This window comes from Numenius arquata, chromosome 9 (assembly GCF_964106895.1).
Source record: "Numenius arquata chromosome 9, bNumArq3.hap1.1, whole genome shotgun sequence".
Lineage (NCBI taxonomy): Eukaryota > Metazoa > Chordata > Aves > Charadriiformes > Scolopacidae > Numenius > Numenius arquata.
This window is the reverse complement of record NC_133584.1, coordinates 18,685,675-18,829,016: the sequence shown is the minus strand read 5'-3', so window position 1 is coordinate 18,829,016 and position 143,342 is coordinate 18,685,675. Positions and strand designations below refer to the sequence as shown.

General features: G+C 38.2%; 2 protein-coding genes across 2 annotated transcripts; one reads left to right on the top strand and one right to left on the bottom strand.

Moving 5' to 3' along the window:
- The first annotated feature begins 36,076 nt into the window (after positions 1 to 36,076).
- On the top strand, positions 36,077 to 62,306 carry RHBDD1 (rhomboid domain containing 1). The gene is made up of 6 exons (XM_074153776.1): positions 36,077 to 36,509; positions 39,778 to 39,910; positions 46,614 to 46,702; positions 48,361 to 48,414; positions 52,527 to 52,646; positions 62,275 to 62,306. Exons 1-6 carry the CDS (start codon positions 36,077 to 36,079, stop codon positions 62,304 to 62,306), a joined length of 861 nt encoding a protein of 286 aa, XP_074009877.1.
- A 14,735-nt stretch (positions 62,307 to 77,041) lies between these two features.
- On the bottom strand, positions 77,042 to 142,238 carry COL4A4 (collagen type IV alpha 4 chain). Its single transcript, XM_074153597.1, has 47 exons — positions 142,183 to 142,238; positions 139,606 to 139,645; positions 137,529 to 137,606; positions 126,783 to 126,917; positions 125,806 to 125,850; positions 123,973 to 124,089; positions 121,076 to 121,144; positions 120,816 to 120,851; positions 119,989 to 120,051; positions 119,474 to 119,509; positions 119,260 to 119,301; positions 118,176 to 118,256; positions 116,888 to 116,941; positions 115,609 to 115,668; positions 114,863 to 114,907; positions 113,745 to 113,798; positions 108,974 to 109,043; positions 107,368 to 107,472; positions 106,614 to 106,778; positions 105,983 to 106,075; positions 105,487 to 105,650; positions 104,674 to 104,746; positions 103,317 to 103,423; positions 102,675 to 102,858; positions 101,819 to 101,887; positions 100,635 to 100,739; positions 99,911 to 100,129; positions 98,837 to 98,998; positions 98,038 to 98,208; positions 97,031 to 97,174; positions 96,250 to 96,357; positions 95,828 to 96,006; positions 94,594 to 94,657; positions 94,281 to 94,355; positions 93,709 to 93,816; positions 93,282 to 93,389; positions 89,221 to 89,292; positions 88,306 to 88,434; positions 86,369 to 86,476; positions 85,322 to 85,477; positions 84,546 to 84,644; positions 84,234 to 84,242; positions 83,226 to 83,357; positions 80,996 to 81,112; positions 80,074 to 80,262; positions 77,974 to 78,260; positions 77,042 to 77,305 (listed from the first exon to the last, which is right to left on the bottom strand). Exons 1-47 carry the CDS (start codon positions 142,236 to 142,238, stop codon positions 77,042 to 77,044), a joined length of 5,046 nt encoding a protein of 1,681 aa, XP_074009698.1.
- Between the last annotated feature and the right edge of the window lie 1,104 nt (positions 142,239 to 143,342).

Genomic DNA, 143,342 nt, shown 5'->3' with positions numbered 1-143,342 from the left:
AGCCCGGCGGGGGAGCGGGCACCGCCGCGGCGACTCCCTCTCCGCCGGCTTCTTCGACGAGTTTCCCGGCGCCCCGCACCGAAACAGGCGGCGGGGGCCGCGCTCGCCCGTCCAGCCCCCTCCGACCGCCGCCGCCGCTCCGGCTCACTCCAAGGAGAACAACACGTGACGGCGCCAGTGCGTGGACCATCCCCGGAGCCGCCGCCGCCGCCAGGCTCCCGGCCAGCCCAGCGCCGCGGCCCCGCGGCCCGCCCCGCCGCTCCCCGCCCTCCTTTTCTCTCTCCCTCCCTCCCTGCCCTCATTCAGGGCGGCCGCGGGGGCCGCCACCGCCGGGCCCGGCCCCGCCGCCGCACCGCCCGCCGGGGGCCGCGCCCCCATTGGTGCCGCCGCCTGTCCGTCACGGCAGCGGCGGGGGGCGGTGCCCGGCCCGGCTGAGGCGCCGCGCGTAGTAAAGGAGGCGTAGACGCCATTCAGCGGCGTGTTATTTATAACCGCCGCCGGCGGCCTCTGCAGTGTGGCGGCTTTCGCCGCGCCGGGCCCGGCGGGGCGGAAAGCCTCCCTCCTCCCCGCCTTCCTTCTCGCCGGCACCGCACGGTGGGGCAGGCCCGAGCGCGGAGCCGCCGCCGTTAACCGCGGCCGCTAACCGCAGGGCGAGGCGGCGCGCGGCCGCCGCCGTGAGGGGAGCGGGGGAGCCGTGGCGGGGTCCCGCCGGCCGCCAGGCCCTCCCCGCCGGGCCGGGGCCCGTTCCGCCCCACGGGAACGGCTTCCGGCTGATACGTGGCCCGAAGAGGCGCGTCCCCGGCGGTGGCGGGGCGGCCGCCTCCCGAGTGCAGAGCGGGAGGTTGGGCACCGCGGGTCGGTCCGGCAAAGGTTCCCAGAAGAGTCTTCCCCCGCGTAGCGTCGCGCAGCTAACTGTATCCCCCGGGATCGCTATATGCTAAATTAAACCGCATATCGAACGTGACCCGCAGTTGCCCGGGCTGAAACCCACCGTACGCGTAACTTTCACCGCCTCAGTAGGAAACGCGTGCTGCCAGCCGGGTCTGACAAATAAATTGCTCAATGCTGCCATCTCCAGGAGGGCTCACGGCGCTCCCAGCGCATCTCTCCTGCGCGTAGGTGTTACCTGCCCGTTGGTTCTTCCTTTCCCGTGGTCGGTGGCTCCGGATTCCCCGTGGAGAGCCGGGGACCCTTCACCCGCCCGGGCCGGCTCGGCCCGGCCCTGCCCTGCCCCGCCACAGCGGGCTGCTCCCCCGCGGGCTGGAGGTGGAAGCAGGATAGCCATGTTCCTACCCGCTCTCGAGGTTGAAAGGCAATACGAAATCATCCTTTTCTTTGGATTTATGTAGGCCCAATCGTGGAACAAATAAACCAGAGGCTTTTCTAATGCATCTGCATGACAAAGTTTGTTGTCAGGGAGATCATGGTTGTACAATTATTTGAGAGGAGAAGTTAGCTGGTCAAAAGGTGAAAAATTCCCCTGAAACAGCTGCAGAAAAACATGGAGGACCCAGAGAGGACAACAGGCAGGCTGCAAGCCATCCTCTCCTGTTATCCTATAGATAACACCATGAAACAGCATTGTTTAAAAGTGTTTACCAAACACAGGATAACAATCTGTAATGCAGGAGCAGAGTCTATCTGGTAAGACACAAGGAATGAGGAGACAATAATAATCCACACTAGAACTATAACAATAACCTATATCATCATCTCATTTTCCTCCACTTCACACTGTGTTCATCATGACAAAAACAACTGTTTGTATTGAAAAGAGATCCATTATACATACCTTGACATAAAGCGTACTACAACCCAAATATATTTCCACCTTCAACAAGTAGAATGACAAGAAATTGCTCCCCCAGCCCATGCCACAGAGCAGCGGGACAGAATTGCAGCCTCGAGGTGTATTAACACCAGCTCTCATGGCTGTCATTAATAAGGAGGTATGTTTTGTGGGCAGGGGGCACCATCACCATACACACGTTGCACTGCACATGCCAAAAAGGCAGTGGGTCCTGTGGCAAGAGGGTAGCTCCTAAGCCTCCTCTCCCCATCCCTCCATAGGCATGGGAACGCATGTTTGTGCACAGAATATACGTAGCGCTGTTTTTCAATTAAATATTTTGCACATAGTAGGTAAAGTTATTAAATAACAACTTGTATTTGCTCTGCCCCGTTCTTTCCCTTGGCAAGGGATACACTGATATGTAAGTGGAATGATCTCTTGACGGAGGATAACAACCACACGATTTGCAGTTGGTTGCACAAGGGAACATGGATTTGAGGGTAAAAGCAGGAGATAGCCCTAGAATCATAGGTATCTCGAGCTGGAAGGGACCCATAAGGATCATTGAGTCCATCTCCCTACTCCTCGCAGGACTACCTAAAACAAAACCATACGACTAAGAGCATTGTCCAGATGCTCCTTGAACTCTGACAGGTTTGGTGCCATGACCACTTCCCTGGGGAGCCCGTTCCAGTGACTGACCACCCTCCAGTGAAGAGCCTTTTCCTAATGCCCAATCTGAACTTCCTTGACACAGCTTCATACAATTCACACCATGTCCTGTCCACAGTATGTGGGCAGACAGTGTATTTAAATGTGCTCCATTCATCTTGGGAACATTCTCTTCAATAATAACTGATTTTACAGATATAATGAAATTTGGTTTTTCTTACCTGGTTTGCAAGGGAAATCAGTAAATGTCCCAGAAGTGTTTTCAAACTTCATATACAGATTCATGTCCTTCATCCAGCAGAAACAACAGGCAATAACCAATACTTCCAGCATATTTTGAAAACTTTTTTTAGAGATAGTTTACATCATACCAGACCACATCTTGAAATTGTTTTCTTGCTCTTTGAGTGCCAAAGCTCTGAAGCACTGCACTTCTCTGTAAGGTATGTAAGTGTGCACACCAGAGAGAACGTACCCTTGCTTTTTCTATTTAAATACTCTCCCTGTTTTGACAGTGAGCTATTGAGAATTCAGGCTGTGCAATTAATTGCAAAGGGGTTCACATACTAGAACATCCTGGCAGAAAGTCAAGACGTTTCATTCCCTGTACAAATACCCATGGCTATCACGCTACATCACTATCTCCCTATACGAGAAATTCAGCTTCAGTAAACATGAGTGAAATGGACGTTGCTATTTTAGTATCCATGTCCAAACCCTAAATTCCATATAACCAAGTTTCTGCAGTACCCTTCATCCCCATGTTCAGATCACACACTTCAGAATATATTGGAACTAACCATTTTTTTTGGAGGCAATATAATGATTTGATGCAGAGAAGGGAAAGGAGTATAATAGGACAGGTAAGGATCAAAGTGCCTATTTTCCATCTGCCTTAGTATATGTTGAAGATGAATTTAGCACAGGGTAATCCCAAGAGGCATAAAGTACTTGAAACAATTAGTTCCTATTGTGTCACTACTGAACCTGACAGAGCAGACAGGTAAAGGCCAGGAGATAATCAAAACTTGTGTTTTGGTAATGCCGCATTGGTGGAATGGCATCTCAGGAGGGCCACTTGAGCATCTAGAAGTAATTGAAGATCTGAAGATTTGATCTGAAGAATTGAAGTAGTGCTGCTCTAAACTACAACGATGACTAGTTTCCCTCGAAGCCACCTTTACTTGTTCACATATAGATTCTCAGCTAGCTGCAAAAAAGAGGGTTTAGGTCAATTATATTTTTAGCTCCTTGTGTTTTGTATTTGGTTGTTTTGTTTGATTGGTTGGTTTTTATGCATTTGAATGAAAAGCTAAGTGAAAGCAGGAATTAAGACTAAACATGCACCCTTAATGCAGTAAGAAAACAAATGCACTTTTCATTTGTCTTTTCAGGTGACTGTCACAGGCTGTTGGTCTTTTTTGCCTCTGCTGTCACCTGCCTTTATTGCTCTTTTTTTCCCCGACCTTTCTCTCCTCTGACACATCTCTATGCACTTTGCTCACTTTTCTATGTGCCTCACTGTTCTTTTGAAAGGGTGTTAGTCTTGTTATTACTCCCTTCTAGACTTTTAGGGTCCACTGAAAATCTCACTCACAAGTACACAAACCAAAAGAAAGATTCCCCAAAGTGATGCTACATCACTGTAAGCCTGTAAGAAAAGCACCATGACTCTTGTTCATCAGCTCTGTCAATTCACCTCCCAGACCCAACCGTCCAACAAGTTCTTACTGTAACCCCCACTCCCAGCTGCTGCTAAAACACTTGATCTCATCTTCCACATCCAACTCTGCAGTTAAAACAGTTGTAAAAAAACTCTAGTTCTGTGCAGAATCTCATGAAAAAAATAACAGGCCAGGAAATCAAAACTTTCTGAACATTTTTTTCTTCTGTTTCCTTGCAAGTTTGAATCAAGTTGTCAAGGAGCAGGAAGAACAAGTTGCTCTGCAAGGGAAAGGGAGCCAAATGCCGAGGGGAAGGGGGGCAGCGACCTCCCCAATAGCAGCCCATTCCTACCGCACCCAAAGAAAGTGAGTGGGGAAAGCCAGCGACAGAAACCAGAATCACAGAATAGGTGAGGTTGCGAGGGACCTTTGGAGATTGTCTAGTCCACCCCCTGCCCTCATTTTAAGCGGGGTAAAGCACAGCAAGTTGCTCAGGTCCTTGGCCAGTTGGGTTTTTCATAGCTCCACAGATGGAGACCCCACAGTTTCTCTGGTCAACCTGCTCCAGTGTTTGACCGCTCTCACAGCAAGAAAGACTTTTTTTTCTTACGTTGAAACAGAATTCTCTGCATTTCAGTTTGTGCCCATTGCCTTTTGTCCTGACACTGGGCTCCACAGAGAAGAGCCCGTCCCTCTGTCCCTCCCATCACATCAACACAGTTATGTTCTGGCTCTCGTTCCAAGGTTGATTTGATTGCATATTTTATTTGTTTAAGCTCATTTGTAGTATTTACTTTTCTACATCCAACAGTAAGGATGAAACTTGCGTAACTCCTCCTTCAAAAATAGCGTGGTTGACTCTAAACTAGTTAAATCATTACTTAAGTAAACAAGTTGTTTAATTCCTCTGTTAAAGGAATGGTAGTAATATCATGATTACAGTGGAAACGCAAAACAACAGTTCTTACATCCCCAGCTTCTACTGTCGTCTTTGAGGCAAATCAAAAACACATATGGAATGACTAATTAGAATCTTCAAATGTATTACACTACGAACAGTAAGCATATCTGATTGTTAGCAGCTGTATTCCGCTGTAGCACAGTAATGAACTAGAAAAGTTTGTCATCATTTCCATACCTCACTTACTAGGATTTTTCTACAGTGTATTCTCCAGCTCACGTGTAAAACAGTTTTACTCATATCAGTATTTAGACAGAGCATATGTATTAATTACATGAAATATTTAAGTAATGTTCTAGTGATCAATTAACCAGCTCTCACCTTAAAAAACACACTATTGATTCATACAGATAATTTTTTTTTTTTTTTGTATTTTTCTACCTCCCTGTATCTTATTTAAAGAAGTCAGAAAAGATAAAAAATTCCTATGCTTTCCATCAGGGAATATGGATATCCCACTGAAGTATCACTAAACTAACAGGAAGCTAAGCAATACTTTTGGATAATTCCCAGACTACACTCATCAACCTTCAGCTCTGCATCTATTATTTTTAGATTTCCATTCTGTAATATGTTCAGAAAAGGTTTCCATGCTTCAGAGACTTTCCTCCCCCCCCCCCTTTAATTCCACCTCCTTCACCACAGACAAAATTGCCTGGAGCGTGAATTTCAAAAGGGAAATTACAGAATCTTTTATCCAATTTATAATAATTTTTGCCTGTGCATGGCTTAAAGCAATGGTCTCAAGCAGTTTTTGACTGAGGAAGGGAGTTTCCTAAGTCCGTGGGGTTTGGTTTTGTTTTTTACCACTGTGGCAAAGTCCACAGAGGTATGAAAATGAAAGCCAAATAGAAGAGTTCGCCCACAGTTACTTGGTGATAGCAGCAAGTCTTGGTCTTGCTCAGAGTCAGCTTTATTTCATCTTTTAGGTGTCACACTGTTTAACTATGAATGATAGATAAAGCAGAAGGTAACATGCGTGTTATTGCCTGCAGTGGTATTCAGCAATTACAGAAGAAAAGGAGAAAAGGTGTTGATGTCCACAGGATCCCACGGGTGAGAGCCTTTTGAGGCAAGAATCAGGTACCTGTCTGCTCGCTCTGCTAGAAAGGAGTGAACGGAGCCAGGCTGTGCAGACCCATCTGCTCCTACTACATGCCACTGAGGTGGGTTAACTGTATTTTGGGGTCCACTGTGTCAGAAGCTGAATGGAAAGCGTACAGCATGAAGTCAGAGATCCTTCCTTTGACCACAAGGAAGCTGCCCGTGACTGGCCGTCTTTGCTGCTGGTCCTTGTGCTGCAGTCAGGTCTCAGAGCCAATTACCTCCGAGCAGTATGTGCTGCTGGTGTTTGACCATTACTGATTTCTCAGTTGTGTTTATCAGGAATGGGGGACTGAAAATGAGTCAACAGAGCAAAAGAACAAGCGATGGTTTCTACAGAAAAAGGACTATTGCTGTGTTTCTCAAAGAATTTAGCAGTTGAGTTTATCTAGAAACCTGACTTATGTCCAGTCACAGTGGACAAAATTTGTTGATTTTTATCAACCTGGGAAGGCATGGACTCATTTCACTAGATCCAGCTGTGATTCGGGGTTTCTTGAGCTTTCACTTGTGTGATACGATCAAGATTAATCATGGCCTGCTGATCATAAGGGAACATACTTGGTCTCTGCTCTTTCAAAGAATTACCAGATATTCAAAGAGTTGCACAAAAGCCTCACCTCATGACACCATGTGATGCTGGGCAATAAAATGGTACGCGTAAATGCATGCAGGAAAAAGTAATTCTGACTTTACATATTCAGTGACAGGCTCCGAGTTAATTAAGGCTACTTTTGAAAAAAGCTCTTGGCATTGCAAGAGGTAGCTCTACAAAAACATCAGCTCAATATTCTTATGCAAGTCAAGAAGCAAACGGAACATTAGGAATCATCATGATCATCATTCAAATATGAGAAGAAACTTCTTTACGGTGAGGGTGACAGAGCCCTGGAACAGGCTGCCCAGGGAGGTTGTGGAGTCCCCTTCTTTGGAGATTTTCAAGACCCGCCTGGATGCAGTCCTGAGTAACATGCTCGGACATGCTCTGGGCAATCCTGCTTCGGCAGGGGAGTTGGACTAGATGATCTTTATGGTCCCTTCCAACTCTAAAAATTCAGTGAAATTCAGTGAAATCATGTAAAGGAGAGAAGACAAAATAGAGAACAATTTCTTTTTTTAGAGGTATGATCTATTGTGCACCTTGTCCTTGCCTACTGTGGAAAAATTCTACTTTCTGGTCTTGAAAACAACATTAAAGAATTGGAAAAAGGTAAGAGTAGATGATCAAAGATAGCCCAAACTGCACTAGAAGACTAAGATTTTTCAGGCTGGAAAAAGAGTGCCTGAGGAGGGATGTGACACCCAGAAATATCATTGCTGGCATGGAGAAGGTGAAAAATGATTGATGGTTCCAATACAAAAGATAAAGGACATGGACTAAACCAGAAGATTCAAAACAAATACAAAGTTACTTCTTCAGACAATATCAATAAACCTGTGAAATATTTGCCACAGGATGGTGTAACTTGAAAAAAAAAAAATCAGTGGACAAATACCCCGGGAAAGTCTGCCCACGCAATCCACAGATACCACAGCCAGCTCTGGAACCACGTGAGGTCCACGCAGATCTGCAGAACCTGGGAGCATGTTCAGGTAAGTGCCACTATTTACGGGTCTTACTCTTGTACGTGCCTCTGTCATCAAAAAGCAGCCTAGATGGACCTTGGTATGGTGCAGCACATGCATGCTTATGCTTTTAACATTAATTTCACTTGATCCTCTAAGAGCTCTTCGATAACTCTTTACCTTTTCCATGTTGAATCCATAGCCTACACTGTGCATACTCTCCTATAGTACCACAAAGTTCTGTAAGAACTACTGTTATTTGTGAGCCATTATTTGACTCAAAATTTGCATTAACAAAATTGCACCATCAATTGAAGGGGACTGCAGAACTAGATTTTGGACTCAGTTTAATAAGAATTCACATTCATAGCACACAAAGGGGATTAGTAATCTAAGTGTATTCCAATTTTAAAATTCTTATTATTCCTTATTTTAGTACTAGATTACATTTAATGCTTTTAAGATGACACTGGCAATATTGCACCATTACTTTTTGTTTAGAACTTACATTCTGTTAAATCTCTATTATCCCTTCTGTATATACTGCTTATGGATTTTTTTGTTGTTGTTATGAGAGATAGTCAGTGGAGTCCAGCTTTCAGAAGGTTTTGTCAGACTAAAGACTGTTGAGATTTCAGAACACAAGCTCAACAGGATGTATTCTCAATAATCCTCTGGACACAACATTGCATAGCTTAAGAGAGGTAGCATCAAGTCCAGACTCTGAGTACTCAGTCTCCAGAGTTAGAGCATAACAAATGATGAAGCAGTGCAGGTGAGGACATCCCCTTCCATCTTTCAACAGTTAGTGCATTGTACCATTTTAATATAACAAAGAAAAAAAGACAAAATAGTTTCCTTCATCCAGAGAAATTAATATGCACATTTGTAGAATAAAGTTTTCTACATTTAAAAAAACACACACAGTTGTAAACAGTGATATTAATTCTACATTATTTAAACAGGGACATTCAGGAACCTGCCAAATGTCATTTTAAGTTACTGCAGTAAGGAATCCACTGACTATTTAAAAAGAGCTATTGGACAGGGAGTGATTCAAAGTACAAATTAAATTACTTGCTTAGAATCCCATACCTCTCCTAAACCATACTATCTCAGCAGTTTCTGGGATGAGACCCAGAAAATATTCATGTGCTAGTATGTGATGCAAACATCACCGAAATAGTAATTTCAGTATTTATACACTGTTTTGCATTACAACTTTCACACAAAAAGCCTTTGCATATGGGAATCGATATCCCAGAAATATGTAATCGTGATGCCTTCTATAGCAAATGGCCTTTCTAGGATGGTCTGAACTGGACTCATCTTGGAATCACCTTAACTGGATGCAGTTGTGACCAGTCTTCATCTGTTACCTCTCCCTATTTGCAGATTACTCCTAAATGTTTTTAGCCATTACCCTCATAAATAAGAAGGCTTTACATCAGGGATCAAGAAGTTGTATGGAAAAACGCTCAGGCAGAAGCTGTCATCCAAGGTCTGTTTTTCACTTGATTTCTAGATGCACCTGTAGCTGATTCAAGTGCAGGTCATTAGCTGTAGTTTTTCAGAGAGCCCTCTCTAAACTTTAAATATAAAAATGTGGCATAAGCACGCTTATGCCTGTTAATTATTGTGCTTCATGTTTTAGTTTGCCCCAGTTGTCAGAAGGTTTTATCTGCATTTGGGGAGGATTTGCAGGATGGATGGGGGGGGGGGGGGGGAGTGCATCAAGCACTAAAAAATATGTACTATCATACATGCCCACTGATGAGTAAGCATGCCTGCAAGTTCATACATTTTATCATGCAAAGGAAGGCACTGGAAGAATTTAAATCCCATTTTCACATCACTCAATTTTCTTCATACTTTCAGGACTCAAAATTTTCATGACTGATCTCAGACAAAAAGCAAATTCAGGAAATCCTAGACACAATCCGACCAATTGTTTGAGTTCTGTCTGCATGAAAAAATAGCCCAAACTACATTTTTCTTTTTTACTACTATTCAAATGTTTCCTTTTCTAGCCTGCTCTGAACAGTCTAGTCAAAATCCATTAATTTTCCTCAACTCCTACTTCTACTTGCTGTATAAAATGAAAGGCACCACATGCCTTTAAAACCTTACCACAGTAATTACCACTTAAATGATACATGCCAAATTAGAACAGTCACTTTTGGGGACATCAGTAAAGAAACTGGTTTCAGTCTAATGGAAGTTAACAACTGTTACTTACTTGGAACATTGTTACTACTATTGTTTAAATAAGGTCAAATTTAATTAATAGGTCAGGAGCAGGAATATTCTCAAAAATGCCTGCTGATCCTGGTTCCCACGGATATTTTATAGACTCAGATGAAGATGCAGAGAGGAACCACTGCAGGTACCCCTCCAGAAGGGCCAAGGTCCTGCACAGACCACAAATGATGTCCACCAGTCCTGTGCAAACACTTCAGATACGCTGAGCACCTGAAGCGGCACCAGTCGCTCAGGACTGGGCACCTACCCTTAAGCATTTAAATGTCTTGGTCACCCCAAAGAGGTGGTTAGAAATCCAATTTCTTAGATTAGAAATACTGATTTGATTCAAGATCATAGAATAGCTAATTGGGTGTGAGGTAACAGGGCTTGGAGTTTTGAAGTTCAGGAATGCAAAACAATATGGATTATGTTTCCAGAAACACACTCATCAGTGGGACTCCAACCAATGGAAACTGCTCTATTTGATGGAGGATTTAGTAATGCTAATACTAGCTTCTTTTTTTTTTTTCTAAATACAAATAAGCAAGAAAATCAAATGTGAAGAAATATGAAGTTTATCTGCCTTCTTAAAACACTATTTCTCTATTTACATTCTAGTACGTCAAATGTTTTAGAATTGAGCAAGAAAATCAGACACTGGTCACAGAAAGGCAGCAGTTTTGCCTTGTAGGCTAAAATTTCTAAGATTTTTTTTTTTTCCAATTATTGTAGAATTGAACATAGATTAAATTACTGAAATACTCAGAGTTGGTTTATTATGTGTCTAAGATCTACCAGATTCAAAAAAGACTGTGATAAAATAATGGGTTTCCTTTTTCATCTTCAATCCTCCATCTGAGGTGGTTTTAAATAGAGATTACTTTAGGACTATCATGAAAAGGTCCAATTCTTGTCTTTTATGAGCAAATCAGATAACTTGAATGTATGCAACTAAAACCTGTTTACTAAACCAGTATGTATGTTTACCCCTAAATAAATCTGCCAAACAGTGCTGTTACATAATTTGTTTTTAGCAAGTACTTTGAAGAATTGCTATTTAACAGATACTGGAACTTCCATCCAAAAATTGTCTTTCGAGATTTTTGGAAACTTAATAATAGAGAAATATATCCTTCTTTCTGCATATCGGTAAGAAGAAGATAGGAAACAATCATACAAGTACAGTGTTGATCTAGCTATAAAACAATTATTCAGCTCATTTTTTAATACAAATTTTTTTTTTTGTGTGTGTATCAGTTCAAACTCCGTTTCATTAGTAAACCGAGGAGATCCAAGTTACTGTTAATTCCAGGGCCAAGGTAAACCATCTCTGTTTACAGTGAAAATATTCCAGCAGAACGGGAAGAGAAATATATACAGAAAGAAAAGGAAATAATAATTTCTGCACACATGTTTATCTGGAAAAACTGTATTAGCCGAATTAAGGAAAATCTCATTGAATAGAATGAGACAAAGAGACCATTAACTGTGAGACAGACATTAGAAATCAAACATTCACCTCAATTCAATTTTTTTAAGTTCTGATAGCTCTTTTAGAAGACCTGTGCCATGTCATCTGCAGTTTACAGAGTCTCTGAAGTTAGACAATTGGGATAAAGGGGTTCTTCTCTTTCTGTATGGGAGTTCTCAGGCTCTTGCATTCTCTCCTGTTTCTCAGCCAGGATCTGTACGTACCTCAAGACCTGCATCTTAACAAACCCTAGAGCTATAAATAAAAAAAATGCTGACTAGTCACTATTATTGTCAACAGCTTTCCTCAAAAAATTCAGCCAAATTATCTACTTATTTGACATTGAATAAATGTCATCTGGTTTCTTTAGCGTGTATGCTAAAATTAGAAAAAACTACTTGCTGCCCTAATACTGTACTCATCATGACATAGGTAATACAAACAGAGCAGGATTTCCACCTCTCACAGATTGCTCCTACAAATTTAAATTTAAAAAAATCAGCTGACAAATCCATTTTCTTAAAACAAAATAACATTTTTGTTAACTTTGAACACTGAAAACTAGGTATTTAAAGAAATCCTGGTGCCTAATTCTCATTAATTTCAAAGAGAACAGAGAAAGTTTGTTGCAAGAAAGATTGCCTATGAAAATGTTAATAAATAATCTGTAATGCTAATAAATCAGTAAATTTCTTATTTCTTTTGCTATGCATTCACATTCAACCACACACACAAGTATTAAATAATAGTATTTATACATACAACAAGTTAAGTACATGAGTATAACATATTACTCTGTAGTTATTGCTATCAGGTGATTTTCTAGTGCTGAAAATTATTTTGCATCTATTTGGCATGTACGGTACTACAGCAGCTTCAACCATTTAACAGTCTCTGCTGACAAACAGGAGAAGGTCTCCATGCCTATTATCCTCTGCTAGCTTTTCTAACCACTTTAATACATTAATTCTTGAGGATGTTTTAGTTAATTTACATAAATACATTCTCCCCCTCCTATTATGTTGTTACATGCATTAGATTACTTTTTACAAAGCATTACTTGGGATTATTAGTAGCCAACAGATTCAGAGAACACACTGTCTTTGCCATACAGTCCAGAAAAAAAAAAAGAGTCTATGAGCACCCTGTTTCCATGGTCTCCTTATACAGATTTACATGCTGGTGTGTACACTGAAAGTACAGCGAGTAGCTGTTTTTCCACCCGAGACATGAGACCAGCTATGGAGAGGATGGTCTCAAAGTGGATAATATCTGCTTTTTTTTCTCTGATATAGACAGGAAGAAAACATTTATCAATTGCTGGATTTAAGTAGCCTGAAAGGAGCCAGCAGAGACCAACTGTAAAATCTGGAAAAATCAGGATGAGTATAAAACCGGGGGGACTTTGCATCCGATATCTGAAGCAAGCCATAACTAAAGGTCTAAAACTCAAGGGCTGAGTTGCAGAACACAAAGCTGAGGTTTCCTCAATATGTATCATTTTTACATATAGAGCTACTCCCAGAAGGTTTCCTGTCTTCATTCTCCTTTTCTTTGTGGGATCTTAGTTCAAGGACCAGATTTCAAGTAAATATAGAGCAGTTTCACTTATTTTCTCACCCAAGATCTCACCAAGTTTGCACCTTTTGGATTTATCTAGCTGTTTGAATCACTTCTGTATTTTTTCATGTTACAAGTACAAAACTAAAGTAAGTACTGTGAAGTAAAATACTTGACTTTATTCAGTGTATTTTGCACCCTATCATTTCCTTGTTGTTACTGTCAGCATTCACAGAGGCTGCCTCCAGACATCCCTTTTGTGTCCATTTGCAGTTCCTCTGCTTGCTTTCTTAGAGAGAAATCTTGAAGGACCACGCAATTTTCCAATTCAAATACTTTTACCAAAAAGAAAACCTGAACTTGCTACTAATTATATTCTTATTTCTGCAGATGACTACAATTGCCTCAGTTCTTCCCCCTTTCATAGGATTAAACTATAAACACAAATATAGTTGCTAGATTCGTTTGTCTGTTTCTCCTGCTATTTCTAAAAAGAGCACCCAGGAGATGGAACAACCGAATTTTAAAATTTCATACAGGGACAGGACACCTCTTGGGCTTTTTAAGCCTTTAAAAATTATTTAGCAGTGATGACAGATGCAAGACTGACATCTCAATACAATGAAACCCTCAACTTATACATGCTATCAGCAAGGCTTCAGTTATTGCATGATTCTATAGCTATGCAGTTTGTTACTGAATTAATTCCTACAGAATAGTGATTAATAATCTCAGCTTCTGTTGTTTAAAACAGATGTTTCTGGCCACACAATGACAAAGATCAACTTAAATACATGAACAGAGCATAAATAACGTCTTCCTGAGTCTGCAGAACAACCTGAAAAAAGCTAATGGAGAGGTCTGCTTCCCCCTAATCGTCTGAAAGGCTTGTCAAATCTGGAACTGAAAGATAAGTTAAAATGTTGCCCTCAGTAATTATTTCTATATGGAGAATTTCAGCAGAAGCATCCAGCTTTTGTTCTTAACCTCCAGTCCAAAGCTGTCCATGTGGTGGGAAAAGTAATAAAAAAATTAATATCCCAGAGGAATTTATTCTCATTATGAAATACTTTCATATTTAACTAACTTCAAATGTCTTCTTTTAACTTTTAATTAAGCTACTGTAGTATATCCAGTTTCTTATGTTACATTAGACTGCTATAGCAAACTTGGTATAAAACATAGGTCCAGCTTGGAAACAGCATTAGTGTCCTAAACACATGTGCACCAAGGTCCTGCGTGTACGTGCTACGGCGGCATACAGTTTCACCAAGCAGCCACAGCTCTATTCTGGTTTTGGTAGGAATTACCCTCGCTATCTTTCTTTTATTGTCAGAGAGAAATCCAAAAACCCAAGGGAGGAAGAGATACTAGTCATGCCCTCTCTCCCAGCTGAACTTGGTGACTCTGATACTGGCATCAGTCACTTAATGAGAATAAACCCATCAGCTACTTTACAGGTGTCTTCTTTACGAGCATTACAGCTGATGAATTGGATTGCAATGTCTACCTCTGCCATCCAGTTGGAGATGCACACTGGACTTCTCGCCCCAATAGAGTAGCTATACAACATGGATGCTTACCCCATCGTTTGCAAGTCCTGTATTTTATATCTATGATTTCTGCACATCAGACCTCAAAGAGAAAGTATGCCTATACAAAATAGGTATATACTTCGAAGTCTTAGGACTTGCAAGAGAAATATATCTGTTTGGAACTGCAAAATCTTCATCAAAGAACAGAGTAGAAGCTTGTTACGGGAACTGGAGAACTGCAGTTAGCTCCATGGAAGCAGTCTAATATAGCCAAGACTTTTTTAACATCTGTGATGACAGCCTTCCTTGATAGCTGCATTCCTGAGAAATGAAGTGACCAACCTCCTGGATTAAACTCCTGTCAGCAGAAAAACACCCCACCAAAACCTGTTGGCTTGAAACTCCTCATCCAGATGGAATTAGAAGGACCACAAATTCAGACTTACGTGTTAAAATAATTTAACTGTGCTTTCCTACCACAACAATTAATAGAAACAAAGGATAGAATTCAAAGTAAGAGTGAAACAGGAGCTAAGAAACACAGCAAACAGACTCTAAAATCAGCTTGGCCCATACATATGCCTCCCTTTGCCTTGGGAACAGGAGAGATCAGACCATTGAGCTCTGCGGTTTCAGTGGCAGAGAACTGGGATACTATGCTAATAGCTGTGATTATAACATTTTATGTGGGTTTCCAGGCCATTATGGACACCATCATGGTCTTTCACTGTAGGAGCACACAATTCCTGCTGAAGTCACCTCATTGCATCTGTTCCACATACCTGCTTTATTCAGTATGTGAGCTGGACTACGCACAAAGAAAACTGCAAAGTGCACAGGCCCACCAGCCAGCTCCTGGCTAAATCCTTTCCCGCAGCTGGATGAAAAAGAAGTAATTTCAGTGGAATCAGCAATGAGTTTGATTCTATACTGGTGCAACATTCAGTAAATGTCTTCCCTAGTGCACAGTGTGAGAGACAGATCTGTTGCCATTGACCTTAATACTACCGATTACTATGCGGTTTGTTGAGTAAGCACTGTGTAAGTAAGCAAGACAGAAGCATATCCTCTGAATAAAGATAAAACCACATCAATATATCATAAAGTTTACATTAGCAATGCAAAAATATTTGTTAAACTAGTAGAAGTTTTACCATGTGAAGCCCTCTTTCACTTCAGTTCCAATGCAAAAATTCTCAGAGAATGATCTTGCAAGCAAAGACTACAGAATCATACATAAGCAACAAAGAACAATTAGGGTTTGCATATATAATCTTAACTTCGTGATCTCCTGACCTTTATGAAAATATCTTTTTTTTTTTTTCCGAGATTTCAATCCTTCAAAAATTTCTGACCATGCTTAATTTTAGTCCACTGAGTAATACCTATGCCTTTGCTGGGACTACTGTCTCCAAGACTGTTTTCTCTGCAAAGCCAAAGATTTTGCACCAGTACGTGAGCAGTACATGACTTTCATCCTAACATAGTGCCGAGTTAAATAGCACTAAGTAATCTTGCAAGAAAAAAGAAAAACATGTTGCAGATTGCTATTCCCAGGTTTAATTTGTATACATAAAACTACTGATCCAACATGACCTAAATGGGGATTGCCACTTTTTCTTCGTTGAAAATGCAAATGGTAAGGACCTTGAAAAGTAGTGCTTGCAGAGGTCACCTCACTGATCTGTTATCAAAGCTTGCATAATTAAGTGGATGACACAGCCATTAACTTGCATACAGCTTTGTGTATGTCAAAGCAGACCAGCTTAATCTAAAGGTGAATTCAATAATGTTATGCTGAATTGCAGTCCAAAAAAGCCTGTGAAAGCCTATGATTAAGGGTCAGCACATCTGCCTTCTGATTTGATGTCAGCTGCTAACCTTTCTTTGACCTTATCCCCTGCAGACTTTCTAACTGACTATTAGTAAGGATATTTTACAATGTCATCTTGCTGACTCTCACTGTGCAGTGAGAAACACCACATAGCTTCACCTTTGCTAAGTTAATCTCAAAGCTTCTTCAGTGCACCTGGAAAACTAACATTTTATTTTAAATTTCCTAAACCTGCAATAAATTGTCTTCTCACATTGGGAGGACATGAAGAGAAATTATAGGAAAGCTTATTTTTTCCTTTCGAAATAACCATTCCATCCATTAGCGAGCGTGATCTCTGGAATTTGCAAGTTTTTCATAACAGCACTGGGGACAAAAAGTTATTCATCCTTAGTGTAGCTGTGTGAAACAAACAAAATTTTGCTTATGCTATATAGGAAATCATTCACACTGCATGAGACTTCCTACTTTACTGACTTTTATTGTTCTTCCGTTTATTCATTTCCTTGTATTTGGCAGGTTAGCACCCCTTTTCTGTTGCTGATAGGATGAGGCTTGTTTATGCTTTTGAGTAGAGCAGTCCAAATCTGCCAAAAAATAAGGACAAAGTCTGTTGAGAGGCTGTATCCTGCATAAAAAAAAAAAGTCTCTCTCAACTTGGCTTTCCATTTGCATCAGAAAACAATCTGTTCATTAGAAACAGTTCGTAATCTTAAATGTTTCTCTAAGCTCCATACCAACTGATTCTTGTTACAAAACAAACAAAAATTACAATTTACAAAAGTGAAAGGTAGACAATGACACTAGTACACCCAGTTATTGTATCATTTCCAAGTACACAAAAGGAAGGAAATGAATGGTTTGAACACCCACAATAGCACGCTTTTCTTAGTGAGAATAAATGAATAAGTTTTTCAGCACAATGGATGCCCCAAGGCACCACAAGGATTTACTTCATAGTAGAAAAAGATATATGGAGAATTTGATACCTAAATATTTTAGGAATATTGATCAGTGAGAACACACCTTGGAATTGTTTGCAACATACTCAATTGGGGTTTTTTTGAGAATGATGTGCTATAGGCTGATATATAAGAAAAAAAAGAATCAACACTAATTCAAATAAAATGCTAGTATTTGTACATATTTTTAATCTATTTAAATTTGTAAAAGCCTCAAAGAAGTAGCTATCTAATACTTGAGTTATTACATGCATTGAGACACGTAACATAAAAGGCATTTCTTTTACAATTTTACCAATTATCAGCAATTCCCACTTATTTCACCCCTCCTGCCACATTTAGGGAAAATGGGGCTTAATTATGGAAGCTAACAGCTGTTGTAGCTCCATAATACACATAAATAATACACCAAAAGACTGTGGGGCCTTTTAGGGTTACTTTTTTAATGAAGCAGCAGCACTGTTCTAGATTGTTCCACCATTTCCACTGTTCAGATCAGCAGTAAATCTAATCAACTACACACTGCATCACTGAATAACAGACAGAACCTACTGGGACGGAGCCGAAACCAGTATGAATTTAGAGCTACACCAGACGTAGCAGGAGCTGGAAGCCCTGAGCAGGGACTGGGCTTTTTGTCTGCGTCATGGCCATTTCAAAGTATCGAGCAAATAATGAACATAAAAAATAAAAGTTCAGTACCTTAGTTATCAATATGACTAAAAACAATGTTCATAAATGTATCAGGTCCATGCCTGCAAAGCCTGATAGTCACTTTTGTCTTTATTATTCTCAGCCAAAAAGAAAACCTTCATTATGACTTAAAGTCCACCTGGTTCTCAAAACAGGGCTTACAACACCTGTACTGCCATTCCACAGTACAGCAAGTTTAGTCCCACTTCACAGTTATTTCTGCTAGACTGTAACTGCCTCCCAGTCTATTTGCCTCTCATTAGCAAAGCCCACCTTATTAATAAGCAAAAGGACTCTTCCTACATGGCAGAGAGGTGAAGACGCTTGCTAGATGCTATGCTGCCACTGACTCCTACGTCCATCTGAGTAATGCAAGCCTGCTATAAACATCAGTAGCTGCGTATGCACAAAATACACGTTTCCCTCGCTTCCCGTGCAGGCTCTGGTTGGCACATACAGCAGTCTCATTCCGTTTCTGTGAAAGTTTCATATTTTTCCCCCATTATGAGTCCCCACAGCCCAGATTGATAGTAGACCCAGCTGTCCTTTATAATTGCATTTTAATGACTTAGGATGGTTGTTTGCATTTTGGCAACTTGTTTAATAGTGATGACATTTAAATTGTCACAACTAGGCTTCAAAGTTATCAATTTATTAGCTGATCAGGAAAATTCACACCTATGGTGGCGTGTTTTTTTGGCTGCAAACTCAGTAATCCATCAGCACACTGATTTATATAATGAAGGTTATTTCATAGGGATATGCTTTGGTTAATTCAGCCCTGAAAGGGATTAACTTGCACAAATTAAAAAGGTTCTGTTTACTTATTTATTATTACTTTAGATTGACAGATACTCTAAAAACACACATATTGTGTTTTGTCTTCTGTTGCTTTCTTCATTTCAGTATACTGACTTTTTTGTGCACACATCCATTTCTTTCTTCTCCTTCTGCAAATGAACCTGGGATTTGCAGAACCACATATGATTCCATCAGAGAAACACTACTCTGATACACCAACAGAAGTATGCAAACACTGCATACATTATATACTTAGCAAAAAAAAAATCTACCAAGTATTTCAACACCTTCTCCTCCAAGAGTGCATCACACAGGTGTCCAACTTCTTATGTAAATCTAGAAGTCACAAACAGCAGAAAAATTAATCCTGATTGCCTGTTCTGAATATCAGGTTCAATCGCAACCCTGTCAGCTCCCTGGCATGTTCCCTACATACTGCTTGGTACCCCTTCTCCCTCCCTGCTTCCCGTTTTCAACTCAAGGGTTTCAAGTATCTCTGAAGTCTTCTACCCACCTCTCTTTGACCTGCTGTCTGGAAGAGAACCACCACATGGTCCAGGCAGGTAAAGCTGTGTGAGCTTCCTCACAAATCCACAACACACAGCCCCCTGCTGCCGAGAAGGCACAACTAAAAGCCATCAGTGCCTGTTAGACGAACTTGGTATCTTTAGCTATGTCTCCAGTCCCTGAGCTCAGCTCCAGAGTTGCATGGACACATTTGGTCATTCCCATCACAAGGCACAGAGCAGCTCCCCTCACCAAAAAGGCTGACCATGAGTGGCAGCTGGAGAGGTGGTAGACATGCAGCCTGTGAGCAACCCATGCTTCTGGCAGATGAGACTGGAACTGGTCCATTGATTCAGAAATTACTGGAGAAGTCCAGCATGCAGGTAAAATTGCCACACAATTTTTTCAGGAAATCAACTAAAACATGCTCTTATCTGTGGTTGGTGACCAATATCAACACAGATATGCCAGTCCTCGCTGAGAAAAGCAGCTCTGGCAGGAGAGGGACTACTGCTCACTGCCAGGTCCCTGATGTCACAAATGCCACTGCTGAAAGGCACCATGCAGATGCAAGCTAACATCTTGTGAGCTCCCACCTACCTCAGGGACTCAGCCCAATATAGGGTCTGCCTCATAATCTTTCCTCTGAGAGAGAGCTGGCTTTAATATACAAACAGGAGAAAAAAAAAAATCTAATGAATGTACTTCTCTTTACATTTCTGACTGGCTTTTCCTCCTTATCAGTGGTATTACCCCCAAGCAAGCAATCATTAAGTAAACAGATCTCAAAGTAAAGTCATTTCAAGTACAGATTTCTTCCACTAAATTCCCTGGAGTGCCCACTCTGTAGCCCTTGGGCAAAATCCAGCATGAATTTATCTGGAGAATAGGCCAATGCTCATTAATCAAGCACAGGCCTGGCTGAAATCTTCACAAGCGGCTGCGCAGAACCCTGAGTCACCTTGTTGTAACTGAGCTAGGCTCTCTGCAGTGCCAAAAGCCAAAAAGCTGCCAGAGACCATTATTTTACAGATGGAAAGCCAGTAAAGAGAACAAGGAAAGTAATTAAAAAATATATTTCTCAAGCTCACTGGACACAGCTCAGAATTAAAACACAGAATGAATAATTGCAATAAATATGACAAGTAGCAGAAGTATATATTATTCAGCTGCTGAAAGAAAAAGCTGCAAATAGACTCTCACAAGTTTTAGGAGAGGAGGAAGAGGTCCCCGGGGCAATCCCCATGGGAATTCTTTGACTCTGGGAAGTGGGAGGGTTCATCTCACTAACGGCTGAAAAACTTGCCCTTCAACCTAGAAAGCTGGAAGATCCCCAGAAACCTGAACAAGTCCTAGAAAGTTTGCATAAACACCCATGCAGATGGCTGAGCACTATCTTTATGCCCTTGTAGGTGCTCATTCCGTGCCAATCACAAGTCCTCTGCCCCAACCTCTGCTTTGTTCCAGTTGTGGCCTTTGAAGTGCGAGATTCCCGCTGTGAAGGTGGCTTGTGGGACAGGACACCCTGGGGCTGTATGACTTGTTCCAGCCAGGAGCCGTTCACTTACAGAATGATGTGAATCTTGACTGCTCCAGCCCCACCCAGCCCCTGGAGACAGCCCCAGTCTGATCCCAAGCCCCCAGCCTTGAGATTTTGTTTAAAGAAGATTAGAAAGCTCTATCAGCAGAGGACTGACAAGCAATCATCTCCAGCAGAGTGGAAAATAAACTGGAGTTGTAAGACAGCAACCTGTCACAGCTGTTTGCACAGTGACTACACCATGGCAGACCATTTCTCAGCCCCAGCTGCACATCACCAGAGGCAGTCACAGCAGTAGAGCATGAAGGCATCTCCCACTGCTATCCTGGGTCTAAAGGAGGGCTTCCATCTCTACTTGTTGGTGCTACCAACAAGAGGTATTACATAGAATGGTTTAGGTTGGAAGGGACCTTAAGGATCAACTAGTTCCCCTGCCATAGGCAGGGACACCTCCCACTAGACCAGGGTGCTCTTCCTGGTCTACATGTGTCTACACGCTTCTGTCTTTGTCCTAAGGAGACCATTACGGCTACAGCAGTATCACCACAAAAACAGGGGTGAAACTTGCTACCTGAAACCAAGCTAAAGACTGCTGCTTGTTTCCTATACATCCACAAGAAGCAGCAGCATCTCCAGCAGACTCACCAGCTATTTCTTCCCAGCTGCTGTGTGTAGGCTCTAAAGTTAATGAAGAAAAATGACCCTCAATCTTTATTTAACTTTGAAGTCTACCACTTCTATTTCAGATCTGAATAAAGCCCTGTGCACCTGAAAGCTTGTCTACTTTTCCCATCTATACTAGCTGATCAAATAAAATATATTTGCCAGAAAATTCTGTGTAGCCAGGTTAGAACGAAATATGTCCTGAGTAACACCCAGCTACAAATACAAGCTCCCAGGTTTGGTGACATTCAGTAGTTTTGCTTAGCTTGATTATAATTCATCCATTATTTTCTATGCTAAAAATGCTTAAATGCTTCATAAAACCAGTTGAATCTTAATTTCATTTACTTCTCCTTTCTACAGCAACTTTGTAATTTCTACTGAATGTTTTAAAAACTGAACTAATAATGAAATAAATTAAAATAATGCTTTGATAGAGCTTACCAATTTTGAACAGCAACTTCCAGACTCACTGCCTTGAATATCATATTCGCCCCTTTCCTAGCCAGGGACAACTTACATGAAGGTGGCCCAGCTCCACGGTACCTGAGCAGGGGGCAGGTAAAGTCCAGGGGTGGCAGCTGGGTTCAACCAAGGGCCCAGATCACAGGGCAGCCCCATGATGGTAAGGCAGATCGGAGGCAAAACCGGGAAGTCTGGATGAAACACACCTCCAGGATGGATGGACTGAGCCACCAGCCCACAGAGGCCAGGCCCAGCTCAGCTGGAACCATAAGCAGGGCAAGGCTATGGTGGAGCTGGAAACCAGCCCTGCTCAGGAAGGGACCAAGGCCGTAGGGCTGACCTGAAATGGGGGTCCTGGGCCCAGGGCAGGGGGTGTGGGTGGGGGGACCCAGGTGAGGCCCATCAGGGAAATTAAGGCCTATCAGTGCACGCTGGGCCATGACAGATGCCTGTGTTAGGGTTACTTCTGTTAAATAAAACTTAGTATGTTAAAGATAGCTTTAGAAAGCCATTTAAGTTAAAAACAAGAAAAACCAGCACTAAATAATCAACTCTCATTTCAATATTACGAATATTAGGACATCCTATGCCTCCTCTCTACTTCTGGGATGCAAAATTCCAAGGGAAATACAGTTTCTTTCAACGTATGGAAACAGAAATAAAAAGACGGAATCATGAAGTAGGATTTTAGGACCAGTCTCCCACTGGTATCAGCCCCTCTCCAAATGCTTCCCCACTGCTGCCTCCGCCTCTCAGACTCTCTGCAGGGGACATGGGTCGGCTTGGTGAGCACGTATGCCATAGAACCAAGGCTAGCATGAAAGGACAAAAACATGCAGAACCTGAATTCTACTCATATATCCATGAGAAAACAGAGAGCAAGAAAAGACTTCCAAAAAAGGGCTTAATGTAATTTCTGGAGAAATTCCTTTGCTATCTTTGACAAATCCTTCTTTACAAGGAGTGCCAGATAAAGCCCTGCAGTATTGCCTCTGGATTAGCCCAACTTTGAGAGCTGGGAACCTGGGAGTAATACAAATCGACGTTTCACCTCCCTGGGGGAGCACATTGCTTCCACTGTCCTGGCGTCCTGCAGGCCAATGGAGCACACTAAGATATCACCAGATTACTGATACATCCTTGCTATAAAGCAGTTAAAACTTAATAAAAAAATTGGATCAAACCCCATGCTTCTATAAAGGAAAACATTATGCGAATGCTTTATAGAAATGGGAAATAATCACAAAATTTTCACAGCTACAGTATTAACAAAAATTCCCTGCCAGCAGCAGAATATACTTTAACTTCATGATTTGTATAAACTGTGAATGATGAGATGTAAATTATGTTGCCACTGAAAAAAGAACTGTATTCAACAGAATATTTTCTGCCTATAATATTATTATGGTTAACAACTTTCACACTGTTTTAGTAATGATCACAGAATCATAGAACGGTTAGAGTTGGAAGGGACCTCGGAGATCATTTAGTTCCAACCCCCCTGCCATGGGCAGGGACACCTCCCACTAGAGCAGGTTGCTCAAAGCCCCATCCAGCCTGGTCTTGAACACTTCCAGGGATGGGGCATCCACAGCTTCTCTGGGCAACCTGTGCCAGTGTCTCACCACCCTCACAGTAAGGAATTTCTTCCTAATAGCTAACCTAAATCTACCTTCTTTCAGTTAAATGATTGTTTAACATTCCTGTGGTCAAGCAAAATGAAGATAAATGTTTGCATATACACATTTTAAAATCAATTTTAGATGACAGCTGGTTACTGTCTTGTTATTCCATTAGCAATAATCAGCGATGTCAAATTATACTTTGATTTTGATCCCTTTTTTATAAAGCCCTTTAGTTGCATAGAAGGGTTACCTGGTAGCATCTTCTTGGCATACTTCACACATTCATCTCCTTAACATCGCCTGTTGGTCTACCCTCTTCTCTTCTGGTCACACACAACAGCTTATGCTTTTAAGGATGAAAATGCTTTGGTTTCACTGAAGTCTCTCAATGCAATGTGGCAATATCTGGATAAGCAGGAGGTGACGAGATGATCAAAGGCCCCTTTGGCTATAAGTGTTATGAAACCTTTTTGATGTTAGTCCGTTTCTTCCAGCCCGCGTTCAGACCAATACACTCGTTTGTTTTCCACCAGATGTTTCTTCCATTCCTTCCGGCAGACTATATGAACAGATCAAGAACCTCTAGGATACATTCCTTTTTATCTCTATAAGCTGCAGAGAAACCATGTACATTTTTCACTCCATTTGTCCGCGCTGTATTATGAAGTTATATAGTGTTGGTGATGATGGCAGAAAGTACTGGAGAAAGTACATCACCAGCTAAGGAAAAGTTAGTATGGGTGGGCTACGTTGCAAAGACAAAGTTAATGTCAGATCAAAGACTCCGAAAAAGTAAGCCCTGAATTCATACAAAACATTTGTTATCAGATCATATTTCCACACATATCTTTCAGAAGGGCTTGCCTCCACAGCTTCGAAAGCATTATGCTGTTTTCAGCACCAGCATGGTAGCAGTGCTACAATAGCTGTATATAAACTAGTAACATGTTTAAACTCATCCTTTAATCATCTGTATTTTGTTAATTTTCTGACAGACTCATAATATTCCACGTATCAAATTCTGGGTTACTGCTTCTCTCTTCTACTATTTGTAAACACTGTCACGTACTGACAGTCTAGGAGAGTCACAGTTCCTTTACCGTAACTACGCTTTGACATTCTTCTTACATTTCTAGGCTAGTCCTAACTAGTTCCTTCAAGATTAACATAAACAGTGTTTCAAATATGCTGCTATCAGATTCCCAGCATTAATTAAAAAAATATCCTTCAGATATGGATTTAATTTGCAGCCATGCATTCCGTAGCAGGCTGTTCCGTCCCAATTATTGCACGTTGAAAAGCCTCAGTATAAATCTCTGAAAAATGAGTATTCTGAGACCTGCTCTACTGCTCCTAAAACCTGTTTAAACCTTGTGCTATTAACCAAAGGAAAGATCTCAATGTCACTTTTTCATTATGGGTCAACATATGACTAAGCTGTATGTTTACACTGATAATAGCTGTATTATAAATATTTACATGGATTATATAGTTAGCAGTAAGGCGTAAGCAGCACTAACTGTATGCGTCACTCCTATGCTAAGTGTACTTGGGTTATGAAAATGATGTTTTTGTTTATTTCTTCCTTATTTTCTTTCCAAGTATTGAATTATCTTTCTAATCAGGCCAGCCATCACTAGGAAACAGAACCTATACTGTTAATAGTTGCTTAAATGGAAAAGGGATATTGTCTTACATGAACTCAACCAACCTTTTATGTGCCAGCCCTTCAGCCGAAATAAATTGCTATTCTTACTCAGGAACGTCTTTCATGTTGAGGAAAGCTGGGTAATAGCACACACGGGACATGTATGAGCAAGGCTAAAGAAATAAATTTCATCAACTTTTGAATTTTTCCATAAAAATATACTGTAGTTTGTGAATAGTATTTCTCATTTTATTCAATTTTATTGATAAGAAAAATGAACATTCAGACAAAAAAGTAAAAGAAATCCATGAGGTAAACGGTGGCGTGAGATTAAAGAAAGAGAGCAGCAAGTGGTTTTTTTTCCTAACTAGCTACTTATGTAAGTATAAAATAATCCAGAAGATCTCAGTTTTTTAGCAACATTTGTGTAAAACAAAAAAACCCACGAATTTTAAGAACCTAATGGATATCAAATCCCACACTTGGGTAAAAAGTACAAGAACGGTGTTGTTTTTTTTAATCATCTGCCTACATATGTGGCCCATTAATTATAGGATCTGAACAAATCATTCGTTTACTTAGTCTCCAGTTGTTCCTGTGTCTTCTATTATCCCTGCCGTATCAATAAGGGCCACAGAAGATGGAATATTAATAAACGATTGCTCAAGCTGACCCAGGAAGTGAACTAGGAATGAAATCTAGAACTTCCAGGTCCCAGAAGAGAACCACAACCTCAGGACTTGTGCATCCAGTAATAAGATCTGGAACTGTACTCAGGCAACAAATACTGCATCGTTAAGAATTATGGACTGGAATTATGATTGCATGAAAATGGAGTATGTTATTACAGAAAATGGTGCCAATTATGGAAAACCTGGTGTATGTTAGAAAATCTATCAGTCTAAGCATTTATAACTCCCACATCCTGTGATTTCTATGAATTATTATGATTAGCATTAATTGAGGTAACAGATCTAAATGTGCCAAAACTAAGGAGCTTAAGATAATGTGTCTAAATGGTGGCACACACTGACTCCGCCCTCCTCTTTTGGCTTCTGTTCATTCTTGGAAGAGAAGACTATGCTGAAGTTGCTTGTTTTGGCAAAGTCTGCTTCTTTAACTTGATCTCCACCCTATTTCTAGGAATTCAGCCCTTTTCATACCTGCCAGTCTGCTGAGCTGTGTGCTGTTTTTGGAAGGGAAGAATACAATTTTCTTATAAATTCTATGACATACTTGTATGAATTGCCAAAACGTTCTATGAACCGAAGTGCCACATAAATGACGGCAAAAATAGGGCCATTTACATGTAGCTTTGGCTATGGATTTTGTATGATTCATTTCTAGTCACATATTTGCACCCTCAGCTTGCCAATATTTCCATGATAACCTATTATTTTACACATTTATAATTTGCTCAATGTTTTTCCTACCGAATAGCAACAATAAAGCTTGCAGTCTAGGTATCTGTGTCAAAATTGGGGAATAACACTTAACACCAGTGACTAGTACTTTACACAAGTGAAATTAATGTGTTCATCCAATTGCCTTTAATACTTGAAAAAAATTAAAGCAGTTGAACTATTAAACTTACAGAACCAGTTACTGTTTTGCATGTGCAGTTAAAACATTTTCAAAGGGAACCCAATTATGCATTTTAATGGTAAGCAGTACCAGCAACTGCTATTTTCACAGGCGTTATTAGAATAAAACACAATACAAAGCCTTCCAACTGGGAAGTTGGGCACCTTTTATCACCTAGAGCCGCCATTTCACCAAAGCATACTGGCTCAAGGGTTTTGCATAGAAAACCGTGTATTCCCCACCCACTCTTAAAACAATCCCCTCTTATCTTTGCTAATTCGTATTCGCCTCAACACCTGCCCTCCTGCCTGCCGTGCGGATAAAGCTACTAGGAGGTACTCGCCCCCTCCTCAGTAACTGCCTCAACATCTTGAGCGAGGTAACGGCCAGGTAGGAACATGTCGCTGCGCGACTACCAACGCGCCTTGTGTCGACCTGCCGCCCCGGGGCCGCGCTACCCCGCCCTGAGCCCGGCTGCTTTCTGTCAGTCCTAACGGCGGTAATCGCGTCCCCTCGGCGGGGCTGCCCAGTCCGCAGCCACCCCCATAAACCCAGCCGCCTTCCCGCCTCCGCCTCCCTGGCAGGGGAGGGGGCGGGTGCATGCGCGGCGCGCGCTGAGGGCGGGCCCGCAGCCCGCCGCTGAGTGGCGGCCGGCTCACGTGGTGCGGCGCGAGGTTCCGGGCCGCCGCCGCCGCGCGAACGTGAGTGCTGAGGCGAGGAGGGGAGGGGGCGCGCGCTGCCGCCGCCGGACGGGGAGGTGGCAGCCGGCTCCGCGGCGCCCTGCCGCCTCCTGCCGGCGGGACCGGCCCCCGCGCCCGCCCCGCCTGGGTGGTGTGAGGGTGGGAGCCGGCCGTGAGGCGAGACGGGGGCGAGGGGCGCAGCCCGGGGCTGGGTGTGGTGTCCCGTGCCGGCGGCGGTCCGGCGCAGCGAACCAGAGAGGCTGCACCGCGGCCGTTAGCTCTCTGGAGCTGGCTCCGTGTAAGTCTCCCTTCGCCGAGCTTGGCTCCGCCCGCCGCTGGAAGCCGAGTGGCGGAGCGGAGTTTACGGAAATGAAGTGAGTCTCGGAAATCGAAAAAAATATCTGATACCTCACGCTGTGATAACTCTTAGTGTTTCCCTCCCCCTCCCGTTTCCGTGCGACTTTGCTCTTGCAAAGGCTTTTGAGGCGGCGGAAGGAAGCGGTGTCCGCAGGAGCAGAGGGTGTCACTCGGAAAAAGGCCGGGATGTGACAGTCCCCGGGTCCGGACCCCGGATAGGGCTCGCTTATCAGCGCGCTGCAGACAACTCATTGGAAGCGCAGTGGCACCCTAATATGCGCTGCATGTTAACTCCCTTAATATTTATTTACTTAGTTTCTCTTCGGCAGTATTTTTTACAGATTACGTACATAGCTGTTTGTTTGTCGTTGTGGGTTTTTTTGTTTTGTTTTGGTGGTTGGTTTTTTTTTTTTTTATTTGACCAGAACTGCATCCCTTTCTTGTTACAATAGAAAAAAACCACAACTAAAAACCAAACAAACAAAAACCTGGAAATGACTTGCACCTCTATCAAAGAAGTAGTGACAAATGTACCTGAACTATGTTTGGTAAACTTTCTTACATATGTGTAAATATTGAGTTTAAGTAATTCAGGTGTCTATAAAATGTGTTTTATGATACTAGGGTTGGTTTAAGTTCCTGAGATAGCACAATTATGCTCTTCTTGGAGCTGTATTTTGTTAATTCGAGATTTGAGGTCTTGACAAAAGTTAACATTGTGCTTATACTAGAAAGTGTGTATTTCTGAATTGTTAGTTTATCTAACCAGTATTATTTTAAATTTATTTCATTGAGAAGCAGGCTCCCTGTCCTTCCGTTCTCCTGCGAACTGCAGACAATTTTCCCCTCAAAGCAACACAAACTAAAGAATTCTAACTTCTAAAAGCTCTTGTGCTTCACAGTTCTGAAACAGAGTCAGGGAAGCATTGGTTGTTTCATTTTAATTATATTAAAAAATTCTTGAGATAAATGAAGGAGGATTGCGTTCTGGTGTAATTACCCAGTTTTAGGAAGTGCAAGTACTGCAATCAAGTAAAAAAACCAACCCAAAACCTCTGACCCTAATCAAAGTAGTTAAACATCTGTGATGTTAAAACTCTTAACTGTGGCCTTATCTGAAGTCCACTGTTCTTCTGATATATTTTTATCTTTTAAAACTGTGATATCCTCTCATCTTCACCAGTACAGTGATATAACTATTTTTGATTATTTTACTCCTCTTAACTTGAATTATGTGTAGGTGTATCCTTGCATTTTGAGACATAGTTACTAATTACTGTCTGTTATGAGGTGGGGCTAGTAAGAATATTTATCAAGCTTTCCTGTGTCCCTTTCCTTGCACAAAACTGGGAAAGGACTTAATGTGTCTATTATCTCCCCTCAAAATATCATGATAAAGTAATTCTGACTAACGGACCACTGAGGTTCAGCAAGAGCTGATGCTTCAGAGGAAGAAATTATCTATTGACGTATTTATTTTCTCTCTAGCTTGCTCAAATATGCTTTATCTGTTTGATTATATGTAATATAATTATATTACATATAATCAAATATGTTTGATTATGTAAATCTAGATAGAGAAAACTATTTTCGTGTTTCTTTTAGGTTTTCCAAGCAAAAAAAGCAGTGGTGGCATGTTGCTGTTGTGGTTTCTGTATATATCCTGAACAGATTTTTTTTCAATGAAGGAAAACTTAGTAATTTCTAATTTTCATAAAAATGTATAAAGGTTCCTGCTTTTTCTGTCTGTTCTACACTAAAATGGCTTACTGATCTGGCAATTGCAACAGTATTTCTATTATATAAAACTTACATACGCAAATCCAACTCCTTTTGACCGTGTATTTATAATCAGCTTCTTGACTAGAATAAGCTGTAACCATGAAAAGGCTTTTTATTGGGGAGTTCCATTTCAGGAGCTGATTTGTATCGCACTATGAAAAGACCGGTGTGATCTTTGCCTCCAGAGGAGGAAATAGGGAGTATCACTAGTATATGTGTTACAAGTAAATCATCCTCACCATGGATGCGGCCTCAGTTCTGAGGCGTTTGAACAAGCTACTTCCACAGTGGTTGTCATCCAAAGGTAATGGAGAAACTGAAAGATCAGGAAGGAATGAGTTTAGTGGTAGGTTAGTCACATAGTGACTATATATTCAATAATTTACTGGATCACAAACTGAAGAGGTTTTGAAGACTTTGTTACATCAAATAATGCTTCTCATATTGCAACTACAGGATTTTTTGGGGGTCTTTTTTTAACTTCTGTCTTTTTTTTCTTGTAACTGGGATCCCTGGTTTTGTTCAGATTCTGGTTGCTTAAGTCACTGCTGTATGATACCCAATGTGTTAATTGCCTGTGATGCATCATATCAGCTTGAGGGTCAAGCTGGTGTCTGAAATGTGAAATATAATTTCCAGAATAAGTCATCCAGTCCATGCTTGGTCAACTTTGTTGGCTTTGATGGAAATCCTGACGGAGGAAATGTGCAGCTGATTCTAGTTGTACATGGTGGAGTAGCTCCTTAAAACTGAAGGACTGTTTGGACAATTAGACTGACCTCTGCTAGGATTAAGACATTCAAGTTTATAGCTCCCTGAGAGCGGCCTAAGGAAGCCCGTTGGTTCTACATGCTGTGTGGTGTTAGGACGTGTTGCTTGCTGTATCATTATAGCCGACTGAATAATTTGAAGATTTTGAATTAGAATTGGATGCTATGTAGGAAATGAAGGCGAGCATATAAAATGTGGTTACCTCAAGCACATTAGAACGTTACTAGTCTCAAATGATGACAGAGGTGTTTACAGGTGTTTACAATGATAAGCCTTAAGGAAAAGTCCAGTGGATGCTTGTTCTGATGTTTAGATTTGTATATTGATTCTAATGAAATTTAAATATATTATAAATATATATAATAAATTAATTTCTCTTTTGTGAATGAAAACTGGAGTCCAAAATTGGCAAGGCTTCCAGTGATATTACAAGTTAATAATTATAATGAAACAATTTGAATAACTCTGTATTTTAACTGAAGAATGGACAGGTTGCAGTGTTTAAGTATTTTTCTTTTTAGATTAAGTAGCAGTAATCAAACTAATGGGGCAATTAAAAGGCTATTGCTTAGTGTCTCAGATGTTCATACTTCAGATGTGAAGCAGAGTGTGAGATACTCCAAAAAGAGAATTTTTGACATTTGACCTAGTCCCTTCCATTCTTCCCTCTGAAAGCTGTCTCATTTATTTTGGGATAAAGTGTCCGAAAATATTCTTGGCATGTTTTAAGATGTAGGTATTTTATTGTGAATAGTAATTGTCAGACCAGAAGAAAACTTTCAGCTTTAAGTTGTTAGCTTAAAAGCTTATTTTGTTAAGGGCTTCTTTTTAGTGCTACATCAGAGGATTAAAGAACGATAAAATACTTTCAGTTTTCATGCTGAAGCAGACAAAAGAGGCAGAGGAACTTCCTTATTCTCACATAAAATTTTGAAGAACACAAAATGTGGCACATTAAAAAAAAAAAAAGAAAAAAAAAAAGACTTTGGGGTAGCCTTTTATGTGGTCATTTTATGTTGATATTTACCTTTATATTGTTTCCTTTGGCAGGGTAGTTACTGGCTTAAATTATGTTGAAACATTTGTGTTACAGATGTATGACTTCTTATACCAAATTCTGAAATGCTTTGTTTTTTCAGTTTAAAGTTCAGTATTCCTTTGTGAATGAAAGCACATTATGCCCTTTAAAGGCACATTTCATTAATCCAGAAGTCATTCTTTATAAAGTAATTACTTCTATAATTATGTCAGAACCTTGTCTTTTGTTATGAGCTATGCAATTGACTACACAGTTCAAAGCTTATTGTAACTGACAGCTTGTGGTTGACCTTCTTCTTGCATACATATTAAATATAAACAGGATGATTCATTATGTTTCAAGAAAAAACTCAAAAATTTGAATTGTTTTTCTTTTTTTTCTGCTATGCCTGCTTTTCCCCCTCCCCGCTTCTTCCAAAGTTTGAGGGCGACAGTAAAAGGATTTACAGTTTGCTGCTTCTTCCTTTGCAGGAATCCTCATTTGCCCTAAAAACACTGTTTCTGTTTCATTCTTGGATAAATCTTTGTACCCTGAAACTCTATGTTGATATACAAGTTGTGTGGGCCTGTTGAGGCTTATCTGTAGTGTGAACTGGTTTATGCTCAGGATCTGATATTCACTCTTTACATGTTTCAAATGTTTTTTACATTGGTCTAGCTCTTATCGGGACACCAGGCTGAATGCCCAGGTTTTTTCTGGAGTGCACTGGGTTCTTTCCTGGACCACATCTCCTGGTTTAGTCTCATCTGGAAAGAGACTAGTTAATGGACACTCAGGCCACTCCACGATGTAAACCACAGTGAAGTCAGGAAGGGCAATGGAGAAATTCACTTCAAAAAAAGTCATATTCCTGATCTGAACTGGAAGAGTAACCCTGGGATTTTTTTCTGTCAGTGAAGAGTTGTACAATGCTAAGGTACCTCCATTACAAATCCTTCATGCATAGCAACCAGAAGAACAAAGCAGTTCTAGAGGGAAGATTGGTGACAAATCTGAAGATCAGGATGTGCTATGTAGGTAACAGGAAGATCTGTAGATCATGGCTGCATTCACCTTTGATGGGAATGAGATCTTATTCATCTCCATCTTTTCATAAAAATCTAGGCTTATGTCAGTGTGGTTTTTTTTTTTTTAAGAAGGGCAATGAGCTGGATTTTGCTTCACATAAACATAAATCAAAATTTCAGGGAAGTTCTGCCCATTTTGGGGGGAGCAAGGATGCACGGAAACTCTCCTAACTTCAAATTACTGCTATAGGAAAAGACAGTAGAGCATTTAATTTTAAGTAGTATTTACTAAAATATTTACTTTACATGATTTTTCAGTAATACGAAGTCATAATATTTTATGGTTGCCAAGTGAGCAAGGGGGGTTGTCACAGTAAAAATAGAAGTTTAAATGCTTGCACTTGGTCAGTACAAAACAAACAAACAAATTCCGAGAATGTTTAGTTCAGACATTTATCTTGAGTAGGTGACAAAAATGCAGACACGTGGCAGCCTAGATGCAAGACAAATGTCCATTTCAAGTCTGTTCTGGAAATTTGTACATTTTGAAGTGGGTGGCATGTTTTCAAAAAAGAAAAAGGAATAAGTGCTTGATTGTTTCAAGCCTCATTAGACTTTTAATAAACAGAGTAGAGGCTGAGGAAGAATGTTCAAACAGTGGAAAACACTATATATTTTAAGTGAGCTGCATTCCATAAGGCTCTCAAATAACTACTGTTTTCTTTTTTACATATTTTTCCTTTATAATCAAACACATAATGTGTCTTGGCTGATTTATAATACAGAGCACTACTGTATTCATGGTGTGAACCATTCCCAGTCATGTTACATGATTATTGTACAGATATGTGCTGTATGAGGGTTTCTTTTCCTAGGTGCATGTATGTTAAAAGTATTGAAATTGGAAATTCAAGAGTATCAAAATGGGGGGAACTTTAAAAGTAGGGCTGTAGTATTTGACAATCTGAACAACGTGGTATGGCAAGATTTTGGGGTTTCCACATAACTTGGATTAAATGATGTTCACTTTTCAATTCTAACACTTTATATGTCAAATGATTTGTGGTGGAGAAAAATTTAGCTGTGTCAGTGGTACAGGAAAAGTCAGAGGTTTGGGCAGATGCACGTAAGAATGGTTTGGGGATGTTGGTATACCTGGTATCAGAGCATGTAATGTAGAAAAAAAATTATATCGATTAAACTTTTGATTATCTTAAATACTTTTTTTTTGTCACCTTGACATTAAAAAGTCAAAGGCTGACAATATGAATTATCATCTGCACCAATCAATTTACACTTTAAGAGGCTTTAGCTTGTTTGAACTTTGTAGGGCTGACTACTTGTGTGGTCTCTAGTTAAACTGTGAGCATTAGAAACCAGTGTTCAAAGGCACCGGTGTAGTTAGTTATATGTTCAAGAGGCCTGGTATAAAGCGTGTTTCTACTGTTTCCACTCTCTGTTTTGGGCAAGCCTTAGATGTTATGTAGTGTCTCTGAGATTAGACCATGGGGAAAAATGCAGTGGATTTCTTCTAATGTAGCAAACCTATTACTTGCATTCTGTTCTACTTCAGCTGTTTTGAGGCTGCTACCAGGGTTTTGGTTTTTTCCTCTTAAAGTGCTATAGTAAGCATAAATGTAACTTAAAGAGAAATCTGGAGACTAGAGTAACTTAAGAAGTGGCATTAGTTAATTATGTGTGTGAACTAGCATGGCAGTATATGCTCCTCTCCCTTACATATAAGTAGAGGAGGTAGGTTGGTCCCTAGGTGATCTTCTTTGATGAAACCTGTGCAGGTTTCGTAGTTGCTTTTGCTGTTATAGGATAACACCATTCAGAGGTCATTTTCTTCTTTTCCATGTGTTCACTTACTGTGTGGTGCAATCTGATCAAATTATTAATGATACTCTGAATATCTAAAGAAAAATGTTTAGTAAAGTGCTTGCACCAATGGTCTGTAGAAATGTGCAGTGTAGTAAATCCTAATAGGCATAATGTGGAAGGTTAAACTTTGTGCCTTGAGCTGTTGTCCTTTTCTCCTTATAAAGTTGTTGGGTTTTTTCTGCTGTCCTCCAGAAGAATTAGATTCTTGCTTGTTTATCTAATAAAAATGTTTACAGAGGAAGCATTTGATAAGATGAATTGGAAAGGAATTTAAGCTAAATAAAAAGTTACTATATTAGCAACTTATTCTGTTTTATAATATAATGGAAAAGGAGGTGAATGGGGATTGAGATAAGAATTCTGTATACATATAGGTATTTCAGGAAGTTTCATTTGAAACCTGATGGTGACTTTTTGAAGAGTAAGTGTATTTTGCTGGCTCTGCTTTGTTGATACTTGAAATAATGTGAATATGTGAAATAATATGTGAATATGTCAAATAATGTGATACGTGAAATAATGTATTGTGTATCTTCAATAGTTCAGCAAAGAACTGGCATCCCAGAGGTGGAGAAAAGCGGCCACACAATTGTTATGCTGCCTTGGAGAGTTTTGAGAACTAAAAATTGTACTGGCCAAGTTGAGGTAGCCCTCAGAAGCTACTTGAAATTCAATCTCTTCCTGTCTTCTGCAGGTGGTTCCACTCTCTATAGAAAATCCACATCACCTTTGTGTTGTATTCTCCAATGCAGCTTCCTCCCTCCTCTCTTCATAGGCTTGCACAGGTTATCTCGATGCCCTTCTCAGTTTGTCGTAGTAACCCTATTTCTAGCTAGATCTAGAACTTTTATAGCCCTTTTTAATCCTCCATTTTATCTGGCATAAATAGGGCAGAGATGGATATTTTGCTGTAACTGAAAATTTTCAATGTGCTGTTCTTGTATATGCTTTCCTCCTACAGATTTTTTTTTTTCTCCATTGCATGCTTTTAAACAAAACTTGGAATTCTAGTTGCTAGGAAAGCTGTAACAATTTTCAAAGCTTAAATTTTGGAGTACTTAGCTGTGTCTCTGTTACTTTTTGAAATGTTAACTTTTAATTTTCATTCTTAGCTTGCATTGAATATTTGTAAAAGTTGGAAAAATGGTCATAAAAAAAAAATAATGTATGTAGCAAAGATGGGAAGCCTGAAAACCAAGACTCTGGAGAAGAATTTTTAACTGGTTTCTGTCCAATTTTAATAATTGTGAGTGAATCAGGATATTAATGAGAACATGTCTAGAACACACAAGAATTTTGTAGATGAAGTAAAGCCTGTCCAGGAACATGAAAGAGAGGTTTCAGACTTTTTTTTTCTCACAACGCTTGTCTGTATTATCTGTATAAATACCTTTTATTTGTGTCTTATACCAGTTTCAAAGCTCTGGGTTTTTTTTTCCTCACTTGAATTTTTGTGATTTTAAAAAGGTCTCAGCTGATTAGCTTGAAGAATTTGCTGTTTAAAAAAAAAAAAAGGCAGTGATGAGCTTGAAGACACCCCTGTATATGTATAATAATGCAGTTTTCTTTTTTCTTTCAGAATTCCCAAAACGTGCATGGTTTTCAATTCAAACAAAAGACTAGAAATCAGAATAATCTTCACACTTCTTTGAATAAGAAGTCATAATGCAACGAAGGCAGGGAAGAGTCAACGCTGGACTGCTTTTGCTGCTTTATCAAATTTCTCAAGTTGGACTCCAGAACATTCCTTCTGTTACCCTTGGGGTACTTATACTGAATATTTTTCTCTTTCTGAATCCTGTGAAGCCATTGTCTGAAGTGTGCATCAGTGTAAAGGAAGGCTTCTACAGAAAGAACTGGCAGCGTTTACTGCTTTCTCCTTTCCACCATGCAGATGACTGGCATTTATATTATAACATGGTTTCCATGCTTTGGAAGGGGATAATGCTGGAAAAAAAGCTTAAGAGCCTATGGTTTGCATACATAATTGCAGTATTTTCATTGCTGATTGGAGTTGTTTATATGGTACTGGAATTCATGCTTGTGAAAATCCTGGATGATCCTTCATATGAAATGAATTGTGCTGTGGGTTTTTCAGGTAACGTATAGAGTTAGAACAATTTACATATGTAAAATTAATATTTATAGGTCCTATACAGCAATATTTGTTGAATGCAGAAAATGGATAGGTGTACATCCGTATGCATGACTGTGGTCACTATGTCAGTAAAGTTATCCTGTTCTTTAATTTAAAGCATGTACTTTGGGTACATCTGTACTCATGCTGTCATTGGGAGCTAGCATTAGAAGGCAAATCCTCTGTTTCAACCTCTGACAAAGGTGCTTTGGCACCTCTAAGGTTTCCTTGTGGTATTCAAGTTGGAAAATCCTGGTAGTTGCTCATTTGGAGCTTCAGATATTCTCTGGTCACCAGCCCTTTGTTAACGAGACATGCTGAGTTCTAATATTGGCCTGTATGGTGTCTGCAGGGGCCCTGAGTGCAGCCTCTTTCCCTGCAGAGTTTTGCTGCCTGTGCTCAAAAACAGCTCTGATGTGGGGTGGCTGCAACCCACCTTAGACGGGTGGGAAAAGAGGTGTGTGAGATGGCTGAGAGAAGCCTCACCAGGGGCCTTTTCCCTCATTGCTCAGCAGCTGCTTTGAAGCTCAAGCCCTCTGTGTCATCCTTGTCTGAGCTACGTTGCATCTGTGCCTCGCCATGTGCTTCTCTGGCCTGGGCCCTGACTTTCTTTGGTCCTGCTTTGTCAGGAAGATGAGCCTGGTGATCTTGGGTCGTGGTCAGCCCCACCTGCTGTCACCATCCTGCTCTGCGCACTTTGCCTAAGGACTATGGGACCGGGCCCCTACTGGGGAAGGTGGCTGCCAGCCTACCTGCCTCCCTGTTCCCTTTGGATACACTTCCTTTGCCGAGCATCTTGCTCTTGCTGCTCCCTAACAGGGACTGCAGAACTCTACTGGATATCTATTGTTAGTGGTAAAATGACTGAAATAGGTGCACCCAGTCCAGTCTCAGCTGGACTTTACAGGGTTAGCTTTTATACAGTACTCTCAGCTATTGCTGGGTGATTCATGGGGGAAATGTGCTCTGTAATACTATTCTCTGTGAAAAACTGAGAGGTGTTGTCATCAAGCTTCTTTTTGAACCTCTTTTCTTGTGTCATCCTAGACTGTAGGATGAGAAGTTGAGACCTAGAAGTTGTGAAAAAGTATCAGTTTTGACTATTCACTTATATAATGCACCATCCATGTGAGGCTTTTCCTGTATTTTCCTGTCAGTCCGTACCTTAAATCAGCTTACTATCAACCCAGTTCTTATTAGGAATGAGAAGGGTGAATATTTCAAAAATTTACAATGAAACTTCTTTATACTGCATAACTGGGAATATAATACTAGCATATAATGGGGTAGTGTTGAGATTTCACTGTAATTTTTTTTTCACCACATTAGTCTCCAGCTTCTCACTTAGCCAGATAGCAACTTATATGTCCGTTTCCTTTTAGATTTATTGATATAATTATCCAGACCATGCAGCTTTATGGCAAAAGAGACCAAGTTACCGAACAGCAGTGGTGCTGGCAGGCAGGACAAGCATTGGTGGTGGGCCAGATGGGGTCCCCATTACATTCCTTACAAGAGACTTGCGTCAGCCATACTACAATATTGGCTGGAGCATATATTTTGGATTTTCTTAGTGAATTAAAAAGAAATGGGGCTAAGACTCTAATCTACTGAGCCATTTGTGCAAAGGACTAAAAGTCAAGCTTTTTGTCAATTTAGGGATTACCTAATTGGATTTTAATTTAGATACTCTGCAAGATAGATAGTTCAGATCTATCATCAAGTATTGCAGCCTGTTCTGATGTGACATCTTCTGCAGCATCTTTTGAGTATTCCAAGCTTGGAAATGTGGGACTGCAGCCAACGTGCACGTAATTTGGCTGTTATTTGGGCAGCAAATTAAAGTAGCTCTGACAGAGTTAGTATCCATAATTGATCTTTCTAAACCTTCAACATCCTCAATATGACCTTTAGCGTAGGTAATTTCTCTTCAGTTGAGGCAAATGGCATGTATATGGAGCAGCTGTTTAAGAAAACATGAATATTTTCCTGATAACTATTTCTTTAAGAGTCAGTCTGTATGCATATTTAAGAGTTTTGGGATGCCCAGATATTTTTAATTAGTATTTTATTTCATTTTAAATGAATGAAACAGACCTGCCTCTTGTCCCCTGGATGGAACCCGACGATGTACCAGGTCAGGCAGTTCCAACGAACACTTAAACCTTAAAAAAATAAATTGAAGCTGTGCAGACAGGGTTCTGGTGAGCCAAGAGTAGATTGGATGGAGGTGACTACTAAACTATGCTGCTGCTATTCAATATTTTTCTCCTTTAGTAAATATATAGTTTCTGAACAAGTCCAGGTTCATCAGCAGCAAGTAGTGTAAGCGTGTGTGTATGTGCATACACACATCCCTGTTTATATTTGATCCTAGAATAACAATGTTTACATCACTGAATAGATTAAGGGATTTTGTTGTCTCTTGTTTTCTGTGGTGTTAAAAGGGGAGGCAAACCTTTTTCATTTTTTTTATTTAGTATATCAGTATTGATGTTCAACTCTGCTATCTTTTCCGTGTCAAATCTTTTACTTGTTGATTTTTCAGATTGTTTTTTTACAACTGTGTGAACTTTTTCTTGAGAGAAACTTTCTCAAAACCATTTTGAAAGTTCCAATAAATTATGTGAATTCATTTTGTCATATCAGCTATTGCTTGCATGATAAAACAGTTGCAGTCAATTAGAAATGAATGATTATTTAGTGTAATCAAAGGTGATTTATCTACTTTTTTTTTTCAGAAACAAGTGATTCTGGAGTATATGTAAGATGATTTTCCATTAATTCAAAATTTGAGCCTACTGTTGAGCTTCACATGCATCTATTTGTCTTGTTTTCAGTAACGGCTTTTCTCAACTCATGGAACATTTTTTTTGAGTTCAATAATTTTGTCAATATTTCAACTAAAATTCCCATTTTAAAATTGTTTGTACCATTTTGAATACCTGGATAGCTACAGTAAGTAGGCATATTAAAAAACAACTCAGAATTGGCTGTTATACAGATATGTACATTTTTCCTTTTTTTTTTTTTTAAGTCACTGAAAACTGTCACTCAAAAAACAGCTTGGAACTGTTTTTCTGGCATGCAACAGTATGCTTTGTGGTGCTGTGAAACTGCATGGTACTTCAGTTTCAGTAGTTACGTTGTTTGCATTTCTTTATTATTTGTGCGCAAGTACTTCTTTCTTTCTTCTTGTTAAGTACTTCTGATTTCTTCTTGCTTGCAGGAGTCTTGTTTGCTTTGAAAGTTCTCAACAACCATTACAATCCAGGAAGAGTCAGCAGTGTCCTTGGAGTGCAGATACCCAGTAAATATGCTTGTTGGGTGGAGCTGGTGGCTATTCATTTAATCTCCCCAGGGTAAGTACATTTAATGTTTCAAAAGGAGAAGAGATTTGGGCCATCTCGAATAGTTTGAAATGTGTTATGAAATGAGTGTAGTGTTAGCTGGTATCCAAATGAAGTGTTTGGGCTACGGTTAAGTGTTGAGGTTACAGTTTGCTTTTTTCCTTGACACCCTGTATGCTGACTACATTTCAAAATAAAAAAACTGAAATACTGCGCCCAGAAGGTATTACTAAGAATTTGAGGGGAGATAACAAAAGATGATGGACAAAGAAAAGGGATGTGTTTTCAGCAAAGTAACCAAAGTAATATGCTGTAGCGCCAAGGGCTTAATTAGAAAAACAGCATTCCACTGTTTGCTTTCTATTTCTGTCCTAATCCCTTTTGTCCATTTGTTATAGTCACTGCTCTAGTTTATGATGAAGCTATCATCCAGTATTCTGCAAATTTTATGCAGTTTTACTGTCCTGCGGTCTTGCTGATCACCTCCCTCAGTTGCTTTACTGCAGAAATGTCTTTAGGGTAGGAAGTGTATAGACAGTCCAGAAATAATGTGTAAAACCTTTTCATAATCTTATGGAAGCTTAGATTGCTGTCTGGTCTAAAGAGCTTCTACATGGTTACATGCAATCCTGATAGGACAGTTTCACAGCGCATAAATAATAATGGGGGCCAGAGAAAACAAGAAATTCATGTCTCAGAACACAGCATGTTTAATTAGTAACTGCCAAGTGCCTTGAAATGAACCATAACAATTGTAGCTCTTAGAGCATTGCTCTTGCATGCTCATCTGTGTGCTGAGGGCATGTTGTAATGTTTGAAGTGTCTGATTAAATGGTGTCCCTTTGTATATCTAGTTGCATAATTTAGTTTTGAATAGATAAGAGGTTAGTAATTGGGGCAGAACTCTGTCCAGACAGAAAGTCATGCAATAAATTTGGATCTGCCTTAGTGGAATGATGTATAGGGATCACCTGAGAATCCATACCAATGAAGGATTCACAAGTAATATTGAGACTATTGGAAACTTTGATTTTTGTGCTGCTCATTGATGAGAACTTTCCCTCAGGAACAAAAGAGCTAAGAACAACCAACCAACCAAAAAAACCCAAGTTTGACAGGAATAGCATTAGGTGATGAGAACCATTTTATAGCCTTTTATTCTTTTGTTAAAGTTAGCTTTTCCTTTTCAATGCTATTTACCCAACGTGTTACAAAATTACTAAGAAGTTTCCCATTTCCATTTAAAGAAGCAATGGCATTTTCCTGTATAGGGCTGTGTAAGTGTACTGGTTTGACTTTTACTTATGCAGTCATTTCATTTGGTTTAATTTGCGTCCAGGTAGGTTGTTTAGCACTGGTAAATTAACTACATGGCATACTTTGTAAGCAAGATTAAATTTTGTAGCAAAGTGTATAAATTGTCATGGGCAGGTGATTCTGTGCTTGTGTTAATTTGGAAATAAACTATGTATAAATACATGGACTTGATTCCCATGATCTCAAAAAATTTATTGTTTTTCAAAAACTATGCTGATCTACATCTTTCTAGTACATAATTTTGATATTATTCCTTTGTTTGCTTGTTCAGCAAATGCATGCTTCCTAGCCTTGGAGTAGGAGATGCATGGAAGTAAGATCTTTTTGCAAAAGACTGCAGCAATGGTTTAAGCTACTTCTGTTGCTAAGTATGTGGGTTTGTCCTGTGGGAGAATCGCATGCATAAATAATAATGCCTACCAGACTTTGGAGTTTACTTTTGGGAAGAAGTTATGGAAGTTAAGTGAAGTGGTAGGTATAGCCTTTCTCGCTCTGTTTTCATTTGGTCAGTCAGGTGACTGACACTACAGAATTGAAATAATTCAGGATAAATCCACCAATAGTAATGAGGAATTGATTTGAATTCATTGTAAGGATACTGGATATTAATGTAAAAAATAATACTAAGAGGCTTGTAAACGCTGGGTCTCTCATAAGTGAAAAGCAAATGCAGTCCAAATGATTTTCCCTCTAGTGATACCAGTTTTCATGGAAATTACACAGCCAAATGAAAAAGTATGATTAATTCTGTTTAGACGATTTTTCTGAAGCAATGTGCACATCAGCTTGGTGGCAAATGTCTTCAGGAAACAGTATTTAGACATATTGCATAATTAACATTAGTATGAAGTGAATGCTTGAGGTAAACAAGATCTCTGGGGATATCTGCATTTTCAAACAAAACAATTAAATGAGACATCATTTGAATTTCTTTGTACTAGGGAGAGCATTAGTTAATATTGATAAAACTCATTGACATTTAGAGAAGAAAACATGCAATTTAAGAAGTCAAGAACCCGGTTTTTATTCCCATTCAAAGTTCAGCTTGTATTATAGAAACTGAAAATTGTGCTGTGAAAAAAAAATATTGTCAATTTTTCTTTATTAACCAGCAGGAAAAGGTAAGTAGTTTATCATGTTGCAATCAGGAGAATGTTTCTTCATTAGTCTAACTGAAAATTAACAGCCAATTTTTACCAAGTGAAATATACATTCCAATCAAGACGTTGCTATTATGAATAGTGTAAAAAGCCTATTTTGGAGTCTGTTGATAATGGTGGTTGCTTTATTGCTGATAATGTAAGAGTTTTTAAATATATCCAGGATTATTTACTGTATATAAAAAGCAGAAAATAGGAGTAACCGCAGTTTTCTGGATTAGACAAGAAAGAAGAGTGGAATTTGTAATAGAAGTGAAAGGAGCCTTGGTAATACGTTTTTGGACAAGACTTCTACATGCAACTTATTTTGTGCTATTTGTGAACTATTTATTAATTTCTTTTCAGCCAAAATCCATGGCATTTAGTTCCAAATTTTGCATATAATTCTGCCTTGTGAAAACAGTTGTCGTTTTGCCATTAGCTTTAACGTCTGCAGATAAAACTCAGGCAGCCTCATAAGCAAGAAATCCATTATGCAAATTTTTTAGAAAGGCAGTCGACTGAAAATGAAAATTCACTGTAAAATGCAGTAAAATGTCAAGAAGATTGACATTGAAGTATTATTGGGGATTAATGATTCAAATATATTTAAGTTCATTGGAAATAGGAGTATCCACTTTGGACTAAGGCATGTGGATAGAAGAACATTAATTGCACATGTAAAACAGTTATTTTATGTCATGTACTTAAATTGAATAATTCCAGAAAGATTATAGGGCATCTGAATAAATCTGATCTCAAAACAAATGCTCTGAGTGATAACTTCAGAAGGACAAACATATACATGTCTATATACAAATGTATGTGTATATAGTTCATATGTATCAATATTTAGTCTAATGCACTTTTAAAGATCATCACTATACTAAACTCTGATTGCTCTTTGCAAGGTCTTAGTAGCCTTGTCATTTTCCCTTGCAAAGCGGAGACAAATGTGGGAGAGAATGGGCCCTGAACCCAGGAGGATCTGGGAGGTCTCTGCCTGACTAGGGTGGAGACTTTCAGTTTCTCCAGGCAGTCTGGTCTACTACTTAAATGTTTTTAAATCTCTGGCTGTGACTTATGTCCATTACTCCTTATTTATGGATAGAGAATATGGAGAGTGTATTCATTCCTATTTGTGACAATCTTTTCCATATTTCAAGGTTATTGTATCTGTGAGAGAATTCTTCAGTAGATTGAAGTGACTGTAATCCCTTCAGTCTTTTCTCAGAAGTCTTTTTGTGGGCTCTCTGTTTTTTTTATTGCTCTTCTTTTTGTACAGTATGCAAAAAGGAGGTTCAGTTCTGCCCATGAGACCTACTGAGTAGAGTGGAAGGCTACTTCATTTTACTTCCTGACAGTGCTCCTGTTTACATATTTCTGGTGAAATACTTGAATTGCACCCTGGTTTTTTTCCCTGAACCACTACTGCATTTTGTTAAGGTTGCTTTAAGTTCTAATGCCGTCTCCAGTGAGCCTTACAGCTTCTCTTAGCTTGTAATTTGTAAATAATATTTGGAATAGACTCTTGTAGAAATCCACTTGATTCATATCCTAAATTTGATAATGAATCACTGACAAGTAATGTCAGACTTACCAACCACTTAGAGATCTGCTTAGTGTAGTTTTAGAGTTTCAGATTTTTAAGCCTCTTTTATGACAAATACTGTGAGACAATGCTACATTCTTACAGCATGTGTGACATCTGCTAATTCTCCCTTTCTGTGCAGCTTGTTGCCCTGTCAAAGGAGAAGTTTTCATTGATTTGACATTTGTTCCTGACAAATCTGTTTCTGGTGTTTTTACCTTGGTTGAAAAATCATTTGTCTCAGTAATTGATGAACAAATAGTTTTATCTGCGGACAGAAGATAGTGATTAGTCTGTAGTCCTCTGACTAGAGCCCTCCTCTTCCTTTTCTTTAATTTTTTCCTCTTTTACCTGCTTAAGAATTGGTGTAGAAATATCCTTACAGTCCTCTGGAACCTTACCCATCCTCAAAACAGCTGGGAAAAGACAAGTTAACTACTTCAGAATTTTGCTGCATAGTTATACTTTTGTATTTGTTTTGAAATTGAAATTTGAAATTTGTTTTGAAAATGTTGAAAGCTTTTAATAAAACTGCTTTTTTTTTGGTAAAATTGCATATTATCTGTATGTTATAGTTGTTACATTTGGAAAATATCTGTAAAGATGTTTTCCATACTATAAATGATACCAAGCAAAAAGGTATTACCATTTGAGTAAATTACAGCATAACGCGTTCTAAAATGAAGTCATGTTTGCTTAACTTGGCTGTAACATTAAGCATTTTGTTAATGTAAGGAAAGCTGTCTTTTTCACTCTATAGAATTGCTTTTCCTTAGCAATAACAAGTTGCAAGGTGCTACTGTTGATCACACTCAAATTAATTTTATGACAGCATATGGTGAAAATTTAATGTGATTTATCGAATGTACTGATTTTCTGCATGTCAGTGATAGTGTATATGATACTATTTCTTATTTAGAAAACCATTAGAAAACCATAAGTTTCTACTCCTTGAATATAATTTATGTTTAAATGGTCAATAATATTTAGGCATCTAGTACACTAATCTATTCAATAGACATGAAGTGGAAATTATCCCCTTAAAGACTTTTTAAAGTTGAAGTTGTAAAGAAACAGCTTCACTGTATTGCAAGTGAAGACATTGATGTTGGCGTTTGTAGGACAGTGTTGTACTCAGAAAAATCAAGAGGAGCATAAAATTTGTTTAAAACACTGCCAGGAATACAGAATAATAACTTAATGTTGGTGATTTCTAGAGTAAGGTGTCTTGAAGTATCTTAATGTTTTGTGTACTGACGTTTTTCAAGTCAGGCATGTATTTTTCACAAATTTGGGAAATCTGTTCCAGAAAAAAATCTGTTTAGAAAATTAGTTCCTTATAGATACTTTATTTTGTTAACTACCTCTTGCCTATAAATTTCCACATCAGCATTTGTGTTACTCTAAAAAAAAAAAAATTATACATTTCTAGTTACTTATGGGAGAGCACTGCAGCTCTACATAGCAGAATACAAGTTTGTGGTTAAGTAGGCAGCAAAAGAGTGCATTGAGATTTGATCTTTATCTCCCTCTAGTGACGCATGCATTTTCTTGTATACTTCTACCAGTGATGCCTGGAAGTTGTATTGTCATGAGTGTGTATGCTGTCACCCGTGTAACTCTTTTGGATTTCTGACTAGAATGTAAAAAGCATAATGTTTAAATCTAGTTTTTATGTTAAACGGAGGTTTCATTTCTGCTTTATAAAGGAAAAAAAGCTCACATTATTTGAATCTTTGGACAACCAGTGCAAATCCAGTGGATGTTGCATATACTAGGAAATCTTAATGTTTAGTGTATTGGCTTCTCTATTGTTATAACAGAGGTGAACAACTTACAAATAATGTTTAAACCGAGTTAAATTCAAAAGATTTTGCTCTTAATTAATGTTTAAAACTGATTAAACACAAAAGAGTTTATGCTGAAAGCTGCTAAAATCAATGCTGAAAATCGATTTATGATATGAGTACCCCATAGTCATGGCAATACTTGGAGCAAATCTCCTTATTTACTGTAAACATATGCTTCTATGTTGATGAATTCTCAATAGACTCGAGAGCCTTTTCATTCTCTATGCAAATGGACAATGATCTTTTTTTATAGAAATTGTTGGTATGTTGGATCTCAGCATTTCACTCCTTTTCGTTTTGAAGGCACTATGTTATAAAGATTGCAACAGATCTGCATTCATGCTTATCTCAGACTAATTGTAGGATTGTGTTGATAGTGCAGTAGAAAGTACTGTATTTATGCTTCCACTTGAAACTGTAAATGGTTTTGGCAGAATCTACCTAGACATTTCAGCATAATTCTGTGGATTTACTTTTTTTGTAGATTAAAACTAGTTTCCTACCTCAGTATGTCTCTAAATGCTTTTAGGGAAATGGTGTTCTGTCCTTGAAATAAGCAATTAAAATGATCTCTCCAAGTAGTTTCCAGCTTCTTCAGGATATTTGTTAGCTACTTTTCTGTAACTGTCTATACCTACCAATTTTAGGGTAGTTATGAAGAAAGAAAACTTGGTGCTGTGTCCTTGGAGGCAAGTCATTTATCTATGCTTGATCTCACTTGGACTTTCTCTGTTACAACAAATCCTGCACTCCGCATTCTGGATCCCTACAAAAAGAGTCTTCCTTTCCTTCACTCACAAGTTTTTCCTTTTTTGCAGGACTTCTTTTGCTGGGCATCTGGCAGGGATTCTTGTTGGATTGATGTACACTATGGGACCTCTGAAAAAGATCATGAAAGCCTGTGCAGGTACGTAATTTTGCTCAGTTTGTAAAATCTGCAGAAGAGACACATATTTTTAAAATTCAATGAGTCTTGCATATAGGAATTCAGGCCATTCCAGCAAGTTTTTAGGCAATTAAAGATATGCTTGTTACTAAAGAGAGTGCAGAGGAAAAAGATTATAAGAACCACTAAATGTGTCTTTCAGATATTTTTACTTAGAGGAATACCATTTACCCTTCTTTTTAAATGTTTATTTAGAGTAAAATATTTCATATAAGATGTCAATGAAAATGTCACTTCAAATGAAGTGTGGTAAAGCCATAAAAATATGCCAGAACACAGTAAGCTTCCACGTTGATTTCTACTACTTGTTGCCATTCTGGTGGAAGTCCCCACAGTTTGAAAAAGGTTGTGTGATGCTTGAGAAATTGTTACTGCAATTCTCAAGCTTTCCAATGGTGTAATACTACAGCTTTTCATATTGTAGTAATACTATCTTTTTTTAAAAAAAAGATAGTATCTTGAGACATCTTTAGTCTGACAGTTGTTTTAAATACAGCCCTGCAAACTTTATATGAATACTGCAAGAAACTTTAGTGTTTTAATTGGAAGTCTAAGCCCACAACAACTGTGCTGGGGTTGGTTGTCAGAATTCTTTTTTTTTCTATGTTTGATCACTTAATATGTTGAGTGCTTTATTCATGACTCTGCCACTGAGTTGACCATGGATATGGTGTTTGTATAGTGGGAAATTATTTGTTCAGATGCATATGCTTTTCACAGGACGTTTTATCACAGTTTGTTGATAGTCTGCAAGTCCTATACTTCTAGCAGTTTTAAGTGGAAAAATAGGCTGGAGCATCAGATTTCCTACCCCACTGGAGTGAGCAGTCATAGTGCCACATTAGTTAAATGTTAATATTGCATGTTTCTGTGGCATGGGGCGGGGTTGCGGGGGGGTGCAGTTCTGATGACTATTAGGACAGTTAAGGATCAGATCACACTGCCTAGCGAGGTCCTGCAGTCTCCATCCTTGGATGTTTTTAAGACTTGACAAGGTAAAGCCCTGACTGAGTAACCTGGTCTGATCTCATAGCTAACCCTGCTCTGAGTGGCAATTGGGCTATGGACATTCTGAGGTCCCTTCCAAATTGAATTATTCTAGGATTCTGTGATGAAACTCATGGCACTGTTAGTGAAATATGTTGTGGAGATTCTGCTGCTATGAAGGTTGCTGTGTGACTAAGACCTAGAGGAAGGAGTGTTCCAGTGCCCAGGTCATATTTTTCCTATGTAGCAGAGCAGAAACAGTGTGGTGTTATTCCAGTCCTCAGTTTTCTGTGCTTTAACCCATTTTTACCAATGTACAATCTCAGTGCAGAAATTATTCATTACGTGTTCTGGAGAACATTTATTAGGTTGGTTTGCATTTTTCTAGTCTACATGGGTGTGTTGCTGAAATATGGCACACTGATATAAAATCTAGAACAACATAGAAGCTTGCCAATGCTATATTCTCTCACTGATGCAAAAAAAATTCGTAAGTGCCAGTTGTTTCAAATTTGTATCTTACAAAACAGACTCTGAAAGAAAGATATAATTTAAATTTGATTTTGTATTTTATGAAGACATATGAAGTGATTATTTTATTCTAATAGTATGTTTATTATTATTATATTTAGGTGGCATTTCTTCATTCACTGACCCTGCCAGGCCAAGGGACTACTACTATTCAGGTCAGTATTCTCACCCACTTACCTGAAGACTTATTCCAGCTTTAAAAATAGGGACATCATTTTTGCTAATGATAGAAAACCTATAGATGAGCTAGTTAAATGGAAACATATATAATATAAAAAATATTCTGCACATATGTATATTTGCTAAACTTATTACTTCTCTGGTTATGTATCACCTTTCCTTTTTAGGGAACTGTGTGGATGTATTTTTTGTACAAGAGGCTTTAAACCTCAAATTAAGGTCATTACTTCAGAAAACGCTTCTCTGGGGAAATACCATTCCCGTTGCAGAAGGTGCAGCAGGGAGGAAGTTGTGTCTGCTGAAAGCAGCCTGTTGAACCTTGATAGATCTGCCCCGGTCTGGCAAATTTATCTGTTCCATTCTAGGATGGTTTTTTTCCACCTCTGACAAGGAATTTCTTCTTTTGAACACTTTCTGTAAATCAAGTAATTTACATGCAAAAAGCCCACTCCTTACCAAAATAGATTTAGGCTATCATCACAGTATATAGATGGATAGTTGGAATACTGGCATACTCTGAATGTAGTGTGTTTGATTCACTTCTCATGCAGAACACTGAGTCATTATATGTGGAGTGTATAGAAATAATAGGTGGAGGCCTTGTCTGTGAGGGGGAGAAGAGGAGCCAGCTGTGAGAAGGACTGTGCGTTGGATCAAAGCTAAGGGATGTATAGCCTACTGTATCATATCACCTGCAGTGATTTATGCTCTTTCCTAGACATCTGCTGTAAGAACAGGATAAATATATAGTGATAACTCCCTCAAATATCTGCCACTGTGCAGTGGCTTGTGGCTTAAGGATGTTCTCAGCAGAAGGTTTTATGGGGGAATTTTGGCTTTAATGGCCTGTGATGGATTATTCTTCCATGAATATGTCAAAAACTCTTTGAATTGGCATGAACTCTTTTAACACCTACAACATCACAGAAGAAGAATTTCACAGTTACTTCCTGGTGCAGAATCTGTCATTTTTGTTTGTTTTGAACCTGTTAACTGCTAATTTCAATTGATGCACATTAATTCTTCTCTGGGAAAAGAAACCAAACTTTCGTTCTTTATGTACTTTCTTCATATTCTTTATGGTTTTATAGACTTCAGTACTATACTCACCAAAGGAAGCTTTTCTGTCTGGTTGAAAAGTTGGAGTGTGTGTAGTTGCTTATATGAAAACTATTTTGTACGTTTGATCATTCTTAATGTTCTCTGACATTTAGTCATGCAGGGATTTTTTTTTTTATAAACTTTAAGTGAGATGTGCTTACTCGGCACCACAGTGAACTAAGGTTAGTGCTGCTTTTATTCTCTATGGTAAATTTTGTCTTCCATGATCTACCTCCAATTTTATCATTATGTTAAATAATATATCTAGAATTATGGAGGACTACATAGCAACTTTGTCAACTTTAGTATGCTGACAGCAAGGAAGTCTGGGGGTTTTTGTGTGTCTCAGGCAGACCCTGAGGTAGCCATGCTGTTGCTTTGACTTGTTTTGGACAAAAGGGAGATAAAGGAGAGGGTTAACCTGAATTATCCTGTCTTCCAAGCTTGGCTTTAGATATAAATACATATTTTACTTTTTTGTACTAAATTCATTTCTCTAAAATGACTTACACCTGCAATTTAAAAAAATAAATGTATACTTCTTATGTTCATTCCTTGTGTATATACTTTTTAATTGTCTTTCATCCTATTTGCAGAAGTCTTTATGGAAGGTGTAGACTTTTAGTTGGTATATGATATATGTAATAAATTTGGCCACCTGTGAATTAAGAAAACTCTAGTGCCATAGGCTAATGAGGCATATACAGTACCTCTTAATCTTGATTAGTTTTTCACTTTCTGGTATTGCTGACTTATTACTATCTGCCTTTAAATACCTATTTAAAGGAAAAATAGACAAAGTTATCAGAAGAGATTTTGTGATACAGTACAAGGAAAGAGCGATAGAAAAAAAATAAGTGTAATTTTAGCACATTTAGTAAATGAATTAGGGTTTTCTCTAAATGCAGTTCATTAATAAAGTATTAGGACACTTATTTTGATTAATAGGAACACCTCGAACATGTCGATGTTACCAAAGTGTTTCTCATTTTTAAAATAAAATATTACGGCTTTCTGAGCACTTATGACAGTGTAAACCATTAACCACACAAAAACTTACAGCAATAGAACAAACTTAAAATACAACATCCTTTTTTCTTTCATCAGCTAATTTAATTCTGGTACTAAAAGCATGTTTATAGTCTTCATGCATGCAGTTTTGAAGTCACCAGAAAATAAATTTACAGCTGAGAAAATGTTCGTTCAGGTTAACATAGGGAGAGGGGAATGAGGGGAATAGATGAAGATCACATCAAAAGTGCAATATATAACAGCTAAATAGTATCCTGCAGTCAGTTTTATTTTTCAGCAGAATGATCTCTTGAATGTTCCCAGTGTGACTTAAAGGCTTTTAAAGTTTTTTAAAAATATGGCTGTAATTCATACAGATTAAAAAATACGGCTGTAATTCATACAGATTAAAAAATACTAAAAATCTTTTCTAACCAAAGGCATTGCTGATCATTTGAGAAATGGCAGAATTTCAGGTTACTGGAGGTTAGGACTAAGTGTTCACTGCAGATGGGTGAAAATTCTCCAAATGTTAGCTGTATGTTGGACAAAGGAAAAATTTGCAAATGGACAGAATTACATTTTTTCCTGTGTGTGATAATGTATATATGTATACCTACATCTCTGTGCACATATGTGTACATAAAATATATGGAGGTATATTTGCATAATACACAGAGGAATATATATACTCCTGTACAGGGTGGTGTGCAGTCACCCTGTTCAGTTTTTCCTGCTTTTCCTGTATAACTTTAAGATAGGATATTGCTATATTTATTTGTCTTAAGGTTCTTTAACACTGATTTTTTTTAAAAGAAATTATTTGTATGTCCTCACTTCATAGTCTATGCTTGTTACTAATCACAGAAACTCCACAAGAAGTTTACGCATGGAATCCGTGTAACTAGTGAGATAACACAAGACTATCATTGATGCTAATAATCTGCAGATAAAGGGAAATGATGTGCTGTATTTGTTTCATACAAAAATATTTCCAATTATTTCATTTTGAAGAACTTGTGTATGTTTTCAATCAGTTGGAAGAAACTGGCTATGTTTCTGTATGGTTATTCAAAATCCCCTGTCCAGCTGTCTGGAAGATAAATTAAAATATCACCCAAAGGTTTGTATTTTGAAGATGCAAACATGGAATAGAAAAATGGGACTTTTCTCCTTAATTTTTCTGTTGGGCAAGATCAGAGAGAGAGTCTTGTTCAATTTTCTAGCCAAGTAATTTTTTTTTCTTTTAAATCCTATGTGTTTGAGTGGATGATGGCTTGTTTGTGCTTTTTTTTGACAAACTTCGCAAATGGTTAGAAATACTTGGTTGTCAGTAGAGCAGGCAACATACAGTGATTGTGACATTAGATGAGATCTACTGTCTGGTGGGTTTTTTCCAGGGCAGATGTAGCTGTGCAATAGCACTATATTAGCTGTATATATTACTGCAAAAATTTGCAGGAATCTTTTCCCTTGTGTTTTCTAGATCCAAACATTATTTGAATTTACAATGGCATTGGCATGTATTGTTTATGGGCAGTGGGGGAAGGGACAGACAGGTGGGAAAAAGCCTGAAACCTACCTGGTTTTTTGTTGCTGTTCTAGTGACATCTATAAGGTGTCCAAGTATTGACAATTAAATGTTAAAAGGAGCTGATGAAAAGTGTCTTTCAATTTCCATGTGAAACTTCTTAATAATGGTAATTCTATGACACTTATTTATAACAATTAAAAAACCCCAAGATGTTTGATCCATCTTTTTTCTGTTGTTTTTCTCTCTCCTGTTACCATAGTCTGACCTCATAAATTAAAAGTTGATTCATGGCATATGTTGTATAAGTAATTGAATCCTAATTTTTTTCTTTCCCAAATTAAAATAATTTGTGGAAGAAAGATAGCATGGAGATAATACTTGATTTCAGTCTCCTCCTGAGTAGCAGCAGTTTATTTTCTGTATTTTGTATTCATTTTACAGATTATTATGACTATCCAGGTTACCAATACAGAACACCAAGAAGCTATTACGATTATACAGGTGGGCTCACTGAAGAAGAACAACTGGAAAGGGCAGTGCTAAACAGTCTTAATGAAAGAGGTAGGAATGTTATTGCATTTTATGTTTTAAGTTAAAATTCAAGGTTATTTTAAGTTAAAAGGTTAAAGGTTAAATTTTAAGTTAAAATCCCCAAGGCAGGGGAAGAATGTATTGCTCGCTATTTTCAGTATTTTGGAGATCTTCAGAAGCAGATAAAAGTTTCCTGGTAGAATTTTCGGAGAATGTAGTGTGAGGATGCAGCATCATTCTCTTAGTGTAACTACATTTATTCATAATTGTTTATTACTTGATTACCTTAGTTACTACTACAGTAAAAGAAATCCTTTGATAACAAAAAACCCTTAAGTAAACTTGTTTACTGAGTTTGCCAAAAAAAATCTTACGTTACTCTAAAATACAGTATGAAGTGGTATAATAGAAGAGTTGATGTTGCCAACGTTTAAACTTTGTGTGTATATTTTTGCTTTTTATACAAATTTAATTGACAATGTACTGATTCTCACTTTTCACACTGTCCTTATCTACCTTAAAGGAAGCTTATATTCTAGCTAGCTGAAACACCTAAAGAAAAAAAAAATGATAGAAAAGTTTACAAAGAAAAATAGTGATTGTGTTTAATTGAAATTTATTAGTTAAATTGGTATAAAATACATTCATTAGAATACATTTGATCTTTTTATAATGCAAGTGAAACAAGAGGGGGAAAAATAACTTCTGTAGAATCTATTTCTCAGCTTCTGAAAACTTCAAGGCTTGAGGGAAAATCTGTTCAATAGGACTGACAGCATATTATTAGAACATCACGTAAAATTTCTATTACGCAGTTATGAAAATTTTTTATATTGAAGTGATTTATGTAAATATTTAAATTGAAAGAAGGGAGGTTTAGATGAGATATTAGGAAGAAATTCTTTACTGTGTGGGTGGTGAGACACTGGAACAGGTTGCCCAGAGAAGTTGTTCATGCCCCATCCCTGGAAGTGTTCAAGACCAGGCTGAATGGGTCCCTGCCCATGGCAGGGGGGTTGGAACTCGGTGATCTTTAAGGTCCCTTCCAACTGTAACCATTCTATGATAAAGGGCAGAAATGAACATAGTATGTGTTTTCTGATATTGAGATAGTGTTTTGGTTTTTTTTATATCAAACATAGCTTCCTCTTTAATCTGTTGCATGTCAATATGGATTCCTTTGGGAATTCAGCCAAAGGTTTTAGGTGCTCCTTAACTTAAGAAATCGGAACTATTTCTTTTAAATTTGGTAAAGCTGTAACATTTAATCTTAAAAAAAAAAAACAAAAAAAACCAACCTGACTGAATATCTGTCAATGTTATTTTCCTTCTTTTTCTTAATCTTGGTATTCTATTGCACTCCCTGGGTGCAAGAAAGTGTTCATTAGGAAAAAGATACAGAAGCCTCTACTTGTAACTGCAAGACTTAAAATGCAGAGCACCATTCATAAATCTCTGCTCAGAAAATTAACTTACACCACTGTGTTATGGCTGTCAGAGAAATACCAGGCAAAATATGAAAATGGGTATCATCATCAAATCATCATCACTTTTACTTTCATACCTTCTGTGATCCTATTTTTTATTGTGAAGAACATGTCATGTTGTATGGAAGATAGTTTTAAAAAGGCAGCAGATGAGGCAAGATTGTGATAGGAAAAGGCTTTTGCAGTTTGAGAAATTAATTAACCTATATTTTAAAGTAAATAAAGCTTTTTGCTTTATTAAATTTGCATCTCTTGTGAGAGTCACCTGGGAGGCAGAAGTGCAGACTTTAAGGGAAATAAGGGGGACTTTAAGTTGGTTTTTTTTTTTATTTCTAGTTATCTTCAGTTTTGTGTTCACCTTTGTTCTTTAAGTGTAGTTCTGTCTTAACTTTCCCTCAACATTGTGAAGCTAGAAACTTAAAAAAAAACCCAAACATTCTCTGCAGCAAAATTATTATTGTAATATATTTGTTCTAGAAATTATTGCGATCTGAGCAGTCCCCATTTCAATGAAACTGTACTGAAAACCATAGAAGATAATGACAATCTTAGCTTTCAGTTAAATTGTAAAATAGCATTTAGTCCATCTGGTTTGTCAGCAGAAGATAGTGAATTAGTTACTGTTCATGATGTCTCAGGAACTTTTAAAAATTAACAAAGTCATATCAATATATTGTCCTATGTAAGTTCTAGATTTTGGGAAGGAATGGGTCTAAAATGAGCTTTATTGTAAGGGCTACTTTTTATTTTACTGTTGTTTTTACATGACATTTTACATCATTTTTAACATGAGTTTGAAAGAGAAATTCTTTAAAGCTTTTAATACTAAGAGTTTTGAAATGTTATCTTCAAGAATGAGCCATGTTTATGGTTTTTTGAAACTACCAAGGAAACAGAATACAAATAACAATAAGCGAATTATGATAATATAAATAACTAGATAGTACCCACTTTAAAGGCTTTCATATATCAGTGTGGAACACCTGCAGCTTTCATTTGTAGTCTTAAATAATCTGCATCACTATCGGTAAGTATTTCTTGTCTGCTTGTTGTTTTTGGACAAAGTTTTCAACTATAAATAGAAATATTTTCTGATTTGGACAATGCCCTCTGAAACATGAGAGAGAATTTAAATAGCATCTCTCTCTAAGTATATCTCACTGGTAGATAACTGTGGCATACCAAGTCACATTTTTAACTTCCGTTTGAGACAGCAGCATTTCTTAAGACTATGATAGTGTCTGTTTTCAGTCCTAGTTATAATTTTTAAGCCTCACAGATAAGTGAAGCAGGAAAATGTGTTGTATATTGTTTCAAATATAGTTTGGTGTGATCAAAGTTATATAGATGTTGACTTCAGTGATTTCACAGGAGTGCTTTAATTTTGCACCTCTTTCTTCTACCTGCTGGACCACCTTAGTTTGGAAAAGCAAGACTTCAGAACTAAACTCTTAAAATATCTCTTTAAACAAGCTGCTTAAAAGTTAAGCTTCCCTATAGGCAGATACCTTATTTCCCAAAGAAGGTAATATAGAGCATATAATTGATCATATGTGTTTTAGTGACACAAAGGATGAGATTAAATTTACTGTGCTAACGAGTAATTAGGATATTTTTCCCTGTCAGTTAGTTTGAAAAATAATTAACTTGAACGAGCACTGTCCTTTGAACGCAATACATTTTTCCCTAAAGCATGACATTCACAGTTGCTTGCAATTACATGGATGATGAAACAGGTACTTAACATGACTAAAATTTACATAAAATAATTTGAAACAGGTAGCTAAATGGTTGTAAGATCGGGTACCACAATTAAAATTTAGGGCTCGCTTTCCTTGATCTTTTTTTTTTTTTCCCCAGCCATGATATTTATACCATCGTAGTTGCTCTGTAGCTTGGACAAAAAACATATTGCGGATATCATAGAATGGTTAGAGTTGGAAGAGACCTTAAAGATCACTGAGTTTCAAAACCCTGCCATGGGCAGGGACACCTCCCACTAGATCAGGTTGCTCAAAGGCCCATCCAGCCTGGCCCTGAACGCTTCCAGGGATGGGGCATCCACAGCTTCCCTGGGCAACCTGTTAAAATGCCTCATCACCCTCACAGTAAAGAATTTCTTTCTATTATCTAGTCTAAATCTCCCCCTTTTCAATTTAAAACCGTTATCCATCATCCTATTGCTACATTCCCTGATAAAGAGTCCCTCCCCACCCTTCCTGTAGGTCCCCTTCAGGTACTTAAAAATTTAAATTGATTGTTTTTTTTTCTTAGTTGGGCAAATGCATTTATTAGGGTTTTTAGGCTACAAAATGCACCATTACAGATTTGGAGTATTGATTTGTTGAATGTTCTTATAAATTACTGTGTTAGTATCCTAGTAAGCTATTAAAAGAATTGGTGGCATAGTACAGAATTTCCTGGTGTCAGTTGTTCACAACTGAACACTAATTTGTGTCAAGACGTGCATCAAACTTAAACTCAGTAGTTACTCTTCTGTAATCATAAGCCACCATAAAGGTACCGCATTTCTGCTTATTCCACGGTCATGCATTCCGGAACTGCAATTCTATTTTTATGCCATATCCTGAAAATTTCTTAAATAATAATAATTACTGGTATGTAATGCAACAAAGGAAGTTACTCTGCTTATGGGATTTATGTAGACACCAGTTTTAAGACTATCAAACTGTCAAAATTATTTCGGTCTGTTTACGAAAAGGAACTGTTATATTCTTTCCATTCCCAGTTTTAGATACGTTGTTGTCTCAAACAAGAATCGGTTTAAACACCATTAAGTTTTTTTTTCTCCAAAGGTTTGTTTGGTGGTTTTTGTTTTTGTTTTTGTTTTTAAAATTTCCATTCTTATAATCTCTATTGGTTACAAATTGCAATAATTATTCCTTTAGGTAAGTCAGGAAAATAACTTTGGGGTTAAAAAATCATAGCCTTTGATATTTAAACTATATGGTTGCCATTTTTGTTTAATACTAGTATTACCAGCCATCCTTAATGTAACCCCAGTATACCATATCTCTTATCTATTATTTACTTGATATTCTGCTCTGAAGAAATATCTCAATTAGTGTAGGATGTGGATTTGGATTTTTGTTATGGTGGGTGTTGTGATTTTTTTGAGAGTTGAACTTCTAAGTGTTTGTCTTTCAATCTCAATAATGCTAAGAATCCCTTGCAAGCTCGTGGAATGTTCCTCTTTTTCTTAAGACTAACTTCTTTAAACATGTAAGTGATAGTCTTTATAGTTTGTGATTAAGGAGAAATACTTATAAGTACACATGTATAGATATTCCTCTTATATTTTATAGTGAATCTGTCTGTCTGTCTATGCATTTCTTTAGTTCCAATTTAAAACAAAGCAAAAAACCCCAACCCATCCACTTAAAGTTTTTAGATGGCCAAGTATGGGCTAGTCATAAGTATATTTGTGGTGTAGTTAGGAAATACCTAGACATCTGGCTGCCTTGTCCTCTAAATTTTTAAGAGTTCCCATTTCTGTTTTCTTCTACTGAGACTGGAATTCTATTAGTAGTCTATGAAATTTGCCAAATCCATGGAACATTGCAATAAGAATGAAACTGATGTGATAAGACTATAGAGAAATGCTGTATAATTCAATTTTTTTTTTTTCAATCAGTGTTATCTTTCCTCTCTGCAATTGTAGGAATGCCAATCATTGAATTTGACTGATGGTTTTCCTTAAAAATGTCTTAAAATAGTTTATATATCAAATGTGCAGCACATGGTATCAGATTAAAATGCATTTCATGAAGTCATATGCTAGGACTTGCATCTGAGTTTTGAAGTCCAACTTGTGTGTGTGTGCAGAGCGTATCCACACACACAAAGTGATTTCCTTCAGGTATCTGGAGGAAAATGTACTAAGAGAATACTTTTGATGGGCAAACCAACACTAGAAAATGTTGTGCAAACTGCTTGTATGGTCTTTGGGTTTTTGCCTTTTCTATTTCCCTTCCTGCCCGTTATTCAGGAGTTCTGTGTGCATCCATTTCCTCTTGCCTTTGAAACACTTCTGCGTACAGAAGAAAACTAGTTCAGCAGTTTATTAGTGAACTGGAAGAGCTAAGATGTGTTTTCCTCATTAACTGGGTTTTGATCCAAAGTACATTTATATGAAAGTTTGTTATGCAAATGTATGAGACTGTGTTCCCCATTTTTTCTCATCTGCCCTTCCTGAAAAAGTTCTGTCCATTGGTGCATCCAATATTGCCTAAGGTTTTGAGTTTCCTCGGATGCAGCATTCCCAAGTTATATGCTGTAGGGATAAAAAGACAGACTATTAATTTAAAAGTAGGGCTTCATTCCACGTGAGTGATAATGTGCTTGCAGTTATTCATGTGAAAAACTTTAAAAATAGAAAATATTGAAGCATTGTGACACGAGTACATTGAGAATAATTTAGAACATAATTTCAGATTCAGTTTGACATACTAATACATCATGCTTTTCAAGTCTATTTTGCTCTGGTTTGTATGTAGTACTGACACAAAGTATTTATTCAGATTTTCATGCTAAAATGTATACAGAATGCTGATTTTTTTTTTTTTTTGGACTTCCTAAATATGCAAACATTTTTGAAGGTACTGCCAATGCATCTTTCTTCTGGATGGTTTCCTTCTTGCAAAAGTTTCAACTGCCAAAGAAAATTAAAGGAAGAAAACACTTTATTAAAGAAATAGTCAAATCTTTGACTGTAGCTAGAGATGTTTTTCTTACATTCACACTACATCTATTATAAAAGCATGGTTTGCATATGGAGGTAGAGGCTGTTCTTGGTGTTTTGATGCAGGATTCAGTGATACAAATGGGAAGCTTTTCACGGACTTCAGTGGTCTCTGGATATTCCCCCCCCCCCCCCCCCCCCCCCTCAGTAAAAACTTTTTCTTAAAGGAACAACTGTTGTTCCTTTCACAGTGGGTTTGGCAGGGTCACCTTGCTGGAGAACAGGCAGTTCTGCTTAGCAGCTGTGGGCATAATTAGAAGAAGGGGTGTGTGGGCTACATAAAAGCACTCTCTTCCACTTTGCAGAAAGTGGTAGTAGCTGTGAGCAGCTTCAGTCTGCATTGGTGTCTCCGTCTGTCCGGGTTTCTTAGTCTTGGCATTGGGAAATGGATATTGTTTGGAGTTCCTTTGTTGCTGTGCATCTTTGTTAGGCAAGCAGAAATGCAGTAAAGGAAAAACTAAGTGGGTTTTTTTTTCCAGATGTGATTTTATATAAAGTAAGAGTCTTACAAAGGTTAAAGTTTGGGGATGCTTTTAGTAGTAAACTGAGGTCAGTAAATATTCCTAATCTTGAATTTACCCATGATTTAGTATTTTAACTCTTGTTGTTTTAACATTGGATTAATTCTATAGACTGGGTATAGTTTGCATTTGTTCATTGGGACTATCTTAAAAATTGTTTTGGGCCTTTTTCTGATGTCTGACTGAATAAATCAGTCATTTGTGGTAGTTTCAAGAAAAATATATATCTCTATATTATGTCTTGTTGACCATCATCGTGGCTGCATCCTTATGGTCCTAAGGCCAACTGTGTTCTAGTTTGCTTCTCTTCTATACTTTTTGGTTTTTGTCTGGAGCTTCTAGTTTGCATTTAAAAATTAATCTGTAATATTTTGAGCATTACAATAGATTCCCCGCTGTTGTCAGTTGGCAGCAGTATATTTTAGGATTATACATAAAAGGAATATTCAGGACAATTTTGTCTTTCATATTCAATCTAATACAACTGTGCAATCTGTAGACATAGGTGAGCAAGCTCAGCTTGCCCCGAAAGCTGGTTGGACATGAGCCAGCTCTGATCAAAAAGTCTTAGTTTGATTAGCTCAAGAAGTTTTGCTGATGCAGTGAGTTACATTTAGCAAGCGTGAGTAGGGATAGATGTGGTCCTTTCTGCAAAGAATTTATTAGATGTCATAGCTCAGTGTTTCAGATGTGGCTCGCAGCATTGCACGGTGGTGGTGAATGTGTGCACTTTTTTTCAGTGACTTGGCAGAGGATATGTAGTACCATTTATATCCTGTAGTACATGAAACGCTGTGCCTAGCACCTAGGTTTGACAAACCTGAATTAATTTAAATCTAGTTTTGAGTATTATTTTCAAAGAGGGAAGAATGATGATTCAAATCAGCATAACTTGGTACTTTCTGTCTTTATTCATTTAAGTAATTACATAGCTTAAACATTCATTTAGTCATTTTTTTAACACATTGCTATGATGATACTATAAAGGATGAATAATGCATTTATTTAGTACTTTTTTAATCAACTTCATGTAAAGCAGTGTTTGGATGAAAATTAGAATGTAGTTGAAAAAAACAACAAACCAGTTAGGTTTCTGGACACCTTTTAACAACAGTTTTAAATGGAAAGCCAAAGCCCATTTGCCTGATTAAATAAAGGAGTTACTATTCATAATTAAATAATTTTCCAAAATTACTGACCCTGACGGTATTCAGGATTCTGGATCTACTAAGACTCATTAGGTAGCACTTTTTACTTTTTCAGTTATTTGAAGATGAATATAAGGACTTTTAATTTTCCACTTTATTTCTTTAGATGAACAAGTTAATAACCGACTATACATAAATGTAACATCTCTTATACAGCATTAGCTCAACAAGAATTTTTTGATACGTTAAAGCAGAAGCTGTTGTCAGATTCTGATCTTAGGATCTGAGCAAGTGGTCTCCATAGCTCTCTGGTTTACCTCTGGCAGTAAGCACATACTGCTTAATTCTTTTTACTTCAAGGTTTTTTAATAGATGATAAATACAGATCTTAACAAGTATTAATAATTTCAAATAGGCTTTGTAAAGAGGAAAGTATATTTCAGTTGTGCGCTTAAAAACTGCCATTTCTTAATGGCCCTTAAAACAGCAAACCTCAAGGAAATAATACCGTTTTAGTTGCTGAGAAATTTGATCAAGAAAAAACAAGGGGAATAGCCAAAGAAAAATATAAATTAATATATAACATTGAAAGAGGAGGAGGGATCAAAGAAAATTGGCATAATTTCACAGTGCAGTATACGCTTCAGAGGAATAAAAATTGGGAGAAAATGGATTTACACAAATTTAATGTCCTTGTTCATAGTAAGTTCTGTTAATTTTGTTGGGATGATGCTTGGAGTACCACGCCATCTCAGGTAATGGTAGAATGGGCAAGGTCTTCCCAAGAGATCCGGGTAGACTAAAGAGCTGGGCAGTTACCAACCATGTGAAATTTAACAAGAGAAGTGCACCTGGGATGGGGTAATGCTGGTTATAGGTACAAACTGGGGGATGAGAGGCTGGAGAGCAGCCCTGCAGAAAGACATCTGGGAGTTTGGGTTGATGGCAAGTTAAATATGAGTCAGCGGTGTGCAGTTTTGAGTACTGTGTGCAGCTTTGACTTTTAACAACTTTTGTTACTTTAACAAGAGTTCATTATTTTAGTGATATGGATAAAGCAAAAATGAGAATTTGAGGTGTGATTAAAATAAATTTTAAAATCCTCACATATGGAGGGATTAAGGTATCCAAATTAAGTCTTAACCATCTCTTCCCCTAACCAAAACAAAATATCAGGTGTTTTGGAGGGAATGGGTTGTGTGTTTCTCAATTTTATCTCTTTTAAAAACAAATGAGAGACTTGGCGTTCAAGTTCTGTCTCGCTTGTTCTTCTAACAATCTAGTTCTATCTGGATTCATTGTATGTTACTTTCCTTCTAACTTCATTAGATACAACTAACTTCCTGCTAATTTGATTTTTCATTTGTCAGCCATTCCAAAGCACAGCACAGAAACAGTAGTTGGACTTCCATTTCTCTTCTTCACCACTTTGCAATGTTAAAGTCTGTAGATGAGGAATGTTGGCACCAGCACCAGGAAGAATAGTTTGCTTCATAGCATGACAAAATTCTTTCATACATTGACAAAAACTTAAAGGGCAGTGTTAGAAACAATAGCGTAGGCTATTAAATGTGGTCTGCTTGGAGCTGAATAGGAAAGAATTGGACAGTGGTAAGTGTTAAAAAGCCAAATCTAGTGTATAGCATGTCTGCATTTTGCAGAGGGAAGGAGATGAGAGTATAAAAGCAGATTTGCCATTTTATGGGTTTTTTTCAATTGTAGTCCCTGTCTGGCTTCTAGTGCAGCATAAAACAGGGAAAAGGCTGCTGTGAGTGTTTTGTTTGCAAATCTTATTATCTAACCTAAAACTAAGGCTGTTACTTCAGAGTAGAGGGAAAAATCAAGTGAGTCTGTTTGATGTAACACTTCTGTGGCTTGTACTAGAAGCAGAACTAAAACCCCGGGTGGAGATTTTGTCTGTTTGGCTCGCCCTGTAAGGTGACCATTGATTTTTCTTCCTTATGCTGAATTTCATACAGAGGAGCAAAAAATGCCCACTTCACACACATTCTACAGCTATTACCACACCGGCAGGATGGCATGTTTCAAATTGTCCTTATATCTGATGTTGATGATTAGAGGGCTGGGCATGGCTTGTTTGTGCTGCCAGCTGGCTGGGTAAGTTTTGCTTTGCTGCCGGATGAGGCTGGCTGTGCCACAGCCAGATCCATCTCTGGTGTTTCCGTGAAACCTATGTGCTGTTTGTGGGGTGGTCTGCTGGCGTTTGCAGTGCATTTGGCTGGAGGTTCACGTGTCATATTCAGGAGAGCAGTTGTGAATTACCTGTTAGACTGATGTAGCTAGAACTTCTAATTCCACTGATGCTGAGTATGTCCTGTCACCTCTCTGCTTGCTTTGGGGAAACAGTTGTCGTCTTTAGTTTTGTGTTGGGGTTTTTCTGCTATTTCCAAGGAAATATTCTAAGTGATGAATTGTTGTCACTAACGATGTTAGTTTTTTCACCTCTTCCTGTCTGCTCCTCCAGATCATGCATCAGGTAACTGTACTTTAGTATTTGAAGTGCTGAGAATGTGTGGAAAAGATCTGGGGAATGGGGCTTTGAGCTGATGACTGTCACAGTGAAAAGCCTCGGTGTGTTGTGCGTGTCCAAGGGTGACAGCATTGTATTGCAGATGCATAAAAGGAGAAAAACACTAGATAAATTCTACGCGATAACAAGGTAGGCAAAATTTGGAGGATTCCTGTACAGAAGATAGCTGTGTTAGCTCTTCAGCTTCAGGGTTAAGATGTTGGCTATGCAGTTGGTGTTGTCAGGACAGACATTCTGCTGTAAAGCACTGTACGCAATAGCAAGTTAAGTTCTGAATTTAGGACTGGTTTGGTAAAGAAAAAAGTATATATGTATTCCAGTGGCTTTCACTTTGCTTCCCTTTTGATGAAACCTGATGTGACAGAGAAACTGCTAGATGCTGGCAAATAATCCCTGGGTTTCAAACCAGCCAGACAATAAACAACTGTATAATATTCAGTGCAGCAGCTTCTCTAGAGCCCATCTGTTTCAAAATAACCCTAATTCTGCTTACAAGGCGGAATGCTTTGTTGGCTGGAGTTTGTCCTAATTTCTGTGGTGGCCTGCGTGGCTCCGGTGCCATCTGCTGGGTGAGCCCCTGATGTCCCCAGGCCCTGCAGGGTCACCTCCCAGCTGAGATGCAGTGCAAGGGTCTAAGATTGCATGATTCAATCACTTTCTTACTTGCTAATGGAGTAGTATGTGCACAATTAAAAGTGTGAATTTAATATTGCAGGCTAATATGTGCGCACTCTCTTTTTTTTTTTCGTTTCTTGAAGGAGGAGAGAAATGGTGGCCCAGTTGCAGCTGTCATCTTGGGCATCCTTTACTAAAACCTGTGGACCTGTGTGGATTATAAGTCATATTATTTGACTATTAAATTGCTCCTCAGGCATCTCTCTTTGAATTGCTTAAAGGAGTTCAGCATGTGATACTCTCCACCTTCTTTGCTATTCACTACAAGATAATTTGATTTTTCAAAATGGTGCTTCAAATGTAAAGCTCTTTGGAAAAGATAAGGGTTATGCCTAGATAGGACCAACTCGAGCCTCTTTGCTGGCATCTTTTCTTGTTCTGGCATTTGGTTTTGTGACTAGAATTAGTTTCTGGTGGGTAGGGCACTTCTGGAGGTTGACCATGTTGGTGATTTGGTATAATGTGAGCTGTGAATGTCCAAAGCAGAAACACCTGCTGTTTGTCTATAGTGATTGCTGCCTGTGCTTTAACATCCAGAGCATATGGAAGAATAAAAACTTTTACATTTAGACAACTTCACTCCTCACCATATTGTTTCATGTAAAATAATATCTTTTCTTGAACATAAAGCTTTTCAAAATACATTGTCCGTCTTTCATTTTTGGGTTAACATATGATGGAGCATTTCGCATTGTTTTAAAATACCATCTCTTTCTATTTCTAGTGATTATTAAAGCACATTTATATTTGAAATGTTGAGCATATTTTATGGGGACTCTGCCAGTACTTGTCTTAACTGTTTAAGTGATACCTGATTTCTTAAAAAAAAAAAAGCTAAGGATGCTATATAGAAAAATATATGTTTTCATGAGGAACCTTGATATTTAATTGACAATTAATCGACAAGAAAGTAAAATGAGATAAAATAAATATAGTAAATGAACATTTAGTTCTGCTTAATATGTTTTTGTTAATGAAAACCGTTCTACCCATGTATAATTTCTTTTAGACAAGGAGATCTCTTTTGGATTTAAAAAAAATAAAATTGAGAGGCCTTGCAGTTACTGTTACCTGTGCCAAGCTCTGACTTCCAGTAAATGTTAGCTTTCTGTAATATTTTGAACAGTATTTCTCAAGTAGTGACATAGTGTTTTCAGAGACAGAGTAACAGCTTAAATATTTTCCAGATTTGTCTCTAGTAAGTTGAGACACAGGGACAAGCTGAAGATAAAATACTAACATATACATTAAATGTATGTATTTCCTGTATATTAATATGAATTTGAAAAATCCTTTTAAACAGTGCATCTCATTTTATAAACACTTATGTTAATATTGCTGCTTACCAGAGGTTGAGCAGCTATAGTTATCTCTGGAAGCATTTTTCAAGAGTTCGACTTCTTGGCAAACACGAAAGGAAAATTATGAATGCATCCTACTATTTTCACAGAATCATGCATTTGTTGGTGAGTACTCTACAAACTAAGATGCTCTTGTAATTGAATCGGAAACTAGCAGAGGCTCTTGGTAAGGTGGACCCTCCTGACTGCCTGTCATGGGAACAGGCCTTATGTGTTTGCTACAGGCAATTTCTGATACAGGATACAGTTGTATTTGAAATTCATCTTGAAAATGAACATAATAGTACTACAACATTTACTTTTGGTTTTCTATATTCACTTCAGCTGATTTAAATGAGACCCTGAGGTGAAAGTTTAGAAAAATACTGAATGTTACGGAGGCTGTTGTGTTACCTCTAAAGTTTATTTGCTTATCCTTAAGGCTGTAGCTGTGCTCAGAAGGCAGCCTCTCACTTCTGTTTCCCAGAGCCCCTCAGTTCAGGGGGTGTGAACCACAGCCTTTAAACCGTTCCTTTGCTTTGTCACTTCATGTGAATTCTGAAGAGTTGCTGGAATGACCTGTTCTCACCTTCTCTTGGGGTGCCAGGGCAGAGAACCTTGGTCTCGGTGCGCTATTTCTGCTCAGATTCATTTGCTTAAGGTTCTGTCTGGATGAACTGCCACGTGGAGTTTATTTCTGAAATTGCTGCCAAGGCAGGATGGAAGCTGTGTGTGCATCTGGCATGGGTCAGCACCTGGGGGACTGCAATATGGAAAGCAAAACCAAAAGCTTTATTTTGCCAGAAGGAACTACTGAGGACTTTCAAATAAAGTAGGGATCATGAAAAATGTGAACTCCTGGGTTAATGCTTGTTAGATGTTTGGGTGTTCTTTTGGTTGTGGTGTGTTTGGTTTTTGTTTGTTTATCTTTATTTCAGTGTCTTTAAGAGCAGTTCCTGGAAGTTGTGATCACGCTGAAATCATCGGAATTGGAAACATTCAACTCTGTTTGTGTTGTGATGCTTTGGATTGCAGGGTATATGTGCATCTTTCTCATATGACAGAACAAAATAACAGTTGGTTTTCATTGTGTCTTGTAGATTTTGGTGGAGCAACATATAATACTGAGTGGCGACCCTATGGTTTTTGGTTTCCACCTGAGCAACGTTCAGAAGAGGAAGTAAGAAGGCAAAGACTTCGTAGGTTTGAGAGATGATGAAACTGGCAGGTGTTGGTGTAAATTGTAAAGTGCTATTCAGAGTTACCAAAATATTTTCAGATTTATTTGTAATCTGTAATATGAAGATTTGCTTGTAATATTTTTCCAGATTTTTTTACTTTTAGTTGCAAAACTGCAGAGGATTTTGTGAGTTCAGGATCAAAATGGGAACCTGCATAAAAACTGAGACTAGAATCAAAATGTGATCTTTGGCAGTATCCATCTTAATGCACCTTAAATATGGAAGATGACTGATGGTTTTACCAAACTGTCTCTTTTTCTGAAGTTCTTCTGTGTAGCTTCAAGAATTCCTTGGCTTTTTGACGGCTGATCTTCTCAGACAACAGGTTTACTTCATCCATCACAGATGAAAAAAACATTACTTTTTTTTGTATGCAATTGTAAAACTATGCAATTTTTCCTTACAAAATTGTCTCTGTGATGACCAACTGGTTTTGGGTTTGGCATGTGAAATGTTACTTGACAAAGATTGCTTTGGTGATGACAGCTAGATCATGAGAGTCTAGGCTTAAGCTTTTCAGCAGTCTTGCAAACTGTGTGAAAAATAGTTGTGGGTGTCCTTGCCTTAAGGAGTTATTTAATACAAGCTTTCAGTCTTGTAGTCTTCCTTAAAACATGCTGTTTTATTTAGAGCTTGTATGTGATAAAAATGAGTTGTAACTACTTATTAAGAAAGGCTTTAGGAAATAATATTTATACTTTAATTTAAAAAATGCTTCCCTTTACAGTTGAAATAATTTCTTAGGAGTTTTATGGAAAGGGAGTTGGATATACCATGCAAAGAATGTATTTATTTAATAACTTGATCTTTTTCAAAGCATCTTTTTTTCCTTTTTAAGAAAGCTTGGAAATTGGATGTCTTGGTTGCTTTTCTGTAAATGCAGTAGCCATAGAATAGAACAGCAGATACTTCTACAGTTGGCTAACTTTTCTACGCTCACTAAAAATAAGTATCAAAAACCTGCATACAGTTTACGTATTTTTCTCAGTAGGTAATAATTAGATGTAAATGAGGAGGGAGCATTGGTTCCTCAGAGTAATCTTTTAATGCTCTGGTCAAAAGTTTCAGTGTAATTTACTGTGTTAATCTGTGTTATTTTAATTATCTAAAACCACTGGATTAACCACTAGTTGGGTGAAAAAAGATACTTAAGTAAAATCAAAAACATGTTTATAATTTTAAAAGCACTTGTTTTTGTAAAGTGAGGTTAGAAATATTTGCCATTAAATTTTCACAAAAATTGTCAGTACTAATAATTGTTCAGCTGTTTTGACTCTTTTTGTATACAAAATCAAAATAAATATTTTTTTACATTTAAAACTGTTTGGTTTTCATCATAGTAATAAGGCATATATTTTAAATTACAGAGCTGCCACTACATAGTTAGAAATGAAGACTTGTGATACCAAGGGGGCAGATTGATTATGTTGGGACTAATTTTGTTTCTTTTGAATTTAGTGGAAGTTTTGGGATTGGATTATTGAAAAGTTCCAGTGCTTACATATTTTGGAAAGTTTATTAACGGAATGATTCCTTAGTAGGATTTTTACTACTAAGAAACCCCATCAGTTCAGCTTCCAGAGCCCTGGTGATGGTAGACGGAAGCTGCAGATGAATTCCTACCACATGCTCTGCTGCACTTTTATCTCTTCAGGGACAAAAATTAAGGGCAGTCTACACAGATGAGTATTCCACGTTGTGTGTTTTCTGATGCTGTTTAGTGCCCGACTAACTCTACATAAAGAAAGGATTCTTTAAGAAAAAGTAGTTTTGTATAAAATGCTTCAGCATTTGAAATTTGATTCCTTTGTTGCTGGAGTTGTGATTTCATGTGAATTTTTTGTACTTCCTCTAAACTCTGTGGTCGGGTACCAAGAAATTCCACCCCCTTAATTAATCCTAATCAGCAGACTTGTTAACAGGCACATTCTTGAAATTTAAATGGTTGAATGACCTAACATCTTACTGCTAATAAATAAGGGGTTCTCGCAGTCCAGAATAAAATGTAGTGAAAGAACAGTGTGTTTAACATTAAAATTCTTTTCCCTTTTCTGTCTTGTCTCTAAGCACAGGCAAATTATATGTTCTTGTGTATGTATGTTGTGGGGCTTTTTTTCCCTGGCAGTCCTACTTCCCCTAAAGGGGGGAAAAAAGCCCTTTAAAAATACCGGGGAAACAGTACTCCTAGGTGTTCCACACCAGAGCGGGAGAGGTTGTGCTAGGCGGGTGTAGGTGGAAGTAGTGTTCTCAATACAGGCTGGAAGCGAGATCAAAACCTGTCCTGTCCCCCCTAAAATGACACCTTGGTGCCAGGGAGAAGCGTTCGGGTGGGGGAGGGCATGTCAGCCCTGCTGTACCAGCCTCCTCTCACAGGAGTCGTCGTGCCTGAAGTCATCTTTCAAACAAGCTTTGCCTGCTTGTTTGGTGAAAATCAAAAACTGGAATTTTCATGGTCCGTTTTTTAAAAAGTTTGACTAATGCCATCTTGTTTATTTTCACATATAACTTAAAATACTCCAAGAACTCTGTTGGTATAAGGGGCGTAGTAGGAGATAGTGAAGGGATTGGCCACTTCAGAAAAGTTTTGCCCTTGAATTTTTGTTTGTTTGTTTTTGTTTGAAAGTGAAGGGACAGTTCAACTATATTCAACTATCGAATCACGGAATCACAGAATTGTCAGAGTTGGAAGGGACCTCCAGAGATCATCTAGTCCAACTCCCCTGCTAAAGCAGGAGTGACAACAGTAGCAGTAGAATTTATTCATACCGCATATATGCAGCTAAGGAAAAATGAGCCTAAATATAGGTTCATTAAATTAGGGATAGATACATAAAAGTCTGGGGAATGATGATGTGTCTGGGGGGAGAAGGAAATTCTTTACTAAAACAGACTTTGCTGGGAGACTATTTTGATTGAGCTGAAGTAAGTCCCAGTTTTGATAGCGCTTATGCTAAAACAGCAGAAAAGAGGAAAGAGAGCATACTTGATAAAGTTTTTGTATCAACAGTCTTTACAGCAGATATCTTTGGTTTTATTTTTATATACGTATTAAGGAGCTTAAATTGCAGATGATAAAGCCAAGGAGCTGTGAGCATTGTTAGTCGAAGATAGTTATCCTGACCAAATGAAGGCAAAATGACTTGCCTTTTCTCCTGTGTGTTAATTACATGGATGGAAATGCCTGCAGGATAAGAGTTAACGTTTTGTTATCCATTGCTGTCTTTAATTACGATATCCATCTATGCCAAGGGTATATACTGTTAAATATAGGAGTACAGAACTGTTGAATGGTTAAATCACCTGCCTGTATCTAGACCCTGGAGCTCAACGCGTGTGTACAACGCCTGAAGATTGCACAGCAAATCTGGGTGAAACTTGAATGAGCAGCTTGAAAAGCAGTTCGGGTACAGCTGCCTGTTCTGTTGCTGTGACGGGAATGGATTTTGCAGTTTGTTGTCACTTCCGATTGTGCGACTGGTGAATTTTATCAATTTTTCTTTAGCACTGAATGAGTGCGAATCACACTTGAGTGAAACAGCTGGTGAACAGGTACTCATGTCCATGAGCTGGGCCTTCTTGAAGGAGCCTGCAGGCACAAAGGGCCCAATCGCTTTATGGTTTTATTATAAGATACTAATTGTTTCCTACGTATAAAAAAAACAGATTGGTAACTTCTTATTTGTTACCAGAATGCACAGGGAAGGAAGTATTAACAGTTCTCAGTTTTCAGTTGTAGAACTTTAGCGTGGAGAAGAGAAGGCTGAGGGGAGACCTTATCAACACTTACAAGTATCTAAAGGGTGGGTTGAAGGAGGAGGGAGCCAGACTCTTTTCAGTGGTTGCCAGTAAGAGGACGAGGGGCAACGGGCACAAGCTGGAACACAGGAGGTTCCACTCAAATATGAGGCGAAACTTCTTTACGGTGAGGGTGCCAGAGCCCTGGAACAGGCTGCCCAGGGAGGTTGTGGAGTCCCCTTCTCTGGAGATTTTCAAGACCCGCCTGGATGCAGTCCTGAGTAACATGCTCGGACATGCTCTGGGCAATCCTGCTTCGGCAGGGGAGTTGGACTAGATGATCTCTATGGTCCCTTCCAACTCTAAAAATTCAGTGAAATTCAGTGAAACTGTTTCTGAAGGACTGCCATGCTTTCTGAAGGGTCTAAATCTGGTAATAAATACTGATATCCATTTGTTCTTTCAGGAGCAGTCAAAATCGGAGAAAGACAGTTTGCCATATAAATTTAATACGGTTTGGCTATTTTTGTTTATATGACGTGCTCAGAATGGTAAAGCAATTGGGTTATTAAAGGAGATGACTGAGTATACGTGTGATAGCAGTCTTCTGCTGCATGAGAACAGTGATAAGTTCCTCTCTTGTCTGGTGACCAGAAGAACTTGGCCTACTTTGCAGCAAAATGAACGTAAGCAAAGGATTTCTAACCATGTAGATAGTGAACTTTTCCAATATGCTAGGGATATTCTGGACTTCCCTTCTTTAGTCTTTTTGGAGCAGGTTAAACAAGTATCTCTTTAGGGCTGTTGAGCAGGTAAACTCTAAGTATTCTTGCCTTAATGGAGAATTTTGGACTACGTTAGATGCTTCCCCAAATCACTCCTTACAGGAATCATTTAAGAGCTACGGGTGGATGGGCCGCTTCTGTGAACCCATGTTTTCCTCACCCATGTAACAAGTTAAGGAACCGCTCCTAAGTCTGTACGGTGCTAATGACTAAGGAATGTCCTGTTTGCTGACTTTTTAAAATTATATTTTAAACTGTGTGTATATACGTACGCAGTTCTGCATCTAAGAAGGCTGTTGTGTATTCTTTTGCCTAATTAACAGGTGGGTCATTTTTTAAAAAAGAAAGACTCAGCCATTGTGTTAAAGTAGCTCAACTGGTTTTGGTAAGATTTTTCATTTACATTAGTACAAAATATAATTCAGCAACTTCTGATAAAAGCTTGAAAATACCTGGTGTGCAAGCGTCAAACCTCCCATTTTCATTTTGTCCAGCATTTTGAAAAAAATAGAGCTTAGGTCAGACTGGCCTTGGTTCTGGAAAGCTTTGCTGTTCCAAACAGCGCTTAAGCACATGCTTGTGTAAACATAAGGGTTTTCCTGTGCAGGGGCCAGGGATATTGCAGGTACCTGGATACTGCAGGGTGGCTGCTGGAGGAATCAATGTAATTGCTTTGGTGCTGGTTAGAGCTGAGGCTTCTGATTGTATTAAAATACATCTTTTGTTCCTTTTTCACTGCTACGTGTGTCTACAGACTTAAAATCCAGAATGAGCAGTGAGCTTTTAAAAATGTGGTTTGGAGTTGGGTTATGTAAGGGAAATGAGTAGGACGGAGGGTAAATGATCAGGGATGTATTGAACTTGGAAGGCACGGCAGGGACAGAACACTTCTTCAGGCAGGATGCTTGAAATCTCTGCTTCTGCGCATCATCAGGAAGCACACGTATGTGCACAGATAGAACCCATCTATGTGTGACCAAAAGCTGTGTGACACCGGTACCATTTATGGCATGCATTTCACTTTTTACATGCATCTTAAATATTTAAGCACAGTAAAATTAAAATATTTGGAAATACCAATTTGGTTAGAGGTTTTAAAATACGGTATGCAGAATCTGACAAACTACAGTTGCAATTGCCTCAGAGAAGCCATTTCTAACACAGATTCCTTTAGTTCCCATCAGAATTTGTTTTCTGCCTCTGAGAAAATTTAATCTACGCTTTAATGAAAACACCTCTGTCTTCGTTATGCTAAATTGGGTAAGAAGGAGCATCTGTCTACAATGGGAGTGGTCTTTGTGATCAGTGCGTGGAAGACTAAATTCCAAAAAAGACCTTGCTTTTCTGTGTAGTGAACCTCTGTTCTACCAAGCGGAACATGATGTAGTTTTGGGGCTCGAGTTCTTCATTCCAAATCTTTGTATGAACTACCAGGGGGTAACACACAGTGGTGGCTCCCGGTTTGGCAGCTGACTCTATGGGAGAGTTCATTAGCGTGGTCCTCATTATGTACGTTTCTAAAGAAAATTGGTTAGAATATTCTCTTGCGTGTTTTGCATTTCTGCTTCACTGAATCTGTGGGAAACATTAAAACACGTGGAATCTCAAATACCCCGAAGCTCAAGCCTGTCATCTTTTGAGAAGCAGTTGAGCACTGTGCGGTCAAGCCCAAGGTGAGCTTTGCTATGAGGTGGTGCCGGATGCTGAAGACCCTCTACACCGAGGAACTATGTTTAATACGTTTATTCTAGAATGAGAAATATGGAGTTGGTTTTTTTTTTTTACTTTAAACTTATAAAATATCACCTCTAATCGAACTTCCAGTACCTTCTGGAACATCTGGATGGAGTGACTGGAAGAGGGGAAAGCTGTTGAGTATGAGTATGGAGCAGGATCTGTTTGAATGCTGATGGTCATTTTTCCTCCACCTGGTGAGTTTTCCAGCCAGTTAAGGTGGGCAGAATTTCAACAGCTGTTTTTGTTGTTTGGTTGGTTTAAAATGCTGATTTCTGAAATAGGATCCAGTCATGACATAGGTGCCCATTTTGATGAAGCAATTGCTTCACCTGCTGGAACGTTTTCACCAGAATTGTCGTCAGAAATTTTTTATCATTTTGGAGTGCAGGCAGCTCAGCTCTGTCCTCGCCCACTGCTCCTCTTCACAGCTGGCTTCGGAGGGATCCTTTTTCTTGCAAACAACTGTTCCCTGTTACAAATTTTCCTCATGGTTTTGAATGTTTTTTTTCTTTTCTTGCCCAGACAGTTCTAATGCATGTTAAGCATTAGAACAGAAGGCCGCATATTTGCAGCTGTTTTCTACGCACGGCATACTCAGTTCAATGACAAGGTATTTAAGGATTGCTTGTAAGACCTGAAAAGGCCAGGCTTCAGTCTGGAACATCGGTGTAAAGTGACGTTATTTACAGGGGTCCATGTGGAACACTAGAAAGTTAGTTCCCCAGAACGATGTGGTTTATTTCCTGAATTTGGATGATGGTAATATTTAAAGCATCGCCGAGCGCTGATGTTCTGGTCTTGCACGCTGCGCTAGGGAGCTTCCATAGGTTTACAGACGGGTGATCTTCAGCTGTATAGCGGGAGCAGGAGGCACGATGCAGATCAAATTCAGTTTTTCCTCAATAGTGTGCTTTAAAACTTTAGGGGGATGTTTTTCAAACAAGCAAACAAACGTACACAGATGAATTTATAGTGCGCTTTAAAAATACCGTTTTTAAAATACAGCACCATTGTGATGAAATGAGCAATAGCCTTTTTTTCTGTCCGGTTCTCGCTGGATAGTTTTGCTTTAGTCTCTCCCTTTTGACGTGCTGTGTCTACACCAAATACACAGTATTAGGCCTGTGCATCTCTTTTCTCATGAAAAACAGCAAATGAAGAAAAATGGACACATTTCTTACCAGCAGACGAGGGCTCAATGCTTGGGCAGCGTTTTTCTTCCACTCTTACTTTCCAGAAATCCTAATGGGGAGAGATGTGAAGGAGAGAGAGGAACCTGACACCCGCCCTGAGGATCTGCTGCCAGTTAGAGCCAGGCACCTTCCCCGCTTCCCAGGCGTACAGTGCCCCGGTGCGTGAGGCTGATGGGCGAGCAAGTCTCCTCATTGTTAGTCACGGGGTTCCAATTAAATTCCAGGGTGGTTCACCCGAATGGCTCTAATTCCAATGACCTGCGCAAGATGCAAAGCTCCTGAATGCAATAGTAAGGGAAGCTTGGACTATAAGGACTAGCACGAGGCCATCGCCTTTAGCAGTGTTTTAACTCCCGTGAACAGTAGCAACTATTCCTTTTCAACGTAATTTCATAATTAGGTCCCATATGAGTAAGTTACCAATTATTTTCTGTTTATAGTCACCGGACGCATGATTGCAGAATTACAGCATATGCTGCTTTATCCTTTGGTCTGTCTTACTTGCTTTATAATATTAAGCAATTTATCTGCGATTTCATTTTGAATTAGCGCAGTATTTCTGACCGATGTCTTACAGGGTCAGCTAAGCAGGAGACAGGAGTTCACACACCTATTAGATATTCACAGCTATGAGGGGCAGCTTAAACACACATCTCCTGTATAGTATGTTCTCACAGAACACAGTAAAATGTAACAGGCACAGGTGCAAAAGCTTTGCATCAAAATAAGAGGAAATAATGAGTGGTTTATGTGATGTTTTTAAATAAGAACAAGCTGGTAAAGTGCCATGAAATGCCTTATTTAGATTATCAGAGTTGGGTTTTTTTGTTAATTCTCCCAGATGGTTTTTTGATTTTCCTGTGTACTTGTTCAGGTTTGATGAACACAGATTCAATTCCAAAATCCCATTTCATTCCATGTTATTTGTCTTATTATGACAAAGCTTGCAATAACGTTGTGTATAAGGATTTCTTTATTATTTACCGAAGTGCAGGTAGTACCGGGAGCCACACTATAAATATTTCCAGCCAAGGTGACTGCCCTTTTCCAGAGACTTTCTAACCTGAGAAGAGGCTGCCAGTGAGTAACAAGGAACTGGTGAGTACTCTCAGGAAAAGCTCATGAGACCTTCATGTGGAACTATCTAAATCCACTGAGGAAACGGGGATATCACCTGAGGAAGCGGGGCATTTGGTACTGTGAGCATAAGCTGAAGCTACTAGTCCATTGTGGTTTTACTGGTGGCCTTTTTGGCAATGGGGTTTGGACACCTCAAAGAGTAGGTGACTAAGGCATGGTCCTCCCCTTCACATGCTGCTTTCTTCTCACAGGAGTGAGCTCCAAAGCTCCTTAGTACCTGGGGGAGTCACGACATTGGTTTTTACTTCCAACTGGAAAGCCTGTCTTGTGGGCGTGTGGGACGCTGTCTGAAGCAGGAGGGGACTGAGTTCTTTCTCTCATGCAGTCCCATGGTGGGGATTAGTGCCTCCTCAAAAGCCTGTGTGACATGCCAGATCTGAAGCATGCAGCTGGAAGTGCTGAAGAGTCAACCGGGAGGTGTGCCCTGTCCCAGTGGGCCACTAGGACCAGAGGGGAAACGTTCCCTGAGACAGGTGGGGACTGGGATGTGCCCCAAGAGGGCTCTTGACCCCTTCCCAGGTGAAGGAGCAGGAGAGTTTGCTGACCACCATGTAGGCACAGCAGATCAGTGAGGTTTGGCTGGTTTTGTCAGAAGGAAGCGGCACAGACTGGGGTATTTACACTTGAATGGACTTACCCTCTGACTATTTTATTTTCCTCTGGCTGCAACTGGAATGTCTGTCTTTCCTGCTCTTTGAGTTTGTGTATCCAACTTTTAAATTGGCTGATCAGGCTGCTGTACTCGTGATTGCTTCAGAGGGAGTTTCCTTTGAATTAGAACTCTTGGATGTGAATCTGTTTCCTTGAAAATCTTTTTGCTGGGGGCACCTCTCTTAGCGGACACAAATTGAAATTAGGAGTGCTGGGAAAAACATTTTATTCCATTCTAGTAAAATGTAGCTTATTTAAGTGGTAAAAGAAGCATTTGTGCCCGTCCTGCACATGATGAATTCTCTATTGGCAACCTGTAGTTGTACCTATAGTTTCACCATAATTCAAATACGTATTTAACAATTCTGGTTTTATAGCTGAATGAAGGAGGTATAGATGTGTTTAGCTTTTTCAATAGGTGATCAGTGCGTTAGCTTATAAACATTTTAACCGTTAACACTTTAAAAAATAAAAAGCATCTCTAGAGCTAGGATTCCGTAAGGATTTTGAAGGTGCTGGTTCTTTTTTTTGGTGAGGTATTTACAAACAAAGAAGCAAAAAATAAACACCACATTACTTTCAAGTTTAGATAATTGTCCTAACACTTCTTATATTCATCACTCAGATAAATTCACCCATTTTATTCCCATGCTATTATTTCTTTTCGATTAGTATTAGAAACTGCCTTGTTTCTTCAGCTACTTGTATTCAAGCTTAATAATTTAATATAACTGCTCTTAGAAATTAACTGTGAATATAAATACAGCTTTTTAAGGATTCATTATCTCAGCTAATTTTATTTTCTTACATAATCTACTGTTAAATGGATTTGCAACTTTTTGTTGCTTATGAAAAGCCAATTAACAGTTCTTTCACAGTTTGGTTCGGTACTGCAATGGCAAAGACTTTGATCTTCATTGTTTTTATTATGATTTCTTTTTTAACAATTACATTTTCCCCTTCCCTCAGAAACAGCACCTGCAGGTTTCTTTAGCTTGGGAAATTCAGCCATAGGGCTTTAAGGCATTTCTATCTTCTCACATTTGTATCTATAAGGATAAATATATTATGCCATATAAATGTACACAGTCTTCCTGTTGTAAATGTCATTTCTCACAGGAAATCCATTCTCTTGCACATCCTGTATGGTTTCCCTGGTATTCCTGACTTGATTCAACCCTCCCAGCTCACCTTGTCACCTGTGTATCATTGCAGTGGATTCCAGTGTGACAGAGTTCCATTTTTTTGAATGAAGTCACTTATTACCTGTAGCTGTGTGTACATGGGTGGATGAGGCTTAACAGATCCTTCATCTTTCAGTATTAAATATCCATTTAAACAAAATGAACAGTGCTGCACACTTTCAAATATATTAAAATATTCAATACTGTTTAAATCTTTGGCGTGTTGTTCATCCTTAGGCAGGTCTCGCTCTAGCTGGTCATTTTTGGTTCGCTTGTTAGCCATGTCTCAGGCATACCTGGCATCTACTGATTTTTTTCCTCTGCTCTTGTCCTTCTTTAAGAGTTCCTGACATGGGGGCTGATGCAAACTGCAATTCAGGCATCACTGTTGTCAGCCAGAAACTGTATTCATTAGCAAAAAACTGACATGTTCCCCGCTGACCCTGGCATTCAATGAATGGTGCTGATCTGAAGTCTTCTAGGCAACTTCCAGGTGACATAAGAGACTGTCCACCACCCTGATCACCAGATCCAGTGTGCTGGAAAGAACAATGAAAGAGCTTGATAACTGTGCATGAAAAAAATAGGTAAATTATGTTAATCTGCCTTTTTCTGATTTTATTTGCTTTTAACTGCACTATTTTTGGTGATCATAAGTTGGAGTAAGCTTCCTGTGCTGGAGAAAAATCTTAATTTGTTCTGTAATGAGTTAATCTCAAAAGTCTAGAGCCAGCTTACTTGTTTTTCTGGTATTTATCGAACTGAAAAAAGAGTAATCCAGGTGGATTCAAAACGATGCGGTTATCTGCACTAGTGCAAATGTAACTAGAGGGTGGCATTAAAAAGACCTGGACCTCTAATTCTGAAAAGTGTGTCTTTGTATATGAAAATCCCATTGTTTCTTAAAGGCAAGCAAACAAAATCTTTGTAATCTTAAGAAATGTGTAGATTAAGGCTATGACTTCAGTATATATAGCTATAGCCAGGTTCTGCAAATTGGAACTAACCCTCGTCTTGTTTCTTTTTGTGACTTTTCCTTTTTAATGTTTGCTACACGTTGGATAGTTTTACTTTTCAGAGCTAAAAATCTTTGAACCTTTAGAACACAAAAGTTGTATGAAAGAAACTTTTATATATATATATATTTTTATATATATTTTTATATATATATATATATATATATATGATCATGTGCCCAGACTCTTACCATCAAAAAAGAATATCCGATCCAAAGACTTCTCCAGTTCACTGGGCAGGGGGGAATTGACTGATCTTGGCTGTGAACTGCCACCGCTTGGGCTGGGGCCTCGCAAACGGCACACCTGCTTATGTAGGGTTGTATTTCTTCTTCTGAGAGTGGTGTCATGGGTAGAGGAGCGGCGCTTGACAACCAGTAAGACTTATCATTTCGACTGGCGTAGTAACAAACTTGGTTGATGTTACAGTAAGCAAAGGGCATGGTATTAAACACAGGAAGACAAGATCCTGCCAGACCTGAAAATAATAATAACAAATAATGAAAATTACTCAACTTTTTTCTAGGTAAGCTGAAAATAGTATTCTGGCCAATGTTGCTGCAAAACTATGCAATCTTAACAGGAGTTACATAATTCACAGATTTTAAACCTCCCAGGCTCTTTACCAAAATAGCTAGTTATATTGAAAACAAACTTTTTTTTAACAGTAAGTATCTTCCTTTGACCAGTAATATTTGTGTCACAATCTACTATTTAAACATGATGTAGTTTGTCACCATGGGAAACAGTTATGATAACAAATTTCCTAGCTGTGCTAACGCTGAAAAATAAATTAGGCAAGAGGTGGTGGCTGGTTTAAAAGGAGATTAGCTATTTACAAACTCATTAGGAGCAGTGAGAAACCAAATGCCAATGCTGATAAATAGAAAATTTTTGCAAAGTATGACAAGCTGTTGCTACCAGTGCATTAAGCTGAAATCTCAGCAGCTGTTCTATTCCCTTCCAGAAAGGTTTCACAGACTCTCAAAGTGAAATAAAAGGATTGAGGGATTTTGCAGAGCCAATCCTGCAAAATACTCATCAGGCAGACATCAGTGGGAATTAAGAAGGGACTAGTGCATACTTCAGCATACTTCAGAGGTGAAATTCTTCTCCCAGAACTGAATTTCATGATGACCTATTTAGTTAACAATAATCACTGCATATGTGTTCTGTCTTAAACTTTGTGCATGATGTATTATTTCTGTAATGCCCCAAAACCCTAATGCCGCCTTTAAAGACGTGACATCTCTATACAGAAACCAGTTTTGTATATCACTGATAATATTCCATTCCACTAATAATAAAGGATTTGGAATAGCCTGAGTAAGGAAAATGCCTGCAAAAAGAACACACCGGTCACAGGAAACAAGGACTTTATTTTCCTTTAATCTTATTTTCACTGCTGTTATAAGGCATTCTGTTACCAGCTGCCTCTCCTGGGGAATGCCAAAGAGTGAAAACATTTCAAAACAACACTGCTGTACTAAAAATATCTCCTTTCATTACTCTTCTAAGCACTTCTTTTTTGTCAAGATTATTAGGTCCTTGATCTTTCCTCCTCGGAGACTTCTCTGCCTCTCATATAATAAGACAACAAGAATATAGGAAATTTCTTCTATGCAAATTGCAGCCAATCAGTTTCTCAGGCTGCAAGTCAGGCGGCTTCTTTAGACAGCTAATTTCAGTCCGAATTGTAGAACACTTAGAAGAAATGGTTTAAGATACTAAAAGGAGCTGTCTTTGGGAGAAATTTGGCTCTGTGTTTTCAAAAAATCATTAGCTTCTGACTCATAACAGCACACAACTCTGCCATACTCACAATGCACAATTTTCTTTATAAAGCTTATTTATACTATCCAACTTAACCAGCTCTTTTTCCCAAGTTGCCTTCACAGTAAAAAGAAGCAGATCTTCCAGTGAGTTATTTCAGAGCAGCCAAATGAGACTCCCGATCTAGGAAAACCTCTCCGGCGAGTTCAAAGACAGCCCAAAATGACTAGCCAGGATGAGTGAGATAGCCACTCATCTCTCCAACTTCTATTCAGAGTTACTTAGAGGTAGAAATACTTTTTTTCATTCAACTGCATAGCAGCAGAAACCCATTTTAAATGGGTTATGTAATAGGCAGCATAACCAAGCTCATTATGATCAGTGTAAATTAGTTTTGAGTCTGTAGAAAATAAGAGAGTGATACTTCTATAGTGTGCTCCATTTGGCTTGTCTTTCATTGTATAGACCACACCATATTAGACCTTAACTAGAGAGCAACTATCTATTACAATACATACCAAGGTCCTGATTGTGAGCTTTCTCTTGTCCTTCCAGGTACAGCAGACTGTAGCCAGTCCATAATTTTGGCATCCCCTGTGGACAGAGTGGTTCTCTGTCTGACTGACTGTGAAGAACAAGCAGGAATCCACTTGCAGATCTAATATGGGGGCCCGGTGGTCCTGGGATACCAGTCTGGCCAGGTGGACCTTATACGTAGGAGAAAAGGTAAAAGTAATTTACCAGTATGAACACACAGCTAGTGTGAACTTTTATCTTTTACTATATTTAAGTGTTCAGTAAGGGGTTTCTGACTGAATATAATACAACTTTACAGGTTGTTGTGGGCAACAGAGACACCGGTAGACTCTTTTTATCCTTCTTATGGGAGAGCAATGAACTAGATTGCCACTGAGTGCCTGACAGTTGGCTTTTCTGTTGTGCCTCTGTCCCGTGCTGTATGGATAGAGAAAATGAACGAAGGTGTGCAATGATTTCCCAGACTATACTCACTAGGATGACTTGTCTGGACTGAATTTGACAGTCAATGCCTTTTCCTCATGTATGTATTAAACCATTAATGCATTAAACAGCAGTCACAGTTAAAATACAATTTTAATTACTCACAGACAGTCGCACCATTAGCCTTGGCTCAGAAATGTGTACCTGTTGATATATGGTGTTCAAGCATCTGTGGTTAATTGCCTTTCTGGTTAATAATGGATGCTGAGATAATTTCTTCTTCTGATATGTCTTTTTTATGTGTTATGAAATAATTCACAAATGTCACTATCAGTGCTTGAACAGAGAGAGGGAAAGAAGTGTCATGATATCTCAGGCCAGAGGTGAATGTATCCGTGTGTGAATTGGGGGAGTAGAGAGAAAACATAGTCTATACATCATCTCACACATCTCTCCCAAAACATCATGTTCCGTTCTTACCTTGTGGCCCAGCATATCCTTGCTCTCCTACATGCCCTTGGTCACCTGGTGGTCCGGGTGCCCCAGGTAAGCCATCTTGACCTCGCAGGCCACATGACCCTTCTTCTCCTTTTCTTCCTAGATAAATACAAAGCATGCACTTTTCCTTCATATTCCTGCATTTAAAGGTTAGACATTGTCCAAACATACACAGCATGCAAAGGGTCAGTCAGCAGAACTGACACCACCAAGAAATGATGCTTCAGGACAGAGAAGTGCAGAGCTGCACTGCTCTGCTGGGAATCCTCTTTACAACTTATTCTCATTGTGGCCATAGTAGTAGCTCAGAGCAGCTGATAAGGTTAGAACTTGTGTGATCTACAGCTGAAATCAAACTACCAACAAACATTATCACGACAAGCCTCTTGCAGAACTGCCATCAGTATCTGCACCGTGTAATGAGTTATAACTCATCCTATGACAGGCCTTCATCTTTTAGGACCCAATTCCGCAAACTCTTTAAACGTGTACTGAACTTCCTGCGAAGTAATGCATGTATTAGAGTACTTCCAGAACAGGGAGGGACTGCAGAATTGCACTACATCCAGTGGGGAAGGACATTTTGGGCTCCTGATGGCCTGGCCTTTTTATATTTCTCATATGTACAGGCATTTTTATACACTAACAGATAATGAGGAGTGGCCATGACAGTAGAAGATATATATACAGGGCGCATACACATCTCATATGGAGGGCACAGATAGCGATGGTCCTGCTGACTGGCTACTTTAAGCATAATCTGAACTGAACAAAGTTACACTTGTCAGCTATTATTGCACTCAGCACTGGTTTTCCTCTTTTGGTAAGCAACAGTTTTAAGATAAGTATGTTTCTTTAGGATCACAGTTTTCTCATTAATGGTGTGTGTTTCATTCCTTGCAAATTTTGCTACTTAAACTGCAGAGTGAGTAATTCAAGGTTGTCTCACAACATTCAAAATTTCCTCATGCTGCCTTTTACTAGATTCATTAAGAAAATCTAAATCAGTCAAAACAATTTAACAGCTTTTCAATGTTGGTTGCATGGTTATTTTGCCAAAGCTCAAGTGCACTGAAGTTTTAGTAATACACATTGCTTTTGCCAGTAAATCTTCCAGTTTGCCTTCCAAGCCAGGGGAAAAATTTGAATTCTGCTATCTTAATGAAAGGGAAAGCATTACTAAGTGTTTCTTTCATAAAACCACTGCGAGTATGTATTATTGTATTATCTGGTTTTACAGAAACTTTTAAAATGCTGTATATAATGGAAAAACAGCAATTCAACCCCAGAAACACCTTATAGTTGACAAATCAATTGAGATACGTAAAACTAAATAGTTCACTGAAAATCGCCTTGTGTTCACTTTCATGAGGGGAATGACTACTGCAGCTTATCTTCTGGGAGAAAAATCACAGATTTTTCTCTGTGGAGACACTGGATGTCTAGTGCAGCCACCACAACAAACTACGGTTTCCCAAGTAGGGAATATCTAAAACCACACGAGGGTTTCTCCTGTCTGAACTGAAGACACCACATTTAAGCACAACCTGAACTGAAGAGAGTACGCAGACTTGCTACGCTGTATGTCTATGACAATGGCCACTCCGCTGGCATATTCAGTACAGCATCACCCTTGTTTTCTTTTATTTATCAGAAGAATATTTCAGTCTTTCATCATTTCTTTTTAAGATCTCTTTGGCCAGTTTTTTTGTTTGTGGTAACTTTTTCATGTTTGAACCGATAAAAAGTGTTATCATAGCCGCCTCCCTGACTTCAGTGTCCTTTTAGGACGTCGGGTAGCAGAGCTTTGTGATTCATTATTGCTAAATTTTAAAGCATGTATATTTTTAAGATCCTCCAAATATAACCTGCCTAAACCATAGGAGTGGTTTGAGGCATTGGTATTTCATTTGTTGGTAAAAAGGAAAAAATACCATTTGAAGAATTCTTTTCTCAACAGTGCATGATGCTTTTGCACTCCCTGGCCTAGGAAAAGGGAGTGCAGTGCTGGCAGGCCCAGTAGCCTGGTTCAGCTGTGTTGACCCATCAGCATTAACCAGCCCACTATGTGTTTCTAGAGACGGTTAATAAGTAGTTAAGGGGAAGAGACAGGGTAAAACATATAGAGAAGTAACACTCACATTTTGACCCTTTTAAATTTGTTGTCTAAATGGCTAAGACAGACATCTAAGCTTTCAAAACACAAGCTTACCTTGGGGTCCAGGGTGGCCTATTGGCCCTGGTAATCCTACAGGGCCATCGTGTCCTCTTTGCCCTGCTTCCCCAGGAGGCCCTGGGATTGCAGAGCATGAATCATCTATTTTTCCTGGTTCACCAGGGTCACCTGGAATGTGTAATAGGAAAGTAAATTAACCAGAAGTTTGGTTGATAGTTCCCATGTGAAAAATCAACACACCTGTTTGCTGGTTTTGGTATTCAAGAGTGCACTTTAAGTATTTTAAAATCTTGAATTATTGAGTCTCACCGCTTTTAATTTTACTCTGTCTTTTAGCACAGCATTTAACAGCATGGCAAGCACGTGTTAGCAAGCGTATGCTAGCTGATATGTTTCAAAAATTTGGTGTACAGCTTCTGTCCTAATGTGCTCCAAACTGCTTTAACTTAAAGCCTAAAGTCCACCCAACTTCAGTGCAAACACCTTGGCATATGTGAAGATTTATGGTACTTTGCCTATTCTGTGGCTGCAAAACCACCAATAAGCAGGACAAAGAAGCTAACCCATAATATATCTTTAAAATAATTATAATAATAAAAAATTAAGAATGGTCACATTTTATATAGTGAAAGTTACTGGGAGCTATTGGCTATTTACATTTTGGAGCAAAATCAGAATCAGACCAATTTAGTCAGATTAAAAGTTCAGTGTTTGTAGTAATTCAGGGTTAGGATTCAAGCTTTCACTAAGTTATTGGTTAGAAAGTATCTTGTGTGACAACCAAAAAGCAAACTGATAATTTGAAACAAAAGTATTTTACAAGTCTAACTGACATCATAGTATGAGACTTGTCAATGTACCATTATCATGATATTGGTCTGCTGGAAGTGCCAGCTATTTATGTGAAAAATCTATTAGAACTCCGTTGTTGTAGCAGTATCTACTATTCCTGGCAGCCAAGAATACCTTCTAATGAAAGCGGAATGTATCTATACAGAAGGAACACCACAGGAAAAGAACAATAATCAATAGTCATGAACTTACCTATGAAACCTGAAGGATTTGAAAAATGGAAAGCAGATTGTGGCCATTGTGGTGCAGGTGGAAACAAGTTTCAGGCATGTAAATTGGAGTAAAGAATGGAATGAGAACTGAAGTCATTTACATGAGGTGGCATTAGAAACAAATACATAGTTCAGAAATTTTTACACAACTCAAATGAAAAATCAATTAAGTTGGGTTTTTTTCTGAGATTGTTTAAATTGTTGATATGCAAGTAAACATTAGTAAGATTATATATGAATAGAAGGATCACAGTTACACTTAAGTGGCAATGAACAACACGTTCATAAGTACCTGGAGGACCTCTGGGACCAGGTTTTCCTTGAAAACCTTGGTCTCCTGGTTGTCCTGTAGCACCAGGTGGACCCTGTGGGCCATGGATTCCCATAGGACCTGGAAGGAAAACAGTTGTACAGTTACATGTGGTTGTGTTCCAAGAAGCTGAACACATAAATAAGATGAAGTTTTGGCTGACTGAGTAACAAAAATGCTTGGGACAGCTCAACTGTGTTCTCTTCCACAAAGAATGCACATTTTCCTCTTTTCTCCCTGGTCTTGAACTGAATTAAAATTTATGACTTTTCTTTCTGTAGAGATTGTAAGGGATTGGTGTAGATAGGACTTCTCTACAGTGTGCAGAAGAAGCAGAGTATCTAGATCCCTGTTTTCAAACAAAAGAATCTGTTGAAAGCCCAAAGCTATTGATATGGGGCAGATGTGAGACTCTGTATTAGTTCAAATGCATCTGCATCTTCCATAGTTTCTGAAGACCCCCTGCAGAGAGGTTGAGGTTTGCTTTATCTGGCAGACTCAAAAGTTTTACTGCCTCATTCTCAGGCTGGTACGGGAGTCTTCCAACATGTTTTTGGAACCAGTACATGTGAATGTGGCTCTACTCTGACATTCTACCCCAGCCCTATCTTATCTGTAGCTAATGGGGCAGAGCTGTGAAACATCCAGCCTACCCCTTCTGTCTGGCTCAGTCTCCAATGCAGTCCCCTGTGCAGAAGGCTCAGTTGCATAGGGCTGGGCACAAGTGCATGTGCTAGTAAAAATATCCCAGATCATACCCTTTGGGCCTCTTCTTCCTTGGTTCCCTGGAAGACCTCTGGCTCCTTGTTGCCCTCGCTGCCCAGGGTTACCTGGTGCCCCTCGAATACCAATATCGCCTGGATCTCCTCGCACAAAGATGGTATCTCCAGGAGGACCAGGATTCCCAGGCTGACCTACAGTAAAAGAACTTTATTCTTAATATACGCACAAAGCATAAACATCTAAAAATACCGATGTTCCATTGGGTTTTTTTGCTTTTGTGTTTTTTCCCTGGGACACAAGACAGCACTTGCGTGTCTTTGGAAACATTAGCATTAGCCTTTGTCCAAGGCATTGTAAGGAAGACAATGATAGGGATAGCTCCCAAAACTATGTAGATTTGTGCAAGCAAAAGGCGGCAAGTTAATGTTACATGCATCGAGACCTTGTTTCTATATTTATTACAGTGTTGCTTACCCTTCCAATCTCCATCATCTATTTCCCAATAGGAAGTAAGTCTTTGTACTGGGTAAGGAAGGGTTCAGATAATACTTAATGTAAGGGGTCAGAACAACTTGAAAGAGCTGCATTGGAGGATGAGAATCTATAGGAATTGACTGGATCCCTTGGCAACTCCTGCTTGTAACAAAAGTGAGGTCTACATAAACGATTACAAAAGAATTGCCAGCTTCAGCTTTCCCAGGGCTGGATTTAGATTGGAAAGCTTCTTGTGGGTTTACCAACAATGGCAGACCTCTGGACAATGTGTTTTATCCTTCTGGCTAGGAAGAGAGGCCAGTAATCTTATTTCCATTTGCTTCTGTGGAAATTGAGATTTGTTGTAGCATCAGGACTTGTACAGAATTACCATAAAGGCCAGAAAACTCAATCTGGAAATGTGTATTTTATCCTTGCTCTGATGATCTCTCCAGTATTCTCTTCTCTCTGTATTCACTTGAGATATTGATTGGTTTCTTTGTTCCCTATGCATTTTTATATGTTGTTCCACAGACAGCAACCCAGTAACTCTTAGTAGCCTCAGGGGCTTTTTGCATGATCAAACTTGGTATTTTTGGTTTTAATACCTCTGATGCCATCTAAACCAGGTGGTCCTTGATCACCTGGAGGACCAGGAGAAGCACTATAAGGACACTTTCCCATAGGTCCAGTGGGTCCAGCAGGTCCTCTTCTACCTAAGGGATCACATTTAAAAAAAAAAAAAAAAAGGAAAGAATAAAAATGTCTGAAGCATTTTTTTTTTTTATAGATTACATAAATTACTAACTAAAAGAATGCTGACGTGAAGTCATGGAGGTAATGTATACTCTCCCTTGTATACTGAACATACCAGTGATTAGGCTAATGAAGACGTCTTGTAGAAGTGAAAATATTTGTTATCTTTAAAAAATTTTAATTCTGACCATGAAATCTATTTAAACTAAAGAATACATCATCACACATTGGCATATTGCCACAAATAGCTGCCTTCTCCTGTATTCTAACAATGGGAGAAATGGTAAGAATGTAAGATGAGTGGGGACTACAAAACCATTCTGCCTGGGACAAGCTAAGTATTCACAGATTGTTTCTAGCAAAAGTGAATTCAACTGTTTCCTAAAAACCTTAGTGAACAAGATGAATTTACTAGCTGTAAATTTATTTCCTAATTTTTAATCTGGATTTTTGCAAAATAAGACATTAGTGCTCTTACATATGACAGACAGGAAGAGTTACAGGTTATCGTCCTCTGCATAACATTTCTGAATAGTCACAGCTTATCAGCACATATTGCACCCTGTTGCCTTCTCTTTCCTACAAAAAACCAAATCTAGTTTCTTCAATCTTGTTCTCAACCCTATCCTTACATTTACTCTCCAGTGAGTTATCCCTAATTTGTCAAAGATGGACACAGTATCCCATGGGAGGCCTTGCCCACCCGATGTCAAGCAGTGTTAATACATCTTAGAATTAAACTTTTTCTCTTTTTTTTCCTCAACGGCACCATTCTGTTGACTCCCCCAGTTCATGAACTAGTAACTTAATTGAGAAAAATGACTGTGTCTTCATCTTAGAATGATTCACCTCTGCTATTTTTCTTCTGTGTGTTATGTGACAATGGCAATGTTTGGTAGAGTAAAGCTAATGTCATTTCTAATCACAGAATTGCTGAGGCTTGAATGGGCCTCTGGAGACTTTCTAGTTGAACCCCCTCCTCAAAGCAGGGTCAGCTAGAGCAGGTTGCCTAGGACCCTGTCCAGCTGGGTTTTGAATATCTCCAAGGGCAGACACTTCATAACTTCTCTGAGCAACCTGTTTCTGTATTCAGTTACCCTCACAGGAAAACCAAAACTTTTCCTTATATTTTAGTAGAATTTCCGGTATGTCAGTTTATGCCCATTGCCTCTTGTTTTGTCACTGGACACCACTATGAAGAATGTGTCTCCGCGTCCTTCCAGTCAGCTACTTCTACACATTGATAAAATCCCCCCCGAGCCTTCTCCTCTGGAGGCTGAGCAATTCCCACTCCCTCAGCCTCTCCTCATGTAACAGATGCTCCAATCTCTTAACCTTAATTGGCCCTTCCTCAAACACTTGCTTTTTCCAATTTCTATGCAATTCCTATATCAACAAGGCTCTTAAATAATCATAGCAATCTTGTGATACAATTCCATCTTGCATTTACATCAGAATAGTTTATAGATTTACTATATTTCTGTGACTACCAGATCTCCTTTTCTTTAGGAATTTCTTCCCACGAGGCAACTCCACCTAACAGTTCACTGAGTCTGTCCAAGTCCATCATTTTCTATTCTCATTCTTTCCTCTCCTGTAACATGATAAACAAGAAATACTGGGGTCTCTGTATCTACTCAGGAAACATCAGCATGTTATTGTAATAGAAATGTTTTTAGGGAGGCAATCTTCTGGGTATGTGTTCATGTTCATGCTAACCAGGGGAAAAGCCTGTATGAGCTTCCTTTCAACTCTGCAGGGCACCACGAAGGAGAAAAACCTTTCTTACCTGGGAATCCTGGGAATCCCCTTTCTCCAGGGGGGCCTGGAATAGAAATACCAGGCCATCCAGGTTCACCTCTGTCTCCTTTTGGTCCAAGTTCTCCTGGGTATCCTGGGGGCCCTGTTTCACTTTGACCTTTATAGGAAAACAATTATGTACATAAAGCTTACAGTGAATACAAATACAGATGTGCAGAATAGAAATACCAGCTGCAGATGTTCCTTCTTGCAAGGGTTGCCTAGTGCTATTTTTCTGGTTCTCTCTTGGAAGCTGGATAGAGTTTTGTTGAATCTGGCCCTAATTCATCTCTTTCAAGGAAAGTAATCTTTGCTTTAATGCTCTTCTTCAGGGGTTATTTTATATGATGTTGGTATTGTCTGTAACTTCAAATGTAAACTGATTGCATGATCCTAAATTTAATTTTCCATCAGCACAAATTTGTAATCTCTAGGTAGATGGTGAGCACTGTTTTTTAATACTGCTTCAAAAGCACCTTTGGAAAGTTGCACATAGATCAGTGTGAGTGAAATCCAGGTTCCTCTTAAGTTTGTGGCACAACTCCCATGGACTTTAATGGGGCTGGGATTTCATAAGTCTCCTTTTAATTTGTTAGTTTATCTTCTACGTATAAAAAAACCAGGAGACTTGGCTCTATTTTGAATCATCTGCACCAAACATTTTCATTTTATAAACAGCCTTGAAAGGTTTCAACAAAACTATGTGAGTAATGGAAGTTTTAAAGTTTTCCTCACAAATAACTGCAGGTGTGTTATTAGGCATACTTCAGATTGTGTTTGAAAGTTTACTCTAAGCCTTAATGATATCTTCTGGGCAGGGCAAATATCAAAATAATATGCATCATTCCTTGCACATTCAGTCATTTAAGATTTTCTGTTCCACATACTTATTTCCCTTCTTTACCTGGAACTCCTGCAGAACCTTTTTGACCTTTTAGTCCATCCAAGCCATCCAGTCCAGGTGGTCCAGGAAGACCTGAGAGGTATTACAGGCATGATTGGGTGCCACAATAATCCTTTAAAGTCACAATTAAAAATTATGCCACTTTTTTCTGACAGCACATTCTGGATCAAGACAGAGTATTTGCTGAATTTGATTCTTATTGGCAACCGAAGACAAAATCACATTGCACTGGAGTGCAGTCTTTTTGGAAAGGAAAATGTGAAAAATCTGAAAATAGCAATCATAATACAGTTTCACATCAAAGCAAATGGAAAACATACCTTTTAATCCTTTAGGTAGTTCTATACTGCAGCTAGCAGCAGGAAGCTCAGTATGGGCTCATAGTGAAACTCGTGCCTGTGGCTAGACTATACCACTATGCAATTAACTAGTGCAATGTTAGCTGTGTTATCACTGCTTTACCAGGTGACTGGGATGAAGACACTTCCTAAAATACCTACAAAGCTGGAATTTCTTTACAGCTTCTGTTGCAAATGTAAGTGCAGTTTAATCTAGCTGCACTACAAAGAAGCTAAATTTCCACCTGGCTTCTTTTCCCTGGTCCTGCAGATTTCACACAGAAAACTAGACTTTTTTGCATCACATTGTTACAAAAATTCTTTTAACTGAACAGCGCAGTCTTTGAAGACGACAAATCTGTAATCAAGACTGATGCTGACGTGTGATAGTATACAGTAACTTTGTCACTAGTGATGTTCACTAGATGATGAGATCACAGGCTGAGTGTTCATGGTATTCAGATGTAACACCTGCTTTATAATCTGTGCTTTATTGAAAATTGCTGACGTACAGTAAGTAAAAACATAGATGGCATTTTAATGCATTTTTTTTAAAGTGGAACTAATCTGAGATTGTTGTTTGCAGCGGAGGATAAGAATATCTCCATGGCATTAGCACTTTATAGTTTCCTAAGTTGCTTAGATGAAGTATCAAATGGGAAGACATACACATATTAAATGCGGATGGCAGCCTATCACCTGGTGATAGGAACAGATCTGGCAAAACTGATGGGTGATTTGGTAACAGGTTTCAAAGAGGTTTCAGACACAGCAATAGACTTGGGATGCTTCTTGCTCCACAGAGGGATGGATTAGAGTGGACACTGATCATCAAGAAGCTGAAAGCTACTGTCAGTGCCTATTCCTGTCTCTCTTCCACCTTTGCTGCTTATGTCTGCCTAATTTCCTTCTCCACCACTTCCTCTCCCTGTCATGTAGGATTCCTGGTCCGGTTGCAGTGTTTTTTTTCCATAAGTCTGAATTATCTTTCTGTCTGTCGCCTTTTCCCTGCCTAGGTATTTCCTGGCAGAGAGGATGTGGGTTCTCTGTTTCAGTTCCTGTGCTCGATCCCAGCATGTCCCGCAACAGGCAAATCTGATGTATATCCAGAGCATGAATCATGGGAGAATCTATTGCTCTACTTAAGCACATACGAATGGGTATTTTTTTTTTAAAGTTTCTAAGATAGTCGTATTTGGCAGGGACAAATTGCTGTAGGAACAGCAACACAAATGTCCTTCATCAAATGTTTCACCTGCCAAATTTAAAGGTCCCTAGTTCAAAGATGGGTCACCTGACAAAGAGAACTCTAGTGCTCCTTTATTTTTCCTAACAGGCACACGAAAAATAATACTCCCATAGCTTTGTTCTCAGAAACTATTGAATTATCTTAGTTAAAATTTAATAAAGGAATGAAAAGGAAGGAAAAAAAAATAATCCGGCCTGTAGCAAACACTAGTCTGGAAAAATTTTAAATCCAGTAGATTGGTTGAAAACCTGCAAGACATTGATAATATGCAATCCCCTTTTAATATGGGACACTAGTAATTCAAACTGTAATATCTTTTGTGCCCTTAATTAACTGCTCTTTTAACTTCTCATGACATTCTAAGTTTTAGTCCTGCTTTCTGTATTCTGCTTGTGCTTTGGGGATGTTCCCATTTTCAAATTTATGTAAGAGTTGCATGCCAATTTGGGGAATTTAACAGTGGTATTTTAAAAATATTATAAATAACAATTTTTGGCACCCAGGTCATCATTTAAAACTCTTGTGATCTTTAGCTCATTCAGTCAAGATTGATGGCTGGGTTTACTTGCTTTCCAGGGAATTTCTGACACATTTGCCAACAATCCATTATAATATCAGCACTTGTAATTCTAGATTTTTGGATTGCTATAGTTCCATATTTCTAGGTACAGCTGAATTGGCTGACCTATGTATGAACCACTGTTTCTGTATTTTACAGCCCAATTCAGCTTCTACTCACACAAGTAATTCTGCTGATGTTCTTAATGTTACTTGCTTCATCAAGGATTACTCACACAAGTAAGGCTTGCCAGACTGAGATCTTAAGAAGTAAAACTCTCTCTGTAATAAAAAAATGTGATTATGCTTTGGTAGATGCTGTTTAACTTTTTTTTTTTTTTAATCTAAAAGTTCTTTAGGCGCAAGACAGTTAATGTAAATGAGAAGCAATTAGACTAACAAGGCTATGTACTTGGCTATGAACATCCAATTAACCATTTCACTTCTAATGCTAGCAACTATATTTATTGAAAATAGTGTTGAGTTCTATATTTTCCCATGGAATCGGAATACAAATTCCATTCCGTTTTCATTACTGGGGATAATTTCAAAGGTGTTAACCTTCTTTTCAACTATGCTGGCAATATATAGACTCCTAAGGCTTAGCAGGCAACTTGGTCTCTAATGAATTTCCACTTGGAACTGAACACGTTCCACTTGGAACTCTGCAGCACGTGTGTTAATTTGTTACATTTCCTGTGCAGGACTTGGGATAACTTCTGTACAATATAGAAGAGAATGTCTTAGCACTTAGGACAAGAAGGAAAGAGTCCAGACAAGCAGGAAAGAGTCCATCTGCTACTAAGAAGTTTTCAGCAGAAGAATGCTTGCATTTGTTTTTTTGACCCCTCTCCATTTAGACATCCCTGTCACTGCAGATCTCTGCTTTTGTTACAATAAATATTGTTTGCAAAAATGAAGTGTTCTCTTGCAGATTATGCACCAGCAAGGAATCTGTCATGACAGTTTAAATCAGCATCACTTGCTTTACTGTAAGCAATCATAAATGGTTTCCATTTTTCATTTAAATTTTCAGTAGTTTATAAGAAACCTCAATTCTTCCTTAGGCTGTACTTGAAAAAGTGAATCTATTGTCCCCTCTAGTAATTTATCATAGCCCCAAGTGTTACTTTCCTGTGATTTCTGTATATTGGTCACTAATATTATTTTTCCTGTCCAGGAACTGGTTATGAAGCACACTATAACAGAGAGAGGATACCAAGTACACAGCTGATTACCTTTCTTTATAAAATATTAATGTAACATAACTTCAATATATCATTCTGAGTATACTAAATGTTAATAATTTTCTCCAACAAAAAAACCCTGTACAGATGAACTGGCGTTTGATCTAAACATAACAATCATTGTGAGAAGTGTAAATTAGGATTTGGAGGAAACATTTCTAAGTTAAATCAACCAAAAATCAGGTTTTGGAGAAAACAAAACCACAACAAAACCAACAACAAAAACCAACCCAAGTTATCTTATCCCAATTTATTAAAACAAATTTGTAAGACAAAACTATCCGCAGGAGTCTGCTGGTTTTGTAGAGTAACAGTGGCACTCCCTGGTGAAAATGTAGAACACAGCATAATTGAAGTGAAAGTGAAACATCTGAATTACCACAAACTCCTTTTTCTTTCCTCAACTTCTGCTATTGGTTACATCAGCAGAGCCAGACTCTATTTCTACCTTTTTCTTTATTCATTTTTAGATTGTAGCCCAATTTTCTGAGGTAGCATTCATGTTACTTTTCAAAGGTGATGGGAACTGGCTTAATTCTTCTTGTAGTTTAACAGAATACAGAATCAAAATCATGCTCACAGTTAGGCCTTTTCCATTTTCACTACTAAAAGGGTATTTACGTCTGGTGCTGTTACAGTGTAGTTCTACTGGTAATGTATACTGCCTACCTTTTCTGCCTGGCGACCCAGGTAATCCTTGCAATCCTGGAGGTCCCAAAATTCCATGTTTCCCTTTTTCTCCAGGTTCTCCTGGCAAGCCCTGAGGACCTGTAGCTCCTGAGGATAGAAAAAAAAAAAAAAAGCTGTGAATATGCAAATCCATTAATATGTGGTTTTTTTTCTTTCATGCTGTGCAGCACTGCATTATTCAGAAGTACCTGAAAGTGCATGGGAGTGTATGAAGAACTGACGGATCTCGCTCTGATGCTCCAAGCAAACTATTGCTGCTGTCTATAGGTGCTGAAATAGCTTTCAGTACAAGCCTTCATGTGATCTCTGATTTATCTAGCCTCCTCCACAGAGGAGCTGCGTTTTCCTGTTCCCTATCTCTTTTGAGCTGTTACATGGCACTGTTTTATTTAAACTTTGTCATTACCTGGAAATCCAGGTATTCCTGGGTATCCAGGGTCACCCTTCGATCCTGGTCTTCCAGGTTGCCCTTGGATACCTGGTGAACCCTTCTGTCCTGGGAATCCACAGAGTCCTTAAAGAAAAAAAAAATAATGTAGAATTTCTTTGTCTGACATTGCCTGGTTTTCACCTCTTAAGTTTAAAAATATAGAAGTTCAGTAAGGGGTTGCTTGAGTAGAAAAAGAATTTTATTAAAAATACTTCAGATCCTTGCATCTATTTATTAGCAATGAATTATATTGATATCTCCTGTGATACCTGAAAGAGCAGAAATGGCCAGCAAGATATAGCCAAGCCAGGTTTTATTCTGGTAAGTATTGGTACGTTCACCGGTGCTGTACTAGCCAGTAGTAGATTCTACCTCCTATACTCATACTGGCCATATTGCACATTGTGATGCCTCTCCGATCCCTGGGTTTCTAACTTTAGAAAATTCTGCTCAATATGCACAGAAAGCAGAGCTCCCTCTCCACTAACAAAAGTTAAAGAAAATGAGTTTTTAAATCCAGTTTTTTATTCAATTGGACAGAGAGGTACCTGGTAATCCTGGATCTCCGGGAGGCCCTTTTCGACCCTGGGTACCAAGCAGAGGAGTTGGGTCACCTCTTTTGCCTGTTGAGGTACAATGACTTTCATTTCATACAAGTATCCTTTTCATCCACAAAACCAAAGCAAATATTGCCTACAGGTAAGTCAGACTTGATTCTAATTACATTCATGTTTTAATTATTTTCGCTTCTGTCCTGTTTTTCCCTTTTCTAGCGAGCACTTGCCATCTGTCAGAGCCTATACATCCTAACAACACTGCTTTTTTCAAAAGCCTATATATATGCCTATATAAACTCATTACCTTTAGATCCTTTTGGGCCGGTCAGTCCTGGATTTCCAGGGATTCCTGATAAGCCAACATCACCCTGATTTTTTTAAAAACATAATAAAAACATTTGATATATGATCTGTGTAGCAGGAACGATCTATAAGAGCATTTGATTCTCTTACATTGGTAAACAGACCAGAAATCAATATGAATAGCAAAACTGTATCTTAAGCCCAACAGAAAAGCAGGTTGTCTTTGTTACATGTCTAACACTGACCGTTAGCACTTCCAAGAAACTGTAGATTAGACTTGCTAATCATTTTGAATTTGTGCTTTTATAGTTTATGCTAACTTTTGGCTTGAACAGTTTAAGTTCCCCACAGATGGCTTGAGTAATTTGATTTAAAAGGTACCATAAAAATGTACCAAATATTATTGTACGTTACCCAAAATTTACTGTAAACATTAACCAGAAATATGTTGTGATGCAACAGTAAAAATGTAAAGATTTCTCTGGTTTTCCTTTTGAATAATGACCTATAATCAGCCAAATGCAGATTATCTCTTCAAAAAAATATAATAAAAGACAAGCCAAGAAAAGGTATTTTGTCCCTTTACCAAAAAAACAACTGTGCTTTATGCTTCATGTAATCTCACTGCCTGCCTACCTAGCGTACAAGCCAGTGAAGAATTTTACTGTATATTCATATGTGATATATGTGCGGTTTTGTGTGTATACTCTTGAGCAATATTGCTTGCCTGGGTTCTCTTTGCTGCAAACTGTCAGCATGGGCACAAAGGATTTGGTTTGTCTCCTCTGTTGGCTTGACTGCTCCATACAGCAAGATATGAAGAAGCAGCTATACATTAACTTCATGCTTGTGCCGCTGCTATGTTATGATGTCTGCAGTAAGTAACTAACAATCTGTTATTAGGAATAATGTTAAAAACTTGATTGCGCTTCCATTTTTTGCCCCCCTAAATAGTGCAGTGTAGTGGCAATGTAACAAAATCATAACATGCTGCTAGGAGAGAGGGGAGAGGCCCTTTGCTGACCCTGACTACAATTCCTGCTAAAATGTAATCAAAGCATTGAACTGCTGCATTAAGGAATTTAATGGAATTTGATTATGTAATATACTGACAGTCTTTTCTCAGGAGAAACATCTAATGGGTCAGTACAATAGAAGTAAGTACCCGTCGTCATATTTCTTGGAGGCAGGGGATAACTGCAAACTCCAGGACATCTCACTACCCCTTTGTTTACCTGGTCACCTGGTTGTCCTTGAAAACCCATAATTCCTTTAAAGCCCCTTGGTCCTGGGAAACCCTGTGCTCCTGGAAAGCCCATCAGTCCAATGTCACCATGGTCACCTGGCAGTCCTGGGACACCGTTCTTCCCTGGAAATCCTGGGGTGCCTCTGAGACCAGTATTGCCTTTTTCACCTGAAGTTAATTGCAGAACAAGATAATGACCAATATAGTCAAGCCATTATTTGACTATATAGCTGTGCTTTCACACTTGGTGTGAAATTTAGTAATTTAGTAATTTAGTAATTGTCCAAAGAAACTAGCCTGATAGTTTTAAGAATCTACGAACACAGTAAAGTTGCTGGATGTTACTGCAGCTATGAAAACCACCAGCAATTTTTATCAGATGAATGCGTGTGCCTTATTTTATGAACTTACCTCTTTCACCTCTAAACCCATTCTCACCAGGAAACCCTGGTTCCCCTTTTTGTCCTTTCTCAAGACGGATGTTAATGCAGCCACTGTCTCCTGGAGGCCCTCTTTCACCTGTGAACCAAACAGATGGAATGTAAGTAAATACTCATGAGTGACATGTCCTGAAAATCAATTTTAGTGAAGACTTCCCTAACAGAGAAAGTCTTCAAATATGAATGCAGTTCTCAGTTGTTTCAGCAGGCTCAATGCTAACAGAATTGATTATCCTCTTGCTTTTTAGTTAATTCAGTAGTAATCCTGGAGATGTTAAATCAGAATTATTCCCTGTTTGTCGAATATGAAAGATGGCAATTGTATTGTCCACTCCACAGCGTACTTTCTGAGATTGCACCTTGGAGCTGGTTAATTGCCTTTCATATGTAAATATTTAGAGCGATTATTTCTTGTATGCTTTACATAGATTGACACAGACAGTATGATAGAAAACTTGAAAAATCTAGTTTCAGATGTGTACAGGACAAAATTCAAGGTTTGTTTGAATAAATGATCTTACTCTGTTTGATTTAGTGATAAATGCACCTGATGATCTGAGTGGAATTAATTTTTCTTTAGTTATTTTTCATTATGCATTCATAAGTGAGATAACTGGATTTACTATCTCTGAAAATAGAAGTGAATATACCCTTATAACAAAAAGAAAAACTAAATATATTCCAAACACAGCAGTAACAAAGCTAAACACATAACTAAATAACTACAGAGTGAAGTGGAGTTTTTTACAAACCTTTTAATCCCATATCCCCACATTCTCCACTAGGTCCAGGTGGACCCATTTTTCCTTCTTCACCTTTTACACCGGAGATTCCCATTGGGCCTTGTGTCCCTGGGAGTCCTGGGAATCCTTGGGGTCCTCGAATCCCTTTGCTTCCTGGTAATATTAAATGATTTATTTACATATTCAGTCTGCTATGCTGCAGCTGTCATATTCTAAGGAAGAGTATAAAGCAAAAGGCAGGAAGTTTAGAAGGACTCCTTAAGAAAGGACTCTCCTAGCAAAGCCAGAGAATCAATAGTTGGAGCAGGTTTTCATGCCAAGATCAAACTTGTCTTGAAATCCAGATTGCCTTGAAGTTAACAAACATCTCCCCTGTCCGTGCTGCTACCCCTGAAGATTTAGGCTAAACTTGCTACTAAAGCACATTTTAAATACAATGCATCACCTAAGATACCACAAGATTTTGCATGTGGCTACTGGAAATCGTGACTCCTACTGTCCAGATGACAGACAAAGGAGAACAGGATTTTGCTACAGTTACTCAGAACTTTTGCCCATTAGCCCAGTGATGATTTGGGACCAAGGTCACATTTTTTACAGGTATTAGACATAACATAAAGCTATTTCTCCACCTATTAATCAGCATACAATCACAGACTGCGTCAGTAAAGGAGATGTCTGGATGTAATAGAAAGTATATTGGTTTTATAATGGCATATTGTAACAAGAACCTATTACAAATAGTCAGGAAATAAGACATGGAAATATGTCAGTGCTGTAAAACAACTAAAGCACCAGGATGCACAAGATGCATCAAACTATTTCCATCCCTGTGTTTTTATTATAAGAGAAATAACAAAGGATGCTAATGTTATTGCCTCTTCCCTGCTGCAGGGTCTTATTCTCGAAGCTGGAAAAAGAGGGTGCAAAGTACTTCCTAGCTTTGACAGCGGTAGAAATAGCTCCCTCTACAGGAGAAGTTATAGATGTGGTGGTTTGCAGGATGCTTAACATACCTGGTTGTCCTGGGAAACCAGGTGGTCCTTTATTGCCTGGAAGTCCTGGAAGTCCCCGGGAGCCTGGAGGACCTTGGGGACCTTGTGAGCCAGGAGAGCCTTTGAGACCTTTGATTCCTGGTGGCCCAGCTAGGCCCCTGTCTCCTCTCTGACCTTTAAAGCCTGGTAAGCCTGAGAAAAAGAGCTTTAATTTATGTATGTAAGTGCAGGAAAAGGGTTGAGCAATTGTATTGAAAAAGTAGGAAGTGATAGATTTTGAATATCATCAAACATGGTAAAATAATTTGGAAAATTTGTTATCATACTGGAATCCTGGCTCTGCCTGGATTTTTTACCTGTAATGTTTTTTTTCTTGTATTTCTTCAGTGAGAGACATATCAGTACAAGCACCCTGTGAAAAATCCCTACTCATTAGTAAATACTTTTGATATATATGTCTCCTAGCTCTCCCTAAACTCTTCCATTTAAGAATAAGGAAGATAAAAGTATCACAGTACTGACAGGAGCTCAGTTAAGCTACTCGGGACAACAGAATAAGAGAGAACTCTTCTGTTTATTACTTTACAGTGAACACACTGTGATTTGGCTGGTTAAGGAACGGTATAGGAAGGGAAGAAAAGTTGGGAAACATCTGAGATGCACACTGTACATTCCTTGAGTTTAAGGAAATGTGCAAAACATAATGTACACCCCCACTAATGAGCAGCCCCCATGAAAATATTTGGCATGGCGGCCACAAAAATCATGTGATTAAATCTGCTAGAAGATGCTTTGAGGCAACCTGATGGACGTTGTGTACCTTGAAGTCCTGGCAGGCCCATGGCACCTCTGAGTCCTGGTGGCCCTGGTAAGCCCGGGTCACATGGTGGACCAGGGAAGCCTGGACAGCCTGGTGCTCCTCTATCACCTTCTGGGCCCCTAAAACCTTTGGCACCTGGAAATCCTGGGGTCCCAGGCTGTCCTGGAAACAAAAAACATTAATGGAAGTAAAACATTGTACACTCGCCATTCCTCAGAATTCCTAATTGTAATTTTTAAATTTACATGTTCAGTTATTATAGTATCTTACTTATCCTCTAGTTTTTGCATAGTTTGTGGAAACATGTTTTTCTGCAGTTTAGAACTGGCTGTTGTGGAGAGGTTCTTTCTTTAAGGAACAAATATGAATTCAACTCTCACCTATACGCAAGGATGACTGTACGGCATGAAAAACTAGTTTCTGCTGTGTAGGAGCAGAATGGAAGGTGCTCACTGGCCTGCACCAGCTACACAGCACTGGGGTCAGTTCTATAGGTGTTCCCTGCACAGGAGGGGGTGTGTGTCTGCTTAGCACTGGGCAAAAGGAAAGCCTATAAAAGGAAACAGCAATATCTGCTATGAAGTGGGAAGGAAGTGGCACTGTGCAGACATCTGCAGCAACCAGCAAAACTCCCCTGCAGAAATGAGAAGTGTAGTGCCCAAGATACTGAGGATTATATTGTGTAATTCTGGGCAAAGAAATTCACTCCTCTCTCTCTGAGTGTTCTCCCACCTTTTGCCAGTTCTTTCAGATTTGAGTAAGCAATCTGAGGCAGGGACTATCTGTGTGGCAGAGCAGGAGGCCCTAAGCACAGATGGCCACTAAGCAGCAAGTAACAGTAGTAAGAATAGGAAGCTGCACTGTTACTCCACGGACTGGGTAAAGGCATCTTCCCCTTCCTGCAGTGCAGATCTCCTCAGTGGCTGATGAACCTTAACTGTAAAAGCGTCAACGGAAAAATAGGGTGTACCACTCATAGTCACCATTATGGATCCAGGTAAAGAGTAAGTTTTATCTGAATCGGGACTGACTTTGCTCAGATTGTCTCCTTTGAACATAAAAACTGGCTCATACCTCGAAGCCCAGGAACGCCTGGATCACCCCTTGCTCCTTGTGCACCAGGGGGTCCTGGCAGTCCCCTGTTGCCTGGGATTCCTGGAGGACCATATGTGGTATCACCTGGAACACCTTTCTGACCATCTATGCCAGGTGGACCTGGAGGGCCATTTCTGCCATCAACTGTAGATCCTCTTTCACCTTCATCACCAGGATCACCAGCTTTGCCTCGAAAGCCTGTTGATAGGATTTTTAAATTCAAATAGGGCATAATTCAGAAGTTGGGGTTTTTTTCCCCCAAACTGTGGAATATTATAATGCAAATTTAACTAGAATTAAATTACCACTTTGCAAAGAAAAATAATGTCATACAGGTCTCTCATTTACAGCTAATGATGCACAAGGATTGAAGGAGGTAATTATTCCTGTGGGAAGTGACAATGGTTTTCTTTGGGGCAGCATCTATATTGTGTCACTCTAGTCCAGTTCAATCCCTTTGCTAAAATGATACTAATTATTCTCAGTTTTCTGAGAATATTACCCCTCTGGACACTGAACTATAGGTTATTGCAGCACCTGCAATGCTGGAGGAAAGAAAGGGAAACTGGTAAAGATTCCTCCTCCATTAGCTTTCATTGAAATGTGCTTCCTATTCTGTTCTTCCATGGTAGCTACCTTACCCTGCATGTATGCGTTACAGCTTGACCAGCAGGTCTCCTGGATTAGGAAAAGCACAATTCACCTTCTGGCCCAGGGATTCCTGCTCCTGGCCTGCCTCGATGGCCTTTTTGCCCATCAAATCCATTTGGTCCAGGACGACCGGGGAGTCCTTTTAAACCCTTTGGTCCTGGAAACAGCAGAAAAATATGTAAAACCTAGCCAGAGCTCTAAAATGTGTGATCTAAGGAAACAGCATTGTATCTTTATCCCATCCAAATTCAGGTACTTTGAAGACAAGTGGATTTCATCTGCTTCTGACACTTTGGGCAAGAGCCACCACCCAAGTCACAATCAAATGCATGGTTGCTGTTTTTATAAATGGACTTGTTCCCTAATCCATAAACAGCAGACTGCAAATCACCAAAGTAAATTAGAAAAAAAACCCTGTCTCCTATAACATTTTAATGTTTACAGGATATCAACAATATTAACTTAGCAAATGACAGGTGTCAACTCAAATTCTTATATTGTCCTGTGTTATATGCTGCTTCTGGAACGGTGCACATGAGCTCAATATGCTAATCCCTGTTCTTTCATGTCTCTATAAATTTTAGCTACCACCCACAATACTGATGTCAGGGAGCTGTGTAATACCATATTAAGGAGCTTGAAAATCCAGTATCTCTATTTGTTCTGATCAGGATTTTCTTGGGTATTTCAAATGTTTTGGAGGTGACCACAAGAAACATTTTGCCAGTTCCTTGATGAGTTCTTTGAATTTAAATGAAGTTGAACAAGTTGAAGTAATGGTAGTAAGTATTCAGATTTTAAGGCTCAATTGTAACTTGCCATGAGCAATACTGTTTTAGTAATTATAGACCTGCAGCATATCTTTGCCTCGCACACCTTTTTATTTTCTATGGTATCCAGATGTACGTATTCTAGGTCTTATCTGACTCCAGCCATCTGCGTATTTTACAGACTCTCTCATGCATTTTAATTGAGGCAGGATGGAGTTTCAAGCTACCTTCATTTAGTCATTTCTATGGAGGCAGCCTGCATGCCTTTTGATCTTGCAAACTGCAGCTGTCTAGCGCTTGGTTCTATTAGATGAGTATATTCCTATGCATTTGCAGTTTTACCCTAAGACATGTATCTGCTGAAAAACGAGAACAGCATATCTTTTTAGGATAGCTTTTTTTTTTACTTAGCGACTTAAAACTCCATTTCAATTAAGACAAAAAAACCTCCCATATGTAAACATACCTTGAACACCTTTAAAACCTGGGGGACCCGGATTTCCAGGGTATGGTAACGTAATGCAGACAGTCTCACCTGAAGCAAGAGGGAGAAAGAAACTGGACTATTTAATTTTAGAATAAATGGAGTCTGAACATTTACTGTAATATTTCTGTGGAACTAACCAATCAGATGTGCAAAGGTAAAGAGAAGGGACTGTTTATGCACATTATTTCCATATTACTTTGGGTTTGATGGAGATTCTTAAAATATATTTCTCTTGACACTTACTTTGTATAGATTATTGGAAGTGATAAAAAAATGTTGTAGTACAGTTGTATTCTATAAAGACAAACTTTTTTTTTTACTTGTTGCAGAAATTTGTCTTTGCAATAGTCTCCGTTGCAAGAAATAAATAGTATTTTCATGTCAATTCTGTATACATTTCTGGTTCATACATATTGCCATCAGTGTAGATTTTTTTTTTTTTTTACTTTGGTAGGGATTTTTTTATAACCAAAAAACAGGCCAAGCCTTAAGTATGAGTTGTATTTTCCTGCCCCTTCAGCAAAAAAAAGCATTGCCATGCAAATCCTTACATTCAGGAATACTCTTCACTCCAGAAAATAATTCCTCTGATAGTGAGCAAGTGGTGCTTTGCAGGTTTGAGGCCCCTAGAAATTCATATTCTCACTAGTGTCTGCTGCTAAATGCTGACAGCACTGTATCTTTCAGTGGCTGTATTTCACGTGACCACTGAGCTTGCCAAAATTTATTTTCACTATAAATTAATAATGCTGTATATAATACATACAAAACTGTAATGAATGCTACCAAACACGTATTTTGTTGTTTGGTTCTTAATGTTAATATTCAAAATTACCTTTCTGGCCCTTTGGACCAGGTGGCCCAACACTACCAGTATCACCAAAGTCTCCAGGGCTACCTCTGACTCCTGGAGGGCCAGGAAACCCCAAACCAGGCAATCCCATCTGTCCTTTTACCCCAGGAAGTCCTGGGACCCCAGGGAATCCTTTATCACCTGGCAGTGGTATTCCAGAATCTCCCTAAAAGAAAGAAATTGTTGATAAGAAATAACAAGACCTAATTTCTTTCCTGTCTTTGATCATCAAAAGCCATGTTAGAGAATTATCTGGAGAAACCACTCTTTCACAATTAAGTGACTACATGGATAATATTAGTAGTTTTAAATATTCAAGGGCAATAGGAACAAAGGGTAGAGTTTTGTGGGTGTTTTTTCCTTCCTGATTCCGTAATATTGGTAGACAGTGCATGCAGACATTATATTTAGGAATACCAAAATAAATAGTAATACTTCCAAGGAAATAGTTTTTCAATAGATAAAAACTATGGGTTTTTTTGAACTAGGCTAACATAAAATGATAAAAGTGATTAGTCTGCTAGAAATCTGGAATAAAATGATACTTTTCTTTAAGTAGCTAGCGCTTTCATAAGACAATATATTAACTGAAAGGGAAAAAGATTCTGTGAAAATCAAACGTACCTCAGCTCCTTTTTCCCCAGGCAATCCTAGTTCCCCATCTCTGCCATCATTACCTCTTTGGCCTGGAAATCCTGGAACCCCAGTAGGACCTCTTTCACCTTTTATTCCTTAAAAGATTTTTAAAAAATTAAGTATAATATTTGCAGTGAGTTTTGGGTTTTGTTATTTCTGCTCAGGTAAATGCTGGGTAACCATTCATCGTATCTGTAAGATAATTTCCAGTTCTTGAATTCATATTTCCTTAATGGGGTATTTTAGGCTCAGTAAGGCAGTATGTAGCTGCACACCTCATGGAACAATTTGGTCTCTCTGTAAAAGACATGTTTACAGACACCACAAGAATGTGACTTTTGTTCATGCTATATACAGAGTGAAAACATTTTTCTATTTAAATCAGTCAGTTTTATTCTTGATTTCGGTGAAATCAGGATATAACAATGCCCTATGATGCAGAATATCTTCATCAATATTCCCAAAAACGTTTTTAATTTTTTCTTTATTCTTTTTTTTAACCCCAGATTTCTTTTGCACTAATTGCAGTAAATTGCATTTATGAAAATGCAATTTTTGCATGAAGGACAATAAAAATATTCTAACCCAAAGATTCATTTTGCTATGTCAAGAAATCATTTGCAAATAAACAGCAAATGTTTTCCCTGCTCTAACATCTGTAAACAAACACAGGCATCCAAGGCTCTGCTAACTTTTCACAAACAATAAGATGGTCAATCTTTTGTCTGAATAATTAGTTTAGCATTTCTAACTAAGCTTTGCCATCAGATTGCTGTAATTTCTTATTCTCTGTTTCTTTTGCTTTTGCAAATCATAACCATAACCGTAGAGAGGTTTTGATCTATTTAATTACAAGAATTGCAGTTGTGCAACTAGTGGCCTATTGTTTCTCTCAAATGCCTGGTCAAGAATAATTTTTAGAAATAGAAGCAGGAATCTCAATAGCCATTGAGACTTCGAGTGGCTTCTATACAATAGTATTTCTTCATGCTTTCACAACAATTGTAGTCTGCTTAGTCTTTGGTATAAAGATCTCTGTAAGACCCTGATTATCAATCATATGACACGAAAAGTCATTTGTTAGCATTAATAACAAGCTGTTAAAACTGTTTTATAGCTCAACTGTAGAATAAAAACCACAAAATCCTGTGTTGATCTTGTGTTCAGCAAGAAGAAAATGAACGAGACAGTACCAAGAAAGCAGTTGGGGTATACATGACCTCTCGGCTTCAGTCACTTACTAAATTAATGACTTTAATAAAAAGTAGATGAATATGGTTTTCTCACACTATTGCCTAGGCATTGTACAGAAAACAAAAAGGCTAACAATAAAATATGCATTTACCTTTTATTCTAACTCTTCCTGGATCTCCCTTCTCTCCTTTTTCACCATGTTGTCCAGCAGAACCAGGTATCCCCTTAATGTTGAAGAAAAAGTCAGTTATCTTCAGCAAGGAATCAATGTGGGAATTGAGGGGGAAAACAGGTATCTACGTCTAGCTCTTGCATTGTTTCCCAAAGCCAGGCCAATTAAATTAACATACCAAAAAGAAACGCTTATCTCTTTTGGTGTCTATGAAGATGTGTGTGAATGGCACCTGGCCTTTTCAGCCTGGCTCTGGCAAATGCACAGATACACAACTATAAGAAACTGTAACACTAGAAGAATCAGGTCCATGGCCATATACAGCTGTGGCTGTAGATGTAAGAATATTAAGATGCAAACAATTCACAAGCTCTTTCCACTGCAGACTCAACCCACAATCCACCAAGGCTGCACAGAGAATCCCTTCCTAGAGCGTGGTGACTGCTGGATGAGGCTGTCCTCCCACAAGTGAACATAGCAGCAGGTAAGTGACACTTTTTTGCTGAGGGAAAGCCCACAAAGCTGCCAGTAAAAAAATTTCATCTACGTCTAGGTAGGTACCTGGTATTGTCAGAAGACTCTATGACTTGATAAGTTTAGAGAGAAAAAGAAGTGATTTTCTATGTTTCTATGTAATAAAATGCATCCTCCAGCAAGACTGTAAGAAGCAACAGTAGATAAAACTTTCAGGTAGTTTTCCAAGGCAGTTTCTCCACCACTCTGCTTAAATGCCTCCTGTATAAGGGGTAACTTGATGTTATTTATTTATTGAAGCTCATGAAAACTACTCACAGGGAGCCCTGGTGATCCCATTGCACCGGATACGCCTGGATCGCCCTTTTCCCCATGTCTTCCAGGGTATCCCATTTGTCCTTTCTTTCCTTGAGTACCTGGAGGTCCTTGCATACCACGGGGACCAGGAGGACCAGCGCTACACGAGCAGAGGCCTTGATTTCCTATGTGAGTGCATCAAAATTACATTGAAACAGCTGCAAAATTAATACACAAAAAATAACACTGCCCTTCTTTTCTGTGTGAGTAGTGCAGGGACCGTTTTGTCTCATTATGGCCTTCAAAGGAGTGAAGCATATCAGTCTCTTTTTATAGTGCTGAATAACCACTGCCCTGACATGACTCTACTGACTTAGAAGCCCCAATGCTAACAAGCCATTTAACTCCACACTTTGATGGGCCTTATCTTCTAAGTTACCATAAACTTCTTGCAAATATAGGTCTGATGTATCTGGCAAAGGTCTCATTCACATTGTTGCTCTCCAGGCGTACATACCCTTTTCTCCTTTTTCACCTTTTCTTCCTGGAAGGCCTATCTGACCTTTTGCTCCAGGTTCTCCAGGGATCCCTCTGTCAGTACAGATGACACCTTTCAAAAAACAAATTGTACATCTAGTATAAATCAGGTTGACTGTTTCCACAACTTGGCTCACATGTTCTCTTCTCCCTTCTCTTGTTATCCTTATATTAAAGTTAGAGATCTTATGAAATGCTTTACAAGTTGTTGCTTATAGATCATACTACAAGAGTCAGCCTGGTTAGAGCTGATGTTGACACATGGTTTTTTCATTGCCACTACTTCTTCCTTTTTCCACTGTAGAATTTTATGACTCTTGTTTCTTTACTAAAGGATGCTGATTTGGGTTTCCTCCCCAGTTTGCTGTGTTTTTAGGGACATTTTTCATATATGTTATTTTGTGCATTTAAATCGCCCAGAAAATTATGAAAATCTTGACATCTCACTGACTGACAACTAATAGGAAATAAAACATTTCTACATCTGTCAAAATCCACTTTTCACCTCTTTTTTTTTTTTTTTTTTTTTTTTTTTGTAGGAGTAACAAAAGTAATGAATCGGTTAATATGCAGAATGATACTCTTGCCATATCAATTGCTGTTGAACCTACTGGGTAGTCCAGGTAAGCCTTGTCTTCCTGGCTGTCCCTGTAGGCCTGGTGGTCCAGGAAGTCCAGGTCTTCCTGCAATTGATTCACCTGTTCCAGGGAAACCAGGGTCACCTCGAAAACCTTGAGGTCCTGGTGCCCCACTTACTCCTGGCAGGCCAGGCAGACCTATAAAGAAAATAATAGTATATGGCCCATACAGCTTCATAGTAACAATTACTACAAGATATCAAGGAGGAAACTACAGACTATTCAGAACGGTCCTGCAGAAGAGCTTCTATATAACAAAGACTTAAATCTAAATCTTTAGCTTTCTCAGGATTCCCAGAAAAAGATGCTCCTACTTTAGACCTTCAAATGCTTCTTCTCCTCCTCCCCACTATCTCATTTCCAGACATCCCAGTTAATCTAGTTTCTTATACAGAGCAAAGTCATCCTCCTCACTTTCCTTTATATCTTTTCGAGATGGAGAATAGAATTTTTGAGCACAGCACTCCATATACAGGCATAACATGTATTTGCAGTGCACAGTAGCATTCTGCTTTGTCTTCTGTTCCTGTTCTAGCAATTCCTAATGTTCTGTTTGGATCATTTTGGTTCTTTGTTGGCCACTAAGAGCTGAGCTAATACTTTTACTGAACTCTTTGTAAAGCTCAAATCCTTAAGTTGCATCAAGCAAGAACAAAACCCAGTTTTCTTTTAGCTGCTTTCTCCCCTACTGGTATATAGTTCACATTTTATCTGCTACTCCTCTTACTTGTTCCATCATCTCCTGGTCTTCCCAGCAGGCCTGCAGGACCAATTGGTCCAACTGACCCCAGATCACCAGCAGGACCTGGAAATCCAGGATCTCCTTGTGGACCTACATAGAATTATAAAAACCTGTGAATTTAACACCTTATGCAATTGACAGCTTAAATCTAAATTAAAGTGCAACCAAAATTATAATTTGGGAACTATAAAAAAGTAAAATACAGTAACTTCTTTTGTCTTTATGAAACATTTTTTAATGTGTAACAACTTAATTTTAAGGTGGGAGGATTTGGTTACTTTTCTATGGATTCCTGCCCATTTCGTGGGCAAAGTTTTAAGGCTTCATCATTCCATAGCAGTATCTTTGTGCTACATATTTCAGAATGCAGAGAGAAGTGTTTGCCCAAAATAAATACATGTAGCATTTAAAATAAATGTTATACACATTTGGCAATTTGGCATTGCACACAGGGAGGTCATTTCAGGATCATCTTAGTTGAAATTATCCCAACTATATTTTCAAAATTGCTATAATGAGTAAGTTTAAAAATTGCAATTACACAGTGGTAAAGAAAACCAGAAACAGATCTAAAGGGCTTAGTTAAATTGGAAAAACAAGACACTGGTAGTAGTTCTGTTCTCAAACAATTCTGCTAAAGGCCTCTTTCTTTGAAGAATGTATCTTCTCACACACCATGCACATGATTAACTTTAAATGTTACTTGAGATATGAAGCATGGGGTTAAGTCTTGTTGCATAGGCTGGAAACACACAGAAGTCAATAGAAAAGAAATTTAATTGATTTTCAGATGAGACACCTATCTAATGGGGAGGTTCTGATGAACTGGGGTTGTGTTGTAACTTCTGTGTTGTAACAACTGGGGTTGTGTTGTGGGGTTGTGTAACTTGTGTTCACGATCAGCATTTGCTGCCCTAGAAATACAATTTATGAGAAGTTCTCTGTGAAAATGTTCTTACAATACAAGTTCCCCGAGCGTGAGATGCCAAAGAAAATCCCTTCCAGGCAGCAGGCTTGGCCCTTGCCCACTACATTTTGCTATGAGGTAAGACCTTACACACACCTTTTCACCAATTAGATTATAAAGATGGGGATAAAGGGAGCTGAGACATAAAAAACCAGCCTGAGGCTTAGACAAAAAGGTATTCTGCTGGGAGTACTCATTGCAGGATTTCACCCCTGCTATGCGATAGGAAGCTTAATTGTAGTCTAAAGTTTCTGTGTTGTGGCAATTCTGAAAATAGGAATTCTAAATTACAATGGGACACCCCGTTTTCTTATTTGCCATCCCTTATCCAGCATGGGCTTATTTTTCATAGCTTTTTCCTCAATATGCCTAGGTCCAATAACTGGAGATAGTCCTGCAGATCTAGCTGTGACTGTATGCATAAAGATCTTTCACATGAACATTTAATCTGAAACTTGAATGTTTAACATAGTTCCAGATCAGTGAGAAACAAACACACAGAGAATATGGCCACAAAGAAGATAATGTTTTAGGATCCTGTCCCCTGAATCCCTAGTGATCACTTTCAAACACCTTAGCAAAATAGGTCCTACAGTAGAAAGACTAGTTAAAACTATCTATAACCTTTTATAGGAGGCAGAAGAGTTCCAACAGCTCCAGGAGGACCTGGAGGCCCTTCTTCTCCTGGATCCCCCTGTAAGAGTCCAACAATAAATGTTACTGATAGATACAAATATGCAGAGTGCTAGCATGTAACTGAAAACTGTAACGATGGTGGGGTATGTAAGGATGTGACACATATCTCCTGGGAAACTTGATTTTGACACTTCATAGCATTTAAAACCAGGCAACAAGTTTTTAAATAATCATTATCTTTCAGGATACCAGTGACTAAACAGTAATATACCTATCGCGCATATCTATTTGACTCTTCAGAACTATGACTGCTGAATTTGATTTCATTCATGTATTGTAAAGACAAATCAATTACAGTAAATCAGTACTCTATTTAATTGAGATGTTTTGATTTAGCAATCAAGCTGTAATTATTTGCCTTAAAATTCTATAGCAGAATTTGGAAATTACTTCTATGATGACAGATAAGCATTAAGAAAAGAGGTTTCACAATCTGACACATACTATTGATGGTAAGAGATACTCAAAGTTCTCATAATATGTTTAAAACATCTGCCTCGGGGAAACATAAAAGTGCCTACTAATGGCAAGGAAAATCACTTCTGCTTGGAGGATTTCTAAATTAGCTTGGATTTTGATATTTAGAATTGCAAGTGAAGTGGATGTCAGGGAAGTCTTTTATGTGGCAAATTGTATTAGACTTTTTGCTTTGTAGATTAGGAATCAACCCTGCTCTCTGCAGCAAACGGGAACTGAGAAAACAAGAAGGCAAATGTGGGAACTGCGTAGTGAGATTGCATTCCTGGGACTGGAGTTCAGGGCTTTTTAGGACATAGACAAGAAGAACTGGGAAGGCAAAACTGGATAGCCATTCTTACACAAGGAAAAACAAGGAGTCCATGTCTCTTTCTGGGCTTTATTTTATTTTATTTTTAAATTGATATCTATATGATATTTAAACAGTTCTGGAGCTGTCACTAACAGCTTGTCAAGGTGCTCTTCACCTTGGGCCTTTTAGTTGGCCTTTTTCCTTTGACTCTATCTTGCATAATGAAATAACATCATTGTGTCACCTTTGGCTATTTTAAAGAGGAATGTAAATTTGTCTTCCCTATTGACAGAGAAGAGTCTTCCGTGTGGCAGAAAAGAAAAAATAAACCTAGCATTTTTCCTCCTCTGATAAACTTCCAAATTTTTCTGAGATATAAAATTAATTTAATGATGATAAAAGTGTGAAAGATTTGTACAATAGATGGATATAGGCCAATATGTATTGGCCTGGTATGACTTTCATGCTGATTTTAAAATGACACAACCAGAACACAAAAGAAAATTAAAGAGTCAATGAGCAAGGGTCAAAAATTTCAGTTCTTGGTATCTCCGTAAGTGCCAAATTCCAGTGGTGGTCTCTGAAAATCTGTCTTTACGCTGTTAGGTCTTATGACCCGCTCTGGATGGCAGCTTTGTACTTGGTGTGTTTTCACTGTTGGTACACTCCTACATAGCGGCATACATATGTTTGGATTATTTTGTTGACTGATACTGTTTTCTTGTCCCATAAAAATTTCAGGACACTTGACTTGTCAACGGTTTATTGAAAAAAAATAATGCCAAAAACATCCAACAGAAGCGTATCTCTCATGTATAACCTGGAGTCTTCTTAAAATGAAACTTTGTAATCACTTATCAGTTTTACTGACATCCCTATTAAGCATTAAACACTGCATTTGTTCTCTAAGTTTCTATAGCTTTATATAATGTCAATGTCAATGGAACATTTTGCGCTTCCTGTAGAAAGACAATTCATTATTTTAATGAGACATTCCAGTAGTAGCAGAGACGAATTGTCTCAGAGTGATTTCAACAGGACTCATCCTCTCTTGTATTTTGTCTGAAGTTGCCTTCTGTCTTTTTTCATACTTATCACAGAATGGTTGAGGTTATAAGGGACCTTTGGAGAGCATCTCGTCCAACTCCCCTGCTGAAGCAGGACCACCTACAGCTGGTTCACTGAGGACCATATCCAGACAGCTTTAGAGTATCTCCAATGATGGAGACCAGCGCTGAGCAGAGAGCAACGATGGCCTCCCTCAGCCTGCTGGCAATACTTTTTCTAATGCAGCCCAGGATGCCGTTACCTGCCTTTGCAGCAAGGGCAAGTTGCTGGCACACAGTGTTGCTAATGTCTGTGCTTAAGGATCAAAAGGTATGCCAACAACTCCTTAAGTCCATTCCTTGCTTTAAGCAAAAGTTAACATTTTTTTTTTAAAGATGAAATCTACTTTGAATGCAACTTTTTCCTGACTCTTTCTTTCTCTTAAATCTTGAATGTATCTTAGATTCCGTTTGAATGTGTTTATTTCTGGAAATCTACATGAGGACGGGTTATTCTCAGGAGAGGTTTTAATCATATTCTTGTTCCTCCAGTATATGTGATTTTTAGCAGATCAGAAGCAACATCTGGTGAGGCCAGATGAACAGTGGATGCAGACTAGATAGATCTGCACTTTTGAGGAATAATCAGATTTATTCAAGTAAAACTACAGCATGTGTACAATCATTCTGAATTTTGCATACCTGTATGAATTAACCTGTTTTGTTTTGTTTTGTTTGTGTTTTTTATTTTTTTGTGTCCATACTTGATTGATTTTCTTTTGCTCCATGTATTAGCAACTGGAATGTCATCTTTCCAAGTCATTACTGCAGGCATTCAAACTTTTTCCTAGTATAATCTACCAACAATTAATTATTCTTTGCTTAATGTTTATAGTGTTAATTGATGGCTTCTCAGGCTCTAGGCTAATCAATGGAGACTGAAAAATGCACTGTTCTGTCTATACAACATCTTGGCTCAAGTTTATTAATGATGCTCCAAACTAAAACAATATGCACATCAGGGTGAGTACTTTTTAACAATACAACATTAAGGTTTGATTCTAGTTTGGGGGAGTAATGGACTGTAATGATCTTTCTGTTAAGACATGCAATGTTTCCATCTAATTAGTATCTGAATGATCCCATGCTGTTGTGAAGCTGCTAATGGGCAAATGGCAGAAAAAATGAACATCCATGGACAATTTTTTTTTCCCCAAGTATGACTACATAAATGAAATCTTGGCTGAAGAAGCTGATGTAGTACTCTCCTGGCAGTCCTAGCTTTGAAACAAGTAAGCCTGTGACTAAACCAGATGTTTTTATTGTACTTTTACTTATTTACTCCATGTGCTTGTCATTTCTCATTTGTAAACCTGATTCTTGAAAACCTGTTTGTTGCTTTTTATTTGTCGGCTTTCAACTGTGTTTTTAGCAGTATACTACTTATGGGAAGTTCGGACCAGCCACAGTTTATTTCCTTTTGTCATCACAGATTATGTAGAGCCTGTTCCCAACTTAACCTTCAATTTATAACAGAAGTGATTCTTACTGTAATCTCTTGAGTGTCATTCCTCTGATTTCACAGGTGCAACCACTTGTGCTTTAAGGAAAGTTACTGTTTTATATGCAGCTTTCCAAAAAGATTATTTCAGAGAGAAATAGACACTTCTTGACTTTTGTATTTCACAATATTTAGAGGTAAGTTTGTCAGTGTCACAATTTCTGCAGTATTGTTTTTGTCCTCTGTACTGTGAGAACTTTGATGATGAGCTTTTTCAACCCTGCTGTCTCTACTGATGATCCTGTCACCCACCTTCTTCACTGCAGCATTTCACTCCTCCTCCTGCTGACCACTTGTACACTATCCCAGTGACTCCCTAGAGCTTCCCCCAGCTACATTCACTGCTGCTTTGCTCCTTCTAGAGTAGCATCCGGAACTGGCTTTTCATTCTGAATGTGCTTCAGCATTGTAGATTCCATAGAAAATATAATAGTTTCTCTTCATTCAAGTTTTTGTTGTTAGTCAGAATTGCAATATGATCATTGGTTGTGCAGCCTGAAGAAGATAATTACGTGAATTTATATTCTGAAATGTCACCAAACTGGCACCTGGGTCTTCTGAAATGGCATTAAGCATCTCTTCCATGCTTTTCAGATGAATATTCTCCTCTTTTACTGTTTAGCTCCCCAGATGTGACACCTATGCTTCTAACCCCTACTGGAAAGCAGCATGTATTCTAAAACAAACAAAAACAGCTACCATCATCTAAGTGAGCAAAAGTAGGAAATGTTTAATCAAAGTTGGTGTGAAGGAGTTCAATTTCCATTCTGGTAACCATCTTGGAAAAGCTGCTTATGTGAACAGGTTGAACACATGCAAAGAGACTTTGGTAAGTCATGCAAACAAGCCTATCTGAATCAATTTTTGCCACTGCATTTGATGCCAATTATCATACTAGCTCATGGACCAAAGTTTATAGGATAATACTGTTACCTAAATAGCAGGTTCCTTTACCTCGCATATGTTTCTGGGAAATGCAGCTCCACCACAAATAACTTGCAGAGTACTAAAATTGATGGATTAGATAGCTATACTGGTATAGTTAAAGGTAACTATTGGCAATTGGGATTAACCAATTCCTGTGGTATGCAAAATGGAATTTCCATTCTCATGCACCAAACAGGAATGTTTACTTATGTTGTTATTTGCTACCACTATGTTAGGTAACTATGGCTATCGTGAGAACTGTAAATCTTAAAAGCAGTTATGACTGTAGAAAAGGAAATGTTCTGATAAGCAGGTACCTTTGGAAGGAATCATTAGCATTTCTATAGGGGAGTGTGTGTGCATGTGCGCATGCTTGTGTGTTGGTGGCTTTTTTACCTGCATGCCTGGATAGCCAGGTTGTCCAGGAAAACCAGCAAATCCCATTTCCCCCTGGAAAGGGTCACATAAATATAATTTGATTAATCCATGAAGACATTATTATAAGTAAGTGAACAAAAACCAGTCAGGCAGTCACACAATACTGTCATGTTGTAATAGCATCTGCAGTTTGTTTTAGAAAATTCTCAGGGTTTGTAGAAGAGATGGTATGTTTCACAGAATCTCTTCTGTTAAAAAAAAAAACAAACAACAAAACAAACCACAACACGTATCACCAGCTTATTTAGAGTGGCCAGAGGGGCACAGAACTAGCTGGAATGCATACCAGCAGACTCTCATAGAGAAGTCTGCTTAATATAGCTGGAATTGGTTTGCTTCCTGCTGAACTACTATTGCATGGCGAGCAGCTGCATATCAGCTCCTCCTCTCCTTTTATGATATATTAATATACTCAACCATCCAGTATTCAAACTCTTCAGGTAGGCGGTGGTAAAAAAGAGAGTAAAAAGTAATTTTGAAGATAAAACAGTCACCTGGGACGTAACTCTAGATGCAAATATCTGTACATTAATGTGATTTATGAATAACATGATCATTATCTTAACTAGATTTGAAAATGAGCTGGAGAGAGGAAATAGGAAAAAAGACAAGATGTTGATCTATATACCTATATCTGTTGTTCTTTACTCCAGTAAGATGATGTAAGTTCATAGTTAACATTTAGCAGACTTAACAACAAAACTGGAATTTCTTGAGCTACAAATCTAAACAAGACATGCATATAACATAAAATTACAAAAACAGTGTCACCGTGGCGACCAAAGTTACCATGCTGTGTAACTTTTCTATCTTGTTATATGCATGTCCTGCTGGCTTTTCCTCCTGCTTGCAACTTCAGATCCCATTAGCCAATTTCAGCCAAATTTCAGAGTGGCACAAATTCAAAGACAGAGAGCTCATACATCTTCTGTGGCAACAGGTAGCAGGAGAGAAAGGAAGGAATGCATTGTGAGCTATCAAGTATGTGGAAATTCCAAATCTGCACAAATCCACAGAAACCCAAATCTCACTAATCCCACTGTTCAGGGAGCTGCTTATACTTTAGGCCTTCTTACCTTCATTCCAGGAAAACCTGCAGGTCCATAAGAACCAGGATCACCCTGATAAAAGCAAGTAGAATGTGAGCTCAAACAGTACAAGCTTATTCAAAATTGCACTTATTCAGAATTGCTGAGCAGTTAATGCTCCTTAGCTAATTATTACTTGGGATATTTCCCAGTAATATTATTATTAAGAATTGCTAAGCAGTTAATATTCCTTAGATAATTATTACTTGGGATATTTCCCAAAAACTTTGCAAAGTATTTTCAAATACTTTATATGAGAGATGGGCATGAATTTGAATTATAGCCCAAAATAAACCAGACAGGTCTTAACTTAATTTTTTTTATCATCTTGCCAAAGCACAGTAGCGGACATGTTGCTCCATGTGAATAGTGTTATGTAAATCAAGCATGAGCTCCTGTAAAAAACTGCCATCGGCAGGTATGGAATACATTAAAATTACTGTCTTAGTAGTGTGCTACTCCAGAGAAGCTTTGTGCAGCTCTAAATATTTAGAGGATAACTCTACAGATTCACTTTCTTTCCAAGAACAGAAAATCTGTATGAACTTATGTTTAAGTCTGAGACATGGTGAGTCCCAGGGCAGGACTTCAAAGTATTCTATACAGATAGTATGATAGATTAGTTTTAAAAAATCCTTAAAATCTGCCTTGGAAAGGCAAACTTAAACTGCTAAATATATTATGAATCTAATTATAGTGAATTTGTGAAGTAATTTATTCTGAAGCTTCCTTACCTGCAATCCAGGGAATCCAGGAATGCCCTTTTCACCTTTTTCTCCTCTCCCAAGTACACCCTGGAACGTTCAAAATACTTTGTTTAAACAAGATGCTGAGTGAAGTTTGCCATAAATTTTTGATTTTGTGCATATTTATTAAGTTATACTAGGTTAATGGTTCTTGATTCACTTGCTAGGCTCAATCACTGGGGCTTACTTCATACAGCACTATCAGTGCCTACGTAGCTTCAGTTATTCAAGGAACCTGCTATAGTCTCTTCTCCAAGCTTAATGAGTTTTCAGCAGTTCAATCTTTTTTTTTTTTTTTTTTTAAAGCTTTGGGCATCTTTTGGCCTGCATCAGTCAATTTCTCAGTTCCTACTTATAACTAACAAGTGTACTATTATCTACGTGGACAGCTACTACTGGAGCAAGCATATAAAGCCCATCTTTTTCAGAGTAAATCTGCTATAAAAGGATCAGTTTTGTCTCCTTTTCCAGTGCTAAGTGGAAACAGTGGTCTTTTTATGATGCAAAATGAATTTGTGAAAAAGTGCTAGACTTAGAACTCATAAATGTGATGTCCAGGCTTCTTGTTTCTTCTTTTGTGCCTACAAAGCTAAATAAGTTTTTAACATAGACTCATTCTTTTGTGCCCAATTATCTTCTGTTTTTCTGAGATCTGGTAGTTTCCTGCCCGGGGATTTTCCTCCGCCAAATCTATTAGCAATAAAGACTCCAGAATCTTTTTCTGTGGCTGCTACTCCTTACTGGATGTTTACCAATGTTTAAATTAATTATGCTGACAGACAGAAAAGAAAAGCTAGAATAGCTAGCAAACAGCGACTCTTTCTCCAAACAGGTGGCTCTGCCTTCTCTACTCTTGAGGATACCTATAATGTGAAGTTAAAGTCTTTCCCTAACATACTTAGGGAAACATACATCATGCCCCATTAAGAATACATGGAGATCTTCTCTATTTCTCCTCTTGAGAAAAAATAATCTGTGCTTCTGTTTTCTTATCGGTCTCAGTCCATTATGCGTCAATAGCTGAACTGAAAACAACACTGACCTTTTGCTACCAGGCAACATTCAATAGGTACGTATAAAACAGACTCAGAAACGTTTTCCAAAGGGTTTTGAAATATTTTTACTTTCACTCTGATTTGGGTGGTGATTAAACTTCACAGCACAAATGCTGTTATTTCTTCAATCCCCTTGTACTTTAAAAGATTAACGTAATAACAAGAGAAGGACTTTGCCAGCACCATGAAAAAAAAATAATCATATTACTTACTTTGGGTCCACGTGGCCCTCTGTATCCTGTTACTCCAGGTAGTCCTTTTTGGCCCTACATATACAAGGAAAGGTTTTGTGTATGTTAATATGCAGGACATGTCTATGTGCTGTTTAACTTTTTTTAAGTCCTGTATTACAACTGTTAAATACTATTTTCTTAAGCACTGGGCCTGTTCCTCAATGTGTACCAGGCAGAAGAAAATCAGAAAAACAATTATGTACTGATTTTTATTTCTGTTAACACTGTCAAATCACTATAATGGCTGTGGAGTGAGATAGATGTATCTTTGCAGGGACCTGCTAATTGGGGCTTTGTTCCTGCAAACGTGTAACAGTAATTCTTCTTTGTTTGCTGCTCTATTTAGTTTGATGCAAGTATTCACATGCATAAATCTACACTTCGATGCATGGCCCCAATCTGAATGGGATGTGCATGGCTGGCTACGTGGTCACGATCATGTCTTGTGTTGCACAGCAGTATGGGGGTTTATATAAGTTCTTTTGGTCTTTTCCCTTTTCCTCGTACACCTGTACATAGCCACCATTTGCATAATCAAAGCCTAAGATCCAATATGTGAAATCTATGAGTTCCCTGAGTTGAGGCTGCAAGGGCTGGCAATGCCAAATTCACTTTTTCATTTGTGTATTTGAGCAAATCAGACTTGAGGACACAAAGACTCCAATATAGGGCTCCATAATGCAATTTTTGTAACTCTTGTTCTTTTTAAGCAAACATTCTAATTTTTTAAGGTACACAGCTGTTGCTACAGTAGATGTGATGTTGAAGTACACTAAATAACAGAAACTTGCATTAAAAATAGACAACAAAATCACAGGTAGTTTTCATATTAAAGGAGAAACCTAGAAGGGTTAGCGTTGATAGCTCAAAACATTACACTGGAGAAATCTCAAAGAGAATAATTGCCAAAGATCTGAAAAATAAAAGTGTTAGTGAAGAGCCACAAAAGAGATTCAATACCAAAGTAAACAACTTTACCTGAGATGCCCGAAATATGATTTGGTAATGACAAAAAATGAAGAAAACCAAAGCAAGAGCAGTATTTCCTTCCTGCATCAGGACAGTATTCCCTCAAGGACATGAGCTAAAGTACATATGGGCTCTCCTCTCCTGCAAGCCTGTAGGATGGGTGCTGACCAGGATTTCTACTGAAGCTGATGGTTTATTACAGAAAGAAAGATTTGTCTTCTGCCATCCGTCCAAAACTTGTATCAGAGGATTGTACTTGCTAAATTGAGCACAGTTAAATATGAAGACAAATTAACACCTTTTCTCCTTTGAACAGCTGAGCTCCAGGAGGTCCAACTAACAGTGGTAACCCAGGTGGCCCAGGAAGTCCAACGTCACCCTGTGGAAGCCAAAGGAACAGCAGAGAGACATTCTGGTCCATGCAGCATTTCAGAGACTCAGCATGTTTTCCTGCTGTACTACAGCACTACATATTCTGTACTCATTGAATGTGTACTTGTACTAATACCCATAGATAAATAAAGGTTTGTACTGAGATCTGTTAGCCTCTCTACTGTCTTCCCAGATGAGCAAGGTTGACGATCTTAATCCCCTCCTATTCTCCTCAGTCATTAAAATTAATGTTATGGCTAAAGAAATAAATGAGAAGTCTGTACTCGTGGCTCCTGCTTTGAGTCTGCTGTGGAGGTGGTTACAGGATTGTCAGATCTTGTGTGTATATACAGTCTCTCGTGTGTATATACAGTCTCTGGTGTACCAGACCAAAGCCTTTGAGCTAAGGCTTTGTGAATGTAAAGATGAAATTGTTAATTTCCTATGGAACATTGTGCATGTTAGAAACTTGTACGAATTCTAAGAAATGACTGAACAAATTCATAGAAGAAAATCAAATATTCCACATTGGTTCTATAAGTCCTGAGTATGCTAAGAGGTGGAGACTGGGAGAGGAATTATTATTACATGCTTATCCTTCTCTTACACTTTCTTGGCATCTGCTGGACATAGCAAGAGATGAGATTCAGTGACTGATCTGGTACAGCCACTGTTACTGGAGGGTACTGTTGTGATTATTTAGGCAGTGTACGTACAGAAGGTAATCGCTATGTAAATGCTAACATATTGATTGTTCCTTTTCAAAACCTCCAGAATATGCTTGATTCTTGTATACAGCTCACTGAAGTAATCACTTCTACACAGAATTGATTGATTCAGTAACTTCTATTAGTTCTCCTTCCATTGTAACATGATTAGTGGGAGCACACAGCCACAAATGAATGGGTTCCAGGGAACCCAACAAGACTTTATTATACTTTTAACTCTACAGCAATAATATATTTAATAATATATTATTAATATTTCTTTATTGATATTTGTTTTCTTACCGGCTCCCCCTTTTGTCCATCCACTCCAATACCTGGATTTCCCTAATTGACAAAAAATGTATGCAGTTTGAAGATAATCAGAAAATGCTAACATTAGAATTTCATCAAATAACCCCTTTGAAAAACTTGGTTATGAAATTAACCATAGGGGACATTTCAAATATTTGTATAATCTATTATTTCACTAACAGCTTCAGGAAAAGTCATTGCCTACCTGTTCACCTGGCAAACCAGGGTAACCTGGAATACCCTTTGAAAGAGAATGAAGAAAAAGTTAATATGTCTGATTTAGACAGCTTTGCTTTGAAAATTACCTCCTCTTGCCAGTTGCACCTAGCGGCTGAATTTCCTCTTGGGATGTACCTATTCCAAAGTGCAATTTACTTCACCTGGTCACTGCTTTCACAAGGGCTGAACTCTGGGTTCCCACTGTCCTGTCTCCCACAAGGTGGCCTTGGGGAAAGGGAATAAGGAGAGAGCGCTAGCAGCATTTCTCCATGACCGCAGTCTACTGGGATGAAACACATTCATGCAGGCATGGGAAGGAACAACATATGCTCCAATTCTTCAACTTCCAAACTCATAAGGTAAGGCAAAAACCTCTTTTTACCATCTGCCTCAAAAATTATTTCTAGGCTTTGATTCATATTAAGGCAAGTTCTAAAATTGGTAGACCAGAATTTATGCATATCCTGAAAATGCAAGGTTGTATAACTGCGGTGATCTTACAGGCAAGCCTGGTTGTCCTGGGTATCCAGATGGGCCCGTTGTACCTCTTGACCCTCTAGGTCCCTGGAAAAGATGGCAAAAGGTCTGTTTGTGAAAATACCAAGAGCTTACTCTTTTCTCCACAAAAATAGTCCCTCCAAAATGCCTGCATCGCTTGGAGTCAGTCTCCTGGTGACTGCATTTCACCCACAGCCTGAAGCTTATACCATGCCTGAAACCTCACTGTCACTACAGCAACTCAGGACCAGTTTCCAGATAATGCTGTGCAGATACTAGACAATGTACAGTTTTATGTTATTAATGGACTGAAAGAATACTTTGTCAGTAATTGTGCTACCGTGTGGGGGCTTAATACAGTTCATCAGTGAATATTTTTTCAAAGGGCATAAGAAGAGGAACCCAAAGCCATTAAAAGTGTAAGCCAGCAACAAAATTAAAGTGTCTTTTCTTCTCACACGTTTTTATGGCCATGATATGATAGTGTGCTACATGTTCTTGGGAGATCCACCAGATATTGTTGAAGAAGTTGTCCCATCTCTATGCCTCTTGAATTTCAAAGACCAAATATTCTGCAAACTGTAAGTACCAGGGTGACAACCGCTCAATGCACAGCTAATGCAGATGGGTAGGGTCTGTTTCTGCTCCTTTTCAGCCAGCACGTATTGGTCATGGGGGCAGACTATAAGGACTTGAAGTTCCACTTCATTCTGGAATTTTGCTATTTAAGGCAGGCAGGGAGAAACCCCAATATTTCTTTACTGTACTAAGAAGGAAAAGTTCAAAGATCTTCAAGACAAAAAGCATGTATAGAACCACTGACTACTTACGGGCATGCCGGGGGGACCAGGATCTCCTCTGTTTCCCTGTAACGACAACCATTTAACAAATGAATCATTATAAGCTTTGTTGTGGGTATTTTCTAGCTTTATAGCTATTAAGATCACAAGCTTTCTGTTCCAATTGTGTATTTGCTTTTAATCTTTTTTTGCATCAAGCTTAATTAAACAGTGAGGAGTTAAGAGAACAACTACATTTGCCATATATGTTTTCCTAGAAGATATGATTTTTTTCACAATCAGATACTTACTGGAGGTCCTTTTCCAAAATATGAAACATACACTGAATTTCCTTTTTCTCCTTTTTGTCCTGGATTTCCCTTTAAAGAAAAAAAGTCTTTTAAAACATGATCCACTTACTGATATCCTACACTTCTATGGAGATTGAATGATAATTTCTCAGACTGTGCTTTTCTGGTGTCCATAAATCACTAGGTAATCCACTAGAACCATCATTACTGCATGACTGTTTTGCAGCTCTTTTATCTAACAAGAGCCTTAAAGGTAAAATTGCCTTCTGTAAAGTTGAGCAAAACAGCTCCTCACAGCTTCTTGACTCCATTAGATGCTCCTTAGCTCTTGGGTACTTCAATATTCTACAGTCTTCACAAATCTTCCCTTCAGTATCATGTATATTGATATGCCTACCTTTTATTTCCATGAGTCGGTGGTTTTAAGTATTAGCACTCTGCCTTCTCCAAAAGTTCATGCTATGATTTAGGAGAATCTAGTGTGATTCTGCATACAGTTAAAAACCTGAAAGTATGGATTGTGTTACATGCATCATCTTCAACATTTCCATCTATTAGGAAATATGTTTCACAGTCTATTTAGGAAAATATCTGATGCCTAAAGGCCCTGTTTTTTAAAAAAAACTAAATTTCCATGGTACTTACTGTGGAGTCCTTTATAAAACTTGCTTATCTTAGCACCCTCAAACCCTCAATCTGATTTGGCTTTTGCAAAAATTTAATGGTAATGCTCAACTGACTGTTAAGAGCATAATGTGTACATATCTGAAGAACAGATATATAAGACACTATTACTGAAGTTTTCTCATTTTAAATCCACATGTACCACTTAACTATTGATTTCAAGAAAATGAGATACTGTTTTTCATAGAATTTAACCACTCTAAAACTGTACTGGCTTCCTGATATTATATGCTGACTGCTCAAATCCTGAAGTCAGAGTGAAACAGGGAAAGTACTTATCCGTGGAATAGTACAATAAAAAGAAGAGTTACAGCTGTCTGCAGCTGGATATAGCGACAGTAGACTGGATGCAGATTACAGGTCAAACAACAGCTGCTGGGGAACACATTAAACACATCAACATGTGTCTTTGGTTATTTTACATGTGATCTCTTGTGTGATAAAACATCTTTAGTAGATTCAGTTTGTTACCTTCTCTATGACTTAGGTAAGGGTTTGCAAATAGAAACTACTTTCTTTTCCAATTTATTGGTGAGGTAAATGTACAGATTCTACAATGTAACAAGTAAAGATGATAAATGTGTTCATAGTGTTAAATAAAATTATATGGGACAACATTATAAATAAGAATAAACTAGTAATGGTAGCTGTAATATATAGTCAAGTTGTACTTGGTGCAACAGATTGATTTAAAAATAGGCAATATGCATAGAGAAGCTGGAATAGCATTCTTGTACACAAGCAAATATGGTTAGTATGTCTTGTTTTTCTGGGTAGCTAAATTAATTTGCACTGGAATTTTAGTGTGCATATCCAAAGCTACATGCCTATTGTGTCTCCCATTCTTTGTAGGTTGCAAGTACTTCTCTAGGTCTGCCAAAGAGCATGCTCTTGGAATTGGGAGGATTTATGCTGTAAATAAATCCTGAGGCTGTCCCATGCCTCATTTTTTCCTTTATGTCATTTGGCTAATTATAAAAGGCAAAACAATTTTGAAAGCCATAGTAAGTAAGAAAATACAGGTAAAATTAGCGTTTGAGCAGAAGTCATTTTACCATTCAGAGGGTTAATAGGTTACTTTGAGAGGTATAACAAATGAGGTTATTATCAAGTTTTGATAATAACAAGGGTGTGTGTTTGATAGCATTTATTATAGGTGCAAGACTGAAATTGTATGTTTTTTCTAATTGCTATGGTTTTGATAACATCTTTTCTCTCTGGTACCCACCACACAGGTTTTTATTCCCTACGGCTGAATCAGCATCTTATTTAGCTCCTATTAAACACATTTGACTTCTCGTGTAAATTGCAGTTGTTTTTATTGTTTTATTTAGAAAATTTCAGGGAAGCTCTTAGACCAACTAATTAGCTATTGATCATTCAGAACTAAAACTTGTTTCCATGAAAAGTCAAAGACTGGAGACTAGATCTGTTCAGCAAAATTTCTTTGGAGCTACAGTAATTTATATCCCTTACGGACAGGAATCTGTGTTTTATCTTCATTAGAAGAGCACTGCTAACACAACCATTTAAACAATTTTAAAATGCTTTCCATTTTAACAGCAAAAGTAAACAATATTAAAGTGCTAATTTTAAACATTTTAACTGAAATGATCTCTATATATACAGATAAACAACCAGGCAAAGATTAGGTGTGCACAGAGCAGTCTTGAATAGGTATGTGTAAGAAGTGGCACATGAAACTGTAGGACCATGATTTTGGAAGAGATCTACTAATACGTATGTGATCAACCATTAAAAATCTTCAAGTGTTACAGGACGTGGATTTATTGAAGCTTCCACTTATCGCTAATTCATCTCGGGTATGTCCCTACTATAAAGACTTTTAAGAAATTTCAAGTATTGATAAATGGTATGACGGTTTCAAGCTACTCCTTCTCAGTTGTACTTCCATGAAATGCTATTAGCTTTGGTGTGGTTACATACTGGGGAAACAAAGTAGAATTTAAATCACAAGGTAGACATACATACTTTAAGGATACAGGAACTTATTTCATATTCAAGCTTAAACTTAATCTGTTAAGGCACCAAGTGTCCTTCACTCCCATTAACCTTAGTAATACCTGGAAATTCATTGTGCAGTGTAAAGCTAGTGGCATAGTCTAAAACTCCTTTAATTTTAAGAGGTCTTAGCTTGGAATAGTAATGTATATATATAGTATTCATAGACAGTAGGAATGACTTTCACGTACATAAGGACCTCTTGGTCCACTATAGCCATTTTCGCCTGGAAATCCTGGATCTCCTCTAGAGCCATTGTAGCCATCTAAACCAGGCTTGCCCCTGGGTCCTTCACTTCCTGGTAATCCCTGAAAGATAGATAGTTTAATATTTATTAGAGATACCCGATGATAAACAGGGGATTACTTTTTAAATTAACAGAACAGTTTAGAAACAAATATCTCAGATCTGAAACAGAGGACATCTCATAGTGGTCCCAGCTTCATACTCTTTCCATTAGAAATGTCTTCTATTGTGATCAACAGAATTTTTTTCATGTCTAACAAAATAAGTATTTTATATCTTGTTCTTTGATGCACAGCAAATATTACAGGGACAGCACTTGTTAAGAAGGGCCTGACTGAGCTCTCAACTTGAGTCAAAAAGTAACATGCTATCTTCTCAGAGAAAGCTCTGGCCCTCTAACTATAGTCTTTCTTGTGGCTGTAAAGGAAAGCTGAAGAAATACATAAAAGTCATCTCAAGCAGCCTCATAATTTTTAATTTATAGGACAAAACAAGGGAAAACAGGACACAGCTTGACTCAAGCATACAGTAATTGCAGAGATGGTGCCTTATACATTCAAGAACTGAGGAAGTGATTTTCTAACCTGGCAAGGAATAACCAATGTCCAGACAGGGGTTACGTCTACTGCAAATTAGAGACTAGGCAATACAAATAGTGAGATTTTCCTTGGAATGATCTTTCCTTTGGAGGAAAAATTATTTTGACAGAACTAAACATTTTTATAAGGAACAAATAGTAATTTTTACCCTTTTTTTTTTAGGGGGGGGGGGGGGGGCGGAGAGGAGGAGTTCTGAAAAATCATCAGGAAAGTATCCTGATGGCCATTTGCCTGAAATATTTTTGTCAGTTTTACTTTCTTCTTATCTTTAAGGTTCTTCACCCCAATTTGTGGAGACTGTTTTTTGCATTAACATTTTTCATAAAAAGAATCGACATTTCTTGGGAGTTCTTCTTTTTTGTGCTAAATTTTGGCCTTGTGACCTCTACATTATACAGACATTCTGGCAACAGCCCCATTGTCAAGGATGGACAGCTGACAAGCAGATGCTGAGACACCCACTCAGTTCCTGGTTCTGTTTTCACTTTCAAAATTCAACACTTTAACTTTGATCCATATGAAATGAAAAACAGCATAGGAATTCAGTTCTACTAAACAGCATTTTTCAAATACTGTATCTAAGAAATGTTATCTTTCTTTTACCACACCCATTTCCACACTGAAGAAGACATTCAGAAAACTATACAATCATATGCTTATTAAAGATATATTTAGGACCCACTTTCCTTCTTCAGTCCCTTTTCAGGTTAAAATTATGTGACTCAGTTGTTGCTTTTTTTTTTCCTGCAAAGGACCACAAGCAAAAATCAGAATGTTTCAACAGAAAACAGTACATCATTTGAGTTATTCTCGGAGATGTTAAGAATGCTTGCAAGCTGACTACAGCCTGCTATAGAACCCGAGGAAAATAAACTCATTGTTTTTAATCCTAGCACTGACACACGCTGCATGGACATGGGCTGGTCTCTACCTTCACTGCCCCACTCCTGCATAAAAATTATGTACTTACCTCACTGGGATTTTTGGAGTTTGTTATCGATAGTAAACATAGCTGAAGCCTGGCTATTTTACATTTCTGAAAAATGTGTAATTCTGTAGGTGACATGGTATCAATAGGTATACAGCCAAACAATTTACTGAGTGTGGTATTTTATTAGAGGACTTGCTATGACTTTATAGAAACTCATTTTTATAAAGCAATATTCATTCAATACGTACTGGAACACCATCTAAACCAGGAAATCCTGGGACTCCAGTTGGGCCCTAAAAACAGGTGACATGAAAAAGCAAAGTTGCAGAGGTCATTAACTCTTAAAAAGAATGAAAAGCAAGAATATGTAATACTACATAGCGAGAAACAAGTATCAGTCTTGTTTGAAATATGAATCAAAAGCCATAATTTTAAGAAATAAATATCTGAAAAAAGTTATATGGGCTAAGCAGGAGACTAGTGCCTATAGCTACCCATGGAACAGATGGTACAGTACAGGACAAATGTCTAATGCTCATATTAATTCATTCTCCAAAGATTGTGAAATTACAAAGAAGGGGAAGTTGCCTATAACTTATGAAATAATTCTGTACATAATTCACAACACTGATCCTGTTTTGATAATACCAGCAGCATGATTTCTATTTACAGGGCTTACATTTCAGGTGTGCTAGATACTGACATTAGTGATTTCAGTCATCCACTGAGATCAGTGGAATTAGACCATTAAAACTAATATAAAGTACAGAGATTGTACAGCTATGAAAGATTTGGACCTGAACTGCAATTTATAATTCATAAATTAATTATGGATTAATCAATATTAATACATTAATTATTGATTAAAAAATTCTGTTTAGTGTGCAGCACTTTTAAAAGCACTATACTCCTCCTTCCAGCTCCACATTCCTTGCACAGCCTTCTTTGAGGTTAAGGAGAATGACATGGTATATAACAATCAGAGATTGGGTCTGTTTCATTTTATTTTATGTCTTCCGACAGTTCTAATTTTGCAATCCACAGCAAAAAAAATCCCCTGAACCAATTTTTCAAAGAAAGCTGTAATTCATTTCAGTGAGAATTTTGTGTGAGCAAGAGTATAGTTTGGCAAATGCTTTTTGATCATTCGGGTTCTGTTTCACTTGCCAATATTTAACATCACATACTGTATACACCTAAAAGAGCTGTCGATGGTGTTTCCTACCTTATCCCCTTTTTCTCCAGCTGGCCCGGGCTGCCCATTCTCACCCCTCTGTCCTTTTTCCCCTGGCAGACCAGCTGGTCCTGTAGATCCCAAGGACCCAATCGGACCCTGAGCTCCCAACTCACCAGGCTGACCCTGAAAAGAGTCCAAAGAAGTTAATGACTACTGTTGTAAACCTCACAGCAGGCAGCATTTTGGAGATGACTGTATGGATAAAACATGGCTTATAATTTATATGTACTCATGATTCAAAAGGCTGGCTGTACAGCCTGCAGATCTGTTCCATGCATTAGATGTTATAGGAACGTGACCTTCAAATTTAACAACTTGCTCAAGTTGAAAATTTCTTTTCACCTTCATCAGGTCTCCTCCCTGAGATGCCTGGGATAAATTGCAAGTTTTCCTGGCTCTACCAATGTAAGTATCGCCTTCTGCAAGCATAAGATTCCACTGAGCATCATATTTTTGCAACCAGAGAAGCGATAGCTCATTTTAGACAAAGGGACCTTGACACAATTAGAACAAATAGAGATAGTTCCCTCTTTCTTTCAAGTCAGGCTATATGCTAATTTTCTTGTTTTCCTAGCTCACTTATCTTCCACCGTCACTCTCAGATCTTAATGCCTTATTTAAAAGCTGTGAAGTTTCCTGCAGAAAAAAAATGATTAGTTATTGGTCAACATATTTACAGGAAGTATTAATTTTAATAGATTGTGTTAAAATGGTTTAGCTGGTTGCAGAGAGTCATTTATCTACAAATAACTCTAAATTGAGCATCTGTACCTACAGTACCATACAGACCATCTTCATGTATTTCTACTAACTTTTCCAAGGTAATATAAGTTCTCCTGAAGTAAAAATACTTCCCATGCCAATTGGATTTTTCAGTTTATAGCATTGCTGTGGAGTTGTTTTGGATTTCTTGCAGTTTTTGATCCTTGCTGCTAAACAACTATTAAATCATAGCTTCAAAGTGCTGAATAAAGCAAGCTTTCTAATCAGACTTCACATGTGAGCTCTCTACACTTTCACCCTACAAAAACCTACGTATTTACAGGTCTTTATTTCTCTTACTCATTTTTTTTATTCTGCATCATTATTTTTGTTTAGCTATAACTTGTTTTGTTTCCCAACTGAAGAGTGTTTTGCTTTCTTTTCAGAATTCATCAATCAATTACACCACATTATTAAAAAAGAAAGCAAAATGGAGCCCCATGCATTCCCGAGAAAAGCATATGGTTCTAAGACCACTTGAGGGCAGTAAAGGATATTTCAGTGCAGCCTCCATTCACAGAAATGACAGACCATGTTTATTTCTATGAATGGATTGAAGGAAAACAAAATGACAAAAATCAAAGGTGATTGTAAGCAGATGCGTTAGCTTCAGGAGTCAAATTATGTTGAAGCAACAGAACTGAACTGCTTGCTTCTCGGTGTAAACATTTCAACAGACTGAATCTGAACAAAATCTTATCTTGTGAATTGCAAGCAGGGACCTAAACCTCTTTTTATTTATTCTCTACTTATCTCTTAAAATATGTCAATATAATCAGTGTGATTTAACAGTCAGACACGAAGGGAAGGAATGTATGGGTTCATCATCCAATCAAATCAGCAAAGAAACAGAGTAATGAGAAGGTAACTTACTACATGCTTGGAACAGGAACATGCTATAGGCTTATGCTTTACTGGAAGCAGGACTGGATCATCACTGGCCCTGAAGCTATGAACAGGAATTTAGTCCAGAGGCTAGGAAAAGAAGTTCTACACTTACAAATAAGGCTTTCCTGAAAAAGTATCCTCCTACAACTCCTGTTCCATTTGCTGATACTGGTTCCTCTCACTTAAACCTTGATCCTGCTTCCAGTGAAGCCACTGGCAAAACTTCCAGGGCAGAATTAGCATGTCGTCTTCAGCAACAGTTACAATTTTCTGATACCATAATTTGAGCAGTGTAAAATATTGTGCAAGTTAAAGGCTACTAGTATTAAAATCTGCTGAGTCTTTATCCTTGTTAACAATGAATTGACAGTCAGGATTCTGGGTGTTTAATTTGAGTATTTGCTTGCATGAACAATTGCAGCCTGTCTATTGGCAGTGCATTGCACATCCACTGTTGTAAAACTGAATTTATTCATTGAAGTACTCTTAAAGCAGCTATTACACCCTTTAAATATTTGATAAAAAAAGACTGGGCAACCATGTCAATTAAAGCATAATTTCAAGTATAAGGGAGGTGAAATGAATGAGACTAATACTATAGTAAAATACAACTGTTTGAACCATTCACTCTACTGGAAGCATTATGCTTTTTTAGTACCCTGACCTAGCTGTTGCCATGCAAAATGCAACACTCATCAGCAGGAAAAAAAAGGTGTAAGATATTTCCCACTAATGCTCTAATGCCTTTACTCAACGATGCATTTTGTTGACAAGTTCTGCAGCAATTTTAATATTTTTAATTCATAGCTTATATACTCTGCATTCAAGAGTTGAAAGAGAAAATTTTCAAATCGTATTATATCCTTTGGACAGTTGAAGAAACCTGACTTTGATAGTACTCATAAAAAAGCTGAGATATTGTATTAATTCTATAGTAATTGTCTATCATAATTAACTAATAAACACTTCCAGGACATGTAGTCCTTTAGGCTGATAAAATGTCTTCGTTAGTTGCTACCCTGTGAATTTAATTGACTCCACGGTTTATGTCTTCAGTAGGAGGTGGTGAAGTCATAAAACAGAGTCACTGAATCCAGAATTCACAATAGGTTTGACAGCTGATACAACTTTAGCATGCCATGTGAAGCTGGTGGATTGTCTCTCTTTCTTTCAGCTCAAAGACTGATAATGACTGGGAGCTTTGTTAAGACCAAACTGATACCATGTCATAACATCTATTATCACATCTATTATTTGTGCCCATCCAATGTGACTACCACAGCATTACAGTCTCAGGACAGCTGTACAAATAAAGAGGATGAAGGTAGTCATGCTCATGTGGAAATGACAAATTAGCTCAGTTAAAATGAACAGAATATTATGCCTGCTCTGCCATCTGATGCCAATAAATTCCTTTAGGATTTCAATGCCTTGTTAATTGTCTAGGTCAGGAACTACCCATGCCAAGACTATGGTCTGTTATTTTAGCATATCCTGGGCTTGACCTGCAGTAAGAAACTGAGTTTTGACAAAACAAGACTATATTTTTTTTAATTAAGTATGCTTCCTAAGACTAAGACTGCAAATACTTCAGAATCATTCAGCAAAGCATTTAATACCTTTTGGAAAAGGCAACGGCCAAGGTTATTTGGACTTACTCTTTTTGGTTGCCTAACACACTGAAGAGCATCTGATTTTTAGAGTGCCTATAGCACTTAATTGTCTGAAAGCACAGTATTTTAAAGGAGTCTTAATTGGGAATCAAAAAAACTGGGTCATGCTATTAGAGTGAATTCTGTCTTGCTTCTCATTATTGATAAAGTCAAAAGAAGTCCAGTTATTGCCTTCAATTAGGACAGTACCCTATGTTACAGGCTATGTGGCTGTACCGGTGATATGTGGAATGCATTTACCTTCTGTTCACATGAACACAAATGAAAATGCCCAGCAACTCCACAGATTCACATTGTAGGCAAGTAATATTGTGTCCTTTTTCATTCTGCACTAAACTCTGGGTTGTAACCAGTCTTTCTCATTTTATCAGCAGCAGGACAGAGAATGGGAGGAATGTAGAGCAGTTTGGGGGCAAGAGAGGAGTGCACAACAAGGCACTGGCAGACAGATGTTTTCTTTTGTAATTTGCTTAGTGAGGTGGGAGCATCTGCTGCTATTCTAAGCTCCACCTGTGTCCTCTCCTCTTTTGGAAGAGCAGGTCTACTACACAGCAAAGCCACAGCTTCCAGAGCTCGTAGGGGTGTCTGTTCTGGGAAGTTTCCACTCCCCCACTGTAACAGTGTAGGACTGGGACCAAAACAGTTTTCACTGTAAGTCAAGGCTCCAAAAGAAACCTTCTACATATTAACTTTATCAAGACGAGATAAATCTGAGAAAGCACACAACTTGGCATTAAATCCACTCTCTTGTCCTTAATAGAGCAAATCTTTCTGTGACTGTGGGTTAAACAGTGAGTGAGGCTCAGACTAGTATATGGCATTTACTTTATCCTCAGTTTGTTCAGAAATAGCAGATCGCATAATGATTTTTAGTATTAGCTAACTTTTTTTACAGTCTGATTTTGAGCCAATTAAATGCAATAGTGACTCTTGATGTTTGAGTTCTCTCAGCATCTAGATCATGCTGCAAACTAATGGAAAATTCTGTGCTCTTTTAACATATTTTTCAGCGATCCAATATGCTACAGGAACATAGTACCTGATGATGCAGCTTAGTATTCACAGTGATACTTCTGTGAAGCACAACAAATCACAGTGAAGTGATGAAAACATTTTTCACGGTGTACTTTGGTTTGTGTTTTAACCCTGTACAACCATGAAAAGAAAAAGTATCCAATAAGCCAGTGGGTGTCACTATTGTGTTAAACAAACACTGAACAGGAGAGAATTTGGCACTGACACTAAGAAACACTGTTAATGGTTGAAAGCAGAGCGCTGCAAATAGAGCATTTTAGACCACAAATAATTAACATCAGATTAGCTAATAAAATAAAATTAACTTTTACTCTGATTAATTTTATTGAAAAAGTCACTGATTGGCAGTTTTTGGTTGATTCAAATCTATGAAAAAGAATGATTTTGTAGAGTTTTGTCTTGCTTGATGTGGAAAAGTTTGCTAATCTGCAGCAACTGAGAAAAACACTATTTTTGGTATGGTGAGACAGGGGAACCAAAAGGAAAGAAAGACGCTCAAGAACAAAAGAAGGGATAATTTAACAAGATCAAAACTTTTGAAAAATTTGGAAACATGTCTAATATGAAAAATGCTAATTTACAGATACTGTAGCTGGACATCACATATGAAGAACAGCCTCAAAGAGACCTTACAGTGAGGAAAATGGAATGATCCTGTTCCTATTCCACGTTCGGGTAAGCAGGCTCCATTCCCTACCAGTTCAAGTCCTAACTTCTGCAGCCAGACACCTACTGCTCTGCCCAGTTATAAAAAAATGTGTGGTCTGTTTCAGATATAAATCTAGGGGTCTCATTTTTCTAGGTCTGTTTTTCCATGGTTCTCAGTGAATATAAGTGAAATGTAATAGAAATACTACAGAAATGTTTAACTGGTCTCAGGACTCTTCTATTTTAAAACTGTATCATAGCCAATATACCAGGAAAAATGATGAACAAGTATGAGGCAAATAGTGGGAGAGATCTGGGTTTCCGCAGATGCTAGTGTGTGTACATCTTTGATAGAGGATTCAACTAAGCACATGTACTTGAGATCAAGTAGATGGATTTTACACATTTATTTCCCAAGTGTGCAGCTTGAAAATTCAAATACAAGTGCTGGATATTCCATGTGAGTGACAGGCTGCCATTGCATACTGATGTGCAAAAAAGTGTGATTTAATAAATGTCTCTTATTTCCCAAAACAAGACCTATGAGGGAGATGTTACAAGAGAAGCGATGCCAGGAGACAGACCTACTATAGAGTTAAATTTCACCATTCTTACCCTACTGCCCTGAAGTATACATCAGCTGACTTTCTAACTTACGTGTGAAAACCAACTTCTACCTCTTGTGAATGCTTACCCCTTACACTTCATATGCCCTTAGATTTCTGTTTGCTAGGTTCTCTCCTACACTAGTATGAAAATAGGCCACTTGCTTCATCTGCAAAAGAACGAACATCGGTCTTGCTGAGTTATATTTATTATTTATTTTGCTCCAGGCCTTTCACATGATCTCACAGAAGCTAGATCAGGTTGGGTCATGAATAGACGCTTGCTTTCTAAATCTACTTAACTCTATAAACAAAGCCAAAGGAATTGAATGGGATCAAACTCTGGGGTCGGCACAGGACAGGTTTACAATCCGCCAGTGCTAACTGCAAACTTTTTTTTTAACTGTCTAAATTCAGTTAGAGCAGCCAGCATTATCAGAGGCCTCTCATACAATACTGCAGGAGTTATCAAGGAAATGACTTTCCAAGTTAGAGAAAGAGGGGGAAATGTAAGAAAGGTTTCACTGTCTGTTTGACATATCCGAAGAAAATTAAAATCACAAATTTCGTGGGAGACCAAAGAGAAAGTGGTGTGTGTGTGTGTATTCTAAAATAATGAGGTTGCTGTTTGCCTGTAATTAAAAACATTAAATGCTACTGCCTCCTGGAAGACCATACATCTTGACTGCAAAAGAAGAGACAGGAGAAAGTCTCAGTTGATTCTTGGTGCCAGCCCAGAGCATGTAGAATGCTTACTGGCCTATATACTTTCACTAATGACTTTCTCCTCTTATTTATCTGTTCTACAGTTCTTAAATGAATATGTGTAGTAGCACACAGTATGCGCAAAGAGGTTTAACAGCACAGTTCAATGGTGTCCTATGGAAGAAAGAATCCTTTTGAGCTGTGACATGAGATCAACAGATAAATAGTATAATGTAAAACTAATTCAAAAAAGCTGTTAATTCCAGTTAAACAGAAGTCAAACTTTCATTGTGATGTGGACAACTGTAATGATATCAGAATGGAATATATTACTAGCAATAGTGACCAGAATGTTTTTCAGACAGTGATTTCTTGCTAATGAATAGTAGTGCAAATCTGTTTAGAGCACAGTTATCTAAGGTTAAGAGAAATCAAAAACAGCAGGTACACAAGCTCTTCTAAAACCCAATATAGCAACCAATGCATGTGTACTTGTTTTATATAAATATTTAATAAAAGTTCAGTTATTTGCTTCTATTTTTCTTCCAACCTGCCCAATTTCAATACATTCAAGTATGGCCATGGCAGCTTCCTTTTCTTACTCCCATGGTTATCTTTTCTCTAGCTAAAACCTCAATTATCTTGTCCACTTAAAATGAAGAAGGCTTTCTATGTTGACTTCTAAAAGATTTTCAAATGGGCAACTAGAGGGCAAAGTCTTAATTCCCACAGCATTCACAGTCAGCTGCACAGTTTTCTTACACTGTCCTGGTAACCACAGCTTTAATTAATCATATTTAAATTGCTAAAAAAATAAGGGTAGAAAGAAAGGTCATTATGCCAAAAACAGTAAGGCAAGTTTCGAGGTCCTACTTTCCTAGGGCAACTTCAGAGTATACCACACTCCTGATCACCATTCTACTTAACTCATAAACCTAAACATATTTTGGAATTTAATTTTGGTGTCTATTCTCTTATTACACTAGTTTTTTACTATTTTAGTGGAGAGACGTTAAGGATAAGGCTGCAGTTATGTCATACGCAGCTTATAATGGTTTTAGTTTTCCAAAACATGAACATACTTTACTTGTCACTGGTAATTACAAATAAACAAAGCTGATTTATATTGGCTCTAAGACTTTTGTTCTACCTTAATTTTAGTAGAAATCTTTCTTATGGATTTACTATAGATCTGCTCCAAACACAGAAATAACCTGTTTGTTCATTTAATAGCTAAATTTCCAGTGAGCAATGCTTCCATTGAAAGTCTAAAAAGGAGGGTAACATTCTAAAATCTGTAAAATGGCAACGTCATCAAATACCCATCATAGTGTTCTAATGTCAACAAAAATCTGTCAAATGGAACTAGCAATAATATTTTCCTCACAGTCTGCTGACAAAGTGAAACCCTCATCAGATGGGCACACCTTAACTTTGAAACTATACAACTGCTGTTTTATCAGCAGAGAGATATTCTGACTTCTCTAAAAATCTCCTTTTCATTAGTGTGTGGAGAAGGATGCAGGGAAGTGACCATTAGCAATGTGCAAAACAAACTGCTGAGGTTCTTATTCAGATGTTAGACTATGACTTTAAAGTTGGACTTACGACATCTATCTAGCACAAAGTCTACGTTATGATACAATGAGCATCTTTCCTAAGGATAATAATTCCTATGCATTCCACCAGGTGTATTACAAATAATGCACTTTGCTAAATAGCTTCTCTCCCAGTGCACTTTTTAGGGGAGATAAAAGTTAACAGAAACTTTCCATGAAAACGGAACTCTATTTGGAAGTATTCAGCCAACAAAAAAGATTGAGAACAACATATGAATGGTCATGTTCCAGCTAGTCTAATGAAGGATTTGGTTGCAGCTCTTGAAGAGTTTGAATAACATGTTTAATCAATTCATAATAGGTCTGACCCTTGTGTGTTTCTAACATAGATGATACTTTGCAGTACAATAATGAGACAATTTGCCCTTGCTCCCCTGTAAGTCTTAGATTACCATGTTCAATGAAAGACCATGAAGGGAATACCCTACATCTGACTCCCTGTAATAAAAAAGATTAAAAATTAAACAAAAAGTAAAAATAAAAAATAGGTGGACTGGTCTATGTATATGAATGTAACTCAATACGTGTACTGATATAGCTCACCCAGGTGCTCTTTCTATGCAAAAGCCCCTGGTACTGCAGTTGGTTTAACAGAGCTGAATAAAAACTTGTTAACTTTGAGGGCTGCTATAAGGTTGGCTTTCCAGCTGGTCTGGATGCGATTATTGTTCTATTGCCTTTTCCCAGCAAGTACATGAATTTTCTAGAATCACTATCAGCAAATGTTTGTTGAGGGGGCCAGCTCATCCTTAATTTTGACAGCTAGTCTGTGCTAAATAGTGAAAAGGCAAAAAATATGGTGCTAGGCAACCAAATTTATATGTTGCCCTTATGTCACCTCTACAGAGAAGGACTATTTAATAAACTGTACAGTTCTGAAATTTTAGGCTTGCATACTGTACAATGCCAAAGGCTTTCAGTTATTCTTTCTTGCACTTAAAGACAGGATTAAGGGAAATGCAAAACTCTGAGGAACCAGCCTGGGAGCAGGATTCAGACAGAAAAGCAGATAAAGCAGATGTTTTGCATTCTAGGAAGCTAACAGTAAGATAAACAAATCTTTTATTTTGTAATGGGTAGTCTCCAGAAAAGCTAGGAAAGCAATGTTAGTGTGTCAGAGTGTAAAGGCAGAACACAGATTTTTAGAAATCAACAGGATTGTAGGATGAAAAAAAAATTAAGTAATCTTATAGAAAATAATTCAGCACCATACATTAGTATAGAAAATATTTGCATCTATCTGAAGCGGTGTTTAGTTAAGCCATATTTCATGTAGGGTCTGATAAGTACTTCTACTTCTTGCATATTGATTAATAGAAATGATTGCATTAAACATAAACTCATATTACATTGGAGACACTTTATCCCTCTGTTTCAGAAAATGGTACAATTCTCAGACTTCAATTTGCATAATGACATTAAATTTATTTTGAAATGCTTATTACACTTTTATTTGTCACTTAGGTCCAGATCCTTGGAAGTACTTAGAAAACTCACTGCAAATGTTCATAGTTCAGGGGAGGACAACTTAGGAAAGAGCCATAATGACTGCAGTGAGTATTAACTATTGATTGATTATGGGCATGTAATTCAGAACTTCCAAGATACTGAGAGAGAACCAGAATCCTCTAGTTTCAAAGTCAGTTGTTTTTAAACGGCACTTCAGATCAGGGTTTTCGTATCCAAAACAGTCTATTCAGAGAGACACTGCAATGCTGCTAGTCAAAATACTTTTCCCGGGATGCCCTTTTGTTAACACAGTGTTACAGAGATAGACGCGTCCTACGCCTCTATTATGAAAATCCTACAGCATGGGGGACTTTCGTATAGACATAATCCTGGAGGATTAGGATAGGATCCAAGGACACCAGGGCAGTGATCATGACACAGCAAAGCATGCAGCTAATGGCCGAGGCACAGGAAGGAAAAGGTGTGTCTTGCTTTTGTGTAGACTCAGGTTGTACACAAACAAATGGGGCATGCAGCTATTCTAAAAAATGATCCACCATGTTCAAGCTTTCTAACCCTAAACTTTAACATTAGTAATTTGAAAGAAAATAATTTCCATCCCTATGACAATTTTTCAGTTGCACAGAAATCAGGGCATGTAGCTAAATTAGTACTTTCCTCATATAATGTTTAAATTGTTTGTATCACTATATAGAGATGTATTTTGAGAAAAAACAGTCAAGATAACAAACTAGTCCTCACTGGACCATATTTCAATTAACAAACAGCAACATGCACAGTTATTAATTTTAGTGAATAATATGAAAATGCCTTTGCTTCATTCAGTGTTTTACAATTATTTATATAAGCCAAAGACAATCCAGATAATTTTTTTTGTCCTTAGTGCATTAAGCTAGTAAAATAAAGTCTGGAAGCTTCTCAGAATCACCTAACCCAAAAAAGAAACACCTAAATTCTCATAAAACTGGTAAATGGCAGAGACATTCTCTTTTAACCAACCTAGTAGAATATGAGCATAAATTTCTAAACTAAATATATATTAAGAATTACCTTTGTCTAACTATTAAATTGATCTCAAAAAATCCTTAACACAAAAAAGGCACCATGATTATTATAAACCTGTTTACAAACAATCTTAACTCCCTTTGATGACAGCTGTACTTCACAGTGAGAGAATTGTGCATTTGCTATATTGAGACCTGTTTGAATATTGATTTATTGAATATTGATTTTTTGATTTATGTCAAGCATATTGATTTTAAAGAACAGCAATTTGCACAAAGTAAACAGTATTTACAACAGTAATTATCATTAGGTCTATTCACTTACTCTTGATCCTTTTTCTGGAAAGCACCGGCAAACTGAACAATCCTGTCCCCCACATGGGCCAATATATGCATATCCTCCCTAAAAAAATAAAAGTTTATAGATTTATTAATATGGAACAGACAATAATCACTTCATCAAATATTGTCAACTGGACATTTTGTCCAATGGATAGTTTTTAAGGCAAAAGACAAAAAAGATTTGGCTACCCTTGCATGCCCACAGAGAAATTTCCTGGCGATGAAGAAACTTAGCATAGCAGCAAACATCAGAATATTGTGTAGGTCTTCAGCTTGACACGTGAACCCTTTCCAATCCTTGCTGAATAGAATATGCCCATCAATACTACATTTGAAACCCTCCTAACCTTTTGGACCTCTCGGCAGCATAAACATACTGGCCAAGTAGAGACAATAAGAAAAAGTTGTTACTCTTGCTGCACAAGGTGAAAGACATTATATGCAAGTTATGTTAAGTAATGCTGAATATTACAGCTAAATACAACTAAGGAAATAGGCTGCATCTAGAAATATTTTAACACAGTCAGATTTTAATTTGTAAAAATGTGAAATTTGTAACCCGTCACATTATGTTAGAAGATTGTCTAACTACAATTAAATGATAAAAGGCAAAACAGGCTGAAGAGCAAGAATCCCCCACAGCAATAAGGCCTTGTATTTAATTCTTGTCTATTAAATGAAAAAGAAGTACATGCATGGTGTATAACTCTCCATCATTGTCCTCTTAATAGCAAAGAAGTGGTTACTTTGTTTCATCAAATTGCAACGAGGGAAAAAAGCATATTCAAGGAGAAACTAAAACATGACAAAAGGTAAATTCAGTAATCTATTGTGTGGTAAGTGAATATGACTTTATTATTCCTTTCTATTTCCCAAAGTGTAGTATTAAACATATACCAATTATACTTGCCACATGCATTTATAAACTCACATAGATGGCTGGAATGTCCACAAGGTAACATTATTTTTTTGGCAAAATTGTGTAAATGATCAAAGTGGTTTCAAAATAGATGACAAGGACTTAAAATGTTTAAGAATAATTTAAGCAGACAAGTAAACAGCGACAATATGAAAATATTTGCTCAGTGTGGATTTCATTTCTATCAAGGCCAACATTGTTTTGTTACTGGTTTTAATAACCAACAGAACACAATAGGTTCATACCTCTGTTTTTCAAGGAGAAAACACTGACAAATATTAGATAAGGAGGAAAAGTTCTGTTCTTTCTATCCACAATATTTTAGAATATCTGGTACTCCCAAACCTCAGAACAAGAGAGTATGATGGTCTCTCTCACAGACTGCTTCTCTTTCACATACTGGATTTCCCATGAAATTACTAATGTACTCCACACTAGTCCCTCATCTAGTTATTAAAAACTTGCCTTTACTGGAATGTCAATGGAATGCAAGTGTCTAATAACATGTAAGCTGTTACCCTCTGTTCTAATTTAGCACATTTATTTTTAAAAAAATATTGCAATTTTCAACAGTTAACTAAAAAGGGATGACTTTAGGGGAAAAACCAATAAAATTGAGCTTTTAAATATTTGAAAGAAACAAAGAGGAAGGACTTGAAAAACGATTCAGTGAGGGCATTGCAAACATAAGGTTAATATGGAGGACAGTACAGAGAGAAAAATAATGTAGATACTGAGACTGTATTATAGTGAAATTTTGGCTTCAGAGAGATGGGAGGCCAGTTTTAAGATCTAGGCTAACATACAGAGAAAGCTAGAATAAGTATGATATATGCTATAATGTAGAGCCATTGAAGTGACTTCATGAGGAAGGAGACAGACTCAGCGCATGAGAGAGGTTCTTTTACATGCAGTTTTCAGAAAACTGTTAGAGACGCCAAAGTTAGAATCTAGAAGAATCCAAAGGAGAAAATAAGTTGAGCAACAGGAAGAGAAAGGAAAGTAAGAACTGCTGAAATACTGAAACAACCATCACAGTTTTCTCATAGAACTATAGGTCATTTGGGTGTATATAGTGTTACTTGCTTGAACTTTACCATCCTATCTATCCCTGTATAAAGTAAATATCAGTGTCACTTACCCCATCAATTTCTTGTGCTGAAAAAACAATCAGTAGCCACCTGATTTAAAAGAAGGAGAAAGCTAAATTAAAACTAAACTTTCAACACCCAACCTTCACAAAAAGGTAGCCTCTGAAAACTGAGAAAGTGTGTACAAGTGATCAAGTCCTGTTTGGGGTGATTACTTAGCCAAAGAGTATATTTATAAGGGGTATGCACATGGTCCCCACGTGCTATATATATTTGTCTTTTTGGATTTGTGAGACTGATAGGCACGAATAAGACCATGTAAAAGTCCTTGTAACTTCCCCCTTGTAACCTATTTCCAATCCCATGATTAGAATGGCCAGAGAGAAACCATTCCAGATAGATTTCTGGATCTCCATGGACACCATGAGGTGAAGATTGAGCAGAGATGGAGGTGATGCGCATCTGCCTCAAAATGAGTTAACTGGTGCTGTTTTCTTTTGCTCAGAGAGAGTGAGAGAAGGCACGGAGCAAAGCAGCGCTCAAAATAGCCACATGATTCCAGAGCAGCTGCTGGGGAAGCCCAGCTCTGTGCCAACCACTGCTAGTGATGGATTATAAAGTTGAAATCATATCTTTTATGATTTCTACACGCAAAAAAACAGGATAAAGTAATACAAAAAGGTATCCCAAAACTTCTGCAGCAATACAGGAAATAAGCACTATTATCAGTTATTATTAATATTAACATTATTATTATTAATGAGAACTAAGGTGCTCACTCATTACATGAAATGATAAATTAGATACGGCCATAATGTACAGAATATCATGTATTATTCTCCAGGCTATAGTGAAGCCAGTATCAAAGTTACTCCAACCCTGCAAATATTTAGGCATTTAGTAAATTTTCCAAAGCCCTATTGAATCAAACTTTATTTTTTCTTTGTTATTCACATAACCAGCTCCTTGGAGCACTGAGAACTGTGCCAGCAAATCCACTATTACTCTCCCTAATTATTGATTATTAATTATTCATAGATTCAGACTGCTAATTATTTAACTTTTATATGCATTGTTATATACTGATAAATTCAATACTGAAAAATTTAACATATTTTAGCCATTTATGTGTATTTACTCTACATATTTTTAAACCAATGTTGCCTGCTACTTCTTTTCAAATACACAGATTTTACAGAAAAAAAAAAAGACATTAGTGGTAAATGAAGACAGAAGCTCATAGTCTCTTGCCACATGAGAAATAAAGGACTGATTCAACTATGTGAGATTGCCAGATGATCAGCTACAGCAGTAAATGGTGGAGAAGGTTTGTACATCCCAGTAGTTCACCCTTTAGTGCATCAACTAAGTTCGTGTAGAAAGAATTTAACCTCAAAGGAACATTTCAACCAGGTAGAAGACAACAGAATTGGTTTGTGCTGTGACTGTTACTAATTTAAGGCCATTTTTGATTCTGACCTTAAGAAGTTTCAGTCTCTAAATATTTTTCTTGTATCAACATTGGCCAGGTGTGAGTTATTTTTCATTTAAGAAAATGCCAAGTTCTCATGAAGCCCTTGCACAACTGAAACGGAAATCTGATGATGCTGTTCTTGAAGCACAGTGCTGCAGTCCCCCCTCTTTCTGGTCATATATGACAGGCATGTGTTTGCCAGATTGTTCTTTATCAGTTCAAAATCCGTGCCTCCTGAAGCCAGATAGACATTGCCTATGTACTCAAATCAGCACAAGACTAACTGTTAGAGGTAAATCATTCACAAATAACGCAGAAAAAAGGCAAGAAGAGCCACCTTGGAAAGATGGCCAAGATAGAAGGCTGCTACATTGGGGAACACCTGAATAACAAGTAGCCTGGGTTTGCACAAAGCAAATAAACACGAAAAAGACACTGGAGAGAGTTTGGGCATATTAGCACGACAGAAGACTGCCACGCAGTGAGTGTCAGGTTCAAGCAAGGTACAGTTGCTGGGCCAGGTTCCCAGGTAGAAAAGCATAATTTCACGTCCCTAAAGAGCTTGGTGCATGAAGTTTTATAAAGACCTCAAGCAAGAAGTAAAATTGCACTGACTTTTCCTAGAAGATATTCTAGAGATGGAATCATTGATCCCACATACAACTCTGAAAATTCCTGGCCACGGTGATCCTAATCTTCTCCAAAGATCATTTTCCTACAAAAAGAACTCATGCCACAACTGCTAACAGACAGGTATTTCCATCAGAGTCTCTAAAAGTTTTCTTCATGCCGTTTAATAATTCTCCCTCATCTGCAAAATTATTCTGGAACAAGCATTCAGGTTTGAGTTGGTCATTACTTTTTCTTCTCCAAGTATGGTCATCACTAGAGTGTAGGAATATCTTTCCTCTTAAAACAGATTTAGAATTATAGCTCCTGTTTCCTACTATTTAAATAGTATAGTACCTGAAATTTAAATGGTATAAACTTATAGACCATAAATTAAAATCAAATACAATAAATGATCGTATAGGCTTATAAAATTTGACAGGCTACAACTGATTTAACTGGTGATTTCTTATTACTGTTAAACTGATAGCTAAGAATATATCTCAGTGACTCGTTAAAAATTTTAGTGATCTGTAAAACTCACCAGGCAGCTATGATAAGCCACTTAATCCGTTCAAACGAATCCTTTGTTAATGCCATTCACGCTGATGGAGGATCTGTATATGCAGCACTTTTTTTTTCCTTTCTTTTTTTTTTTTTTAAACAGCAGGTCTTCTCTTTCCTTCTGTTTGTGGATGGTCTATAAACACTGTTTCCATACGGTTGTTGTTTTCACCTCTGAACCTGTTTATATTAAAATATACATCTGATGTACAAACATGAATAATTACTGGAAATGTATGTCTTAACTATTTACATATGTCATACTGCACAGCTTTATGTTGGCACTACATTATATTATTCCTATTCGGGCTGTGTTTTATTTTATCAGCAATCCAATTATTTCAAGGGAACTATATATGAAATTACAGATCAATATAAAAAGAGTACAAGATTTCAGCCTAGAAAAGAGATAGTCTTCACTTACTGTTTGAAATAACGAACAAAGAGTATCTTGCATCATTATTTCTTAAAAATCTATCATATCCACCATTTTAGCTAAGAGCATTAAAAAAAAAAAGTGACACCTGTCTACGATAAAAACCTAATGAACTTAAAAAAATCAAGAAAATATTGGCTATACTTTCAAGACAGTGTCTTCTGCAAACTGGGCTGGACCAGTGTCTATGTGTACATCTGAGCAAAGGAGGACTATTCTGAATGCAGAATTAAGTCATCATAGAACCACAGAATCGTAGAATACCAGGTTGGAAGGGACCTCAAGCATCACCTGGTCCAACCTTCCATATGGATAGATGACAATCATTGGAAATGTTATCCAGACTCTTTTAGCTTTATTTTTAGACCATTTTCTCCACAGCTTTTGGCAGGATTTAGGAAGCTGGAAGCCATAAGCACGGGATTGACCAGAGGCCTCTACAGTCCCAGACAGTCATATTTTGCATGCAGAACTTAACTACACAATGCACCTGTGACCTCTGACTTAGGTTCAACAGCATATATGCAGTTTTATGTACATATGCACTGCTCTAACCTTTCTTCACAAATCCAGAGAAACGGCCAGCTCCTGTGCAAACTTTCACATCCCTCAAATAAGAAAAAAGCTGTAACCCTTTGGAATAAGGCCCATATGGCAAATGATTCACAATGGTTATTTCAAACTGAGGGCTTATGAGGCTGGGC

What these genes read in the sequence shown, in the direction of transcription:
- RHBDD1 (XM_074153776.1), top strand. Translation starts at nt 36,077, where the DNA reads ATGCAACGAAGGCAGGGAAGAGTCAACGCTGGACTGCTTTTGCTGCTT. An exon ending in ATTCATTTAATCTCCCCAGG is followed by an intron (nt 39,911 to 46,613) that starts GTAAGTACATTT and finishes CCTTTTTTGCAG; the next exon opens with GACTTCTTTTGCTGGGCATC. An exon ending in AAACAGTCTTAATGAAAGAG is followed by an intron (nt 52,647 to 62,274) that starts GTAGGAATGTTA and finishes TCTGGCTTCTAG; the next exon opens with TGCAGCATAAAACAGGGAAA.
- COL4A4 (XM_074153597.1), bottom strand. Translation starts at nt 142,238, where the DNA reads ATGGCATTAACAAAGGATTCGTTTGAACGGATTAAGTGGCTTATCATA. An exon ending in ATGGACAAAAGGGGGAGCCG is followed by an intron (nt 118,257 to 119,259) that starts GTAAGAAAACAA and finishes TGGCTTCCACAG; the next exon opens with GGTGACGTTGGACTTCCTGG. An exon ending in GAGGGCCACGTGGACCCAAA is followed by an intron (nt 115,669 to 116,887) that starts GTAAGTAATATG and finishes TGAACGTTCCAG; the next exon opens with GGTGTACTTGGGAGAGGAGA.